Consider the following 126963-nt stretch of genomic DNA (forward strand, 5'->3'; position numbering starts at 1 on the left):
AAAACCCCAGAATCTTAGGGCTTTAAAACAAAGGTTTGCTTGTTGGCTTCCACTACATGTCTAAGATGTGTCTGTGGGAGTCTCTCTTCCATGTTGTCACTCAGGGACCTAAGATGACAGAGGCCCCATCCTCTCACAAATCTGACATCTCAAATCAAGTCCCTGTGGTTTGCCACATAGGAAAAGAAGATTGAGAGTCAAGCACTGGCAACTCAATGCTTCTCTCCAGACATGAAAAGCCTGTTTACTACTCATGTTTCAAGGCCAGACCTAGTCACCTTGCCACCTCTAACTTTTAATTATCCCTGCGCCTCACAGTAGAGATAAACTACACATTGGAGAACATTTGTTATATCACCATAATCTTAGTGGGATGAATCCTGTCCACTCCCCAAAGACGTCCATGTCCTAATCCTCATAACCTGTGAATGTGTTATTTTACAAGACAAAAGAGACTTTTTTGAGATTGAGTTAAGAATCTTAAGATGAAGAGACTGTGCTGGGTTACCTTATTAATGGACCAATATCTTCACAAGGATTCTTATAAGAAGGAGGCAGGAAGGTCAGAGTCATCGAGGGGATGTGATGATGGGAGCAGAGAGAGAAATATAAACTGCTGGGTTTTAAGATGGAAGATGAGGAACCAAAGAATGCTGATGCTATGAGAAGGTGGGAAAAGGAAGGTAATAAATTCTCCTCTAGTGGAGTTCCTATTGTGGCTCAGCAATTAGTATCCATGAGGATGTCGGTTTGATCCCTGGCCTCACTCAGTGGGTTAAAGGATCTGGCTTTGCCATGAGCTGTAGTGTAGGTCACCCACATGGCTAGGATCCCACACTGCTATGGTTGTTATGTAGGCCAGCAGCTGCAACTCCAATTCAAACCCTAGCCTGGGAACTTACATATGCCACAGGTGCAGCCATAAAAATAAATAAATAAATAAACACATAGATAGATAGATAGATAGATAGATAGATAGATAGATAGATAGATAGATAAATTCTCCTCTGCGGCTTCCAGAAAGAAGTGTTGACACTGATTTTTAGCACCCTGGGACTTATTTAGGACATCTGATCTCCAGAGCTATAAGATAATAAATTTATATCGTTTTAAGCCACCTTTGTGATGGTTTAAGGACAGCCAAGTGAAACTAATAGGACAACCATCCCTCAGAAGAAATTAGAAGTTTGAAGGAGGAATTCAGTATTGGCAGGAATTTATTGGAGCAGAAAATGCTTTGGCCCAAGGGGAAGAGGGAGGGAGTGGGATGGACTGGGAGTTTGGCATTAGTAGATGCATCTGGTGGCAAATGGAAATTCCTGGGCTAGGGGTTGAATCAGAACTGCAATCGCCTTTGCCAGCCTGTGCCACAGCCATAGCAATGCCAGATCTGAGCTGCTTTTGCAACCTACATACACCACAGCTCACAGCAATGCCAGATCCTTAACCCACTGAGTGAGGCCAAGGATCGAACCCACATCCTCATGGAGACTATGTTGGGTTCTTAACCCTCTGAGCCACAACAAGAGGTCAGACTTTGGGGAAGAAAGAGAGGCTGTGTGGGGTATATAGTTGTGAGAGGGGAGGGCAGGAGCTGAAGAGGGGTCCCAGAAGGTCAAGCAAACAATGAATCAGTAGCTCCAGGAATGCAAAGTCTAAGTTCCAGGTGAAGGTGTCCAAGAAGCCCTTAAAAGTGTCCAACAAAAGAGCCTGGCATTTGAACAGCTGCCATAAAAGTGGAAATGGTAGCCAGCAGGTATCATCCAAGAGAATACCCCGAGCACCTGTGCACTGGCTGAGTACAAGAAGACCCTGGATTAAAGATCTGGCATTGCAGTGAGCTGTGGTATGGGTCGCAGATGTGGCTCGGATCTGATGTTGCTGTGGCATAGGCCGGCAGCTATAGCTCTGTTTCAACCCCTAGCCTGGGGAACCTCCATATGCCTGAGGTGCAGCCCTAAAAAACAACAAAAAAAAAAAGAAGAAGAAGACCCTGGAAGATAGGATGCAAGAATGGGATGGCGAAGGAATAAGCCATCAGTCCCCAAGTTGGAGTCTTAGGGCCTGAGCTATACGAAAAGAAATATTTTCAATGCAAGATTGAAAGTATGGACTTAACTTGCACTATAACACAAAAAGGAGACTGTTTTAACAGCTGAAAGTGAAGAAAAAGCTTTCACAGGGAGAGACAAGGCAAGGGAAATGCAACCGAGAATGTTTGAAGTCAGTAATGGAAGAAAAATAAACCCATTTCTGGCTTTTACTTCCATTAGGCCCATTCAATAAACCAGCTCTATAAGCCAAAACAAAATAGTGTACAAATTAATAGCAGCTCATTCTTCTCCTTATGGTGGAAAAATAAAATGGAGAGTATCAATTACTTTTTCTTATTCTATGTTCTCAAGATCACTTGGTCATTAGTGACTTTTTTCAAATCTAACTCTGTAGATGTCTAGGTTGTTCTGAGTTACAAACAGCAGCAGACTAGACTAAAGACTGCTTAAACAAATATGAAATTTTGTTACTTTACGCAACAAAGTAGGGCAGCTGATTGGTTGAGGAGGGGTCTAGTTTTGGTTAATTCAATGTCTGAGTGAGTCTATAACCGTCAGAGTTAGGGTAATCTCACCCCCTCATGAGTACAAATTCACTGCTGAAGTTCCATCATCACATTCTCACTCAACAATGTCCACAAATAGGAGCACAAATATATATTTTCCTTTGCTCCATTTTAAGATCAAAGAGAACATGTCTAGAGGCCTTTCAGCTGACTTCCCTTAGATGCCACTGACGAGAACTAGATCACATGCCAATTCTCAAACTACTCACTGGAAACGGGAATGAAACTACCATGATTGGCTTGGATGTGACAAATTCATCCTTTGGGACCAGAATGGACAGAGGCACGTAGCCACCTGATACCTGAAGATAATGTTCTCTCAAAAGGGAGAGGAAGCAGTGACCACTGACAGACAATCAACACACTTATAACATTAAGAAGACAATATGTCCTAGCACGTCAAAAGAGGTGCTGTCTCAGGTAAGGTTTCTAGAAGCAAAGCCTGAGGCGATGTGTTGCAGGAATCCTCTCTGGAGAAGAATGGAGGAAGCAGGACGGTACAAGAAAAGTTGCTAAGCATGGAGGAGGTCGACTTCACCTTCGGCATGATTCCATGGGGAGCCCACGTGTGTGACACATCCCAAAATTGATTCCTACATTGAAGAAAGGAAGCCAACGTTTTGCACCCCATTTTCAGTCAGGAAGTTTGCAAATTGCTAAAAGGACTGTACATTCCATGACATGTGATTCCCTTCAGTGGAGGACAGTTCTCTAGGGAAAGGAGCAGCTCTGGGCAGCTGACGCTCAGCACCCGGAAGTGTGTCAAGCCGGGGTGCAGGAAAAGTCCAGGAAATCTGGGTGAAACACAACGATGCCCACTGTAGGTGCTGAGGCCTGAGACTTAACTTCCCTCCAGACGAATACTCTCCTTAATAACAGAAAGCGTAGCCACCCAGGTCTCTAAGTAGACACCTGTGTTTCCTCTGAAGAAGCCCAAACCTACTAGCATGTTTCAAGGTCCAGCATTGAGCGCCACAAGCTACAGCCTGAGTTTCCTCTTCCAGAGTTTTCATGGGACACAGAAGCTGAGATGAAGAGCATTCCCAGGTTCTCTGTCCCACCGCACCCCTCCACCCACCCCTCAGAAGGTGCTGTAAGCTGCGCCATAAGGATACCTAGCTTCCAACACCACTGGTTCTGGTTCTCTATGTGGGTCTGCAAGATCCCATCTTTGAGGTAGAGGCAACATCAGAACTTAGAGAGAGGCTTGTTCCTGCCTCTGGGGGAGCTGGCCCACAGTGATCAAGTGAGCCTCCCGGAGCCTGTGGCCTGGTCTCAAGCCTACAGTGTGCCATTCAACCCACACACTTTCAACAAACCTTCCATTGCCAACCCTCTGATAGGAAAAGGTTAAGCAACTCACCACTTCTGAATTTCACTCTAGATTTCCTCTGGGTTGAGGAGAGCTGAGGTACAACAATACCCCTTTTTCATTAGAAATGGAAAGACCTGAGAAGAAACCAAGACAATGAACAAGTCTTTCCAAATAATCTATTTTAAAAATTATGGGTGGAATTGCAACGTACAGATTAATTTCCTCTGAAAATGTAGCTGAATTTCAAAAATAGAAAGAAAAGGGGCCTGAACAAATCAATTTTGGCAGAGGCTAAAAGATTTGAAAACGACTTGAATATTCTGGAAGCCATTTATAACAGGAAATGGAAAGCATTCTAAAGCCCACCAACAATTAATATTAGAGAAGTCATTTTCTTAGTAAACAAGCATTGAAACAAAAATAAATATTTTTGTCCTGTACTTTAACTCCTTGCATTAATGTCTATACATTGTAAATTCTCTTCCAGGAAGGGCTGACTCATGCACACCCTTGGAGACTCACCCCCTGCCCCCTTTCTTGTGCCCAGAAGGCACTCAATATTTGTTGAAGTTATGAGTAAGTTCTAGTTAAACTAGGTTAAACCATTTTATGTTCTGCCACCAGCATAGTACAACTTATCATTTAGCAACTAAGATAAATATTGGAACAAATCTTCTTAGCACTTTAACCCCTTTTGTGTAAATGATTTGCCAGAAACAAGCTAAAGATGCCTTTAGACGGGGACCCATTGTATAGCACAGAGAACTCTACCCAAAATATTTGGTGATAATCTACGTGGGAAAAGACTCTGAAAGAGAATGGATAATGGATAATGTGTACATGTATAGCTGAATCACTTTGTTGCACAGCAGAAATTATCACAATATTGTAAAGGAACTATACCTCAATAAAAATTTTAAAAATGGAAAAAAAGAAATAAACACTTAAAAAAAAAAAAAAAGGCTTTAGGAAGTAAAATCTGTTCCCTAAGGCACATCAGTATCTGCAACTAATTCTGAGGCTACAGACAAATTCATTACGTAAGGATGCCCTCTGCTGGGAAACTGTTTTCCACTGGGCATTGACTCAGCTCCCAATCACGGTTCTCACCAGAGCATAAAAAGGCCACTGGGCCTAGCTGAGATCCTAACATGTCAAAAGACTTGCAAACATTGAGGAAGAATCTTAAAATGCCATTGTTCCCATTTTCAGTAGAACCATTTCAACTAAAGCACAGGGTAAAGAAATCTTGGAAGATAAATTTCGGAGAGAAAGGAGTTCAGGTTCCAGTATTCAGCAAACATTTCATACGTGCCGGATTTTATCCCATCGGTGCTATCTTAGACTGCCTGATTTGGGCAGATGTGTTTAGGATCAGAAGCAATAAGGAGTTTCCACTGTGGCTCACTGGGTTATGAACCCAACTAGTATCCATGAGGATGAGGGTTCGATCCCTGGCCTCACTCAGTGGATTGCCATGAGCTGCAGTGTAGGTCACAGACACAGCTCAGATCCTGAGTTGCTGTGGCTGTGGTGTAGGCCTGCAGCTACGGCTCCTATGTGACTATGTGACCCTTAGCCTGGGAACTTCCATATGTGGCCCTAAAAACAAACGAACGAACAAGCAAAAAAAAAAACAAAAAAAAAGAAAAAAACAGAAGCAGCAATAACTCCAGCCCCTGGCTGAATCCCATGTACGGAAATTATATTCTGCTATTTTTTTCTTTACATTGCAACTGAAAGGAGAGTTGCTCACTTTCTGGTCCAACCTGATCTTAGTAATGTTAGAAACTGACTGACTGACTGGTCATTGAGTTTTTTGTTTGTTTTTTCAGTCGTTAGATTTTAAAGCGTGGATAGCCCCTTAATCAGTGTTCTCCCCTCCTCCCACCCTGCTCTCTCTCGTTATTTGAATATTTGATTGTCTCACAAGATAATGTTCCTAAGAGGCCTCATCTGGTGAAGCTTTTCACATTCCCCTCTGCTCTGCAGGGCTGCCTACAAATTCTCTCCTCTATTGTACTTTGAGGCCAGTAGCATATTAAGGGTTAAAACCAGAAGCCCAGCAGCCTCAGTACTAACCTGCAGAGTTAGTGCAGAGGGGCTGGAGCCACAGCTAGTTCTGGGGTGGGAGGTAAACTGGATACATCAGAGGTGGCTAAAATGGGCAGTTTCTGACACTGAAACAGGTTCTAAAATCAGCAAAACTCTCCTATGCATCTCTGCCCTTTGGATTGGAGCAAGTAACTGAAGAACAGTCAGCCAGTCCTTGGCATGGGGCAGTGCAGAGGCTAGAGTGTGTGTCATCCTCCCGTCTCCTGCCCGTTTGCTGTTGCTCGGACTCCAGCCCACCCACCTCCCACTCCTTCAAGCCAGTTATTTGGGAAAATAGAACCAAGACCTTCTTGCAACTTCTATGTTCATTACACATGAAAACAACCTAAATGTCTATTGATAGATGGAAAGATACAGAAGATGTGGTGTGTGTATATGTATATATTATATGTATAATATATATACATATATTATATATATGTATATATTCCATTATAATAATGGAATATTACCCACAAAAAGAATGAAATAATGCCACTTCCAGCAACATAGACAGAACTAAAGATTATCACACTAAGTGAAATGTCAGAAAGAGAAACAAATACTATATGACAAAACTTATATATGGAATCTAAAATACAACACAAATGAACCTATCTATGAGACAGAAATAGACTCACAGACAAGGAAAGTGAACCTGTAGCTGCCAAGGGGGAGGAGGTTGGGAAAAGGATGGGGTGGAAGTTGGGGTTAGCTGATATTTATTATACGCAGATGGAATAAACAACGCACAGAGAACTGTTTTCAACATCCTATGATAAACCATAATGGAAAAGAATATTTCAAAAAGAATGTGTACATCTATATGTATAACTGAATCATTTTGCTGTACAGCACAAATTAACATAACATTGTAAATCAACTACACTTCAATTAAAAAATAATTATGACAGACAAGATAATGGAAAACACAAATTTCTCTTGGGGAAGGAGAGATTCAAAGAAATTTTGTCTTTGATTTTAGATATTCTAAGAGAATATTAAATATCTCACAAAATGGAAAAAAAAAGAAAAGAGTTGCTTGCAAATGTCACAGAGAAGCTACTATGGTTTAGCTAAGGTAGTTTCGGTTAACAATGCACAAAACTGGACAGAGTCTTTCTGGAACTGGTCAACAGGATTGCCTATGTAAAATATTGTCCATCGCCAGCAAAGGCTAACTGGCTGGCTGTCCACCCCAAGGCCTCAGACAGACACACTCATTATCTTAGTGAATAAGGTCATGCTGGCCCTCAGCTTCTTCCAGTTCAGTACTGGGTTTCATCAGCACACTGAGAATGGATCCAGCAGAGAATCACTTGGGGAGCTTTAAAAATTATGATGTCCAGGTCACACCCTCAGAGATTCTCGTTCCACTGGGTTGTGGGCTGACATTAAGATTTTTAGAAGAGATTCTAATAGATGACCAAGGTTTAGGAACACTGTCCCAAAGATATAGACTCACAGTGAACTCAAAGACACCTTCTCAATGGACAATGAAAAATCATCGTCATAGGAATGGAAAGGTCCATGGGATCATTACATTCTTTACTTGTCAGTGGATATATGCAGGGAGCTAATTCATAATCAGAAGGTTATTTGGTGAGGGTGGAATCAGAATAAGGGGAGTTAGAGGGATCAACAGTATTCCAAGTCTGCTCTGTCCACCTCACTGGAGGGAGGGTCCTACAAACAGACACACAATGCTTCAAATCATTTGGCTGGAGCATCAGTTCTCACACTTTGCTGTGCATCAGAATCACCTGGGAAGCTAACCCAGCACATGGAGGCCCAGGCTTATTGAAGTAGAAGACTGGCCCTTGTCAGTTAACCAAATTCTCCAGGTAATCCTAATACAACCAAAGCCTGAGAACCGCTGGGCTAGTGCTATTTGTATCCATCTCCACTTTATCAATGGCTTTGCTGGTGAGATGGGAAATGTTCAAAATCTATTAAGCAAACCCCCCACTACCACCACCCAAAGGACAGTTCTTGGATGAGCACTGCCAACACTCGTCTCTTTCATTCACCTTTCTCTATTCTGCATAACTGACTGATGCCCCTTTAGTGATCCACTAGTCATGAGCACACTCCAGGTGTCCAGGCTTGCCTCCTGGAAGTTCCCACATGTATGCACATTTTTGCTCTTGTTTTAGACCTGAACTTTCAGAGGGAAATATGAATTTACATATTTCCAAGTTAAGAGATGACAATCAGCATTTACAACAATGGTTGGTATGTAGCTGTTACTCCTTTTGATCAGCTGGAGTGAACCTGAAAGCAAAGCTAAAGCAACCAGCAGGATAGTCAGAAGAGGGGAGGGAAGACAGAGGTCAGTAACCTGTCTGGGGAGGTTGGGGGGGGGTGGATGATGAAGCCTCGGGATTGCCTTAAAATCCACTCTCCCTCTCAATCAACAGAGGCTCAATCCCTGTACATTCCTGACTAGATTAGAAGCACAAATGAATGGAACTAACTAGACTGAAACAACAGGGAGGTGTCCGCACTTCTTAGGAAAATGGAAAACTTTTTGAAGGAATGAGAAACTGAGTAATTTTATCGTGCTTTGCCAAGTTACTGCATTCTAAACATTTCCTCACTTCTTGGCCTCATCTGGAAGAAAGATGCTCCTTGTCAAACTTCATAGAGAAAATAGAAACCAGGTGGGGCTGTCGTCATCTCTGCACTGCCCAGTTCTCTCTCACCCTCCCCTCCTCTTACAGTGTGGGAGAGACCTGGCATTGCTCCATGGGAGTTCTACAGCCCTCCTGCCTTCTGGGTCCTCACTTCATCTGTTACCCCTGACTTTCTGGCAGCTTCAATCTCTCTCCTTCCAAGGCCTTCTCTTCAATAGAAAACATGCTCTAGGACAAGATGCTGTAGTCTACCATCTTCAAAACAAACTCCCTTCAGCTATTATTGCATGCCCTCCCAGCACCTCTCTCTCTCCTTTGCTCCCTCTCGATTTCCTCCATTCCCATCTCCCTCCTCTCTCTCGCTCCAGACAAAATTATCAAGCATTATCTACACTTGCTGCCACAACTTCCTCACCTTTCATTTTCAGGCCATTTTAGTTAGACTCGGCCTGCACTGCTCTGCAACAATGACTCTTGCTAAGCCCTCAAGGGCTTCCTTATTGCCCTATAGAATGACCATTTATTTATTTATTTATTTATTTATTTTGCTTTTTAGGGCCACACTCATGGCATATGGAGGTTCCCAGGCAGGGGGTCAAATGGGAGCCACAACTGCTGGCCTATGCCGCAGCTACAGCAACACAGGATCTGAGTCGCATCTGCGACCTACACCCCTGTTCCAGATCCTTAACCGGGATGACCAGTTCTTAGCCTTCATCTCACTTGTCCCTCAACACCATTTGACACAGTTGTACTTTGTCCTAGAAACACTCTTCTCTTGGCTTCTATGATACCTAGGCTTCCTCCTACTTCTCTGGCCATTGCTTCTCAGTCTCCTCTTCTGGCTTCTCCTCTTCTAATGGAACCTTGAGTGTTCAGGTCCCTGGGGCTCTTTCTTTGACTCTATTTCCTTGGTGACTTCTCTACATTCTCAATATAGGTGCTTCCATCTCTTCTGTAGCCTTAAAGACCCTCTACGTATTGAGTACTCACACATCACACTTCCAGACCTCTCCATGGACTCAAGATCCATATGTTCCACCACCCTTTTGACATCTCTACTTAGATACCAGACTAAACCTGTCCAAAACTGAGTTATGGATATCTCCCCAACCAATATATCCCATCACTATAACAACAGCTCCATTTGCCCAGGTGGTCCATGCTAGGTACTTGGGAACCATGCTGGGCAGGTCTGTTCCTTGCAAGTTTTGGCCTCATCCATTGCTCCAGCCTCCTTTCAGCACCCTCCTCCTCACACACTGTTCCATCCTTCCCCACCAGCTTCCAGTTGTTCACTGGCAATTCTTGGCATTCCTTGGATTGTGGCAGCATCACCCTGATCTCTGCATTGATCTTCACATGACATTCTTCGCATGTGTCTGTCTCTAGACCTCTCCTCTTCATAAAGACTCATCATATTGAATCAGTGCCCACCCTATGACCACACTTTAAATTCATTGCCTCTGTTGAGATCCTATCTCCAGGAGTTCCCATCATGGCTCAGCAGAAAAAAAATCCAAATCAGATCACATTCTGAGAATTGGGTTTTAGGGTTTCAACATATGAATTGTGAAGGAACACAATTCAATCCATAATGCTTGGATTGAGCTCACTAAAAATTATGTTATACGTATTTGAGGAGGATGAGAAAGAAAAGTGTGTGTGTGTGTGCACACGTATGCATGTGTGTAAAAGAGTAAATTAAATGGCGAGAGATTTTGAGACAGCTTAAATCCTCATATTCCACAATAGGAAATGAGTAGGTGATATCTAAAACTAAAACAGAAAAGTCAGGATAAAACCATGTACATGTAATATTTGGAAATAAGGAGGAAAATACCTTAAGCCCTCCCAATCCTGTAAAACCTCCTTCAATAAACTCCTATTCTGCTTCAATGAATTCTGTTGTTGGCTCGAATATACATTGTTGCACTGATAGCCCCAGTTAATGGCATTCTTATTGCCATACCTCTTGCAATGTGACTTTATAACCCTTCTCCTCAAGATGGGGCATCTGTTTCCTCTTCCTTTCTATTATCTGGACTGGCCTTGTGACTTCCTTTGGCCAATAGAACATAGTGGAAGTGATGGTGTGCCAGCTCCAAGCCTAGGCTTCAAAAGGCCTTGCTCTCTAGTCTCAGTCTTAGAGCCCTGCTTTTACCATGAGAACCGGCCCAAGTTAGCCTGTTTGGGGATGAGAGATCATGTACAAGATAGCCTGGCTGGCCCAGCCAAGATCAACCTACACCAACCTGTAGAGCTGACCCCAAACATAAGGAGAAAGTCCAGCAAAGATCAGAGGAGGACCCGTCAGACATGAGAATCATCCCAGCCCATAACTTTCCAGGTGGCCAATGGACTTTTGAGCAATGATAAATGGTTGTCATATAAAGATATTTGTTACTCAGCAACGAGGCTAACTGAGGCAGCACTGGATATGATAGTTCTCCATGACTCTTCATCATTCTTGACAGGTTGTGAAGCTTAAAGAAGGAAAGGTTGCACATATAACATCTGGTTGCCTGTAAGAAGGACTTAACCTTGAAATAAATAGAGTAGGAAAAATTATGGAAGCACTGTGTTTTGTTTGTTAAAGAATCAGATATGTTTTTCCTGGCCTCAGTGAAGAAGGTATGTAAAGCCACTTGTTTGGCCTTTGTTTTTGAAGCCTGAGCTCATCGAGGGTAGAGGGAGAGACAAGTGCCATCCATGCAGTGGGGCAGAGTCAGATGGAGTGAGATTATTTAAAGCAAAGAGTGAGATTATTTAAGGCAAAGAATGAGAAAGTAGTTGGGTACCCTTGCCACGCCTGGAGCTGGAGGCATGGTCTCAGAGGAAAGACTGCTTAGGGCCTTCATGAGGACTAGACTCTCAATACCAGGGCTTTCCAAAGATTCTCATTCTCATGGAAGGAATGTCCACTCTTAAAGGATGGTGTAGATTTGCACTCTGAGCTTCATAATGGTTACCATGGGAGTCTCTGAAATCATTCTGCTCTATGTAAAGTCTCCAGGATCTATACTTGATTCAGAATGGGGTTTGGGGGGAACCTCCATTAATGATTGAAATTTAATTTCCCAACAGCTCAGAGAGATAGGAGCACAGATACAAATTTAAATTGGTTCTTTTGGGAGTTCCCGTTGTGGCGCAGTGGTTAGCGAATCCGACTAGGAACCATGAGGTTGCGGGTTCGGTCCCTGCCCTTGCTCAGTGGGTTAACGATCCGGCGTTGCCGCGAGCTGTGGTGGGTAGGTTGCAGACGCGGCTCGGATCCCGCGTTGCTGTGGCTCTGGCATAGGCCGGTGGCTACGGCTCTGATTCGACCCCTAGCCTGGGAACCTCCATATGCCGCAGGAGCGACCCAAGAAATAGCAAAAAGACAAAAAAATAAAAAATAAAAAAATAAATTGGTTCTCTTTTTTTTTCTCTTTTTCAGCAGCACCCACGGCATATGGAAGTTCCCTGGCCAGGGATTGAATCCGAGCCACAGCTGCAACCTATGCCATAGCCTTAACAATGCTGGATCTTTAACCCATTGCACTGGACCAGGGATTGGACCCACACCCCTACAGAGACAACGCCAGATCATTAACTCACTGCACCACAGCAGGAATTCCAAAATTAGTTCTTGAAAAATAACTGAACGTGTTTCACACACCCATGAGTTTCTGATGTGCTTTGCCAAGAAATTCAAATTTGGCTGAGTAAATGAGCAAAAGGGGCATTTGAGAATAAGTAATGATGTCCGTTTATCCAATATTTCAAATCCTATATTAAGACCACATGAAATAATGTTGATACTTCCAAAGGATTAGGAGGCCATTTCTTAAAATATACCATAGGGTCTTTATTGACAATAGACATTTGATTTAACAGAAATGGGAAATAACGTTTCTATTATACATCTATTAATCACAGACAACAGCATGCTGGTTATCATTTTGGGGGTGCTTGGCTCCAAATTCATCATTGTTTGTCTGCTTTACAAAAATGGAGCTTCACCCTGTAAATAGTTCTTCTCTGGCAGCTGGCATGATATCAAACTTTGTCATAAGAGGGCACCAGAGGGCCACTGCAAGAGAAAGAGCAGCCTGTGGTTGCCCCAGTGTCTGGTTTCCGAAGTGGATGACCTCTCCAGCCTGCCACAACCAGCAGCACCCAGCAGCCAGCAGCTTCCTCAGCACAGCTGGCTGAGGCACTGCTCTATGGACAACACCCCCAGCACCCCAGAGGGCAGGTCTCCACTGGCACAGCACCTCAGGCAACTTACCTACCATCCAGGGACCCAAAAGACTGGGTCCGCCCTGAGAGGAGGAAGGGCCCCTTCCTGGCTGCACTAGCTCAGCCCTGGCAGCACTGGCTACTCCTGCACCTGCTATTCTTGCATTCTTTACAGTCCTTACTTCTTACTTGCTAACCCTCATTAATTCAGTCCCCTGTGATAGTTAATAATTCTCCATATTAAACTTTCCATGTTCAAATATTATATGTTTTCTGTCTCCTGGTTACAAACTGTTTTGTTTTGTTCTCAGGTATTTAACACTAAGGAAACCTCTTACATAGGGAAGAATAACATTGTAACTGTAAGCTCAATTCATTTCACTTTCTAGGTTATTATCCATAACACATGTTTTGGTGCCTTAAAAGGAGTATTGAAATATAAATGAGCAAACACTAAGAAAAGGAAGGTTCCTAAGTTTATGATATTAGCTCACTAAACAAGTCAGAGTATAAATCCCCATGGTATTGCTCCAGCTGAGAACCAGATATACCTATTTAGATGTCCAGAGGGTATGTATGGGTAGACTGATTAGACTGTTGGTTTCTGATCCTCAGTTTAGCAAAAATCCCTCTTAACCTCTCTTTTATCCTCGGCTCACAATATAGAAGTAAGGGGGGAGTAAGAACTGTCTTCATGGAGAAGAAAGAGCCTACAGTAGGTTTTATCATGTAAGTGAGGGATTTCCTTTAAGAGCTACATTAATTTAATGTAACTTGGTACATGATTTTCCTCCATAATAATAGAAAGTGTCCCTCTTGGCATTTAAGTTGTTTTATCCATGCTGAAAAGTATTTTAGGCATTTCCATTAAAATTAAAATACACATACCCTCATTTCTGAAAAATATAATGACCTCCTAAAAATCCATACAAAAAAGACATTCTAATAGGAAAAAGGGCAAAAGACCTGAACAAGTACTTTACAGAAAAAGGTATTCGAGAGTTCCCCTTGTGGCTCAGCAGTAATGAGCCCAGCTAGTATCTATGAGGATCCCTAGCCTTGCTCAGTGGGTTAAGGATCTGATCTTGCCATGAGCTGTGGTGTAGGTCTCAGATGTGGCTCGGATCTCTTGTTGCTGTAGCTGTGGCACACCACAGCTGTAACTCTGATTCAACCCCTAACCTGGGAACTTCCATATGCTGCATGTGTGGCCCTAAAAAACAAACAAACAAAACAAAAATGGAAAAGGGTATTCAAATTGCAAGTCAATGTATTAAAAATATTAAACCTGGAGTTCCCTGGTGGCTCAGCAGGTTAAGAATCCAGTGTTGTTGCAGTTGTGGTGTGGGTTCAATCCCTGACCTGGAAATTTCTGCATACCGGTTATAGCCAAAAAAGAAAAAAAAACAAAAAAAACTATTCAACTTATTAGCCATCAGATGAAAACCGTAATGCAAGACCAAAACATACTCATCAGAATGGCTAAAATAAAAAAGATTGGTAATACCAAGTGCTTGAGAGAAGAGGAACCACTCCCATACATTGCTAGAGGGAGTATAAATATACATGACCACTTTGGAAAATTGTTTGGCAGTGTTACTAAAACAGAACATACGCTTACCTTCTGTCCGAGCACTTCCACTTCTAGATATACACTCAACAAAATTCAGACATATGTTCATTAAAAGAACTTGAACAGGACAGTTCATTTCAGCACTGCTTTTAGTAGCTAAAAACTGTAAAGTACTGTAATATTAAAATGATCAAACAAATGGTGGTTTAATCACATGGTGGAATATTGCACAGAAGGGATAAAGAACGAACATGGATTAATCCCACAGACAAAATGGTATGAGAAAGAGCCAGACACTAAAGAACATGTGTGATTTAATATACAGAAGGCCCAGGAATAGTCAGCAAATCTGAGGTGTTAGAAGGCAGAGTTGACATTGGGTTCTGAGGTAATGAACCTGACTAGCATCCATGGGGATGTAGATTCAATCCCTGGCTTCACTCAGTGGGTAAGGATCCAGAGTTTCCGCAAGCTGCGGTATAAGTTGTAGATGCAGCTCAGATTCGGTGTTGCTGCAGCTATGGCACAGTGCTCACCTGCAGCTCTGATTTGACCCCTATCCCAGGATCTTCCATATGCCACATATCCCTAAAAAGAAAAAAAAAATAGACATGCAGGAGATCTATTGAAAGAAACGTCTATGAGGAACAGAGGGGAAGGGGTTAGGGAAAGGCAGGGAGATCCTTCAGACTATGACAAAGTTCCGACATTCGTGAAAGAAAAAAAAGGGAGGAAGGATTGGGGAGGCTGATCCTCAGACCACACCGCACTGCAGTTCAGAGAAAACTTAAGCCGGATCACGGGGGAGATTCTCAGCCACAGTTGCCCTGAAATCACACTACAGGCGGGTACAGCTCCCCAGCCACACTCAGGCAGCAACCCAGTGGCAGTGTGGTCTGGCAGTGATGGATGCAGTTGTATGGCTCCTGGAAGGGGCAATCAGCTCTGCTCTGGGCAACTGCTCTCAAGAAGAGAGAGCCACACAGGAGGAAAAAGGCACAAAGAACGAGATATTGCTAGTACCGGCAAAAAATGCAAACAGCCCCAAGTGGACCATTGCTAGAGAGATAAAGTGACAGTTTTCCACAATGAAAAATATTAAATGAGTTAAAAGGAACCAGAAAGGAGTTCCCACTGTGGCACTGTGAGTTAATGATCTCGCTTGTCTCTGTGGAAGTGCCAGTTGGATCCTCAGTCTTGTACAGTGGGTTAAGGATAGTGCATTGCTGCATCTGTGGCGTAGGTCACAGCTGCAGCTCGGGTTTGATCCCTGGCTAGGAACTTCCATATACTGTGGCCAGAAAAAAAAAAAAAAGAAGAAACCAGATAGATAGATTTATATGTACTGACAAGAACAAGATACCACAGAGTGAAAAAAAGAACACTTGTCTTTCTTCTGTGACCACAAGACTCTGCTTTAATTATGAAAAACATTATTCCTTATCACTATACATACAAGAATTCTGATAAATTTTCTCTCATTATTTTCCTGCTTTTAAATATTGCACATTTAGTGGAAACTAAAATAGGACACAAATGAACCTATCTATGAATCAGAAACAAACTCACAGACATGGAGAACAGATGTGGTTGCCAAGGGGGAGGGAGGGCAGAGGAGAGAAGGATTGGAGTTGTAAACGAGTAGATATAGGATGGATAAACAACAATGTCCTACTGTATAGCACAGGGAAATATATTCAATATCCTGTGATAAACCATAATGGAAAAGAATGTGAAATATATATATATAATATACATAGACACATATGTATAACTGAGTTTCTTTTCTGTAAAGCAGAAATTAACACCACATTGTAAATAAACTTTACTTCAATAATTTTTTTAATATTGTACATGTAAACAAGTATATACACAAGACATTATTCCTTTAGCTACCTTTGGTAAGCCCATGAATTGAGGTGTTTATGTGTGATCATTATCTTTCCACTGTTCCTTTCTCAGCCTCTGTTTGCCTTTGGCCTTTGAAAATATATTTCAATAGAACTTTGTATCTTTCAGGGAGTTCTCTTGTAATACATCAGGTTAAGGATCTGGTATTGTCACTGAAGTGGCTTGGGTTGCTGCTGTGGCATGTGTTCAATTGATCCCTGGCCCAAGAACTTTCACATGCCTTGGGCACTGCCAAAAACAAAAAACAAATAACAACAACAAAAACAGAAGTTTGTATCTTTCAAGAACAGAATCAGCCATCGATCTCAAAGGATTCCTATAGTTTCATCCTGGCTTCCACCTTTGAAATCTCATCATTTCCCTTTGTCCATTTTTTCCTAGGAAAAAGATATTCATATTATTTGAGGATCTTTGAACCCCAAAGTGTTATGTTTTGTTTGCAAAAATTATGATGCGAAATGGAGAGTTCTTCTCCCTGATTTTTTACATTGGCTTGTTTCTTTCCCAATGACTTGGAAGAATTTGCTCAGAGTAGCTCCCTTCTCGCATGTGATTGGTCCCTGCCACTCCTTCCCCTCCTCTCCTACCATGATAAGTTTTATACATCTCCCTGGTGGCTAGCTGATGACCAAGAACTAGCGTCATTTAACTTACAATGAATCACGAATATTAACAGCACAGCCCTGGCGTCAGACCCCCCTGGGTTCACATCTTGGCTCTGTCACTTACTTGCTAAATGGCTTCAGCGGAGTTAGCTAACCAGTCCTCACCTGAAAATAGCAACAGTAACAGCAGTTACCTCTAAAGTGTGTGGTGAGGGTTAAATGAGAAAAGTTCATGTAAAGTGCATAAAGGGTGACTGGTGAACTAGTGCAGGACCAATCTTTAATAGCTAGTCTTGGACATCAGACAAGTAAATTAGCAGAGATGGAGCCCCGGCAGGAAAGAAGAAAGCACTTTGCATTTCTTTAAAGCAAAATGTTTAGAGTTCTCTGTATTTAGTAATAGGCACTGGGGACAGTTCCAGACACCTGCGAAGTGACCAAATTCTGGTTCTTAGGTTCCTGGGGACCTGGATGAAGTTAAGAGAACCGTGACTCAGCAGAATGATGCTCACTCTGCCAAGTCAGAATGTCACCATTACCGAATCTCAGCAGGAAACAGAATCCCGGGTCCCTCAAGTTCGATGAATTCCAAGTCATTGAAATCAAGAGCAAAGGATTGAGATTTTAACACAACATGTTTATAATGTGTGTCACTGAAATGGGTCAGCGGCTTACCGGGACCATAAATACTTCTGTCATTTCCCAATTTCCAGCCCTCACATTTAAAAAAAAAATTTTTTTTGAGATCAAAACAATAAAAACAGAAAGATCAGAAGATGATATATGACAGGATGTTAAGCCACGATGAATGACCTTTTAAGATGCACACTCATTTAGTCATTGCTCTCAGATGGTCAGCCTTTCAAGTTGGAATTACAAATAATTCCTTCCGTCAGCGAGTCGCAAACAACCCACTTATCAAAACTTGTCAAATAAATCTGTCACCCTTAGGGGGTCACAAGGCATTCGTAAATGTGGCCAACTTCCCAAAGTAACAAGCCTCCCAACGCCCTTGACTGTCTCTCAGGAGGAGAAAAAGTAAACGATTGAACGGTTGCCGGAGACTCAGACGTTCCAAAGCCTGACGTGGCAGCCAAGGGGTCTACAGAAGCCAAGGAGGCCAGCTGCAGGCTGCCGGCTCAGCACTTGGCCAACACACGTGGAGACTGTTTGTTCTCAGGGCCCACCTGTCAGACAGGCTGTGCAGGTGTTGGCTGAACACTGGCTGTGCCTCCCTGGCTCTTCCATTATTCCTAAAGAGAGAGGGAGAGGGCTATTAAAAAAAGAGAGAGAGGGAGACTGGAACACCCATCTGGAGTCATGAACTCATTGAACTTTTAACCTAGAAAAATCCTTAATAGCCATCTAACCCTTCACTCTTCATTTAATTCAGGAGAAATCGGGGCCCTTGGAAGACCACAGGATTTGCCTGGTACTCATAAAAGCAGAACCCAGAGCAGACCCTGAACTTCCCACCCCCACCCCCATCCAACCCCCCGCAATTTACTGGGCAGTACAAGAGATAGGGAAGAGACACAACCCGTCTTCAAAGATGTTGTCATTGGTTCATGTGAAGGACCTAACATACAATGCTTGCTCCAAAAAGGACAGTGCTGGAGTTCCTGTTATCACTCAGTGGTAATGAACCCGACTAATATCCATGAGGTCGCAGGTTCGATCCACGGCCTTGCTCAGTGGGTTAAGGATCTGGCGTTGCCATGAGCTACAGTGTAAGCCACAGATGCGGCTCAGATCCCTCCTTGCTGTGGCTGTGGTGCAGGCCAACAGCTGCAGCTCCAATTCAGCCCTTAGCCTGGGAACCTCCATATGCCATGAGTGCAGCCCTAAACAAACAAACAATAAAAAGCAAAAAAAAAAAAAAATGATAATGCCTATCTTCCCTGCAGGTAAAATATCAAATTCTAGCTAGTGAATTGCCTTTTTAACAATTGCAATGTCAAATAAATTTTTAATAGATTGTTAATTCACATTTTATCACCCCCAATCATTAATTGAAACACAGAAATCTTTAATCCATTTATAGAATGTTTTTTCAAAATTGCAATGACTGCTGAAAGAAAAGTTTCTACTATCATGCTAAGTGAAGTCAGCCGTACAATGAGACACCAACATCCAATGCTTTCACTGACATGTGGAATCTGAAAAAAGAACAGACTGAACTTCTTTGCAGAACAGATGCTGACTCACAGACACTGAAAAACTTATGGTCTCCGGAGGAGACAGTTTGGGGGGTGGGGGGATGTGCCTGGGCTGTGGGATAGAAATCCTGTGAAATCAGATTGTTATGATCATTATACAACTACAGATGTGATAAATTCGTTTGAGTAATAAATAATTAATTAAAAAAAAAAAAGAAAAGAAAAAGGTTCTAACCTATTCACCAAAACAAGTAACATGACTGGTACGACTGCAAGCTTTCCAGAGCCAGTTCTTGCCCTTTAGAGAGTTATCTCCTGAAAACTATTTTTATTTTTATTTTTTTTAGGGCCACTGTGGCACATGGAGGTTCCCAGGCTAGGGGTCTAATTGGAGCTACAGCTGCTGGCTTACGCCACAGCAACACAGGATCCAAGCCATGTCTGTGACCTACACCACAGCTCATGGCAATGCTGATCCTTAATCCACTGAACGAGGCCAGGGATCGAAGCTGCAACCTCATGGTTCCTAATCGGATGTTTCTTCTGGGCTACGATGGGAACTCCCAGAAATGTATTTTTTAAAACCTTCCTTTTTATGGGCCCCTCAAGCACATTTCTTCTTTTTCTTCTGGTTAACTGCTTGCAAGATGGTACAGTATGTCCATTTTTCTTCTCACTCCCTCCCTACTAGAAGGATTTTAAGCGTGTCAATTGAAAGCATGGGCTTAAAAATCAATAATTCAGATATGGATTTCCAGTTGGGGGACTTGAGTGAGTTGCTTAATGTCTTAGTTTTTTTCATCATATTATAATAATATGGGCTATCCATATGGCTTTTGAGAAGATTAAATTAAAAAAATGCCATTAGGAGTTCCTGTCATGGCTCTGTGGTTAACAAACCTGACTAGTATCCATGAGGATGTGGGTTCGATCCCTGGGCTTGCTCAGCAGGTTAAGAATCCAATGTTGCCATGAGCTGTAGCATAAGTCGCAAACACAGCTTGTATTCGACCCTAGCCTGGGAAACTTCGTGTGCCTCAGGTGCGGCCCTAAAAAGACAAAAGACAAAATAATAATAATAATAATAATAATAATGCTATCAAATATTTGAGAGTAAACTCTATACCAGGCACCAGGCAAGGCCCTAAGAATTCAACAATGATGAGCAATCAAAGCCCTCACTGGAGCCTGGAACAAGTGAGAGATGAACTTTAAAGAAATAATCACACAAATAAATGTATGACAACAGCATGTCTCCATGACAGGCAGCAGGAGTTAAAAAGAGGAGAATTCCAAGAGAGTTTTCAGCACATGTACATAAAGAAGAGACTCAAGGGATCCATATTTCTTTCTACCTGATTTCTCAGGGAAACCCAAAATTGAGACTCATAATTATAGATGGACCATATTAGCAGCCATAGGATAGGTTCTTATTCCAGTTTTTCCCAGGAAGTTGCCCAAGAGTGAAAAATCTCTCTCTCTTTTTTTTTTTTTGCTTTTCAGGGCCAGACCTGTGGCATATGGAAATTCCCAGGCTAGGGGTTGAATCAGAGCTGCAGTTGCTGGCCTACACCACAGCCACAGCAACGTGGAATCCAAGCCACATCTGCAACCCTCACCACAGCTCAGGGCAATGCCAGATCCTTAACCCGCTGAGCGAGGCCAGGGATGGAACCCACAACCTTATGGTTCCTAGTCGGATTCGTTTCCACTGAGCCGTGATGGGAACTCCACAAAGTGGAAAATCTTGAAGAGGCCTCCTCTGTTCCCAAAGCACATGGGAAAGCTATGCTGTGATCTCATTGAAAGGGAGGGGGTTGCTCACCTAGAGGGCATCAGCTGAAGGCATTCAACAGTCCTCTCTCTGCCTCAAGGCGGCTGAAGTGGGAAAGTGACACAATCCAGAGACTGAAGGAGATGGGGGTGATTGGGTCACCTGGGGCCTAAAGGGCCATGGCTTTGGGAAAAGTGGTTCGAGCAGAGTTGTGAGAAATTCTTTAAGTGCTTCAAGGAGCAACTTCACCAGAAAGGGCTTTAAAAAAAGAGAGAAAATTCCCATGTCTGTTTTTTGTTTTGTTTTGCTTTTAACAAATGTCTGACCTATTCCACATTGTTTTTGAAAACTGTTAAATTGAGCTTTTAAAAATGAAATATACGCTAGTGAAAGAGAACTTTTATTTCAATCACTGGGAGAAAGAGGGAGTTTATTTTGAGCAGAACATCTTTTCCATCTCTTTCTGTTGCTCATTTCTCGGTGTTAGGACAAGGAAATGTGTCCATCCCTTGGAAGCCTCCGTCTGAGAGAAACTCCCTGGCAGCCGGCTCTCAAGAGCTGCCGTGGGAGGTCAACCAGTCTTCTGCAGCTACTCGCCAGGCCCACAGGCATGGGGTGAGGAAAGGGCAGGCAGGCTCAAGTGGCATTGCCTGATGTTGGCATCACTTTGGGCCCAGGGAATGTCCAGCAGGAGCAAATTCCACCAGATCAGTTTTCCCAATGACTCCTGTCAACTCCCTTTTAAATGGACAGAATGCATGTTTCTGATGGCTGGAGGCCAGCCAATGCTGGGGTAGGGTGTGTGTGTGTGTGTGTGTGTGCGCATAGCCTGAGAGAAACCAGGTCCCAAGCTGATGTTTTATATACTTATTACCTTTTGTCAGCTGACTGCCTGACAAAAGGGAAAGTAAGGCAAAACACAGAAGGACATCAGAGAAAACAAGAGCTACAGAAACCTGAAGTTTCCTTTCTGCCCTGTTAGAGCCACTGGCTCCAGAGAAGTGGCCATCTTGACACTGAGAGAAAGACCTTGTAACACTTCTCATCTGTCACATTTGTTCCCGCACAACATTCTGGGGCAGGTGGAATTGCTCCCATTTAACAAATAGGAAATAATGTCCCCTGAAGCAGACCCATATCTTCTGGCATCATGCCAACCTTATCCAATAGGCTACTTTCCTCCCAGAACCTAAATGTCTAACCTGGTGTGCTTCTCAAACCATAATGGTGATGGAAGCCATCACTCTTGTGATGCATAAAATGATGCTGGACAAACTGAAAGACCAACACTGGTCCTAGACGCATCAGAAAACTGAGGTCACAGGGCAAACCACTACCTCAAGAAAGAAGAGACGAGCACATCCAGAGGAACTTTGCACCTGAGATCTGCTTACCTGAAGCAGAGGCCCCTGGAGGTAGAAACTGGTGAAATGAAAATGTTGGTGAATTGCTGGAGACTGTGTGTGGGCCAGCATGAGAGAAAACTCTAGGGCTGCAGTCATGGAAGGCCCCCACACTTTCCTGAGGTTTCCCTCCAGGAACTCCACCAGTTTCTCATACTGAGGATCTGAGAAGGATCTCCTCCTGTTCTGGCAGGGGGAAGGGAAGAGAAACATTAGGGAAATATACTCACAGCCTTCTCTATAAAAAAGACCACACTCTCCAGGGCAAAAGACTTTGCCAGCACCTTCCCAGCTGAGGGAAGAGCATTCCTCCTACCCAAGCCCCTCCAGTTCCTGTCTCAACTAAGGGGAAAAAAACATAATCAACAGAGAATGGGGCTTCTGGCCATTCCCATCGCGGCTCAGTGGTTAACGAATCTGACTAAGAACCATGAGGTGGTGGGTTCGATCCCTGGCCTTGCTCAGTGGGTTGAGGATCTGGAGTTGCTGTGAGCTGTGATGTAGGTCGCAGGGGCGGCTCGGATCCCAAGTTGCTGTGGCTGTGGTCTAGGCGGGTGGCTATAGCTCTGATTAGACCCCTAGCCCGGGAACCTCCATATGCCATGGGTGCAGCCCTAGAAAAGGCAAAAAGACAAAAAAAAAAAAAAAGGGCTTCAAGGAGGCACATTGGCACAGCACCCATGGAAGGGAGTGGGGGAGGGGCTGATCAGGGAGCTGTACCACTGGGGGAGGGACAGAAGCACTGGTGAAGGTCACAACACTAAAGCACAGGCCCACTGAAAGATAGAGCCCTTCATCACAAGACTATGGGAAAATCTCCCTCCACACAGCCTCCCACTATAAGGTTCCAGTATAAAAGCAATGGATTGTTGTTGAAAGAGTTGCAAGGTACAGACTTTATGAATGCTTCCAAAGCCAGTAGAAAAGACAAAGGCATCAGAAAAATTTGAAGTACCTATATAGCCATAGAACCTATAGCTATAGCAAACATTAAAAACAGTTGTGGCTTAGTGGGTTAAGGACCCAAAGTTGTCTCTGTGAGAATGTGGGTCTGATCCCTGGCCTCGCTGCCTTAAACTGTGGTATAGGTTGCAGATGCAACTCAGATCCATTGTTGCCAAAACTGGGGTAGGTCTCAACTGCAGCTATGATTCCACCCCTGGCCTGGGATCTTCCATATGCCCCAGGTACAGCTGTGAAAAAAGAAAAAAAAAGAAAAAGTCCGAAAACCTAGCCTGATTAACATAAAACCTCATGCTAAAGGCCTATTCATTTCAGTTCCTGTTATTCAATGCAAAGGTGTCCTGCTTTCAACAAAAAATTACAACGTATACAAAAGACATGAAAAAACACAGTCTCAAAAGACAAAGCAGTCTTAAGAACCAGGTAAAATGCAGGTGTTGGAATTATTAGACAGAGGATTTTATTTTATTTATTTATTTATTTATTTTCTCTTTTTGCCATTTCTTGGGCTGCTCCTGCGGCATATGGAGGTTCCCAGGATAGGGGTCTAATCGGAGCTGTGGCCACCAGCCTATGCCAGAGCCACAGCAACGCGGGATCCAAGCCATGTCTGCAACCTACACCACAGCTCACGGCAACGCCAGATCCTTAACCCACTGAGCAAGGGCAGGGACTGAACCCGCAACCTCATGGTTCCTAGTCGGATTCATTAACCACTGTGCCATGACGGGAACTCCCTAGACAGAGGATTTTAAATAACTATGATTAATAATGTTAAGGGCTCTAATGAAAAATGCAGACAACATGCTAGATGCGTAGTGTAAGCAGAGAGATGGAAAGGTTTAAGAAAAAAATCAAGAGGAATTGCTAAAAATTAAAAACACAATAACAAATGAAGAATGAAAAGAATTAGCAAACTTGAAGATAGGTCAATTGAAACTTCTCAAACTGAAATAAAAAAAAAAAACCAATGCAATTTCAAAAGGTATAACACACACATAATTGGAAAGCCAAAGGAGAATAAAAAGAATGGAGCAGAAAAAATATTTGAAATAATAATGGCCAAAAGCTTTCCAAAATTAATGACAGACATCAAATCACAGATCTAGGAAGCTCAGAGAATACCACATAGAATAAATACGAAGTAAAAAATTTATATGAAATATTAAATAATAAAAACTGCCAAAAAAAAGAGAAAATCTTTAAGGAATATAGAGAATAAAAAATAAAACATAACCTGCAGAAGAATATGAATAAGAATTACAATGTATCTGGAATCTAATATATGGCACAAAGGCAACTTTCCAAAGAAAAGAAAATCATGGACTTGGAGAACAGATTTGTGGTTGCCAAGGGGGAAGGGGAGGGAGTGGGAGGGACTGGGAGCTTGGGGTAAATAGATGCAGAATGTTGCCTTCGGGATGGATTAGCAATGGGATCCTGCTGTGTAGCACTAGGAACTCTGTCTAGTCACTTATGATGGAACACGTAATGTGAGAAAAAAGAATGTACACATGTATGTGTAACTGGGTCACCATGTTGTACAGTAGAAAAAAATATATATATGAAGAAATAAAAATTAAAAAAAAAAGAATTACAATGGGGAGTTATCACTGTGGCTTAGCAGATTAAGGACCCAACCTAGTCTCCATGAGGACACAGGTTCTATACCTGGCCTCATTCAGTGGGTTAAGGATCCAGCATTGCCAAAAGCTGCAGCATAGATCACAAATGTGACTCAGATCTCATGTTGCTGTGGCTATAGCATCAGGCCAAAGCTACAGCTCTGATTGACCCCTAGCTGGGAACTTTCTTATGCCTAGGTATGAACATAAAAAGGAAAAAAAAAAAAAGAATTACAATGGCCTTCTCATCAGAAATCATATAATCAAGAAAAGAGTGAAATCTTTTAAATCAGGGAGTGGGAGGGGGGAGGAATCACCAATCTAAAATTCTATACCCAGTGAAATTTCACCGTCCAAAGTAAGCAGAAGTACTTTCTCAGACAAAAAAAAAAAAAAAAAAAAATCATTGTCAGCAGAACTTCCCTTAAAGAAATGTTAAAAGAAATTCTTTAGGAGGAGTTCCCGTCGTGGCGCAGTGGTTAACGAATCCAACTAGGAACCATGAGGTTGTGGGTTCGATCCCTGCCCTGCCGTTGCCGTGAGCTGTGGTGTAAGTCGCAGATGCGGCTCGGATCCCGCCTTGCTGTGGCTCTAGTGTAGGCCAGCGGCTACAGCTCGGATTCGACCCCTAGCCTGGGAACCTCCATATGCCTCGGGAGCGGCCCAAGAAATGGCAAAAAGACAAAAAAAAAAAAAGAAAGAAAGAAAGAAAAAGAAAAAGAAATTTTTCAGGAAAAGGAAAAATTATGTAACTCAGAAACGTCTATCTGTGTGAAGAAAGGAAGGGTGTTAGAGAAGGAGTCAATGAAATAAAATTAAATATTTTCTTTTTCTCATTCTTAACTGATCTAAAACATAACTGTTTACAGCACTAATAGTAGCAATGTATTTGCCGATGATAGCATGGAGATAAATGCAATGAGGCACAGGAATTCACAAAGAATGAAAGAATGGAACTGGAGATAATACGCTATAAGGTAACTACAACACTTGGGAAGCAGTACAGGGTCATTTGTAAATGTACCTAAATTATTTAAAATTGCATATTGTAAACTCTAGGGTGACTACTAAAAGTGTTTTAAGAGAAGTATAAATGGGAGTTCCCGTCGTGGCTCAGTGGTTAACGAATCCGACTAGGAACCATGAGGTTGCGGGTTTGGTCCCTGGCCTTGCTCAAGTGGGTTAAGGATCTGGCGTTGCCGTGAGCTGTGGTGTAGGTCGCAGAAGCGGCTCGGATCCCACATTGCTGTGGCTCTGGCGTAGGCCGGCGGCTACAGCTCTGATTAGACTCCTAGCTTGGGAACCTCCATATGCCACGGGTGTGTCCCTAAAAAGCAAAAACTAAATAAATAAATTAAATTAAATTTAAAAAAAAGAAGTATAAATGGCTTTTCCGCCCGCTCCCACCTCCCCCCTAGTGCCACTCCAGCTGCACAGCGCTTGCTCTGAGCTCCTGACTCCCGATGGGCCAGCGCCGCCATCGTCTAGCTCCAGCTCCAGCTGCCGTTGTGATCAGCTACCCGGACCTCATCAGCCACGATGAGACATTCTCTGACATCTACAAGATTCAGGAGGTTGCGGACGGGGTGTGTCTGTAGGTGGAGGGAAAGATGGTCAATAGGACAGAAGGTAACATTGATGACTCTCTCATTGGTGGAAATGCCTCCGCTGAAGGGCCGGAGGGCGAAGATACCGCAAGCACAGTAATCACTGGTGTGGATATTATCAGGAACCATCGTCTGCAGGAAACGGCTTCACAGAGCCTACAGAAAGTACATCAAAGATTACATGAAGTCAATCAAAGGGAAACTTGAAGAACAGAGACCAGAAAGAGTAAAACCTTTTATGACAGGAGCTGCAGAACAAATCAAGCACATCCTTGCTAATTTCAGAAACTATCACTTCTTTATTGGTGAAAACATGAATCCAGATGACATGGTTGCTCTGCTGGACTGCCGTGAGGATGGTGTGACTCCATATGTGATTTTCTTTAAGGACAGCTTAGAAATGGAAAAAATGTTAACACATTTGGCTGTCACTTCGGATCTGTCACCTGTCATCATAACTGGAGGGCCCATGCTTTTCATCCGCAAAACACCAGGACTTAGACAAATGGGACTGATGGCATCTTGAGCTCATTTTGAGCGGAGGCATTGTTTTTGAGGGGGAAAAAAAAACATGTCATGTAGGTTGTCTAAAAATAAAATGCGTTTAATCTCAAAAAAAAGAAGTATAAATGATGTGCCGAGTGAGAAGATAAAATATAATCATACAAAATGCACAATTAAAACCAGAGAGAGCAGGAAGGGATGGGGAGAGAAGTACAATCGATCTAAAAGTTTACAAAGATTATAGATATGAATACAACCATATCAATAATCTATATTAAGTATGAATGGTCTAAATATTCCAATTGAAAGACAGAGGTTGTCAAAGCAGATACAGAAACACAACCCTGGAGTTTTCTCGAAGTGCAGCAGCTTAAGGATCTGGCATTGTCGCTGCAGCAGCTTGAGTCATTGCTGTGGCACAGGTTCACTTCCTGGCCTGGGAACTTCCACATGCTACCAGTGCAGGAAGAAAAAAAAAACACACACACACAACCTAACTATGCTTTCTACAAGAAACCTATTTTTTTTTATTTTATTGGCATATAATTAACTTCTAATGTATTAGTTTCAGGTGTACAGCAAAGTGAATCAGTCATACATATAAATAAATCCATTCTTTTTTCCCCATAAATTTTATTACACAGTATTAGGTAGATTTCCCTGTGCTTTACAGTAGGTCTTCGTTAATTATCTATTTTATATTCAGCAGTATGAATATGTTATTCCCATCTTCTTAATTTATCCCTCCCTCTCCTCCACGGTTTCCCCTATGATAACCATAATTTTTTTTTTCAGTTTTAAGGTTTTCTTGAAATATTGTTGATGTGATTCAGCTATACATGTACACACATCCATTCTCTTTCAGATTCTTTCCCACATATATGATCACAGAATATTTGGTAACCCTAATTTTGATTTTAAAATTTATGAGTTTGTTTCTGTTTTATAAATAAGTTATTTTGTATCATTTTTATTAGATTCCACATATAAGTGATATTATATGATATCTGTCTTTCTCTCTCTGAGAAAGAGAGAGTTACATAGTTCACTTAGTATGACAATCTCTAGGTCCTTCCGTGTTTCTGTGAATGGCATTATTTCATTCTTTTTTGTGGTTGAGTATATATTGCATTGTATATATGTACCACATCTTCTTTATCCATTCCCCTGTTGGTGGACATTTAGAAGAAACCTACTTTCACTAGGTTAAAAGTAAGGGATGGAAAAAAATGTACTATTCTATCACTAATCAAAAGAAAGCTGGAATCACTTTATTAATTTCAGACAGCACAGATTTTGGAACAAGGAAGATTATCAAGGATAAAGATGGCCATTATAAAATGATAAAGAGATCAGTTCTCTGAGAAGACATAGCAGTCTTAAATGTATATGTGCCTAAAAATAGAGCATTAAAATACATGAGGTAAGAACTGGTACTACAAGGAGAGATAGACAAATCCAATTTTATAGTTGAAGACTTCAACATATTTTTGTTAATAACTGATATTTCAAGCAGGCTGAGAACCAGTAAGACTATAAATGACCTGAATAGCATTATGAATCAACTTGTACTGATTGACATTTATAGAATATTCCATATTACAATAACAAAATGCACATTCTTCTCAAGTTCACATGGAAGATTCTGGACCATTAACAAATTCAAAAGAATAGAAGCTATACAAAATCATACCACAATGAAATTAAACTAGAAATCAATACAGAGGGAGTTCCCATCTTGACTCAGCAGTAACAAACCTGACTAGTTTCCAAGAGCACTTGGGTTTGATCCCTGGCCTCGCTCAGTGGGTTAATGATCCAGCATTGCTGTGAGCTGTGGTGTAGGTCACAGATGTGGCTTGGATCCTGCATTGCTGTGGCTGTGGCATAGATCAACAACAGCAGTTCCAATTTGGCCTCTAGCCTGGGAACTTCCACATGCCCTACCAGTGGCCCTAAAAAGAAAAAAAAAAAAAAAGAAAGAAAGGAAGGAAGAGAAATCAATACAGAAAAATAGACAGAAAATCCTCAAATATTTGAAAATTAACACTCTTCTAAATAAATCATGAGTCAAAAATTATCTCATGATAAATTTTTTAAATATTATTAACTAAATGAAAGTTAAACTGCTTGTCAAAAGTTTGATGCAGCTAAAGCAGAGCTTAGAGGGAAAATTACAGCATTAAATGCATATTTTAGAAAAGTCAAAAGTTCTAATACCAATAACCTCAGCTTTCATATTGGGAAACCAAAGAAAGAAGAGTAAATCAAAACCGAAGCAAGTAAAAGCAAAGAAAAATTCTTTTTTTTTTTTTCTGTCTTTTTTCCTTTTCTAGGGCTGCTCCCCACAGCATATGCAGGTTCCCAGGCTAGGGATCAAATCGGAGCTGTTGCTCGCCAGTCTACACCACAGCCGAAGCAACACCAGATCCAAGCCGAGTCTGCAACCAACACCACAGCTCATGGCAATGCCGGATTCTTAACCCACTGAGCAAGGCCAGGGATCGAACCCGCAACCTCAAGGTTCCTAGTCGGATTTGTTAACCACTGCGCCACAATGGGACCTCCGAAAAATTCTAAAATTAGAGCAAAATCAACAATATCGATAACAGAAAAACAAAGGAGAAATTCAACAAAACCAAAAGCTGGTTATCAATAACAGTAATGAAAGGAGGGGCATCTTTATAAATCCATGGACCTTAAAAGGATAATAAGGAATACTACAAATATTTATATCTATGCTCATAAATTTAATAAATTAAATGGACCAATTCCTTGAAAACTTAACATGCCTGTGAGTCCTACAGGCAGGAAATTTAGTATGAGGTCTCAGACTCTGCACCTCTCAGGAATCACGGTTTGGTTTTGTTTGTTTTGGCCACACCCATGGAATGCAGAACTTCCCAGGCCAGGGATCAAATCCATCAAACCCAGGCCACAATAGTGACAACACCAAATCCTTAACCATTAGGCCATCAGGGAACTCAAGAATCATACTCTTTTTGCCAGGGGGTGGGGGGTGCAGGTGGAAGAGCATCCTGAGGCATGTGGAAGTTCCCAGGCCACGCATCAAGCCTGCACCACAGCAGTGACCCAAGCTTCTGCAGTGACATTGCCAGATCCTTAACCCACTGTGCCCCAAGAGAACTCCCAGGAATCTTGCTTCAAATAGGAATGATTTAGAAGACCAAAGAGAATCTATTACTTCATTTCATAATGCAAAATAATGTGGATACTGTTAACTTCCTGCCAGGTGTATTCACGGCCAAATCTCTCAAGGATTTTTCCTTCGTTTTTCTTGGCCTGCTTTTTGGCTTTTTCGAACCTCACCAACAGCAGTGCCTAACAGACATAGAAGACTGAAGTCAGTCTTACTTTTCATTTTACAACCCTTCAAGAATGAGGAAGAGGGAAGGTTAAAGGCACTTATAGGTCTTCAGCGACTACTTCAATCTTTGGACAGTTTTTTTTTCCCAACTTCCATGACCAAAATAAAATTATAATGCCATGGCTATGTCTAAAGTATCTGGGTTAAGCCAAGTTCTACTATATAATAAACACACTATTCCATTTTAAGGTAAAGAAGTGGGATGTTGAGGAACACAAACCCAACATACTTAGAAGTTGAGCACATTAGATACCTCTGGCATTATAGTCTTAGCCAGGCTATTTACATACATCATAACTGGCCTTTAATTATTAGGAATGTATTTTAAGACTGCTGCAGACAAGATCGGGGTCACATCTGTACGTAGTATTAATTCATAACTCAAGAGTCTCACTGGTGACATCTGAAACTGGCCCTCAGGCAATAAGATGATTTCCAAAATAAATAACAATTTTCTCACCAAGATCCCCATGATCCAAAGCACTGATTTATAAGTCCCCTAGACTAAGGGTCAGATCACTCAGGTCACTCACTTGTGTCCTTGTGTGATTTAGTAAAGATGCAATAGCAGACTCATCAGGTATGAACACATAGCTTTCTGTTTGGATGCTGGCACAGGTGCCTCCTTACAAGGCAGTAATAATGTCCACATACTTTCTAGTTTGGAGGACAGCTTTTCTCATTAGAGACAGTTCAGTGTTCAGTAAAGGTAGGCTTTACCAGCTCTCATTTAAGGCTTGTTGGGTGAATTTAGTAAGGACTTCTACGTGTGCTGTCACACTCTCCAGGACAATAGAGGGGCCAAAATGGTGACCAAGTGATCTTAATAGTGGAAAACAGAATGTGTCCTTCTGGTCTTGAGGAGAGGGAATTTTGCAGGTTTAGTATGTGAGGCAGATTCTCCCCTGTACCCAGAGAAAGCCCAGAATGCAGCAACCCAGTTGCCCGGGTGGAAGTCATGGCCAAATATGTGTCACACAGCCATTCAGTCCCATTCTAAAATTCTAATTTTAGAATTTTTCTTTGCTTTTATTTGCTTTGAGTTTAATTTACCCTTCTTATAATAATTTATTATAGACCTGGACAGCATGACCAGTCAGTGCCAAATTGGTCATGACAGAATGAGTTCTCCACTCCAATGATATTCATCCCATATTCCTGGTATAGTTGGGCTGGTTCTGTTTGGAGTGATTTTTCTGTTCCCAAAAGATGGGTGCCAGAGTGCTCAAATGTCCACAGACTGGGGTGAGTCACAGAAACCCATCATAAACTGAGGGTAGACACCCTAGCTTTTTTTTTTTTTTTTTTTTTTGGTCTTTTTAAGGCCGCACCCATGGCATATAGAAGTTCCCAGACTAGGGGTCAAATCAGAGCTGTAGCTGCCAGCCTACACCACAGCCACAGCAACACTGGATCCTTAACCCACTGAGTAAGGCGGGAATCAAACCTGCATCCTCATGGATACTAGTCAGGCTCGTTACCACTGAGCCACGATGGGAGCTCCCACCCTAGCTTTGATTGTGGTGTTTTTAGAAGTATGACGGTTTCCCTGTGTAGTTGGATTGACAGAAAAAAAAAAAATGTAATTATGCACAGTGTTATTGACCGTGTGTGCAGGGGTCCAGGGATCTGGATCGTATGGGTGATAGCTGATGAATTAATAGTATTAGCCTTAGCTTGTTCTTTCTTAGGGTCCTGCTTTAGGGCCTTCCAATCCCCTGCCTGGGTTGGTGAGACCACCATGGCAATTCTGATGAGCTAGAGCGGGGCAGCTGCCCACATACCCAACAGTTGGGTTGATTCCTTTGCAAGGCGTACACGTGAGCCCATTGTAGAAAGATATTTCCATCGAGTGCATATCCAGTGACCAGACAGCACAGGAGCAGAAGTCTAAGGTTAAATATCTATTGAGTAGAAACCAGTGTGGGAAGGTCTTCCTCTTCCATAAGAACACGTGTGGCCTGCTCCTGGCTGTGAATGTGGCTGCAGTGTTAGGAACGTGACCTGGTTGTATGTATCATGCATGTGGTTGCAGCTTTAGGAACTTGACCTGGTTGTATGTATCATGCATGTGGTTGCAGCTTTAGGAACTTGACCTGGTTGTGCGTATCATGCATGTTGCCTGGGGGAAGCAGCACTGTCAGGTGTGAAGAGATGGACTGGGGATGAGAGAAGCCAGATCAGGACCCCCATCCTCTCCCCTCTTTCTACAGTGTGTGTTCCATTCCAGGTAGAATATGTTTCCACAGGTCGAGCTCACAGCAGGACCAAAGATCCCAGGGGAGTTTCCCCCTCACCCAGGGGTGTGAAGTAACTCTCCCATGTCTCCCAGGGGTGGGACATCCCATTGAAAATTCTAGTAGATAGTGCCTTTCCCAGGTGTGATGGGGCTTGGTGTCCTTAGCAACACAACACCTAAACCCATGGTGAGAGTCTGGGCAATGGACAGCTCCTAAGACATCCATACCTTTAAAAGGCATTTGTGGTCTCAGAAGGGGTCCCCAATCTGAGAGATGGGGCAACAGGCCCTCCTGGCTGATCATTCAAATGTAGTAAAACCTGGCACATTACTCCACCCAGCCAATGTGGTTTTATCTGTTAGTAATTTACTCTGCTACTTTAATATTCCACTTTACCTTTCCAGTAACCCTGCTGCTCATGGGTCCTAGGGGACATGGAACTTCCACTCAATGCCATTTTTTTTTTATGGACTTACCATACCACAGCATACAGAGGTTTCCAGGCTAGGGATTGAATCAGAGCTACAGCTGCTGGCCTACGCCACAGCCGCAGCAACATGGGATCCAAGCTGTGTCTGTGACCTACACCACAGCTCACGGCAATGCTGGATCCTCAACCCACTGAGTGAGGCCAGGGATCAAACCCACAACCTTATGGTTCCTAGTTGGATTCGTTTCCGCTGAGCCATGACGGGAACTCCCCAATGTCATGTTCTTTTGACCAGTCTTGCACCTCATGACCTTTGAAATGTGATCACCATCACCGTCTATTCAATGGTGGCATCTGTCCATGGTACTCAGCTTCTCTGTCCCCTAACAGTGGCTGCCTAGTGTGAATGGCAATAGGTGGAAAGCTTGGGTTAGGCTAGATGCAGTGGCAACACAAACCAAGGCATTTTTAGAACCCGCACTTGGAGAGAGGCGCCAATATAATGAATTTGCAATCCCTCGCTGATTAGGAACTCAGGTGAATAGCCCCAAGGTGTCATTTAGAACACTCAGGATGTTTTGTTACTGCATTAACCAAGTCACTATATTTCTAGGGCAATCTAGCACCCTTGACAACAGTGGCTGCACTTTCTATACACCCAGTCTGCTGTATCTACTGAGAGTCGGTTGCTAGAACTCGTACCCAAGCTTCCTAATTGCCAGGAGGTATCAGTGCTTTATGAGGTGGGACAGGCTCTTACAGGTGACGCAGATGTCTTTCCACATCCTGACCCCATGAGGATCATTCATGATCAGCCTCCCCTTGGCTTTACCATAGGCCAACCTTAGGATTAATCTATTTAGAACATCTCAATGGTCAGTGCAAAGGGTTAATGGACAAGGCTCATGAATTCAAACTGCTACATTCAACCCAGCCAGACTGCTCTAAATTCACCCATAACAGCTGTGTTTCATTCCCATTTCCATCCAGATGGTGTCAGTGTTGGGCTGAAGAGTGACTGCAGTCCACATGGACAGATCGCCCTGAACAGAGTCATCTGTATACAAGGTGTCGGCAGGCATTTCCCCCATTCCCTTTCTACCAGCCACAGGGGCTGCCACAAAAGCAGCGGAGAGAGCATCTGGAGGCTCTACAGGGCCTAGTAGCACCCACACATCTGGAGAAAATGGGCTGGCAAACGGGGTGCTCCTCTGCTATAACAAGGCTGTCACTGCAAGGGCTGGGGTCACTGCTGGTGGTGAGGTTTGGATCCCTCGCCTGGGAACTTCCACATGTGCAGGGGCTCAGCCAAATAAAAAAAAAAAAAAAAGGAGTCTGCTGCTCTGCCACTTAAAGTGGAAGTTTGAGTCTTGGCAGAGGTGAGTGAATGTGACATGCTCTCAACCCATTCCTTAACAGGAAGGAAATTCCTTTTGTATGTGTATGTCTTTTTAGGGTAACACCCATGGCATATGGAAGTTCCCAAACTAGGGATCCAATTAGAGCTGCAGCTGCCACAGCCAGAGCAAGGCGGGATCTGAGCCTCATCTTCAAACTATACCTCAGCTCACAGCAACACGGGATCCTTAACCTGATGAGCAAGGCCAGGGATCGAACCTGAATCTCCACGGATATTAGTCAGGTTTGTTACCACTGAGCCATGATGGGAACTCCAGGAAGGAAATTCTTACCATGAGTTCTTACCTTCATGAGAGGCTCTGCCTAGAGAAGCTCTGTGGACACTGCCAGGAGCTGTTGCTCTAGGGGTATGTGGTATTGCTGCCCCCTTCCAGAGCTGGGACAAAAGTCCTAAGGAACTCTCTCCTGCTGTCTCTGCCACAGTGCCTAGTCCATACCTTTCAGAGTCGAACATACCAAACTCAAAGGGCAGCCCTGCTTGGGAGATAGATGCCCAGAGCCATCACCTGCTTCACTAGCGTTTTTTCTTCTTGAAGGAAGCTTGCTGCTCAGATCCCCGGTCCCAAACATGCCCTTTCTCTACCAGGCAGCGAAAGCGATGGAGGCACTGTGCCAGGTGGGGAATAAAAGTCCTCCAAATCCCAATTCCCTACAGAGGCTTGTACCTCTTTCACGTTCTTAAGGGTGGGACAGTCTTGTACCTTATCAATCACAGTTTCTGGGATAATGTGAATCTTACCCAATCATATGAGTCCCCAAAATTCTACAGCAGTGCCTGGGCCTTGAATTTTCTGCAGGTTCACCACCCATCCTTTTCCTCACAGATATTCCAGCAAAGTCTGCAGACTGTTCTACAGCAGAGGCAAGCCCTCACAGTCTTTACTGGTGGGGAAAAGAGAACAGGGACAGGTCTCCAGCTCCCAACCTGTGACCTGCGGCAGGACTGTGCAGGTTGCCTTGGGGAAACAGTTGAAAGGTGCATTGTTGGCCCTCCCACGTGAAGGCAAGTTGACCTTGTGACTTAGTGGCCAGAGGTGGAGTACAAAAGGCATTTGCTCAGTCTAACACAGCATGGTACATTCCTAGGACCATGGCCAAGGTTTCTAAGATGGGGGCAGTGTTGGGCATTGCTGCATGGATGGGGCTCCCAACTTTTTCAATTCTCTGTAGTTCATGGTCAGTCGCCATGAGCCATTTGGCCCTTGCACCAGCCATGGCAGCTGTTGAAAGCACCACAGGCAGGGCATACAATACCCACTGGGTACAGTTCTGCAATAGTTTCTCCTGTCTCTTTATGCCCCCCAGGAAATTTGCTTTGTCTCACAGTTACCTCTCTTCATAGGAGTAGGTAGACTTACTGGTTCCCAATTGCCATTGCCTCTCAGCACTGGATTAATTATTCTAAGCCAGAGGCAGACCTCACCAGTAGAGATTGGAGAGTTTGACCTTGAAGGATATAAATGCCTGATATGTTGTCTAGTTTTGGAGAAATAAAAACCTCGTATTCTATTGGAGTTCCCCTGGTGGCGCAGAAGAAACAAATCCGACTAGGAACCATGAGGCTGCGGGTTCAATCCCCGACCTTGCTCAGTGGGTTAATGATCTAGCGTTGCCATGAGCTGTGGTGTAAGGCGCAGACTTATTGTGGCCGTGGCTGTGGCCGGCAGCTACAGATCCAATTAGACCCCTAGCCTGGGAACCTCCATATGCCACAGGTGTGGCCCTAAAAAAGCAAAAAAAAAAAAATTCACACTGAATTTGGCTTAACAGATATCTGGTTAAAAACCCTAGTACAATCAAGGTATTTACTTAATTTTTTAAAAATAAATAGTACTGTAGTAAGTTAAAGTAGAATGACACTATCCTCCTCAAATCCCTAGAAACTCCCTCTTTTCAATTCAATTCAAATTTTATTAAGTACATTCTGTGTACAAGACTTTTGGAAGCCCAATATAGGAGTAAGTAAAACAACAAAAGTAATGGGAAGTCAGTGGCAACATGTAAGTAAAGCAAGAATTCCATAATTATTAGGGGAAAAATCTGCCAACTTAAAAATGTATAGGTATATGTGTTCTAAATGTAATGAAATCAAACCACGGTGGGGGCAGGGTAGGAGGAAATGAAGTAGATGGGATTTGCAAACATGACAACAGTGACATCTAGTGGGAGCTATGTGATAAAGCACCTCAAATATCTTAACCAAGATACCCTGCAGAGGAAACAAGCACAGAAAGACATAGTCTTTAAACATTTATTGAGCACCTACTGTAGATTAATCTCTATTAAGCCAAGATCCCACTCGTGTTCTTTTCCCTCCCCTGGCTCCATCCCATACTATAATGGCCACTTGTGTACACACTGAAGCCAAGTCCCAGGAGGGTAGGTAAAGAAAATGACTCTGGCTATATTTCCCTTCCTCAAAAAGACTGCTTGGAGGAGTTCCTGTCATGGCTCAGTGGTTAACAAATCTGACTAGGAACCATGAGGTTGCAGGTTCGATTCCTGGCCTTGCTCAGTGGGTTAAGGATCCGGCATTGCCGCGAGCTGTGGTGTAGGTCTCAGATGCGGCTCGGATCCTGAGTTGCTGTGGCTATGGTGTAGGCCGGCGGCCACAGCTCCAATTAGACCCCTAGCTTGGGAAGCTCCATATGCCGCTGGAGTGGCCCAAGAAATGGCAAAAAGACAAAAAAAAAAAAGATTAGAGATTCAGTACCAAAGTAAAAAGACATGCAGATATGAGATGACCAAATCTAGGCAAGGGCTATTTGTCCACGGAGACAAAGAAAAGTGTGTGCCCTGAAGTAGGTTATAATACAGGAGACCAGAGTGTAGGGTCATTCAGTTCCTCACAAACTACTTCTTCGTTCTCTCCCCCTTGAGTCATTCCTCTTTTCCTCCAACAAACCCAAAGTGCAAGGGCCATGAGAGAAGGAGAAGGGAGGAGGAAGACGTTTGATGGACAGCATTTGGAAGAGAGGGAGGGCCACCCTTGGGGCCTAGAGAAGCACAGGTATTGTCCTCGTCCTGTGGAGGAAGGGCAGCTCCAGGCACTGCTGTCATCTGTCCTGAGGTCCGGTACCTCAGTAGAGGGGTAGGGGCAGGGCTGGCACTGGAACCTGGGTGGTCAGAATGCAATGCCTGAGAAGAAGTCCAGGCAGAAACATGATTGGGGCCAGTTATGCAGGGAACTCCAGAGTCTCACTCAGCGTGCAGCCGACAAGGGTGTAGAGGTGGTCCCCAGGGGACACTCCCCTGGGCCTCATGGACTCCTCAGCCAGCAGGACACACCTGGCCAGAGGAGAGCTGCAGGAAGGGGAGGGCTCTTGCCAAGAGTTAAGGGGTAGCACTGCCCTTACCTGTCCTCCCTTCTCCTGCATTTCCTGGATGTGATCATTTTCACGACTGCAGCAGTCCGTGTGGGAGAGGAGTGGACAGAGAGCAGCCACATCTCGTTCTCTCAGCCCTCAGTGGTCCAGTACTTCTACTTCACTGAGCACGAGAATCACCTGGGATCTTGTTAGAATGCAGATTCCAATTCTGGGGGTCTGAGGTGGGAAGCAAGAACCTGCATCTCTAGCAGCTGCCAGGTGATGCCTACACACTCTGCATGGGTTTGGGCCCTAAATAAAAAACATTATAATGTAGGGTGAAAATATAGCAACATAAGGAGTTCTCGTCATGGCTCAGTGGTTAACAAACCTGACTAGTATCCACGAGGACACAGGTTCTATCACTGGCTTCACTCAGTGAGGATCTGGCATTGTCGTGAGGTATGGTACTAGGTCGCAGATGTGGCTTGGATCCCATGTTGCTGTGGCTGTGGCTGTGGTGTAGGCTGGTAGATACAGCTCTGATTTGACACCTAGCCTGGGAACCTCCATACGCTGTGGGTGCGGCCCTAAAAAGACAAAAGACAAAAAAAAAAGGAAAAAGAAAATAAATCAACATAAGTTGTTTGTCTGAGTCCTGCCAAGCTTCACAGTGTGGTAAATGCTGTTCCTAACATTTATTTTTGCTCCTTGGACGTCCATAGTTCAATGAGCTTTGATTCATCTATTCTGGATTCTTTAGCCTACATTCCTCTCAGTTTCCTGGGGTGGTTTTTTAACCTCTACAGTGCGTGGCATAGAACAGCTGTGGAAATCTGTAAAAACACTGCTTAATGCTTTTAAACATTTCAATGGGTCCAAACTCAGAAAACTACAGAAGAGGTATGGTTCCTCATTATCATTTAAAAAGTATTTTTTTTGGCGCCTTCTATGTGACAAGGCCTGAGAAAAAGTGAATTAAAATGTACACTTTTCTTGGAATTTCCATTGTGGCTCAGTGGTAACAAACCGGACTAGTATCCATGAAGACACGGGTTTGATCCATGGCCCTGCTCAGTGGGTTGAAGATTGGGCATTGCTGTAAGCTGTGGTATTGGTGGAAGATAAGGCTTGGATGTGGCCCTAAAAGGACTAAAATAAAATAAAATAAAATAAAAATATACACTCTTCTTGCCCTCCAGGAGCTTAGAGTCCAATGGGCTTAAATCTCACTCACCTCTGGAAGTGATACTCCTTTTCTCCAATGGTCTTTCTATGTTAAATGCTCTTTAAATTTTCCATAATCAAAGCCTTCCATACATGCTAAAGAGAGAGAAGTATCAGGGAAAGGTATTAGGACCAAAAGAGAAGTTACCTCATATTTTATCTTCCTCATCATTGGTTGAACATCTGTCTTTACAAGTATACTACAAACGCCATGATGGTAGAGATCATATCTTTTTATTCATTGCTTTATTTCCATCAACTAGAACATTGTCTGACACAGGGGAGGCACTCAACAAATACTGATTGATTTACTGAATGAATGAATGAATGAACTTATGAATATTGCCTGGTAGACCTAGGTGCTCATCTGTAAATAGTTAGGTGGTAGAGTAGATGAATGGATAAGCATAAAGATGAGTTAATGGTGGATGAGTAGGTAGAAGGATGGGCAGGTCTAGGAGTGGATGGATGGGTGGATAAAGAGATGTGTGGTTGGGTTGATGCATATGTGGGTGATTTTAAAAATGGAGAGTTTCTATTACATTTAGAATGGATAAGCAATGAGGTCCTACTGTATAGCACAGGAAACTATAGCCAGTCTCTTGTGATAGAACATGATGGAAGATAATATGAGAAAAATAATGTGTGTACATGTATGACTGGGTCACTTTGTTGTACAGAAGAAATTGACTCTAATAAAAAATTTTAAATAAAAAAATTAAAACGGAAAGTTCAGTATAGTTACAAAGACCCTTGTGATAATGTTTAATTTGTAATGTCTAAAATTGGTAAACTATTGCTCTACCAGGAAGAAATCACAGCAACACCACCAGGAGGAGGTGGGAGGAGGAGGAAGTGGCCTCCACATTCCTGAACCACCGCCCCAGGTCACGAGGCTCCAGCAGTACACCTGGGCTCACACCAGGTGCATCTCCTGGTTTTGCTGCCCTCACCCATTCTCCCTACTCTTGGCAACAGCATCCCTTTGCCCTTTGGAGGGCCACCCACCCCTCCTAATATGGCCTCATGGGTGTGCACATAGCATTAGCTGGGCTACCTGGAGGTTTGCTTCTTGGAATTTGAACCTGGAGCAGAAAAACTGTATTTGTTTCCTAGGGCTGCTGTAACAAAATCCCACAAACTAAGTGGCTTAAAACAAACTTTTGGGGGTGTTCTATTGTGGCTCAGCAGTAACAAACCTCACTATTATCCCTGAGGACATGGGTTCTATCCCTGGCAATGGCTTAAGGATCTGGCATTGCCTTGAGCTGCAGCATAGGTCCTGGGTTCCTGTGGTTGTGGTGTAGCCTGACAGCTGCAGCTCCAATTTGACCCCTAGCCTGGAAAGTTCTATGGAACTTTTGTCTCACAATTCTGGAGGCTAGAATTTTGAAATCAAGTTGTTGGCAGAGCCATGCACCCTCTGAAATCTTTAAGGAAGAATCCGTTCTTGCTTCTTCCAGCTTCTTGTGTTCACTGGCAACCCTTGGCATTCCTTGGGTTTTAGATTTATCACACCCACTCTGCCTCCATTGTCAATGGCAGTTTTCTCCCCGCATGTCTCTGTCTCTTCTCCACCAATAAGGGCACCAGCCCCATTGGATTGGCCACCCTACTCCAGGATGACCTTGTCTTACCTTGAGTACATCTGCAAAGACCCTACTTCCCAATAAGATCACATTCAGAGGTCTTGGGTGCTGGGACTTCAACATATCTTTCGGTGGGATACAATTCAAGCCATCACAAGCACAAAGTCTGAAACCACATGGAGCCCATTCATTTGACGAGAGAAGCCTGAAGGAACTTCCTGGATCTCTGATCAGCCTGGGCTCCTGTGCTTTTGAATATTTAACGGGGAGAGTCTCCTTGATTCTGTGGATGATGCCTGCCTAGCCGTATCTCTTAATTTTATCTGTTTACCCTCTTAGGACAGAAATGGTTTGTGTTGTTTACAACCAAAATACTCCACAGCTAGACCCATTTCTCCAATACAAAGGGATTGAGTGTGGTACACACACATACACAATCATTGAGGACAAACAAAACCAAAACATAGGAGTTCGGAACAGGCCATGCCAGAAGACAGGGTGCTCATGCCCGAAAAAAGCCCAAACTCCCCGAACAAAATTCTAAAGCATTTTTAAAAGCCAGGTGAGGGAGGAGGATCTCAGGGTGTGTGATCAGCTCTTACACAGTTCTCTGATTGGCTGATGTTGAAATGACAGGGCAGTGTCACAGGGGTGAGCAGGATGGATCCTTAGGCTCCAGGAGCCCTCAGGGCTATAAGTTCATGGTTATCAGTTAGTTAACATTGTCCATTTGGTGGGAGGTTTTCACATCTGTAAAACAACTCAGGAAATGTACATCAGATTCCGTCATCTGAAAGGAACTGAAGCAGAGGATATGAGGAAGGTTCCGCTTAGGGTCCTGCTTGGTTGCAAAAGTAGAATCTACCAGGATGAGTTGTTCTTAGATTTAAGATTATGATCTATGTGAGATGTGTGTGTTTGTGTTTGTACCTATTTCCCCTCAGAGCAATGGGTCAGTATTGCCTGATTCAACGTTATTGACAACTTTATAGAAGATAATTCCTATGAATAATAAGAATCAACTGTATGTAACATGTTTCTACTGCTAATTCTTTTTTTCTTTTTTTGGCCACACCCACAGCATGAGGAAGTTCTCAGGGCAGGCATCAAACCCACAGCAGTGACTCGAGCTGACCCAAGCTGCTACAGTGACAAAACCAAATCCTTAACCCACCGCACCACAAGAGAACCTTATAGTTTACCAATTTTAGACATTATCTGTGGATTTCTAAGTATAATAGATGAGTATTAAGTTCTCTTATAATTCCTGTCGTGGCTCAGCAGAAACGAATCTGATTAGTATCCATGAGGATGCTGGTACGATCCCCGGCCTTGCTCAGTCGGTTAAGGATCCAGCATTGCCGTGAGCTGTGGTGTAGTTCGAAGACACAGCTCAGATCCTGCATTGCTGTGGCTGTGGTGCAGGCAGCAGCTGTAGCTCCAATTCCACCCCTACCCTGGGAACTTCCATATTCCGTGGGTGCGACCCTCAAAAGCAAAAAAAAGTTCTCTTACAAAACTCCCACCTCCCAATATAGGTATATTTAGATCTATTTTTATTTTAGCTCTTCTTTCAGTTGCTTTTGTTACTTCAAGTAATACACTAACACCTTTGTTACAGAAGGCAGGTAGCTAGATAGGAGCAGAGAAAGTGGGGCACAGAACTAGATGGCAGGAAGTCATGCATTATGCAAACAGTGGGGTCCATGGGCAGACAAAGAAAAGTGGGAACCTCCAGACTCACAGGAAACCACTTATTGGGGTGATAAGTGCCCTAGAAGCAGACAAAGAAAGGTAGAAAAGGGAGAGAATCTTCAATGTAACTTGTTGCTTATTATGCCCTCAATACAATTAGCCTTGCAAATAAGAAGCACCCATCATGCACTTATGCCATGACACGATCAAAGCTAAATAAAGACATGAGTTCTCTTCGTGGCACAGTGGTTAACGAACTCGACTAGCATCCATGAGGATGCGGGTTCAATCCCTGGCCTCACTCACTGGGTTAAGGATCTGGCGTTGCCGTGAGCTGTGGTGTAGTTGGCAGGCACAGCTCAGATCCCATCTTCCTGTGGCTGCGGCTGTGGCCGGCATCTGCAGCTTCGATTCCACCCCTAGCCTGAGAACTTCCATATGCCGCAAATGCCGCCCTAAAAAGCAAAAAAAAAAGCCAAATAAAGACAAAAATCCCTCTTCCCCTGTGGAACATGGAGCTCGAATGAAAATCAGGGAAAAACATAGGGAGCAATTGCTCACCTGTCAGCCTGTCTCTCCTTTCTCCCTTAAATAAACCCTCACTTTACTTTCTCAATTTCAGTCTCGTTTCTGAATTCCTTCTTTGATGAGATAAGAACCTTCCCAAGGAAACACCTTGATTATTTGTTCATCAACCTTTTGGCATCCCATATTGTAGCATGAGGCTCTAAGCACCTTCCCAATTGCCTTCATCCATTCTCCCCTCCTCCCCAAACTCTGTCACCTGTGCCTTTACTTTTCATTGTTTTTTTGTTTGTTTTTGTCTTTTGCCTTTTTTTTTTTAAGGGCCACACCCGCAGTATATGGAGGTTCCCAGGCTAGGGGTCCAGTGGGAGCTGTAGCTGCCCGCCTATGCCACAGCCACAGCAATGCCAGATCCAAGCTGCATGTGCGACCTACACCACAGCTCATGGTGACGCCAGATTCTTAACCCACTGAGTGAGGCCAGGGATCGAATGAACACCCTCATGGATACTAGTCAGAGTTGCTACCACTGAGCCACAGCAGGAACTCCCATGGAGGGTTTTTATGGAGGTTTCATTACGCAGGCATGCTTATGGCAGTTGGTGATTAACTCAAACTCCAGCTCCTAGAGATTGGAAAGTGGTGCTGGAAGTTCCAAGATTTTAATCAAGGCCTGGTCTTCCTGGGGACCAGTCTCCAGCCTCAGGCTATCTAGTCCAGGAGTCACCACATTACAAGGAAACACTCCTGTCTACCCTTATCACTCAGGAAATTCCAAGGGTTTTAGGAACTGTGTGTCAGGAACCAGATGAAGACCAAAATGTCTTTCTTATTATATCACTGACAATGTTTACATTCTGTTTCATGACTATAATTAAGTCACATTTGCTTTGTTTATAGATAGAGTTTTGAAATTAAAACCACTATAATTACATTTCCTTTTTTGCTTCCATTTGCTTTCCTGAGTTTTCTGACTTCGTTTTTTTCTTGCACTATTTTCCTTTGCTGTATCCCAAATCATTTCCCAAAGTCTCATAACATCAGATAGTCTAATGTCCTCTTTTGCCCCAAAGGCCTCCTCCCAGGCACTCAATTAGCCTCCCTTACTTTTTTCATTGGATCTGCTGTTTTCTGTATCCTAGGCTTCCTCTCTCTTGATTGACTTTCCTGTTTTCTAGAGCCCATTTTGAGAACATTTCTAAGATAGATTATGTGAAAATTAAATTTTCTGAGTCCTAGCATGTCTGAAACATATTGGGTAGTCTGCCCATAGAATGCTCATGTGATTTCCTTTGTAAATAAGCCGGTTTTTCTTACTCAAAGTTTTGGAGTTTTTTTCTATTTCCATGGTGATCTGACGTTTCACAAGGCTGGGTTTTTCTGTTTGTTTGTTTTGTTTTTTGTTTTTTTTTTTTGGTCTTTTTAGGGACACACCCATGGCATATGAAAGTTCCCAGGCTAGGGGTTGAATCAGAGCTGAAGCTGCTGGCCTAGGCTACTGCCACAGCAATCTGAGCCTCGTCTGTGACCTACAGCACAGCTCATGGCATCACCGGATCCTTAACCCACTAAGTGAGGCCAGGGATCGAACTGGAGTGCTCATGGATACTAGTCAGGTTCATTATGGCTGAGCCACAATGGGAACTTCCCACAAGACTGTATTTTGGTGTAGCTATTTCTTATTTATTTAATGGGTATCTAGTGGACTCTTTTAAATGAGGTTCATGTTCCTCATCTCTGGGCAATTTCTCATATTATCTCTGTGATAATTTATCCCACTGTATTTTTACTTTTCTCTTGTACTTTTCTAGGTTTCTTTTTTTTTTTACCCATTTTTTTCTGTGTTAAATTTTGCCATGTCAATTATTTCAATAAAACTGGACAAAAATAAATAAAATAATTTATTTTTAAGTTTGTTTCTCACATTGGAGGATAAACGAGAATCCTTACTGAAAATAAGGATTAAGTTTTTTTTTTATCTGTTTGGGAGTTCAGTGTCCAAGGTTTCACTGATAAGCTTTGCTTTAGGGTAATTGAGTGGGGAGTTGCCCTTTATGCCAAGTAACCTTTTCAAAGGAAACATTCAACTTCAAAAGAGTAGAGCCCTCTGGATTTGGGCCAGCAGGGTGGAGATCTTGCAGCCTAAATGTGACTGTGAGAAGACTGTTCTTTTTAGAGATTTTCTATTCAGTCCCTTGTTTTTGACAACACATTTCACATCCGATGTCTGTCTTACCAGGCATTTCCAGGACTTGAGTTCCTCTGAGAATATTCTAGAAAGTCTCAGTTACATCTCCATTTTCACATACTCCTAGACTATGGATTTCACCACTCTGCTTCATTACTAACCACTCCCTCTTCAGTTTTTCTGTCTTCTAAGAAATCTTGAAATCTCATATTGGTTGATGGCCTTTCTCCTGCTAACCTTTACCATTGTAGGTTTATACATTTTTTATTCCTATACTATAATTTAAGCAGGGGGACAACTGGAAGAAAAGATAAGTGTAAGTAGCCAATCAACTATATTAACCAAAAATCAAAAATGAAATTAGATTTAAAAAAATAAAAGATTCTCATACTCAGCATTCTGGATTTTTCAAAATCATGCCTCCTACTATAACGCTAGCTAGTGTTTATTGAACATCTATTACTAGAAAGTAGGACAGAAATCAAAATCTCTAAAACTAAGATGCTGTGTATATAGGTAGAATTAAACCTGAGAATCCATGTAAAATTTCAACAACATGCAAAAAAAAAAAATCATTTTTTCTGTTTTGCTTTCTCTCTTGTTTCTACAAAAAATCATTTCAGTATTCAGTATTTCCCCCTACACCTGCATTGGAATCTGGGAAGAATTTGCTGTGAATCCTTTCCTACTAACCTGGATGTAACCTATCACATTTTCCCTGTGATGCCATCTGAAAAAGTTAATAAGTGCCTATGGCATCACTAAGCGACAGTTACTCCCCTTCTTTGGTCCCTTACCTGTAAGTAAGGAAGGAGGAAAGGTAAGCAGAGTCCTACCTCCCTGTGAAGAGATGCAGCATTCTCCAAGTCTTCAGTTCCTCCTCTTGCCTAGAGAACACGTCACTGTTTCTTATTTATTTATTACTCTAGTAATTAATAAATTACTAAATGATAAAATTACTCTAGTAATAAGTAAATTCGTCAAATATTTCCCATGTTTCAGGCTCTGCTCTCAGTGCTTTGGAAACATTTTCTCACTTCACAGCACCTTATGAGACAAGTATTATTAGTCCTATTTTAGAGAATCAGAAACTGAGGTTCAGAGAGCCAAGCTAAAATATGCCCAAGCCCTCTGATCTGTTGTGTCAGTGGTACCAAGCAGGTGAACCCAGACTTGTCAGTTTCCAAATCCTGAACCACCAGCTGTAAAGTCACTGCCAGGGATAAGAAGAGCAGACATGGCCCCAGACCCCAATCCAGTTTGAAAACTGGGTTGCAACAAACGACCATTTTACATGGGGCTTTCCTTCGCCCGCTCACTGGAAGGTCATGGCTGGATACAGAACCCCAGCCCTCTTAGTCAATTGCTTCAGAATCAGAGCATATCAGAACATGTTCCTCTCGCACCCCTCCTCTTCCTCCTTTCTCCTTGTTTTGAATAATTTCACTTACAGAAAAGTTGCAAAAATGGTACACAAAGAACTTGTGTACTCTTGTACGTCACTACAGTACAATTATGGAAACCATCAAGTTAGTATGGAAATAATACTATTAGCTAATCCACTGCCCTATGCACATATCACAGGCTTCCAGGATTAAATCCAGGATCTCATAAGGTATTTAGTTGTCTCTGATCTGACACAATTCCTCAGTTTTTCTGTCTCTCATGACCTTAACACTTTTGAAAAATACTAGTGATTTATATCCTAAGCTATCTTCCAATTTGGATTTGTCTGACATTTTCTCATGATTAAATTGAGGTTATATGTTTGGGGCAAGAATACCGTGGAAGCGATGCTATGCTTTCTCAGTTATGCAAAGTTGATATGCATTATTACAGATGACTTTCATTTTGATCACTTGATTAAGGTGATATCTGCCAGTTTTCTCCAATCTAATGTTACTATGTATCTTTCCCTATGTAATTGTCAAATACTTTGTAGGGATATACTAAGACTACAAATATCCTGTTTCTTATCATATTGCTACTCACTGATTTTTAAATTCATCAAAGATTCTTACCTATGATTATTAGATGGAAACTTCAAGTACATCATTTCTTTGCATCTCACTTACTGCCAAATTAAAGTTATGCCTGTGTGTACCTGACTGAAAGGGTCTAGTTCTGTGCCCTAGCTGCAAGGTTGGTTGAGAATTTGATTTCTGATTTCCAGACTGGAATAATAACATAAGGATTTCTACAAATATAAAGAGGACTGTCAAGGGTGGAAGCAGCCATGAATATGAATGGCATTCAATACAATAAAGATATTTTATTATTATTTTTTGCTTGTTAGGGCCACACAGGGAGCATATGGAGGTTCCCAGGCCAGGGGTCTAATCGGAGCTGTAGCTGCCAGCCTGCACCACAGCCACAGCAACACAGGATCCAAGCCACATCTGCAACCTACACCACAGCTCACGGCAATGCCAGATCCTTAACCCACTGAGCAAGGCCAGGGATCGAACCAGCAACCTCAGGGTTTCTAGTTGGATTCGTTTCCGCTGTGCCACGACGGGAACTCCTAAACAAGATATTTAAAAGTGAGGAAAAAAAACACAAAAAAATATGTCTATAATACTATCACTTGTATAAAAAGCAAAAAATAGTCTATATACATACAGTCTATATATCTCTAGAAGGTTCAAGAGGAAATGAGTAATGGTTTTCTCCAGGGAAAGGAAGTTTATTATCAAGAGAGGAGGAAGACTTAACTATCGGTGTATATTCTTTGGTACCCTTTGACTGATTTGTATGCAAAGGGAGGAAAAAGAAAGAAAGAAGGAGGGGAAAGGAGGGGAAAAGACACCATCTTTCTCCCTCTTCTCAAATTCTCAGCAGTGGGCTCCAGAGTGGCCTCCAGCAAGCCCTTCTTATTTTTCTTTCCTCTTCCTCACCCTTCCTCCTCTAGTGCCTGTAGATACATCAGGACACACCCTCTCCACCTTCTCAGGGAGAACATTTTAGAACTTGCCTGGGCGCAGAAAGTGCTCATTATCCATCCAGCTGGAAAGTAAGATGTAGCTATAATAGGCACATTCCACTTCTTTGCACTCAATAGAACACGTTCTCCATACACATGAATCCCAAGGACTCAGTGAAAATCAAAATACATTTCAGGTGACTGTTGCCATTTCTTAGTGCCAGTCTTGTGGCATGTTTATAAGATGAATGGGTAATCCCATTCAGAAATTTACATTGGGTAACAGCCTATTTGCTCTGCCAAATCAAACCATCAATCAAGAAAAAATTCCTTCAAGCAACTTTCTCATTCTAAGTTAATTATACAGCAGTTTTTAAACTCTAAGGGCTCATCTGGTGGAAGTGGGAAGGTGTTAGAGGAAGAAAGTCACCTTCACTTAACAAGTTAAAATGTCTAGGATAGTTAAAGGCCAGCTTCTGGTTCATTTTCCTTTTTTGTTCAGTGACTAAGAATGCAGCCACATCTCTCATTGATTCCAATGTACTTGTTACTGGGTCCAGGACAATAAATGGAGAAACAAGGTGTTGGGGCAAGGAATAGAGTCTTTATTTGAGAAGCCAGAGTCTGAGAAGATAGTGTCCCAAAGAACAGTTGTCTTTTATACTCAAAGGGGAGGGGAGTGGCTGATTGTTGCAAACTTCTTGGTGCCAGAAGTCTTTGTTTGCTTTTTTGTTTTTGTTTGTTTGGCCAAAGTATGCACCTGCTGGACATGGGATCTCAGTTCCCAGACCAGGGATTGAACCCTGGCCACAGCAGTGAAAATGCCAGGTACTAACCACTAGACCACTAGGGCATTCCCCTGGAATCCTTGTTCATGCAGCTGTCCACTTAGGTCAGGTGGCTATGTTCCTGTAAGCCTCCAACACAACAAATGCTACTCTCTGTTCCGCAACTTTTTATCTCTATATGAATAAACAGTGTTGTGTCTTTAAAGGTCAAGCCTGGGGGGCAGAGACTTGAGAAGGGGCTATCATGTATATTCCAGGTTTGTTCTTCTCTGTTACATACTCACATTGCATATGATAATGTAGACATGACTAACTTCTGAAGGTAATACTTCTCAGGTCAGTTTTTCAGTCTATAAGTATCTGATAATAGTTATGGTTTCAATATTTTCACTGTGAACATGGACATTTTTACAGTCAGGAGATATAGATCCTGAAGCACAGTAACTATCTACTAGCTGAAAAATACCTGTAGCATCTAGTTTTTTATTTTTTTTTAATTTTTTTGTCTTTTGTCCTTTTTTTAGGGCCGCACCCACAGCATATGGAGGTTCCCAGGTGAGGGGTCTAATCAGAGCTACAGTCACTGGCCTACCCACAGCCACAGCAACACCAGATCCGAGCCACATCTTCGACCTATACCACAGCTCACGGCAATGCCACTGAGTGAGGCCAGGAATTGAACCCTCAACCTCATGGTTCCTAGTCAGATTCATTTCTGCTGCACCACAACAGGAACTCCGCATCTAGTTTTTTAGATACTACATGTTACTATAAGCAAGTATATAGCTCTTATTCAATGCTTCTCCTTTCTGAAGCTTTCTCAGACTGCCCACCATACAACATACCTGACAGAGGCACACACCTCGCTTCCATATTACTTAGCAACATAGTTATGACCTGAAGATAAAATCTGTGCCTAATCAGAAAAACTTTAGCACATATTTCACTGTCTACCTCACAGTAACACAGTGGCTGAATGCATAAATAAGCCTAGTCATTGCTTGATGAATATGTGTGGATTAAATAACAGACTCAAAGTGTTGATTCTGCTTATTTTTTTTGAGTAAGTATTGCTTGTTTATATATGTATGAGATTTTGAAGTCTAAAATACACTTTTTAATACACTTCTAAACCAGAACTTTAGGGGGTGAGTTGGATCTGTGTCACAGAATAATAACCAGGCAGTACATAAAAATAATAATAATAATAATTTTTTTAAAAAAACTGGGACATTCAATATGGATGAAGCTAAAAAACATAATGTTGTGCAAAAGAAACCAGACACAAAATAATATATTGTCTGATTCCATTTACATATGGTACAAACATCAGCAAAAACCAGCTAAGTATTAGAAGTCAGGATAATGGTTACTCTTTGGGCTGGGGTGGGATGGGGGTTAACTTAAAAGTGGGATTAGAGGGCTTCTGGGAACTGACAATGTCCTGTTTCTTTTTTTTCTTTCTTTCTTTTTTTTTTTTTTTTTGTCTTTTTAGGGCGGAATCCAACGCATATGGAAGTTCCCAGGCTAGGGGGTCCAATTGGAGCCATAGCTGCCAGCCTATACCACAGCCACAGCAATATGGGATCAGAGCTGCATCTGTGACCTATACCACAGCTCATGGCAACGCTGGATCCTTAACCCACTGAGCAATGCCAGGGATCAAACCTGAGTGCTCATGGATGCGTTTAGATCCCTGGCCTTGTTCAATGGGTTAAGGATCCAGGGTTGCCATCAGCTGTGGCGTAGGCTGGCAGCTGCAACTCTGATTAGACCCCTAGCCTAGGAACTTCCATACACTGCAGGAATGGCCCTAAAAAGAAAAAAAAAAAGAAAAAAAAAATCCTACTGCAGTGGTTCAGCCTTCGGCAAAGGCACAGATTAGATCCCTGGCCAGCGCAGTGGGTTAAAGGATCCAGAGTTTTCACAACTGCACACATGGGGTAGCAGCTGTGGCTCAGCTTCAATCTCTGGACCTGGAACTTCCAGATGCCACAGGCGTGACCATTAAATTAAATTAAATTAAAAAAGAAAAAATTAATTAAATTCTTTAGCACAATCCATATATTTTCAACTAAAATGAAAAACAGTTTTGTGTAAAGAAAGCCATCACTACTTCATGATCACATCCAAGATCCTGAAGACCTTATGGTCTTAAATCAGCAATGCCCAGTCTCCAGAAAGCAAGTCTTAGACACTTTCTGCCTAAGATAAGCACAGTTGGTGGCACACATGTAGAAAAGTGGGCCCAGATGACAGTTGACCACATTCCCACAGTTAACAAACTCTACCAAATTAGGAAATTCAGTTTCAGATTTTTAATCACTTTAATTATAAAATCCCACATTTGCTGATCATTATTCAACTGATCTTTTAAAGTTGAATATGGTAATGTCCAAGCAAGAACAAGGATTCTACTATTTTTTTTTTGTCTTTTACTTCTAAGTTTCACAACATTTTAAGTAAATACTTAAGTTATCAAAAGCTTTATGTACTTGGTGAAAATCACTAAAGACTACATATACTGCATGAATCTCTGCCATGAACTTCATGAAATTCTGCCATGGAATAGTGGCTGGAATTCCATTCCTCTACCCATTTTACAGATGAGGAAACTGTAGTCCCCATGTCTGTTTTATAACCACTGTATCCTCAAAGCTCAGCCTGGTGCATAGCAAACACTCAACAAAACTGTGTAATTTGGGCGAAGGAGGCTGGGAAATGTGTAAATCGCCCAGAGTCACCCACCCTTCCGGCTCTCTCGTAGGAAGTGAATCCGACAGGAAGGTGATGAATCCGAGGTGAGCCTCCCAGACTTCCGCGTGGGGCGTGGCCTTGAGGTTCCTTGAGCTGGGGCACCGCACCCTTTTCAGGGGTTTACATCACCCTCTTACTCAGCGATGAACTGCTTTTGTTTCTTTCCACCTGGCGACCCCAAGTTCTCCAGGCTCTCTAGAGGGGAGCCGGGGTTCGGGCGTGGGCGCGCCCCGGAGTGGAAGTGATGGGTACATCCTGAGGGCAGGGGAAGTTGCAGGACCTTAATCATCTGGCCAGTCTCCGGCGGGCCTAGGGAATCGGGGAACTGGAGGCAGTGTAAGGGGGTAGGGAGGGGCGAGGTGGCATGAGAAGTTGCAAGAGGCGAGCGGGGCTCTGCATCTGCCCTCTGGCCGAGCGACAATGGGGTGACCACCCTTTGCCCGAGAAGTCTGCAAGCGCGCCCCCTCCCCGGGCGGCGGGACCTGGAAGGCCGGGGCTGGGCGTGCCGCCGCCTGCCCGCCGCGCTGGCCGGCTGTGCCCTGGGGGCCGCGCGGGGTGGAGACGGGGCGGCGGGGGCGGGCGCCAGGCTCTGTTGCAGGTCCGCGCTCAGCCCTCGCCTGCCGAGCCTCGCGGAGGAGACGTCTCACCGCGCGCCCCCTGCTCCGCCTGGGTGGCCTCTGCCCAGGTCTCCAGGGACTCAGCGCTGCACGTGCCCGGCGGCGAGGCTGCAAGACGCAAGCTCGGGAAAGAAGGTGGGTATTTAGGGACCGGGCCCGGGCGGGGGCTGGAGTCTGGGGGGCAGTGGAGGCTGCGACGGACTCCTCACTTTCCGGAGACCCCTGCCCCCGTCCTTTCTGCTGGCCCTTGCATTTAAATGGCTGCTGAATTAAAAATCCTGTCCTCGGTTTGAGACCACTTTCTCCGGCCTTACGGATCTGACCGCGCAAAGTAAACTCTCCGTCTAGCCGTGGGTACTGCCTTTATGGGGGTCGGGGACAAGTTTCTACCTACTCACTACACTCCCCAGGGCCCCAGGACCCTGCAAAGCTGGCAAAAGACGGGCCGGGTGACCTTCGAACCCACTTACTCTCTGATTTTCCAGAGGAATACAGCGTCGGGTCCATTTTGCAGGTCTTTCTGTCTTCCTTTTTGCTGGTCGGCCTACCTGCCTGTTGGTGTCTGTCTGTCTGCTCCCTTGAGTTTTGTATAAAAGATCTGAGGAGATGAGCAGCTGGGTTTCCTCAGGAAAGGCAGGTCTACTGCTGCACTTTGCTTCTCCTTCTGATCTTTAACTTAGATGCTCTTTTCTGGTTGAAGTTTGAGGCTTTCCTCAGCAAGTAACAGCTTGCTGCACATGAGAAATTCACTCAAAGAGGAAGGTGCAGAAAAGATAGGAGAGGAATGTGGGGAAACCAGATTGTCTAATTTTAGCTTGAATTTTGTTGTAAGGAAATCACCATCTATTGCCTAAATGAGAAGTGTTTTGATTGCTCAGGTTGGGAAAAGAAAAAACCCTTTGTCTGCTCATGAAACAAGCAGTAAGGAGTCACCTTAAAAGAAAGCTAATTTTTTTTTATGTAGAAACATGTTAAATAACTAAACCTCAAGTCATAGCATTTTAGAAATGGTAAGAATCTTGAAGTCAAAAGGTTCATTGCCGTGTTATGAGTTTGACCACGGAAGAAGTGTCTTTATTATCTACTCACTGGGAAATATTTGCTAGTAGAAATGCTTAGTGAAGGTTACTAAGAGTTTGCTCATAGGTTTAGAGTTTTATTTCATATTGAAATTGCAGTATTAGCAAGGATATGTCCCATTGTGGTAGGTAAAAGAGTCACTAATTAGAACCTGGATTACTCTTTGCACTCCACCATCTAATTTCCTCTGTGACTTTCAATGAATTGCCTAACCTTTCTGTGCCTGAATTTCCTCATTTCTAAATGGGATTGCTGAGAGGATGAAGGAGAAAACACAAGAACAGTAATTATTGCAGAGTACATCACTTGATGAGTACAGAATAAATGATACCTGAGGCTGATTGATGATAGTGAGGTAAGTGGTTAGGCCCAATATAATCATTGCAGGGAACTGCCTGTGCAAGAGGTCTTTATGTGCCTCTGCACATTGGGAGGTATAAGCATTACATCACTGGGGTCCTTCTAATCATAAAAACATAAGGAGTTACCCCTCAACTCTTGAATTTGATTCAAACAAATGAAATCTGTCCAAAGCCTGTTTAGATTTGAAGTGTTTATCTCACTTTTGCTTACAAATGTGAACAGTGTGTGATTCTCTTTTGCTTACAAATGTGAACAGTTTTATATGAACACAAACTGGTATGACACTTGTAGTTTATTGCCTTTTTATAAATTTTTTAACTTTTTAAAAATTGAGATATTGATACACAGTGTTACGTTATGTGTGTAATAGTGATTCACAATTTTTAAAGGTTATATTCCATTTATAGTTATTATAAAATGTTGGCTGTATTCCCTATGTTGTACAATATATCCTTGCAGCTTATTTATTTCATACATAATAGTTTGTTCATCTTAATTCCCTACCGGTATCTTGCCCCTACCTCTTCCTTCTCTCCACTACTTTGTTCTCTCTATCTGTGAGTTTGTTTCCTTTCTATTCACTCGTTTTATTTTTTTAGATTCCACCTATAAGTGATATTCTTCAGTATTTGTCTTTCTCCATCTGACTTATTTCACTTAGCATAATACCCTCCAAGAGCATCCGTTTTGCTGCAAATGGCAAAATTTCATTCTTTTTTATGGCTGAGTAGTATTCCTCTGTGTGTGTGTGTGTGTGTGTGTGTGTGTGTCTCTCGCACGCATGACATCTTCTTTATCCACTTATCTGCTGATGGACACTTAAGTTGCTTCCATATCTTGGCTATTGTAAATAATGCTACTGTGGACATTGGGGTGCATGTATATTTTCAAATTAGTGTTTTGTTTTTCTTTTCCAGATAGATGCTCAGGAGCAGAATTGCTGGGTCCTATGGTAGTTCTATTTTCAGGTTTTTGAGAAATTGCTATACTGTTTTCCACAGTGGCTATACCAATTTACATTCCCACCAACAGTATAAGAGAGTTCCGTTTTCTCGACACCCTCTCCAGCACTTATTGTTTGTAGACTTTTTGATCATGGCCATTCTGACCAGTGTGAGGTGATACCTCATTGTGGTTTTGATTTTTGTTTCTCTAATAATTAGCAATATTGAGCATCTTTTCATGTTTCTGTTGGCCATCAGTATGTCTTCTTTGAAGAAATGTCTATTTAGGTCTTCTGGCCATTTTTTTATTGGGTAAGGTTTTTTCTTATATTGAGCTGTATAAATATTTTGGATATTAATCCCTTGTCAGCCACATCAGTTACAAATATTTTCTCCCATTCATTGGGTTGTATTTTCATTCTGTTTATGGTTTCTTTTGCTGTGCAAAAGCTTTTAAGTCTATTTAGGTCCTAATTATTTATTTTTGCTTTTATTTCCTTTAGGAGACAAATCCAAAAAATATTGCTGCAATTTATGTTAAGGAATGTTCTACCTATAATTTCTTCCAGAAGTTTTATGGTTCCTGATCTTACATTTAGGTCTTAATCCATTTTGTTTTGTGGGGTTTTTTTGTTTTTCTTCTTTGCGTTTTTTTTTTTTGTCTTTTCCAGTGCTGCACCCACAGCATGTGGAGGTTCCCAGGTTAGGGGTCTAACCAGAGCCACAGCAATGCCAGATCTGAGCCATGTCTGCGACCTACACCACAGCTCACAGCAGATCCTTAACCCACTGAGTGAGGCCAGGAATCAAACCTACAACCTTAGGGTTCCTAGTCGGCTTCGTTAACCACTGAGCCATGACGGGAACACCTCTTTAATCCATTTTGAGTTTATTTTATTTGTTGGAGAATGTTTCATTTTAATTTCATTCTTTCACATGTAGCTGTCTGGTTTTCCTAATACCACTTATTGAAGAGACTGTCTTTTCTCCATTATATATTCTTGTCTCCTTTGTTGTAGATTAATTGGCCATAAGTGTGTGGATTTATTTCTAGGCTCTTTGTTCTGTTCCTTTGATCTATGTGTCTGTTTTTGTGCTAGTACCATGCTGTTTTGATTACTGTAGCTTTGTAGTTTAGTCTGAAGTCAGGGAGCATGACTCCTCCAGCTCTGTTCTTTTTTCTTAAGATTATTTTGGTTATTCAGGGTCTGTAGTGTTTCCACACAAATTTGAAAATCATTTGTTCTAGTTCTGTGAAAAATACCCTTGGTGTTTTGTTTTTCTGTTTTTTGTTTGCTTGTTTGTTTTTGGCTGCCCCACGGCATATGGAGTTCCCAGGCCAAGGATCAGATCCAAGCTGCAACTGGATCCTTTAATCCATTATGCCAGGCTGGTATTAAACCTGCATCCTGGTGCCACAGAGGCACCACCATCAATCCCATTGCACAAAGCAAGGAGAAACTTCACCCTTGGTATTTTGATAGGGATTACATTGAATCTGTAGATTGCCTTGAATGGTATGATTGTTTGAACAATATTAATTCTTCCAATCCATGAACATGATATATCTTTCCATCTGCTTATGTTGCCTTCAATTTCTTTCCTCAGTATCTTACAGTTTTCCAAGTATAGATCTTTTACCTCTCTTAGGTAGGCTTATTACTAAGCATTTTATTCTTTTCGATGTTGTCATAAATAGGATTATTCTTAAATTTCTCTAATAGTTCATTGTTACTGTTAAAAAAAAAAAAGTGGCCGCGTTTGTGGCATGTGGAAGTTCCTAGGCCAGGGATCAAACATTTGCCACAGCAGTGGCCATGCAGGATCCTTAACCCACTGAGCCACCAGGAAATTCCTTTTTTTGTTTGTTTTTGTTTTTGTTTCATTGTTACTGTATAGAAATGCAACAGACCCTAAGAAGGAAAAAAAGAAGTAGCTCCCATTATGGCTCAGCTAGTATCCATGATGATTCGGGTTTGATCCTTGGCCCTGCTCAGTGGGTTAAGGATCTTGTGTTGTGTGGCTGTGAGCTGTGATGTAGGTCACAGACAAGGCTTAGATCTGTCATTCCTGTGTCTGTGGCTGTGGTGTAGGCCGGCAGCTGCAGCTTTGATTTGACCCTTAGCCTAGGAACTTCCATAGGCCATGGTGCGGCCCTAAAAAGGAAAAAAAAAAAAGAAATGCAACAGATTTTTATATTTTTATTTTGTGTCCTATAACTTTATCAGATTCATTGATAAGCTCTAGTTCTTTTTTGGTAGCATCTTTAGGGTTTTCTATATATAGTATTATGTCACCTGCAAACAGTGACAGTTTTACTTCTTCCTTTTTCACTTGAATTCCTTTTATTTCTTTTTCTTGTCTGATTGCTTTATTTAGGTCTTCCAATACTATGTGGAATAAAAGTGATGGGAATGGACATCCTTGTCTTATTCCTGATCTTAGAGGAAAAGACTTTCAGCTTTTCACCATTGAGTATGACATTAGCTGTAGGTTTGTCATCTATGGCCGTTACCATATTGAGGTAGTTTCCCTCTATGCTCACTTTCTGGAGAGTTTTTAATCATAATTACTATTTATTATTAAAAATAATGTTCCTGGAGTTCCCATCGTGGCGCAATGGTTAACGAATCCGACTAGGAACCATGAGGTTGCAGGTTCGGTCCCTGCCCTCGCTCAGTGGGTTAATGATCCGGCGTTGCCATCAGCTGTGGTGTAGGTTGCAGACGCGGCTCGGATCCCGTGTTGCTGTTGCTCTGGTGTAGGCCGGAGGCTACAGCTCCGATTCGACCCCTAGCCTGGGAACCTCCATATGCCGCGGGAGTGCCCCAAGAAATAGCAAAAAAATACCAAAAAAAAAAAATGTTCCTAAAAGGTCACCGTAGTCCAGGCTTAATATTGTTGCAGTTAGGCTAAAGAGAGGGACTGAGTTCTGGGCTAATTTTTCTTTCTTTTTTTTTTTGTTTTTTTTGTTTCTGTCTTTTTGCCTTTTCTAGGTCCACACCCACTGCAGATCCTTAACCCACTGAGTGAGGCCAGGGATCAAACCTGCAACCTCATGGTTCCTAGTCAGATTCGTTAACCACTGCACCACAACGGGAACTCCTGGGCTAATTTTTCAAGTGGCTGTTGCTACTCAAGAGTGTAAGGGGGGGAGTTCCCACTGTGGCACAGTGGGTTAAAGACCTTGTTTTCTCCCTGCAGCGGTGGCACGGGTTCAATCTTTGACCCAATACAGTGGGTTAAGCATCCAGTGTTGCCACAGCTATGGTGTAAGGTCACTGCTGTGGCTCAGATTCGATCCTTGGCCTGGGAACTTCCACATGTTGCGAGTGTGGCTGAAAAAGAAAAAACAAAAGTGTGTGAGAAGAGGACCACTGTCACCTGGAGCTTGTTATGAATGTAGGGTCTCCTTGTCCACTACTGAGTAGAATCAACTATTAATAAGGTCCCTAGGGTCCATGTGCACTTTCTGTTAGAAAAACCTTTTCTGGTCCCTGTCAGACACTGATGCCCTTATGAAAACATGGATCTCTCAAAGCTGTCTTTACCTGGCAAAGTGAAAAAGATTTGTTATCACTTAAATAGCTGACTTTGATTTTAAATCTTAAAATAACCAGGAGAGTTAGCATCATTTGTTTTCTATTTAAGAGAGAGCTGTCATTTTTAAGTTCTATCAATTTGGGATTCCAGTGTTCCTGTTTTACCCCCAAAAAACTTCAGTTTTGATACTGCTTAGCTTCTTTCATTCTAGATCCTCCAGCAAGGGGAACTCTGTGGGTTTGAAGCTCTCACTCCTATCTGTGGTTGAAGACTGGACTTATGTGTCTGTCACTCCTGCTTTAAATCTTTTGTCAAAGATGTGTCCAAGAACTTAGAGTTCCCTTGTGGCACAGCAGGCTAAGTATCTGGCGTTGTCACTGCAGTGGCTCATGTTGCTGCTGTGGTCAGGTTCCATCCCTGGCCTGGGAACTTCCACTTGCTGCAAGTGAGGCCAAAAAAATGAGGAAAAAAACAAAAACAAAGAAAACCTTAATTGATGCCCATATATCAACCTTTATATGATATAAAACGGTAACTCAGCAGATTAAGGATCTGATGTTGTCTCTGTGAGGATACAGATTCAATCCCTGGCCCTGCTCAGTGGGTTAAGAATCTGGCATTGCCGCAAGCTGCATCATAGGTCGCAGATGCAGCTTGAATCCCGTGTCACCATAACTATGGCATAGGCCTGCAGCTGCAGCTCTGATTCAACTCCTGGCCCAGGAACTTCCATGTGCCACAAGTGCGGCCCTAAAAAGAAAAAGAGAAAGAAAACAAAACAGTAACTCAAGTAAATCACATATATTGCAATAATTTTTCTTTCTTTCTTTCTTTCTTTTTTTTTTTTTGCTTTTTAGGGCTACACCCATGGCATATGGAAATTCCCAGGCTAGGGATCGAATCAGAGCTACAGCTGCTGACCTATGCCACAGCCACAGCAATGCAGAATCCGAGCCACACCTGTGACCTGCACCACAGCTCATGGCAACACTGGATCCCCATCCCACTGAGCAAGGCCAGGGATCGAACCTGCCATCCCCATGGACACTAATTGGATTCGTTTCCACTGAGCCACGATGGAAACTCCCCATGGCAATAATTATTAACGACCTTTATCTCTATGTGCTTAAGGTTAAATGCATGTTATATAACTAAAAAAGAAACTATTTTACTCTTTTTATTATTTGAATTTTCATACCAGAAGATGTCATCAATATTTATGGGAGCATTTTTATAATACATATGCATATACATTACAGATAAAGATTTTAGCTACATCCTTTTTTAAAATCAGTTTTATTGAGGTATCATCTGCATACAACAAAATGCCCTAAAGGGTACATTTAAATTAAATTCATTTTATTGTTTGCTTCAATGATTGTTTTTATTGTATACCTCAATAAACTTGATTTTTTTTTTTTAAGTGTCAAAGGATCACCATGATTTGTTGCCTATTGCTAAAATAGCTCAGAAAAGATCAAGAAAGTTAGTAGACAGGGATTGATGCATTGGGCAGACAGGTAGCCCTATCAGGGTGGAAAGGTTAAGTACATAAATTTAGAAGGCTTGAGATCACTTTTATAAGAGTTTTTGTCTTTAAAGTTAGGATGCTGAGTTTATTATCAGGAACCCTGCGGCATTTTTGAAGAAGAGGCTAAACTGGGAAAAAAATTCTTGCTCTGCAGGGTCTACGTGGCGAGCCCCCATCTCCTCCTGGTCTGTCCGCCTCTCCACGTGCAGACCCTTGCATTTGCTACAATGCTCTCATCCAGTGATTTTGCATCTGCTTCTTGGGAGCTCGTGGTCCGAGTTGAACGTCCAAATGAAGAGGAACAGAAGGAAGTGACGCTGAGAGTGTCTGGAGACCTGCACATTGGAGGAGTGATGCTCAAGCTAGTGGAACAGATCAGTAAGTTGTTGCTTCTTTATGGTTTCGGTGCATTTGACCCCCTCTGTTGTGTCACCACAGAGTGGCTGAACTGAGTTGTCTGACCATCTAAGTTTTTCTTATCATCCGTCTTATAATGAATGGGCTCTTCCTGCAAGAAGAAAAGAAATGGGGAGCCCTGAAGGAGTCCAAACAATCCTCTGACCCCCATTGTGAAAACTTGAGTCTTTGGTGGCAGACTAAAGCTCCCCAATAGGTGTAATAACCTATTTGCACAAGAAAGGGGCCCCTTCTATAGTGACATATAGGGTGACTTTAGACTATACCTGGGGCGTTAAGACTAGTGTGTGATTCTATTAATGCTTGATTGCTCCACGATGCAGGCAGCTTGGTGTCTATGTCTTTTAGCACTTATCTACCTTTTGCTACTTGCGCTTTTTAAACAAGGAAAGAGGGGCTCCCATTGTGGCTCAATGGACTAAGAACCAGACATAATGTCTGTGAGAATGGCCTTGCTCAATGGTTTAAGGATCCAGCATTGCCATAAGCTGCGGCATAGGTCACAAATTCGGCTTGGATCTGGCATTGCTGTGGTTGCAGTGTAGGCCTGCAGCTGCAGCTCCGATTCAGTCCCTGGCCCAGGAACTTCCATACTGTGGCCTTAAAAATAAAAAAAAAAATAGGAGTTCCCGTCATGGCGCAGTGCTTAACGAATCCGACTAGGAACCATGAGATTGCGGGTTCGGTCCCTGCCCTTGCTCAGTGGGTTAACGATCCGGCGTTGCCGTGAGCTGTGGTGTAGGTTGCAGACGCGGCTCGGATCCCGCGTTGCTGTGGCTCTGGCATAGGCCGGTGGCTACAGCTCCGATTCGACCCCTAGCCTGGGAACCTCCATATGCTGCAGGAGCGGCCCAAGAAATAGCAACAACAACAAAAACGACAAAAGACAAAATAAAATTAAATTAAATTTAAAAAATAATAATAATAGAATAAAATAAAAAACAAGAAAAGAAGTCTTCAGGGTCAGAGTCTTCAATCAGGAGTCAACACGAAGATCCTAGAACTTAATGACGTTCTATTTCCTTTGTATTTATTTTTGTTGTCTATTTAAGGCCTTTGATGTTGGCTTTTTATTTGCACTGGTGATATACTAGTGATATAAAGTATTTTTAAGTAAGCTTTCATTGGAGCATAATATACGTTCAGAAGGATACATTTATCATAATTGTACAGTTCTTTGATTTTTCAGTCATAAAACTCTACCACCCAGATCAAGAAATAGAACATTACCTGTTCCCCCACCCAAGTTCCTCACCTGATTCCACCCAGCCACTGTCCACCAAGGGTAACCACTATCCTGAAAACCCCATGGAAATAATTTTTCAGATTCACGAACTGTATATAAGTGGAGTTATACAGGAAGATATACTCTTGGGCATCTGCTTTCTTTCATGCCGCATTATGTCTGTGAGATGTATCCATATTGTTGCCAATAGTTTGGGTTCATCTGTTCTCATTGCTGTGTAATATTCCACTGTATGATTATGCCACAATTTATCCATATAACTGTTGATGGATGTTTGAGTTGTTTCCACTTGGGGGCTCTTACAGATAGGGCTGCTATGGCACATGTCTTTTGGTGCATGTAGAGCATAGGCATCTCTGTTAGGTAGCTAGCTCAGGGAAACATCACCAAATAGTAGGACTTTCCAAAATAGTTATGGCATTTATACTTATGCTAATAGCACTGAGAAAGGTTTTCTAATTTAAAAAGAGAACAAGAATGAGGAAAAGAAAATGGTTATTTAAGTAAGTAAAAATCTTGGTAGCTCTTAATTGAGCAAAATAAGAGATGAGATATTGACTCCAGCATTAGCAAAGGGAAGAGATCCATCCTTGATGCCAAGGCGCATTGAAGAAGGGGAAGAGTTCAGTATTGATGCTCACATTGAGACAGCTCTGATTTCAGTGTAAGTGCTTTGGAAACTGGGAAAACTGTAGTAAAAGAGATAGTCATTCCCAAGAAGAGTGAAACGTCAGCTTTCCAGTGCTTCTGTGTGGCTTTTGAGAGCTTTTAGCATTCCAGTGCTGGAAGAATCCATTTCTTTTTTTCTTTTAACTTTTATGGAAATACAGTTGATTTACAACGTTGTGTTAGTGTCAGGTGTGCAGTAAAGTGACCCAGTTATACCTCAGTGTGTGTATGTATATATTCTTTTTCACATTCTCTTCCATTATAGCTTTTACAAGATATTGAGTAGAGTTCCCTGTGCTATAGTAGGTTCTTTTTGGTTATCTGTTTTGTATGTAGCAGTGTGTATATTTTAATCTCAATCTCCTAATTAGGGAAATAATCTTTTTATTGCCTTTTTTTTTTTTTAAGGGCTGCGCCCACGGCATATGGACATTCCCAGGCTAGGAGTCAAATCAGAGCTATTGCCGCTGGCCTATGCCACAGCCACAGCAACATCGGATCTGAACCAAGTCTGCAAACTACACCACAGCACACAGCAACGCCAGATCCTTAACCCACTGAGTGAGGCCAAGGATCAAACCTATGTCCTCATGGATACTAGTCCGATTCATTTCCACTGAGCCACAAGGGAACTCCTAGGGAAATAATCTTGATAAACAAAGCCAGTGTTCGTGGCCTTCCCAGAAATGACCATGGCTTCCCCGAGCGACTTGGGAGAAGAGAACTTTAGCATTTCGTCGTGAACAAAAGTTGTATATTTCTGTTCCATCTATGGTATTCAAATATAAAGAAGGTAATATTCTCTCTGTTTTCAACCTGCCCTGCCATAGGGATTTAGGCCCGATGCCACGAATGGTGGATCCTTGGGTGGTAGGCAGAGGTGGGACGTGAGACCAGTGTTGGCTTCCATTTGGCACATGTGGTGATGGGTTCTGGGGTGCGAAATGCTCCCTCTCACTTTACTTCATTGTTCTTTGTTCTTGCAGACATATCCCAGGACTGGTCAGACTTTGCCCTTTGGTGGGAACAGAAGCACTGCTGGCTTCTGAAGACACACTGGACCCTGGACAAGTGTGGGGTCCAGGCAGATGCGAAACTCCTCTTCACTCCTCAGCATAAAATGCTTCGCCTCCGCCTGCCCAACCTGAAGACGGTGCGACTTCGAGTCAGCTTCTCAGCTGTGGTCTTCCGAGCTGTCGGCGACATCTGCAGAGCCCTGAGTGAGTTCCCTGCAGGGGTCTGTCCCTCTTGACTCCCCAGCAGAGGAGGACAGGAAAGTTAGGTGCACTCCCGCCCACAAGTGGTTGGCTTTACAGAACACTTCCCATACCCAGAGCATCTTTTCAAGCCCAGTTCTGGGGATCGTAGCCACATAAGTAGAGTTGAACAAAATTTAAGATTATTGGAATAAATCAAATTTGTTCCACAAATCTTAAAATGATTTCAAAGGAGATTTGTCAACGGAAGAAACAACCCCATTAAGATCCCCCCCGCCCAAAACTCATTTCTCTAAGCCAAACTGAAATCATCGTGATATTTAAGACAAACAAAAAGAGTTCTATTAAATCACTATCATCATAGAGCTGATGTGTCTTTATTGTTTTTGAGATTATGGTGATGGAATGTCTTAATTGCTTCCCTAACACTTGGCTCCAGTTAATAGCTCTGTCCACAAAAAGCATTTGTGGGTTTATTTTCAGCAGAAAACACTTGATTATGGATTGAAAACTAATGCTTATCGGTTGGTGTCCCATGAGTTGTTTTTTGCTGTTTGTTTTTTTAGGGATGTACCCATGGCATATGGCGGTGCCCAGGCTAGGGGTAGAATCGGAGCTGTAGCTGCTGGCCTACGCCATAGCCACAGCACCGCAAGATCCAAGCCGTGTCTGTGACCTATACCACAGGCTGGCAATGCCAGATCCTTTAACCCACTGAGTGAGGCCAGGGATCGAACCCATGTCCTCATGGATACTAGTCGGGTTCATTACCACTGAGCCCTGATGGGAACTCCACCCACGAGTTTAACAGCCATCAGGGACAACACTGTCCAAACCATTTCTTCTTCCTGGGACTTCATAATGAAAGGGAAGTGGGTCATGAAAGTGTTGATATTTTATAATTTTTGAAAGTGTATAGCAATATTCTTGAGTTCCAAGGCTAAGATTTAGTATTTGAACATAGTAAATACACTGTGTGAGTGAGCGTTCTATCCTCCCTATTAAACTATAAAATGCTCATTCGTTTCTTCCACAAATATATATTTTTTGATTTGGCAGGCACTGTGGTGAGTGCCAGGGATGGGTTAGTGGTAAAAATAGTCCCAAATCTCTGCTTACAGAGCTTACACTGAGCATACGGAGACAGAAAATAAATCATGTAAAAAAAAAAAAAAGATGTTAGAAGGAGTAGGTAGTAGAGAAAAAAAAGGAAAAAGTGTAATAGTGTACGCAGGATTGAGTAGTGCAGGCTGCTATGGTGCTAAATAAGGTGAAGACAGAACTGTTTCTTGAGCACATCTGTGTTCCAAACACCTAGCACACTGCCTGGCATGCTACTGCTTAGTAACTGTTTGTTGACTGAACAAATGACTGAATGTAAGTTCCAGAATTGTCCCAATGCATGATAAGCAAATGACAAGCACAGGGCACCTTGCTGTCAGTAATATTTTAATGAAGACTTGAAAACAAAGTAAACAAGTAAGTAAAACTGTACATCCCATATACCACAGTGGACTGGAAGCACACATTGCTACTGGGGCCAAAACCTTGAGGTTTTAAAATCAACAGACGAGGGAGTTCCTGTCATGGCTCAGCGGAAACAAATCTGACTAGGATCTGTGAGGATGCAGGTTCTATCCCTGGCCTCGCTCAGTGGGTTAAGGATCCAGTGTTGTCGTGAGCTGTGGTGTAGGTTGCAGACACAGCTTGGATCTGGCGTTGCTGTGGCTCTGGCGTAGGCCAGCAGCTGTGGCTCCGATTCGACCCCTAGCCTGGGAACTTCCATATGCTGCAGGTGTGGCCCTTAAAAAGACTAAATAAATAAACAGAAGCATTCATACATTCTTTTCTAGATTACATCTTGACAGTCAGTCTAAAGGTCTCAACTTGACATTTCTAGTAATCACCTTTTATATCTGATCAGTTCAAGCTAAATCAAATTTAGCAAGACGACGATTTTTTCCTTAAAGGAAAGAAAAGACACAAAGGTTAGACTTGCTGGGGTTTTTTGTTTTGTTTTTTGTTTCTAATACTTCCACTGGAAATTTTTATTCATCTCCATGATTTGTGTATAAATTACGCAGCTGGAATGGTCACGGGTGTGTGTTGCAAGCTGACAGTCGGGCTTCCTTGTTTACTGGGAGGAAAGTGAACTGAACTGCCAGCCTCAGCCTTAGCACCAGGCAGTCCTGGAAGCGAAGAGTGGGAGGGGCTATGGAATCAGTGCATTTACCTCCAGGAAAATCTCTCAGAAAGACTGACTCCATTTCTTGGCTTTAATCTAGAATCACAGTAGCCAGTGTGCTTAATAGTTATCAGTTCTGGTTGTAAATGGCAGTTATGAGCATATTTGGTAAAAGGTGGAAAAGGGGTTATCTTCTTAGTTGGAGTTCTCCAGAAGCAGACCTGAGTAAAGATTTCACGTACTGGAGTTCCCTTTGTGGCTCAGCCTTAACAAACCTGGCTAGAGTCCATAAGGATGTGGGTTTGATCCCTGGCCTCGCTCAGTGGATTAAGGATCCAGTATTGCCATGAGCTGTAGTGTAGTTCTCAGACATGGCTCAGATCCCGAATGGCTGCAGCTGTGACGTGGGCTGGCAGCTTTAGCTCCAGTTTGACCCCTAGCCTGGGAACTTGCATATGCCATAGGTGCAGCCCTTTAAAAAAAAAAAAGAAGAAGAAGAATTCAAGTACAAATATTATTTATTTGGAAGGTGAGGCCAGGAAACTGGGGAGAGGCCACTAATAAACAAATGTTACTAATTAAGTCACATGTGTGCAGCTGCGGTTCTAATCGGGATCACAGTAGCCAATGTGCTTAATAGTTGCTTCTGGGTGGCACTGTGGACATGACTCAGGAGCTGTGCCACCGAGGGTGACGAAGCGGGGGTGTTAGTAACACCACTCTCATCAGTTGTGGTGTCCTTAGGGGCTGCTTTTGAGGGGTGTAAATTCTCTGAACTCGTGTGCTGTTGCATCTGTATCAGGGCAGTGCAGACTCTGGCATCCAGAGCAGGCACTCTTGTTCCAAAGGACATGTGTCCCAGCTACCCTTGGAAGATGGGTCAGAATGATATGAAACAGTAAGGGCTGAGAGATGGGCAGGCCGATGTCTGCCTTGAGGATGAAAGTAGCTGTTGGACAGAGATGGGCTCTGAGGACCCATGGTCCATAAAGAAAAAAGGTGGGGTCCTTGCTTGTTGTAAAAACTAAGGAAAGAAGAAGGAGGGAGGGAGAAAGAAGGAGAGATGAAAAAACTGGCAGCAAATAGATGACACAAGAATAGTATGAAATTGGAGTTCTTGTTATGGCTCAGTGGGTTGAGAACCTGACTAGTGTCCATGAAGATGCAGGTTCGATCCCTGGCCTTGCTCGGTGTGTTAAGGATTCGGCATTTCCATAAGCTACGGCGTATGTCGCAGATGTGGCTCAGATCCAATGTTGCTGTGACTGGTGTAGGCCAGCAGCCACAACTTCTATTTTACCCCTAGCCTGGGAACTTCCAATGAAGGGTAAGGAAGGACAAAAATCCGGCCTATGCCCCAGCCACAGCCACAGCAACACTAGGTCCGAGCCGAATCTTCAACCTACATTGCAGCTTGTGGCAACGTCAGATCCTTAACCCACTGAGCAAGTCCAGGGATCAAACCTGCATCCTCATGGATACTAGTCGGGTTCTTAACCCACTGAGCCACAATGGGAAATTCCTCCCTCCACTTTTTGATCCCTCCACACACCCTTTTTGAGGGGGTCACTGGTCCCCTTTCTTCAAAAGGAATGCAATTTAGTTCCAGTAAATGGAACCTGAGAAATGGTTTCAGATGGCCAACGTGACTCTGAGTCTTGGAAGGAATTTTCTTTTTACTTTTTGCTTTTCTCCTTTCTTTCTTATATTTATTTTTAGATATTAGAAGAGCAGAAGAACTTTCCTTGTTAAAGCCTTCTGATGAATATTTTAAAAAGAAGAAAAAAAAAGAAAAAAACAGTAAAGAGCCCATAATTGAAGATATTTTAAATCTGGAGGTTTCTCCAACCATTTCAGGTTCACCAGGTAAGATGCATGATAGAGGTCATTGTTTTAATTCATTATTAAGTCCTATAATTTCTTATATTCATATGTTCCGAGACCTCTCCTCCCCTCTGCTTGGCCTTTCCTCTCTCCCCCAAATAAAGAAGGACTAAAATTGAGGCTTCCAGTGATGGGGAAAAAATATTCAACTAATTTTAGAACAGAAATTTTTTAGCAAGGTACATGTTGTATAGCTTATTGTGTGTATTATGTGTACGGCTTAATTGTGTATATGATGTTGCTGATGATTGCAGAGCTTTAGTAGAATTGGCCATGAATTTGTGGGATAAAGGAGATTTGTTAGCTCTCTCAAATATACTTGTTTTCCTGATCCTAACTCCACATGACTCTTTAACTCAATTTAAACTTTGCTTTGGGAGGTAAAAATTCTGGAAAGGCATCATCCTTTTATTTTGACAAGCATGCCTCAGTGGTATTGCAGATTTGGTTCCAGACCACCGTCTGAAAGCAAGTCACATGATTTTTTTTTTTAAATTTCCAGTGTATATAAAAGTTATGTATTCGGGGGAGGCTTTTTTTTTTTTTCTTTTTTGGTCACACCCTCGGCATATGGAAGTCCCCTGGGCCCTGGATCAAATCTGAGCCAAAGCTGCCACTAAAAGTTGTGTTTACACTGTACTATTACTTGTTAAGTGTGCAATAGCATGGTGTCTTTAAAAGAATGTACATAACTAAATTAAAAAATACTTTATTGCTAAAAGCACTAATATCATCTAAGCCTTCAGCACATGATAGTAGTAACATCAGAGCTCACTGATCACAAGGAGTTCCCATCGTGACTCAGCAGTAACAAACCCGATTAGTATCCATGAGGTTCAGTCCCTGGCCTCAGTGGATTAAGGATCCACCGTTGCCATGAGCTTCAGTGTGGGTCGAAGACTTGGCTCAGATCCCGAGTTGCTGTGGCTGTGGTGTAGGCTGGCAGCTGATTAGACCGCTAGCCTGGGAACTTCCATGTGCCATGAGTGTGACCTTAAAAAGACCAAAAAAAAGAAAAAAGAAAAAAAAAAATCACTGATCACAGATCCCTGTAAAAAATATAATAGCAAGGAAAGGTTTGGGCTAGTAGTTACCAGAACATTGGGAAAATGGAGCCAATAGATTTACTCCACACATGGTTGCCACAACCTTCAATTTGTTAAAATAAAAATAAATAAATAAATAAATAAATAAAAGGCCTTCCCGTCATGGCTCAACAAATCTGACTAGCATCCATGAGGACGCAGGTTCAATCCATGGCATCATTCAGTGGGTTAAGGACCTGGCATTGCTGTGAGCTGTGGGGTAGGTTGCAGACGTGGTTCAGATCCTGCATTGCTGTGGCTGTGATGTAGGCTGGCAGGTATAGCTCCGATTTGACCCCTAGCCTGGGAACATCCATATGCTCCCAGTACGGCCCTAAAAAGACAAAAAAAAAAAAAAAAGGTGTCTGTGAAGAGCAATAAAATAAGATATACCTGTATATAAGAATAAATCTCTAGGGAGTTCCCTGGTGGCCTAGTGATTAGGACTCAGCGCTTTCACTGCTGCTGCCTGGGTTCAGTCCCTGGGCTGGGAACTGAGATCCCACATCAAGCTGCTGCACACTGTGAGGGGAAAAAAAGGATAAATTTCTAGTCTGCTTGCAACACTGATGGTTTTCTTGCATAGTAATTCCAATGCAGAGAATGAAGGGAATTATTTGCGCTTACCTTAAGCAAATTAGAGTCAGATGATTTATAAACCACCAACTAGCTAGGTTCTTCAAATTAAGTACTGCAATTGGTTTAAGGATCTGTCAAAAAAATATATTATTGTGCATGCCTTCTTTGAGAGCTCCAGTTTTCTAAAAGTGCCATTTCGCACTACTGAGATAGGACAATTTTGAATTATCGAGATGGCGATAGTCCCCAACATTTGTGTGGGTTGATTTTGGAAGTTTTTACAGCCTTTGAGTTCCCAGGCTTTCCAGGAACTAAATATTCAGGCAAGAGTTTTATCTGTGTATAACCTCTTCCCATCACCAGTGGTTCATCTGATTATTTTATTTTGTTTCTAACCTATGGCATATGAAATTCCCAGGCCAGGGATTGAATCCAAGCTGCAGCTGTGTCCTGTGATGCAGTTGCAGCATGCCAGATCCTTTTAACTCACTGTGCCAGGCCAGGTATCAAACCCACATCTCCGCTCGACCAGAACTACTGCAGATTCTTGACCCACTGTGCCATGGCGGGAACTCTTCATCTGATTCTTTTAAATGATACAAACATTTAAGTTCAAAATCCATTTTAGTACAAGCAGTACTAATATTTACTTAAAAGAGTCCTACACCAAATCTCATATCCTCGTTAATACCCTCCTTTGCTTTGCAGTAAATCCTGGCTTATACAGTAAAACCATGACCCCAATGTATGACCCCATCAGTGGAACACCAGCGTCTTCCACAATGACTTGGTTCAGTGACAGTCCTTTGACTGAACAGAACTGTAGCATCCTCGCATTCAGCCAGCCCCCCCAGTCACCAGAAGTGCTTGCTGATATGTACCAGCCTCGATCTCTGATTGACAAAGCCAAGCTTAATGCAGGGTAAGGACGTGACTTCATTTTGCTTCTCTGCGAGCTTATGGTGACATAGTAAGAGAGATGTTGCAGAGATGGGGAGGTGAGAGGTGTTTAATTTTGAATTTAGCAGGCCTAACAAAAGTCAGTGCTGATCTTAGCAACAAAAGGGAAAAATGCAGCCTTTTAATACATTTAAAGTGTGACAACATTCATGGGTTGGGTTAACTCAGTGGTTTACCATATTTACCATTAGAATACTAATTCTTTGCCTGCACATGTGTGCAAAGTGTATTTTATGGATGTAGAACAGCTTCTGAGTGGGTTGGTCCCCACTGGACAGCAGCGGAGACCTAAGGTGGCCCCGCTGGCCCACTGCCTTTCCTAGAACATCCTTTCTCTGTTCTCCATGCCAACGAGCTTTTGTTTGAAGGCGTCTCAGAAAACACACTCAAAGCACCATTTCTCCCATCACCAGGTTATTTTACAGTGTCAATGAGAAATATAGGTATATACCAAGAGCACTTGGAAAGCTATATGATAAAATGGATATAAAAGCTATTATCAAGCTATATGATAAAATGGATATAAAAGCTATTATCAAGCTATATGATAAAATGGATATAAAAGCTATTATCAAGCTCTCCCTTACTCTTTGTTGCTTATATTGGTTACCTGGACTTTGTTCAAGGATACACACACACGCACACGTAGATACATTTACATAATATGCATATATAAACATAATGTATAATATATATACATAATATATAATATGTGTGTGTGTGTAAAACTGACTGATTTTAAAAGTCATCCTGTTGTTTTCCAGTTGGCTAGACTCTTCACGTTCCCTCATGGAACAAGGCATCCAGGAGGATGAGCAGCTGCTGTTACGATTTAAATACTACACTTTCTTTGACTTGAATCCCAAAGTAAGATACTTTTTCTCTCTTCTCTCCCTTTTTTAAAATGTGAATGCGTGGATGTGTAAAACTGAGCCATTTAGTTATCAAAATCAAGATTAATTTGTGTCATCTATTTAGCTCTGCAGGGTTAGACCAATAAATGTATAAAGGTCTCTGGATTTTCATCTTTTAGTCTCTAGCGAGCATGATGAGCTACCCCTGAGTTAGTGGGAGTCTTGAAGGAGCTTCATGCATGGTCGGTGTTGCCTCCTCCATTTACAGGAATGAAGGAACAAGAAGGGAGTGGCTCACAGAGCTGGAGCCCTTCATACTTAGAAAGGAAGGCGTTGGCAGGGCTCAGATTAAGCGGGGGAGGGGTCCAGGCGGAGGAGCCAGGACCCCATGAAGGCACACACCAGCTCAGCACTGCAGTGCTGAAGGAGTCTTGGGTGACAAGGAAGAGGTAATGACCCCAGCTGGCTGCCACCTCCCACTTTAAGTGCACATTTCCCACCAGAAGTTTCTCAGGGCAGCTGAGTGGTGAAATCAGTGCTCTGAACGTCTACCCCTTCCTTGCCCCCACTCTCCCTTTGGTAGAATTGAGAACCAGCACTTCAGTGGCCAGACATAGAAATTACAAGCTGGGAGTTCCCATCGTGGTTCAGTGGTTAACAAATCTGACTAGGATCCATGAGGATTTGGGTTCGATCCCTGGCCTTGCTCAGCGGGTTGGGGATCTGATGTTGCCATGAGCTGTGGTGTAGGTCACAGATGGCAACTCAGATCCCACATTGCTGTGGCTTTGGTGTACGCTGGCAGCTGTAGCTCTGATTCAACCCCTAGCCTGGGAACTTCCATGTGCTGTGGGTGCAGCCCTTAAAAAAAATAAATAAATAAAGCTGGGTCTCAGCTCTCCTGAGCGTGCAGCAGCATGATTTCATCAGATCATTTTCACCCACTTCCGCACCAGCTGCTTTTCTCCACTTACTGAGGGGTGCTCGATCGAGGGTCACCTTTTCTGCACCTGTCCCCTTCTTTCCACAGCTTTTGGTGGGATTAGATGGTCATTTGTCTTACTTGGGTCAATTGAAAATCCTATATATCATCTTAAAACCAGGGATGGCTTTCATGACTTTTTGTGAAAGAGAGACACAAAGAGATCTCAAATGTCTGCCCAAGTGGACTAGATATGTAAAGGAGATATCCTTTGGGGGCAAACATACAACTTAAATGACCTGAAATATTCCAGGATACTTGTGGTAGATTGATTGCAAAGATGTCTGCAATTTCCTATCACTTTCTCTATCCATACCATTGACAGTGTGATCTTGCAGCTCAGTCCATCAGCAGGTGGGATCTTTGCTCCCTCTCGTTGAATCAGGGCCAGCCTTGTGACTGTGCTTTCGCCAATAGAATGGAGTCCAAGGCATGAGGCACCCATTCTAGTCCTCAGCCTCAGAGGCCTCACGTGCTTCTGCTTGCTCCCTTCTGCTATCGCCATGTGAAAAAGCCTGGAGTATCCTGGGATGAGCCATCCCAGCTGAGGGCATTCCCGACTAGCCCAGTCCCCAGCCAGTTCAGGAACATGGGTGAACTCAAGTGAAATCAGTTAATCCTGACATGAATCCACAGAGCCACTCAGCTACTCACCAGCAATAATAGATTATTGTGTTTTAAGCCACTACATTTTGGGTTGGTTTGTTGTGCAGCAAGTGCCAACTGATACATATTCCGATTCTAAAGATGACTTTGGTGGATAGCCTACATAGCACACATAGCACAGCAGGGTTTCTGTCCCTCACGTCACTATCTTCTCCTTGATCCGGATTTTTAGTCTGGTCTCCAGGAGCCCATCTCAGCTCCCACTGCTTCCCTATCTTTGGTTTACATCCAACTTAATTCCATAAACCTAGTGGCATCTGGAGTGCATTACTTCTGGTGGACAGTGGAAGAAAGCGAATTTTGGCCCTTCCTTGCTAAAACCTTTGGGAGAAATTATTGTTGCGGCTTCTTCTAACCAATTATTTTGATTTTTTGAAGGCGCTGTGATTGATATGACTCTTCAGATTTTCTTTTTTGCATTGTCCACTAGACCCAATTCTCTGTGTTCTCTGTGATTTCATTTTTAAGCCTCATTCTGGACTCAAATTTACTCTTGCCTTGCCTAGTTCCTAGGTAACTTAAGCTATCTTGTTGTAGGCTATGTATTCTAATAAACTGGCTTAAATTCTTTTTCTAGTTGATGCATAAATAAAACATATTTTTACTTTTTTTTTTTTGCTTTTTAGGGCCGCACCCACAGCAGATGGAAGTTCCCAGGCTAGGGATTGAATCGAAGCTGTAGCTGATGGCCTATGCCACAGCCACAGCAATGCCAAATCTGAGCCACATCTTCAACCTACACCACAGCTCATGGCAATGCTGGATCCTTAACCCACTGAGTAAGGCCAGGAATCAAACCCATGTCCTCATGGATAGTAGTTGGTTTCGTTAACCACTGAGCCACAATGGAAATGCCCTAATTTTCTATTAGAAGGTGGTACAAATAGAGATCTAGTTTTTCCTCAGCCAAGCTTATGGACCCCTTGCTTTAGACTCCAAATCCAAGAACCCCGGATTCAGAAACCCTGCCCTGAGAGCGCATTCAAATCTTATCTCTTCCAGAAAGGAGCTTCTCTCTCCTCTTGGTCACACTGGCGTTTCCCTTCTACGAGCCACAACTAAGTGTGATTTCAAGACTCACACCTCTGAGTTTACCACACTTATGGATTTTCTCTGCAAATCAACTGCAGACTCCTCAGAGATAGGGAGCCTTTCTGATATTTCCTTTGCTCTCCACCCTTACACGCTGCAAGGATGCTGAGAGTCAGACTTTCCTAGTCACCTGCTCCATGATGAGATCAACTGGTCCTTGGGGACCCTCTTAGCAGTTTCCTTGCCAAGAGATTCCCCATTATGTCCTTGCTTTGGCAGTTAAGCTCAGTGCTAAAAAGAGGTCAGTCATCTGCTTCTTAGAAAAAAAATTGTCAGGAACATATGAGTGACTCTACAGTCAAAGAATTCACATATGGCAGATCATCAGCGTAGATATCAAACATGGAGGGGCAGGGTTAAATATGTTTGTCTAAAAAAGGGAAGATAAAAAAGAATCGTACTCGCAGAATGGGACAAAGACCCTGAAGGCAGAGGTCACTAGGCTGTTGTCTAGGTTCTTTGCCTCCAGCCTCTGCTTGCTTAATTGGTAGAGTTCCCTCTCCATAGCTCTGAACGGAACATATTTGACTCTTACAGCCAAATAGCAGCTGTCAACCCAAAGGTGACAGGAAAACTCAGGCTGGCAGGATATGACTTTGGAGGACAGAGTGGTGATCCCCAAGTACTTTAGAGTTGTGGCAGTCCTCCCTTCTCTCCCCTCCTAAAGTATGGAGTGCTATCAAAGAAACCAAGTGTAAGGCTCCTAGTGTGTGCCATGTAGAGGGATGTAGAAACTTAAGATAGAGTTCCTGCTTTCGGAGAATCTACAGTCAAATCAAGAAGAGCAAAGATAGTACCCATGAAACCACTGCAAACATGCAAGGCATCCTACAGTTAGGAGCTAAATTGTATAATAGGTCCAGGGAGCTTCTCTTCTCTGGCTTTCAGAAGAAAGAGGCAATTAGGCTGTAGGGCAGAGGCAACAAGAGCTGATTTGAGATTTTAATCTTAGAGATATGAAAGTACTAGAATGCAGCATTTCACATATATTTTAAAAATGCAAATTCCAGAGTCCATGAAAGAAAAGATTGGTACATTTTAATTTAAAAATGAAAATTTTGGAGTTCCCACTGTGGTACAGCAGGTTAGGGATCCCATGTTGTCTCTGCAGTGGTGCAGGTTCGACACCCAGCTGGGCACAGTAGGTTAAGAATCTGGCATTGCCCTAGCTGTGGCACAGGCCACATCTATAGCTCAGATTTGATCCCTGGTCCAGGAATTTCCATATACCATAAATGCAGCTAAAAAGAAAAAAATGAAAATTTTATGCATGACAAAAAACTATAAGCAAAGTTTTTAAAAAGTCATTGCAACACATGCTACAAACGAAAGACTGGTCTCTCTAATGTATAAAGAGCTCTTCCACATCAATAATAAAAATACCAACGACCAAGTAGGCTAATGAACAAAAAATGTGAACACGTAGTTCATAGACAAAGAACTACAATGGCTCGTAGTCTTATATTGGCAAAGATCAAAAAGTTTCATACACTATCTTAACAAGAATGTGGGGAAATGAGCCAGCTTAGCCATACTCTCCTTGTAGGTCAAAGTACGAATTAACCTAGCCTCAATAGAAGGCAATTTGGCAGTGTCTCTCAGGATTACAGTGCTGCATAGCTTTGACCCAGTAAATCCACCACTTGGTATTTATACCACAGTTATACTCAAATATGTGAATTGACATGTCTGTGCACAAGAACATTTATTACCATATTTGTTTAGGAAAAGACTGGAAACCACCTAAACATCCATCCATAGGGAGCTGGTTAATTTCATTATAGTTCATTCATGTAGTGTTGTGGTTAGGAAGAATGAATCAGCTTTTCTGAATGGGGAATGTATTCAGGGAATATTACCAAATGAAAAAGAACAAGGTACCGGGTTGGTAGAGAAACTACCATTTTGGGAAAACAAAAAATAAGATACTCTGTCCCTTTTGAATTCTTTCAGAATAAATTCTATCATTACATACTATTTTGCCCCATTTGAATGCATTTTAAAATATGTGTATTTTTAAAATAACTTTTATAGTTCTAATAGCTTATAGTATTTTTTAAATGTTCATTAGATAAAAGGCACATCAGCTTTCATCAGAGGCCTAAAGGAGGCGCTCCCTGGTGGCCTAGCAGTTAAGGATCCAGCATTATCAATGCTGTGGCATGGGTTCAAATCCTGGCCTGGCCCAGAATTTCCGCATGCTGTGGCCATGGCCAAAAAAAATAAAAAGTTCTAAAGGATACTATAAGTTGCTACCCAGCGAATAAGGACTCTTCAGTGATTAGAACCAAATAGTAATCCCTTCCTGGGAGCATGAAAACTATGGAAGGTAGGTTTTGTTGCTTGTGTTGTTGGTTGGTGGAAGGAGAGAAGAATGACTTGACTCAATGGGGAGAAACAAAGATTTAAGGAGTGGAGGTGGCAGAAGCCACGGGCTTTGCAAGTTTTCTATTTTCAGTTAACCAGGAAACAAAGGAAATCTAGGGCCAATGAGAAAGCAGTAGCCAGTCCCCATCAGGGAAAAACTTTGTTTCTGAGCCACCAAAACTACTAAAGGAGTTCTCAGAAAGAAAGTTTTCAGGACACTTGTTAAAAAATGAATCTATGAAAGACCCAGGATCTTGTGCTGTTCCAGAGCCTCCGTGGGAATGTGAGCAAGTCCAAAGAGGGCAATTCAGAGCTCTGTGGATGCAGCAGGGTTCCAGAATGTCTTAGCAAGAGGCAGGCCTCGCCTGGTCCTAGGACGGCTTGCACTTCATTTCTGATGTCAATCTGCAAATGTAGGCAAGTCTCCCTTAACCTATATTCTTCCTTTTTTGTTTTGTTTGTTTTTTAGGGCCGCACCCATGGCAGTATGGGAGTTCCCAGGCTAGGGGTCGAATCAGAGCTGCAGCTGCCGGCCTACAACTGTAGCAACACCAGATCCGAGCCTCATCTTCGATCTATACCACAGCTAATGGCAATGCCAGATTCTTAATCCACTGAATGAGGCTGGGGATCGAACCTGAGTCTTCATGGATACTAGTCAGGTTCGTTACTGCTGAGCCACAACAGGAACTCCTAACCTATATCCTTTCAAAGGATTGTTTTATTTGACATGGAGGTGGAGGAGAGTTAAGTCGTTTTACGTGTGGAAGCTTTTATTCAATTTTTAAAATCTTTACTGACTGCATTTGAGAGAAAATCCTTATTGGGTGCTTTAGCTTACTCTCACTAAAACCCCTATAAGCATTAGGATTGTAGCACTATGTAGAAGATAGACAGAGGGACAGACAGACAGATGAATAAACAGATAGAAATGACAGTTTGTTAGTCCAATTAAAATTTCAGAGACTGGGAGTTCCTGTCGTGGCGCAGTGGTTAACGAATCCGACTAGGAACCATGAGGTTGCGGGTTCGATCCCTGGCCTTGCTCAGTGGGTTAACGAACGATCCGGCGTTGCTGTGAGCTGTGATGTAGGTTGCAGACGCGGCTCGGATCCCGCGTTGCTGTGCCTCTGGCATAGGCTGGTGGCTACAGCTCCGATTAGACCCCTAGCCTGGGAACCTCCATATGCCACGGGAGCGGCCCAAGAAATGCCAAAAAAAAAAAAAAATGCAGGGAGTTCCCGTCGTGGCGCAGTGGTTAACGAATCCGACTAGGAACCATGAGGTTGCGGGTTCGGTCCCTGCCCTTGCTCAGTGGGTTAACGATCCAGCGTTGCCAGGAGCTGTGGTGTAGGTTGCAGACGCAGCTCGGATCCCGAGTTGCTGTGGCTCTGGCGTAGGCCGGTGGCTACAGCTCCGATTCGACCCCTAGCCTGGGAACCTCCATATGCCACAGGAGCGGCCCAAGAAATAGCAAAAAGACAAAAAAAAAAAAAATTTCAGACACTGTGCATACTATTTAGATTTTGTGTTTCAGCTGTGAATTACAGGCAGGGTCCTTTTGCGGGGGAGGGTTAGGAATTGGCTGCCTGGTTTTTGGTGTGCATTGTGTATGTGATTTGTTTTGTTGTCATGTCTTTTGATTGCAGTATAATTTACATGCCATAAAATTCACCTGTTGTAAGTGTACAGTATGAATTTTAGTAAATTCACATAGTTGCACCATTATCACCAGAAATCTGGTTTTAAAACATTTGCCTCACCCAAAAACATTTCCTCGGACCCATTTGTGGTCAGTCCCTGCCCCCAGCCCACCACTGGTCTGCTTTCTGTCTCAGGTTTTACCTTTCCCAGAAATTTCACATATGGCATCATACAGTGTAGTCTTGCATCTGGACTCTTTCACTGGGTGTGATGGCTTTGAGATTTATCTGTGTTTTCCTTAAGTGGTGTCCATGTCTGAATTTACCCCTTTTCCAGCTTAGGGACACTGGGTGGCTTCCAGTTTGGAGCTGTTATGAGTAATGCTGCCATGAATGTTTTCATGTGTGCCATGTTTTGGGTTGTTTTGGGAGGATTCTGGTATGAACTCCTGAGCGTTGCCATGACACCTGGCAAAGTTCACAAAAGGACAGAATTTCTCAAGTTATTACTATTCTGGCCCCCTGAAAACCACACACTTGGATTTGAATTTGTCCTTTCTGAGCAGCTTTAGAAACTCTGAGAAGGAGGGAGCCTGAGGGCAGGTCACGGTCCCCCTGGCCTGAGAGTAGACCACTTGCTGGGTTTATCTCACTTCAGATCTTTTTTTTTTTTTTCAACATTTCATTTTTTTTTTCTCCTGTAGAGCATAGTGACCCAGTTACACATACATGTATACATTCTTTTTTCTCACATTATCATGCTCCATCATAAATGACTAGACACAGTTCCCAGTGCTACACAGCAGGATCTCATGGCTAATCCATTCCAAAGGCAATAGTCTGCATCTATCGACCCCAAGCTCCCAGTCCATCCCAATCCCTCCCCCCGCCCCTTGGCAACCACAAGTCTGTTCTCCAAGTCCATGATTTTCTTTTCACTTCAGATCTTGGTCTTCATGGTCACCTTTTTCTTTAGTGTGTCTAAGATTAATGCGAAAGGAAAAACAAACGCATGCTAACCAACCTGTGATAAACCTGTTAGGTACTCTATTTCTCTTCCATGTTTTCTTCAACATTTTTATCTTTTTTAAAGGATATGGTAAAGTGTAAACTCAATTGAAAAAAAAGAAAAGAAAATCAAACATTAGGAGTTATTGTTTAATTGGTACAGAATTCCAGTTTTACAAGGTGAAAAGAATTCCGGAGACAGACAGTGGTGATGGTTGCACAGCAAGGCTAACGTACACTTAAAAATGGTTAGGATGATAAATTGTATATGTATTCTACCACAAAGAAAATCAAACATAAAAAGGAATTGGGAGTTCCTGTCGTTGTGCAGCCGAATGAATCCGACTAGGAACCATGAGGTTGCGGGTTCGATCCCTGGCCTCGATCAGTGGGTTAAGGATACAGCATTGCTGTGAGCTGTGGTATAGATCGAAGATGCGGCTCAGATCTGGCATTGCTGTGGCTCTGGTGTAGGCCGGTGGCTACAGCTCCAGTTCGACCCCTAGCCTGGGAACCTCCATATGCTGCAGGTGCGGCCCTAAAAAAAAAAAAGACAAAAGGAATTATGTAGAGAAAAAAAAATGGGAGTCCTTTACTATGTCCTTTCTCCAAGAAGTAGTCACATTTAACAGGCTCATGATTAACGCTGGCTCCTTAACCCACTGGGTGAGGTCAGGATCAAACCTGAGTCTTCATGGATACTAGTCAGGTTTGTTACTGCTGAGCCACAACAGGAACTCCTAACCTATATCCTTTCAAAGGATTGTTTTATTTGACATGGAGGTGGAGGAGAGTTAAGTCGTTTTACATGTGGAAGCTTTTATTCAATTTTATTCAATTTTTAAAATCTTTACTGACTGCATTTGAGAGAAAATCCTTATTGGGTGATTTAACTTGCTCTCATTAAAACCCCTATAAGCATTAGGATTGTAGCACTGTGTAGCAGGTAGACGGAGAGACAGACAAATGGATAGACAGAAATGACAGTTTGTTAGTCCAATTAAAATTTCAGTGACTGTACATACTATTTAGATTTTATTATTCATGCAGAATTTTTCACATACATTTATAACATATCTTGGGGTCTGTTTGGGGTTTTTTTTGGCTGCCCTTGATGGCTCGGTTGCTTAACTAGGTAAAGGATCCAGTGTTGTCACTGCTATGGCACAAGTTCAATTCCTGGCCCAGAAACTTATGCATGCCAAGGGCTCAGCCAAAAATATATTTATTTTCTTTCAATCTGCATGTTGTCCTATATAACCTTCTTTAGGGTATTTTTCACCATTAAAAATTTAAATTTTTGATTGTCAAGTCAGTCTCATGCATAACCTAAAGGTTTCCTGTCTTGCTTTTAGTAAGGGCTTCCCCACTCAAAGATTACAAAAAGTTTTCTCTTATGTTTCCTTCTTTCTTTTTTTTTTTTTCTTCCTTTTAACACCTCACCTTCGGCATATGGAAGTTCCCAGGCTAGGGGTCGAATCGGAGTGGCAGCTGTGGGCCTACACCACAGCGACAGCAGTACTGGATCCGAGCTACGTCTGTGACCTACACTGTACCTTGCAGCATCACCTGATCCTTAAGCCACTGAGTAAGGCCAAGGATCAAACTTGCATCCTCACAGACACTGTATTGGGTTCTTAACCCACTGAGCCGCAACAGGAGCTCCTCATGTTTCCTTCTAATAGTTTTGCTTGTTAGCTTTAGATGTTTTTATAATTGCCCCTAGATACATAATTCACATACCATGCATTTCACATACCAAGTCACCCATTTAATATGTACAAGTCAGTGGTTTTTAATATATTCAGTGGTGCAGGCATCACCACTATCTAATTTCAGAGCGCTTCCATCATCCTGCCAAAAAGCCATCACCCATTGAGGGTCTTTTCCAATTTCCCTCCAGCCATCCGCAACCATCAGTCTACTTCCTATCTCTATGGACTTGCTTATTCTCAACATTTCATGTAAATGGTGTTATACAGTATATACAATATGTGGGGCTTTGTGATAGTTTCTTGCACTTAGCATGAGATTTTCAAAGGTCATCCATATTGTAGCACATAGCAGTATTTTATTTCTTTTTATTGCCAAATAATATTCCTTTATATGTATACGTCATGTTTTATTTATCCATTTGTCAGTTGATGGACATGTGGATTGTTTCTACTTTTTCCCTGCTGTGAAGAATGCTACTGTGAATATTCATGTACAAGTTTGGGTAGTTTTTTCCTCTGAATGTTTTAAACTGTGGTAAAATATACAAAATAGAACCTTGCCATGTGAACAATTTTCAGGTCTCCAACTCAGTGGTGTTAAGTACATTCACGGTGTTACACAACTCTCACCACAATTTCCACAACTATTTCATCATCCCGTATAGAAACTCTGTACGCATTAAGCAAAACCCCCCGTTCTCCCCTCCGCCAGCCCCTCATGACTAATCTCTGCTCTACTTCATGTCTATATTCCAGATACTTCGTGTAAGTGGAGTCATACAACAGTGGTCCTGTCTGCTTTCACTTAGCCTAATGTCTTCAAGGTTTACATATGTCGTAGCATGTTATCAGAATTTCTTTCCTTTTTAAGGCTGAATAATATTCAGTTGTATTCCATTGTGTGTATATAATTTGGTTTATTCATTCATCTACTGATAAATATTTTAGTTGTTTCTGTCTTTTGGCTGTTGTGAATAACGCTACTTACTCTGAACAGTAGTGTACACATTTAAGTCCCGGTTTCCAATTTTCTTCAATATATATATTCATGGCTGGAATTGCTGGGTCATATTCTGTGTTCAACTTTTTTTTTTTTTGTCTTTTTAGGGCCAAATCCGAGACATATGGAGGCTCCCAAGCTAGGGGTCTAATGGAGCTGTTGCTGCTGGCCTACACCACAGCCCAGCAACGCCAGATCTGAGCCGCATCTGCAAAGTACACCACAGCTCACAGCAACGCCGGATCCTTAACCCACTGAGTGAGGCCAGGGATCAAACCTGCAACTTCATGGTTCTTAGTCAGATTCGTTTCCGTTGCGCCACGATGGGAACTCCCTGTGTTCAACTTTTTAGGGAATCACCGAACTCTTCCCAATGGAGGTAGTGCCGTATCACATTCCCACCAGCAATGTGCAAGGGTTCCAGTTTCTCCGCATTCATGCCAACATTTGTTATTATTTATCTTTTAGGTTAGATTTATTCTGGTGGATATGAAGTAGTATCTCATTGTGGTTTTGTTTTTTTTGTTTTTTTGTTGTTTTTGTTGTGTTTTTGCCTTTTCTTGGGCCGCTCCTGCGGCATACGGAGGTTCCCAGGCTAGGGGTCTAATCAGAGATGAGGCTGCCAGCCTACGTCAGAGCCACAGCAACTCGGGATCCAAGCCGCATCTGCGACCTACATCACAGCTCACAGCAACACTGGCTCCTTAACCCACTGAGCAAGGTCAGGGATCGAACCTGGAACCTCATGGTTACTAGTTGGATTTGTTAACCACTGAGCCACGATGGGAACTCCTCACTGTGTTTTTTCAAGTTTAGATTCTTTTTTTTCTTTTTTAAGGACTACACCCATGGCATATGGAAGTTCCCAGGCTAGGGGTTGAATTGGACCTACAGTTGCTGGCCTATGCCACAGCCACAGCAATGCCAGATCCAAGCCAGGTCTGTGACCTACACCACAACTCACAGCAACACCGGATTCCCGACCCACTGAGCAAGGCCAGGGGTAGAACCTACATCCTCATGGATACTAATCAGATTCATTTTCACTGCCCCGCAATGGGAACTCCTATGTTTAGATTATTTAATGTATCTGTGATTTATGTATTTTGGATGGTGTAAGATTGTTTTGGGATTTTTGATTTTTGTTCTCCAAATGGCTGGACACTTAACACTATTACAGTGTTGAATTCTTTCTGCCCCTGATGATTAAAAATTCCATTTTATTTTATATTAAATTGACATACATACATAGGTCTGTTTCTAGATATTGCCTTTAAGGACATTTTCAATCACTATACCAGTACCACACTATTTTAGTTGCTGCGGCTTTATTGTAAGTTTTCATATCTGGGAGAACAAGTATCTCCCCAGCATTGATTTTTCCAAAATGTTCTTGGAGGGAGTTCCCACTGTGGCTCAGTGAAACAAACCCGATTAGTATCCAAGAGGATGCTGGAGTTCCCATCATGGCGTAGTGGTTAACAAATCCGACTAAGAATCATGAGGTTGCAGGTTCAATCCCTGCCCTTGCTCAGTGTGTTATCAATCCGGCGTTGCCGTGAGCTGTGGTGTAGGTTGCAGACGCGGCTCAGATCCCACGTTGCTGTGGCTCTGGCGTAGGCCGGTGGCTACAGCTCCGATTCAACCCCTAGGCTGGGAACCTCCATATGCTGCGGGAGCGGCCCAAGAAATAGCAAAAAAGACAAAAAAAAAAAGTATCCAAGAGGATTCGAATTCGATCCTTGGCCCTGCTCAGTGGGTTAAGGATCCCACATTGCCATGAGCTGTGGCATAGGCCACAGATGCGACTCAGATCTTTGTTGCTGTCGCTGTGGTGTAGGCTGGCAGCTATAGCTCCGATTCAGTCCCTAGCTTGGGAACTTCCATATGCTGCACCTGCAGCCCTAAAAAGCAAAAAAAAAAAAAGAGTTCTTGAAGATATTTAAAAATTTTCTTTTCTGATTCAACTTCATCAGCTTTTATGAAGTTACACTAAAAACCCTTGTCAGATTCTAATTAGAATTACACAGTCTAGGAGTTGCTGTCGTGGCACAGGGGAAACAAATCCGACTAGGAACCATGAGGTTTCGGGTTCAATCCCTGGCCTCGCTCAGAGGGTTGAGTATCCAGCATTGCCATGAGCTGTGGTATAGGTCGAAGACGCAGCTCGGATCTGATGTTGCTGTGGCCTAGGCTGGCAGCTGTAGCTCCAGTTCGACCCCTAGCCCCCTCCATATGCCCCCTTCATATGCCTCAGGTGTAGCCCTAAAAAGCGAAAAAAAAAAACAAAAACAAAAACAGAAAAAGAAGAATTACACAATCTACAATCTACAAATCAGCCTGGGAACCCTTTCTCCTTTTTATTAGTTATCACATAAACCATTTCATGACCTGTTTTTCCTTCCAATAGAAGTGTGATAAAAAAGGGAAAATAATAGAATCTAAGATGGATTGGTTTGGCACCTTAAGAAGCTCTGGAAAATATTGTCATAAAGGTCTTAATTCAGAAGTAAAATGAGCTGGGGCAGTGGAAAGATGGAAGCACTTCTTTCTGTTACCCGAACTACAGTTTATTGCATCCGATGAACAAGGAATGGCCTCAGTTATTCCAGAACTTTTGTATTGTAGGATGTAAATATGCCCACTCATAAACGTGCACACTCACGTACCTGTTTCTCTCTCTAGTATGATGCTGTCCGAATAAACCAGCTCTATGAACAAGCCAGATGGGCCATTCTCTTAGAAGAAATCGACTGCACAGAAGAAGAAATGTTGATCTTTGCAGCACTACAGGTAAGGGAACATTTGTACCTTTTTCCAGAGTTTGCTTTTTAGGGCTGCACTTTCAGCATATAGAGGTTCCCAGGCTAGGGGTCAAACTGAAGCTACAGCTGCCTGCCTACACCACAGCCACAGCAACATCCAATCCGAGCCTCGTCTGCAACCTAAACCATAGCTCATGGCAACACCAGATCCTTAACCCACTGAGCACGGCCAGGGGTCTAACCTGTAACCTCATGGTTCCTAGTCGGATTCATTTCCACTGCACCATGGCGGGAACTCCTAAAGTTTCATTTTCTTCATACTGATTTTTTTCTTTGAAAAAGCTGAAAATGAGGGTAGTAAAAAAAATTTTTTTGGCCTCACCCACAGCATGTGGAAGTTCCCAGGTGAGGGATCAAACCTGTGCCACAGCAGTAACAATGCTAGGTCCTCAACCCTCTGAGCCACCAGGGAACTCCAAGAGTAGTAAATTTATTTATTTATTTTTAAATTCAATGAATTTTATTATGTGTATAGTTGTACAACCATCATCACAACCCAGTTTCACAAAATTTCTATCCCAAATCTCTAGTCCACACTCTAACCTGTCTCCTTTGGTAACCATAAGTTTTTCAAAGTCTGTGAGTCATTTTCTGTTCTGCAGATGAGTTCATTGTATCCTTTTTTTAGATTCCACATTTAAGTGATAGCATATTTATGTCTCACTGTCTAACTTAGTATGGTAATTTCTAGGTCCATCCATTGTGCTGCAGGTGCCATTATTTCATTCCTTTTTATGGCTGAGTATATTCCATTGTGTTTATGTACATCTTCTTAAACCACTCCTCTGTTGGGGGACAGTTAGGTTGCTTCCATGGTTTGGCTAGTGTATATAGTGCTGCAGTGAACACTGGGTTACATGTATCTTCTCTGGATAGATGCCCAGGAGTGGGATTGGTGAATCAAATGGTAATTCTATTTTTATTTTTTTGAGGAATCTCCATACTGTTTTCCATTGTGGTTGCACCAATTTACATTCCCACCAACAGTGTAAAAGGGTTCCCTTTTCTCCACACCCTCTCCAGCATTTATTGTTTGTAGACTTTTTGATGATGACAATTCTGGCTGGTGTAAGGTGGTAGTAGTTTTGATTTGCATTTCTCTAATAATTAGTGATGTTGAACATTTTTCATATGTTTTTTGGCCATCTGTATGTCTTCTTTGGCGAATTGTCTATGTAGATCTTCTGCCCATTTTTTGGTGGGGTATTTTGGTATTGGGCTACAAGAGGTTTTTATGTATTTTGGAGATTAAGCCCTTCGCAGTTGCTTCATTTGCAAATATTTTCTCCCATTCTGTGGGTTGTCTTTTCGTTTTGTTTAGGGTTTTGAGGATAGTAAATTTAAATTTAAAATATTCCTTATAAGAGTTACCATCGTGGCTCAGTGGAAATGAATCCAACTAGTAAGCATGAGGTTGCGGGTTCGATCCATGACATCACTCAGTAGGCTAAGGATCCAGCGTTGCCATGAGCTGTGGTGTAGGTTGCAAACGCAGCTCACATCTGACGTTGCTGTGGCTGTGGTGTAGGCCAGCAGCTATAGCTCCAATTCAACCCCTAGCCTGAGAACCTCCATATGCCATGAGTGCGGCCCTAAAAAAAAAAAAGACTAAATAAATAAAATATTCCTTATAACTCACCAACGGGCACATCTTATAAGTGCAGAAGAGATAAGGACCTTGGTCTTGCCGTTGTTATCTCTTTTGCACCACAAGGTCAGTCAGTGATGGAAAAGAATCAAGTTTGAACACGACGAACCACAAATGTCAAAATAATTTAAATTAAAATGTCAATGGAGTTCCCGTCATGGCGCAGTGGTTAACAAATCCGACTAAGAATCATGAGGTTGCAGGTTCAATCCCTGCCCTTGCTCAGTGGGTTAACGATCCGGCGTTGCCGTGAGCTGTGGTGTAGGTTGCAGACGAGGCTCGGATCCCGCGTTGCTGTGGCTCTGGCATAGGCCGGTGTCGACCCCTAGCCTGGGAACCTCCATATGCCGCAGGAGCGGCCCCAGAAATGGCAAAAAGACAAAAAAAAAATGTCATTGTCCCTGCATAAGTGGGAGATGTCCTTCCAGGAGATGTTGGGTGTTAGGTATTATAGGAGAGTTGTCTGCAAAGAAGAAATGGCTGCTGGATTCATTTGTGTTTAAAACGTTTCTGAAACCTCTGTTTTCATTGCAGTATCACATTAGCAAACTGTCATTGTCCACTGAAACACAGGATTTTACAAATGAGTCTGAGATCGACGAAGTAGAAGCAGCACTTTCTAATTTGGAAGTGACCCTGGAAGGCGGAAAAGCAGACAGCGCTTTGGTATGAATATTTCTGATAATTCAGAAGTGTGGTTTGGATAAAGTGTGGTGTGACCGATTAACCAATATATAGATGAGCTTTTTTTATTGTTATAAATATGGGACTGTTTTGTCTGATTTTGAAAAAAGACATGCTGACTTCATCTGACAAACTTAAACCTAGCAAGGACTGACTGGCTTTTCTTAGGTCGGTTCTATAAGGGACTGTAAGGTCTTTTCATTACTCCCAATGACAGTTCTTTGGTATTGCGTTTCTTCTTAAGGATAAGCTACCTTGGTATGAAGGAAAGACTGCTGAGGGCCCCATTTCACTGGTATGGAAGGAGGAATTGGCCCTTTAAGTCTGGAAGAATGGGATAGCTGTGAAAATAGAGACAATGCTTCAGATACAAAACCTTATTACCTGTTGATTGAGTCACACATTGCTGGTGGATGTTGTCAAAAAGTTCCTGAACCCTTATGACTTCAGGAAAAAAAGGAAGTAAACATAAAGTAAAACATAAAGAAAACATAAAGAAATAACACTGCTTGTCACCCCTTACTCCTTATCCATGACAGGTGGCTGAATGTCAGCTTTATAACTGGAATGCCCCTCCTGGTTTGACTCATTCATTGAGAGCCACCCTTTTGTTTAACTTCTTTAATCATTCGTTTAATCACATTGAATCAGAGAGGTAGACTCATTGTAACTGGGTACAAAAGAGTAATAGATAAAAATGAGTCACTATATTCTTATGTATTTAATGTGTGTTTTCTTATGGTTAAATTCCTTAAAATAGGAAACTGATGTCATGCAAAAGCAAATACTTCAAACTAAATTCCAAGATTCTAGAGATTCAGGCCCTGACTCAGACTTTCTTGTGTGTGTGTGTGTGTGTGTGTGTGTGTGTCTTTTTGCCTTTTCTAGGGCCGCTCCCTGGGCATATGGAGGTTCCCAGGCTAGGGGTTGAATTGGAGCTGTAGCCGCTGGCCTACACCATAGCTCACGGCAACGCCGGATCCTTTAACCCACTGAGCAAGGCCAGGGACCAAACCCGCAACCTCATGGTTCCTAGTCGGATTCATTAACCACTGCGCCACAACCGGAACTCCAGACTTTTCTTTTATCTGCTGCCTCCACTAATAGAGGTACAAAGGAAAAAGGATACTTTTTTTTTTTTTTTTTTTTTGGCCACCCAGTGGCATGTGGAGTTCCTAGGCCGGGGATCAGATCTGAGCCACGGTTTCCACCTACACTGCAACTGCAGCAATAGGGATCCTTTAACCCACTGTGCCAGGCAGGGGATTGAACCCATGTCTGGGCACTGCATAGACACCAGCAATCCCACTTGGCCACAGCAGGAGCTCCAATCCTTCTTAGAATGAAGAAATTCCTCCTCACCTCCCCTAGTATTTTTATGTGATGCCAAACAAAGGCTTTTCAGTTTGAAAATAGGCACCAACCTTCCACAGAATGAACTTTGAACCAGGTTTTCCGACTGAGAGTTTAATCAGTGAACTAAATGTAGCTAACCTTATCCACTCTGATATAAAAATTGTCAGGTATTTTGTTTGTACATAAAAGTAGTAGTTTCTAACTCAAATTTTTAACTTTTTTTTTGTCTTTTTGTCTTATTGCTATTTCTTTGGGCCGCTCCTGCGGCATATGGAGGTTCCCAGGCTAGGGGTCGAATCAGAGCTGTAGCCACCGGCCTACGCCAGAGCCACAGCAACGCGGGATCCGAGCCACGTCTGCAACCTACACCACAGCTCACGGCAACGCCAGATCGTCAACCCACTGAGCAAGGGCAGGGACCGAACCCGCAACCTCATGGTTCCTAGTCGGATTCGTTAACCACTGCGCCACGACAGGAACTCCAAATTTTTAACTTGAATAATGGTGTGTGGTCGATTTTTTTCATCTATTTTTTTTCCTTTGTGTAACATATGACACAGAAAAGTGAAAAAATACAAAACATACAGCTTAACAAATTAGTGTTGAATTATCACCCAAGTCACTACCCACATCAAGAACTAGAACCATACCAGTCACCCCAAAAGCCCCACAGGTGCCTGATCCCAGTCCCAACCCTCCCCACACCACCCCCGAAGTAAGTACTGCCAACGTAGCTAGTGTGATGGAGAAACTGAGTTTTTCAGTTTATTTAATTTTTACTAATTTGCATGTAACTACCCATACATGGCTGGTACTGCAGTATGGGGCAGTGCGGGTATAGAGTGTCACCACCTGTCTAATTACTACTTGTGAAATGTTATTTGCTTTTCCTCAGGAGGACATTACTGATATCCCTAAACTTGCAGATAATCTCAAATTATTTAGGTAAGTCACCCTTGAAGGGGAAAGAAGTTACTCCTAGCAAAATCTTGCAGGTAAAGGGTCCAGGATTTTAAACAGAACATTCAGAAGGCAGGTTTTTGGTTCCAAGGTAAGAGCCTGAGTTTGGCATCAGACAGATGGTGGATGGAGGCCTGGCTTCCCAGTGCAAACCGGGTGAGTGATCTCAGGGCTTGTCCCTATGTCTCTGAGCCTCAGTTTCCTAATCTATAAAATGGGGGTATACCTCCTTTAGGGCTCGTTGGGAGATTTAAATTAAATAATGCACATGCAGCATTGAGCGAGGTGCCTACCTCATTGTACTTGTTCATTAAAAGGTAGTGGAGGATGGAGTTCCTGTCGTGGCACAGCAGAAACAAATCTGACTAGGAATCATGAAGTTTCAGGTTCGATCCCTTGCCTCACTCAGTGGGTTAAGGATCCAGCACCACTGTGAACTGTGGTATAGGTCGTAGATGCAGCTCGGATCTGGAGTTGCTGTGGCCCTGGCGTAGGCCAGGGACTGTAGCTCCAATTAGACCCCTAGCCTGGGAACCTCCATATGCCATGGGTTCAGCCCTAAAAAAGACAAAAGACGGAAAAAAAAAATAGTGGAGGAGTTCCCATTGTGGCTCAGCGGTAATGAACCCCACCAGTATCCATGAGAACTCAGGTTTGATCCCAGGCCGCACTCAGTAGGTTAAGGATCCAGGGTTGCCGTGAGCTGTAGTGTAGGTTTCAGACACAGCTCGGATCTGACATTGCTGTGGCCAGCAACTGCAGCTCTGATTCAGCCCCTAGCCTGAGAACTTCTATATGCCTCAGGTGCAGCCCTAAAATAAATAAATAAACAGATAAATAAATAAATATTTTTAAAAATAAAGCGTTAGCGATAATCAGCACATGTGCCAGACCAGAGTTCCTCCTGCAGTGTACCTGCTCAGGACTGTGACGCCATTTGAAGGCTCTTTCATGGTTTAAAAATATATTGTCTCTAGAACTTTGATCCTGGGGTTATAGAGAGTAGTCACCTGTTTTTATCTATCTTTGCCTGTTAAAGGATTTCTGATAAACTCCCCAGTCACCTCCAATCAATCTGAAACTGTTAAGAAGGCAGGGAAGTCTTTTATTTCTTGAAAAGAGAGGACTGCCATTTCGTTATGGTGTCAAGGTGGTTAGGATGAAAGGAATTATGGTGTCAAGGTGGTTAGGATGAAAGGAATAAGGTCTCTTTGAAGTTCTATCAGTTGCTTTATGGTTTGTTGACTTTTCTTAACACACTGACACTTCACTGAGTCATTGGCTTGAAAAGAAACACAAGTTGCTTTTGTTAACACCTGATGCAAAGACAGAATTGGAAAGAATGGACAATGAATCAGCTATAAATAAGAAACAAGCACTGGGGTTTCTACAAGTTGTGTTGTTTTTAATGTGATTGTAGCAGATGGTCCCATACAATAGGGTCATTCATTTAACTTCCGAGGCCTAAATAGTTGCAAGCATGCATATTGTTATTGTCAGAACGATAAGGGAAAAAAATAATCATTTGAATCTACACATATAGCTTTATAAATTATTAATCATTTTTCTTGAAAGAAATTCAGTTGCCATATTCTCTATATAGAGCAGATCAAGGTCTTCTCAAACCAAATGGTGATCATTTTCTTCCTGAAGGTGTTTTTGATGAAGGAGATGGTATTCTAGAGTTAAGTCCTGCATCCGTATCACTTTAGGGTGACCGTTAAACTAAAAATTACAAAAATGTCCTCATATTTGGCCAACGGACATTTTTTTTCTTTCTTTCTTTTTTTTTTGTTTTAGGGTTGCCCCCCCTGGCATGTGGAGCTTCCCAGGCTAGAGGTCGTCGAATTGGAGCTGCAGCTGCCGGCCTACACCACAGGGATCCGAGCCACATCTGCAACCTACACCACAGCCCATGGCAAGGCTGGATCTCGGACCCACTGAGCGAGGCCAGGGATCTAATCTGCATTCTCATAGATACTAGCCGGATTTGTTTCCTCTGTGCCACAACGGGAACTCCAGCCAGCGGATGTTTTATCTCAAGACATTGAATGTAATGTATAAAATGGTTTATGAAAGAAAGAGATGAAGGAGGAAGGGGGAGATGAACCAAAAAAGGAAAAAGGAATGGAGAAAGGAGGTTGGAGAATGGCACTCTGTTCCTAGAGGGTGGTGTGTGACCCTTAAAGACCCTTAGTTTCTCTGAGCCTCCTTCCTCCTCAGGAGAAGAGCACTGAATTAGCCCTTTGATTTTTTTTTTTTTTTCTTTAAGAGTGAAGCTGTTTTTTTCCCTTAAACAACATCTACTAAACCCCTATGTAAATAGCGGACTTGACTTCCCAGCAACGTGGCATCTGGTCTAATATGCAAATCACAACCTTGCTATAAATTCATATGAATGTAGGATAAAATACAAACCAAAGAATTGTCAATACAAAGTTGATCTTTTTTTCTTTTCTTTGTATGGCGCACCTGCAGCATATGGAAGTTCCCCAGGCCAGGGGTCAAATCGAAGCTGCAGTGCTGGCCTACACCACAGCCACATGTGTGCCACGTTTTCGACCTACCTGGAAGCTTGCAGCAATGTGGATCCTTAACCCACTGAGCAAGGCCAGGGATCAAACCCGCATGCTCACAGACACTATGCTGGGTTCTTAACCCACTGAGCCACAATAGGAACTCCACAAAGTTGATCTTGAAGTGAAACTAGGGATCGAACCTGAGCCACAGCAGTGACCTGAGCTGCTGCAGTGACAATGCCAGATCCTTAACCCACTGAGCTGCCAGGGAACTTCTATATATCTTTATTTGTAATTTATGTTTATGTAAGCTTTATAATGTAAATGTTGTAAAATATAAATAAATGGTTGTAAATATGTTCGTGTATAGGTACTCAAAGTGCTTTAAAGATGAGCTGTACCCAGTTTTCGTTTGGAGATTCCTGGTCTAGACTAGTGTTTCTCAAAGTAGGGAATGATGTTAGGAAAGCTTACTTAAAATGCAGATACCTGAGCCCCAAGCTGGACCTGCTGAATAGGAATCTCTGAGACTGGGGCCAGATTTGGGGATCTCCAAAAGTTCCCTTCCAATTCTGATGAACACTAGAGTTTGAGAACCATTTTTCTAGAAAGTAAAGCCCACCTTTTTGGCCTAACATCAGTCCCACCATGGCCCCAGCTTGCTTGCAATTCTTGTCTCCATCCAGCCTGCACATGGAAGTGCTGTGGCTGAGAAACTACCCCTTCACCCATCACCAGGGCTCAACTCAGCACCCAGAGCGAGCCAGATGTCCAAGAAGTGTTGTCTCCACTTTTACCCCATGTCCACCTCGGACTTGCCTCTGCGTTTTGCACACACAGTTGCCTAAAGTTTATTTATTTATTCATTCATTCATTCATTCATTTGAATTAAAGCCGCACCAGCAGCATATGGAGGTTCCCAGGCTAGGGGTCGAATCAGAGCTGTAGCTGCTGGCCTACACCATAGCTCACGGCAATACCAGATCCTTAACCCACTGAGCGAGGCTAGGGATTGAACCTGTATCCTCCTGGATGCTAGTCAGGTTCATTTTGGCTGAGCCACGATGGGAACTCTGCCTAGTTTATTTTTGAAATTGCTTTTCCCTATTCCCACATCAAATTCCAATAATCCTTCATTCTGTGTTTAGATGCTGTGTCCTCTGTTACCACTCCCATAGCCTTGGTGTCTGACTTACCGGATTTTATTTTATTTATTTATTTATTCATTTATTTATTATTATTTTTAATATTTTGTCCTTTTAAGGCCACACCCAGAGCACATGGAGGTTCTCAGGCTAGGGGTCTAATCGGACCTGTTGCTGCCAGCCTATGCCAGAGCCACAGCAACGCCAGATCTGAACTGTGTCTGCAACCTACACCACAGCTCATGGCAATACTGGATCCTTAACCCACTGAGCGAGGCCAGGGATCGAACCCGAAACCTTGTGGTTCCTAGTCAGATTTGTTTCTGCTGTGCCACAACAGGAACTCCATCCTACACTACCTTTTAATGAGCAAGTATTTATTGTATTTATGTACTTGTGTGTTTCCCTCTTTCGACTATGAGCTGCATGAATATTTGAGACGCTCATTCTTTTTTCTTTTTTTCTGTTGTCGTTCTTCAGGTAACATTTGATTGCTTTTTTTTTTAACTTATTTTTATTGAAGTAACTGATTTATAACATGTAAGTTTCATAAGTACAATGTTGTATTTCTACTTTTGTATACCCTACAGCATGCTCACCACCAGCAATTTAGTTTCTGTCCGTCACCATACAGTTCATCACCTTTAACCATTTCACCCTCCCTCCCCTCCTCCTCCCCCTCTAGTAACTACTACTCCCATATCTCTATCTAGGTGTTTGTTTTTATTTAGTTTGGTTTATTTATTTTGTCTTTTTTTGTTGTTGTTCTTTTATTAGTTTTTTGTATTTCACATACCAGTGAAGTCATACTGTATTCGTCTTTCTGTCTGATTTCACTTAACGCAATACCCTCAAAGTCCATCCATGTGGTCAAAAACGGCAAGATTTCATTCTGCTCTGTGGCTAATATTCATTCCACTGTGTGTGGTCTATATATATTCCTCATCTTCTTGATCCATTCATCTATCATCAGTGGACACTTTGGCTGTTTCCATGTTTTATTTTTTTTTTCCATGTTTTAACTATTGTAAATAATGCCACAAGGAACATGGGGGTGTATCTATCTTTTCAAATTATTATTTTCATATTCTTTTGGATAAATACCCAGAATGGAATTGCTGGGTCATATAGTAGTTCTATTCCTAATTTTTTGAGGAATCTTCATATTGTTTTCTGGGGCGGCTACACCAGTTTGCATTCTTACCAACCATATAAGAGGGTTCCGTTTTCTCCACATCCTCACCAACACTTAACTTCTTTTAGTTTTGATAATAGTTGGACATGAGACGATTTTAACCTTCAAGGTTTTGATTTGCATTTACCTAAGAATTAGTGGTGTTAAACATCTTTTCATGTGCTGTTAGCTACCTGTATGTCTTCTTTGGAAAAAGGTCTATTGAGTCCTCTACCCAGTTTTTAACTGAGTTGGTTTTTGTTGTTGTTGAGTTGGACAAACTCTTTATATATATATTTTGGATGTTAACGGTTATTTGATATATCATTCACAAATATCTTCTCCTATTCAGTAGCTTATCTATTCATTTTGTTGATAGTTTCCTTTGCTGTACAGAAGGTTTTTAGTTTTATGTAATCAAATTTTTTAAATTTTGCTTTTGTTTCCCTTGCCTGGGGAGACTTATCTAGAAAGATATTGCTAAGACCAATGTCTCAGCAATGTTAGCAAATTTAGGCATACCGACTATGTTTTGTTCTAGGAGTTTTATGGTTTCTAGTCTTGCATTCAAACCTTTAATCTTAATCCATTCTGAGTTAATTTTGTGTATGGTGTGAAATAGCAATGTAGTTTTGGTTTGTTGTTGTTGTTGTTGTTGTTTGCCTGTAGCAGTCCAGTTTTCCCAACACCATTTATTGAAGAGACTTCTTTCTCCAAAGTGCTTTTGCTCCTTTATCATAAAATAATTGTCCATTTATGCATGGGTTTTTCTGCCATACCATGCTGTTTTGACTACAGTGGCTTTGTGATATAGTTTAAAATCAGAGAATTCAATATCTTCAGCTTCGTTCTTTTCTGAGGACTTCTTTGACTGTTCAGAGTTATCTGTGGTTCCATATAAACTTTATTTTTTTTATTTATCACATCTGTAGTTGTATAATGATCATAACAATCTGATTTCACAGGATTTCCATCCCACAGCCCAAGCACATACCCCCACGTCCCAAACTGTCTCCTCTGGAGACCATAAGTTTTTCAATGTCTGTGAGTCAGCATCTGTTCTGCAAAGACAATCAGTCTGTCCTTTTTTCAGATTCCACATGTCAGTGAAAGCATTTGATGTTGGTGTCTCATTGTATGGCTGACTTCACTTAGCATGATAGTTTCTAGGTTCATCCATGTTGCAAAAAAATGCTGGTATTTTGTTCTTTTTAATGGCTGAGTAATATTCCATCGTGTATATGTACCACCTCTTCTTGATCCACTCCTCTGTCAATGGGCATTTAGGTTGTTTCCATGTTTTGGCTATTGTAAATAGTGCTGCAATGAACAGTGGAGTACACGTGTCTTTTCGAGTCATGGTTTTCTCTGGGTAGGTGCCCAGGAGTGGGATTGCTGGATCAAATGGTAGTTCTATGTTTAGTTTTCTGAGGCATCTCCATACTGCTTTCCACCGTGGTTGCACCAATTTACAATCCCACCAACAGTGTACTAGGGTTCCTTTTTCTCCACACCCTCTCCAGCACTTATTGTTTTGTTTTGTTTTTTGTCTTTTTGGCATTTCTTGGGCCGCCCCCGTGGCATATGGAGGTTCCCAGGCTAGTGGTCCAATAGGAGCTGTAGCCACCGGCCTACGCCAGAGCCACAGCAACGCAGGATCCGAGCCGCGTCTGCAACCTACACCACAGCTCACAGCAACGCCGGATCGTTAACCCACTGAGCAAGGGCGGGGACCGAACCCGCAACCTCATGGTTCCTAGTCGGATTCGTTAACCACTGCGCCACGACGGGAACTCCCAGCACTTATTGTTTGTAGACTTTTGGATGATGGCCATTCTGGCTGGTGTCAGGTGGTACCTCAGAGTGGTTTTGATTTGCATCTCTCTAATAATGAGTGATGTTGAACATCTTTTCATGTGTTTCTTGGCTGTCTGTATGTCTTCTTTGGAGAACTGTCTGTTTAGATCTTCTGCCCATTTTTGGATGGGGTTGTTTGTGGTTTTTTGGTATTGAGCTGCAGAAGGTGTTTATAGATTTTGTAGATTAATCCCTTGTCAGTTGATTCACCTGCAAAGATTTTCTACCATTCTGTGGGTTGTCTTTTCATTTTGTTTAGGGTTTCCTTTGCTGTGCAGAAATTTTGAAGTTTGATTAAGTCCCATTTGTTTATTTTTGTTTTTATTGTCAATACTCTAAGAGGTGGATCTGAGAAGATGTTGCTGTCGTTTATGTCAGAAAGTGTTTGGCCTATGTTTTCCTCTAAGAGTTTTATAGTGTCTGGTCTTATATCTAGGTTTTTAATCCATTTCGAGTTTATTTTTGTGTATGGTGTTAGGGAGCATTCTCATTTCATTCTTTTCCATGTGGCTGTCTATAAACTTTAGAATTTTTCATTCTATTTCTGTGAAAAATGTCCTTAGGATTTTGATAGGGATTGCATTAAATCTGTAGATTGCTTTAGGTAATATAGGCATTTTAACTGTGTTGATTTTTCTAATCCATGAGCATGGAGTGTCTTTCCATTTTGTGTGTGTGTGTCTTTTCTAGTTTCTTTCAGCAACATCCTATAGTTTTCAGTGTACAAAGGACTGTTGCATCCCTGTGGACACCAGCCTCTTTCCCCACTCCTTCTTCCCTGCCGTGCCTCAGTTTCAGCCTCTGGGACAAGGAATGGGAGCAATAATCATTAGTTTTGGGGATGTATGAAAACAGCTAGAGGGTTAACCATACTGGAAGCAGATGGTAGAGGGAATTTAAGATCTTTTGATCCAGAATTCCTATCATGGCTCAGTGGTTAACCCAACTAGTATCCATGAGGATGCAGGTTCAATCCTTGGCCTTGCTTAGTGGGCGGAGGATCCAGTGTTGCTGTGAGCTGTGGTGTAGGTTAAAGATGCAGCTCACATCCTGTGTTTCCCTCATTGTGGTGTAGCCAGCAGCTGCAGCTCCTATTTGATCCCTAGCCTGGAATCCTCCATGTGCCTTGGGTGCAGCCCTAAAAGACAAAAAAAAAAAAAAAGATCTTTTGATCCTCTTACAGTCCAGTTAAAAGGACAAGCAGGAGTTCCTGTTGTGGCTCAACAGGTTGAGGACCCAGTGTTGTCTCCATAAGGATGTGGTTCAATCCCTGACCTCACTCAGTGTGTTCAAGGTCCACCATTGCTACGAACTTCGGCATAGGTCACAGATGCAGCTCAGATCCAGTGTTGCTGTGGCTATTGTATAAGGCCTCATCTGCAGCTCCAAATCTACCCTTAGCCTGAGAACATCCATATGCCACAAGTACAGCCGAAAAAATGGGGGAAAAAATGGACAAGCAGAGTTTCATTCTTATTTCTGGATAGAAATATTTAGATGCTTAGTACTAAACTGAGACTTCACTGTCCTTTGGTTACAGGCTATGTCTTCATATTTTATTTTGAAAATACCATTAACTGGAGTTCCCGTGGTGGCACAGTGGAAATGAATCTGACTAGGAACCATGAGGTTGCAGGTTTGATCCTTGGCCTCACTCAGTGGGTTAAGCATCTGGCATTGTCATGAGCTGTGGTGTAGGTGGCAGACACGCCTCAGATCTGGCATTGCTGTGGCTCTGGAGTAGGCCGGTGGCAACAGCTCTGATTAGACCCCTATCTTGGGAACCTCCACATGCTGCAGGTGCAGCCCTAAAAATACAAAAGGGAAAAAAAATACCATTAACTTTGGAGAATCTGATTCTTAGACAAGTAACCTTTTAAATATGTTCCTTATTACAACTCTCAATATGATAAATACGATTTTAGGAGTTCCTGTCCTGGCACAGCGGAAACGAATCCGACTGGGAACCATGAGGTTGCGGGTTCGATCCCTGGCCTCACTCAGTGGGTTAAGGATCCAGCATTGCCGTGAGCTGTGGTGTAGGTCACAGACATGACTTGGATCTGGCATTGCTGTTGTTCTGGCGTAGGCCGGCAGCTGCAGCTCTGATTAGACCCCTAGCTTGGGAACTACCATATGCCTCGGGTCTGGCCCTAAAAAGACCAAAACAAAAAAAAACTATTTTAATGCAGTGATTTTCTAAATCCTGGAAATGTTAATCCCATACGATGTTTTTCAATTTTATTTTATAATTGTTATATGATCATCTACTGTAACATATTGGTTTGGATTGTGGTTTTTTTATTTGTTTGTTTTTTTATGGCCACACCCACAGCATATGGAAGTTCTCAAGACAGGGACTGAACCCAAGTTGAAGCTGTGGCAACACCAGATCCTTTAACCCAGTGCACCAGGCCAGAGATTGAACCCACACCTCCACAGCGACCTGAGCTGCTGCAGTCATACTCTTAACCCACTGAACCATAGCAGAAAGTCCTACATTGTTTTTTTAATGAACATCTTCTCCTTCATCTTTGTGTTATGATAACATGTTTGCAGCTAAGGAAAGACTAGTACTGACATGTTAAAAGACTTGCCCAGAATTACATCTGAGTGCAGCTAACCCCTTCTTTTTTTGTTGTTTTTTGTTTTTTTATGGACTTACCAGGAGCGTATGTCCCAGGCTAGGAATCCAATCGGAGCTGTAGCCGCTGGCCTACACCACAGCCACAGCAACTTGAAATCCGAGCCACCTCTGCAACCTACACCACAGCTCACAGCAATGCTGGATCCTTAACCCACTGAACAAGGCCAAGGATCAAACCCACTTCCTCATGGATACAAGTCAGGTTCATTTATCGCTGAGCCACAATGGGAACTCCTTCCTGTTCTTTTTTTTTTTTTTTATGTCTTTTATCTTTCTAGGGCCACACCTGTAGCATATGGAGGTTCCCAGGCTAGGGTGTTGCTGCTGGCCTATGCCCCAGCCACAGCAATGCCAGATCTGAGCCACATCTGGGACCTACACCACAGCTCACGGATCCTTAACCCACTGAGCAAGGCCAGGCATCGAACCTGCAACCTCATGGTTCCTAGTCAGATTCATTTCTGATGCGCCAAGATGGGAATTCCCCTCCTGTTCTTGAATACAGAAATATACCTTCTGACATGAGATACCCTGACCCACCCCCAAGGCTGGGATCCTTCCACTGAACCACATACAATTCCTAGTACCTTTTTTCTGTCCCTCTGTACCCACTTCCCTTCTATTTTGAATGACCCAGCCTGCCATTGGCACCACCAACCTTGTTCTAGCCCAGAGTACAAAGTTTCCTAGCCCCCACAGGTGTCATGGCTGGAAATCTGATACCCCCCCCCCCAAATTGTTTTTCTTTTTAGGACCACACCTTTGGCATACGGAAGTTACCAGGTTAGGGGTCAAACTGGAGCTACAGCTGCCAGCCTACATCATAGCCACAGCCACACGGATCCAAGCTGCATTTGTGACCTACACCACAGTTCACGGCAACACTAGATCCTTAACCCACCGAGTGAGGCCAGGGATCGAACCCACATCCTCATGGACACTATGTCGGGTTCTTAACCTGCTAAGCCACAATGGGAAATCCCCTATATATGTGTGTGTGTGTGTGTGTGTGTGTGTGTGTGTGTGTGTGTGTGTGTGTACATATATATATATGTATATATATATTTTTATATTTATATTTATATATATATATATAGTCTTTTTTTTTTTTTGCCTTATCTAGGGCCGCTCCCATAGCACATGGAGGTTCCCAGGCCAGGGGTCCAATTGGAGCTGTAGCCGCTGGCCTACACCAGAGCCACAGCAACGCCAGATCTGAATGGAGCCTGTGACCTACACCACAGCTCACGGCAACACCGGCTCCTCAACCCACTGAGCAAGGCCAGGGATCAAACCTGCAACCTCATGGTTCCCAGTCAGATTTGTCAACCGCTGAGCCACGATGGGAACTCCCCCAAAATATTTTTTAATAACAGTGGAGTCTATATAGATTAGCTGTAGATTCTGGTGATTTCCATGGTCCCCTGGAATTTTCAGGTGGTGTCTCCTAAGGATCAAGAGGAAAGTACAGAAAAGGTTGCTTACTTTTACATCTGATTTTTATGTCTGCTAAGTTGAAGATTGTGATTGCTGTCCATATTGACAGCTTTTTTCAGATTCAAGAAATAAACTAAAATTTTAGATGTCACTAGGAGTTCCCATCATGCTCAGTGGTTAATGAATCCAACTAGTGTCCATGAGGACACAGGTTCAATCCCTGGCCTTGATCAGTGGGTTAAGGATCCGGCATCGCTGTGAGCTGTGGTGTAGGTCACAGACGAGGCTTGGATCTGGCATTGCTTGGCAGTGGTGTAGGCCAGCGGCTACAGCTCCAATTGGACCCCTAGCCTGGGAACCTCCATATGCCACAGGTGTGGTCCTAAAAAGACAAAAAGACAAAGAAAATTTTTTAGATGTCACTAGATTCATGGATGTTTCTCAGATCATCATGGTCATAGTAACGATGATAATTTGTCAAGCAGTTCCATTTGCCATTTGCAGAGATGAGCTCTCTCCATCCTCACGGAAGCCCTGTGAGTTGGAGGTTGATAGCCTCCCCGTCATACAGTTGCAGGGCACATGGCCCAGGCAGATGAAGTATCTGTCCCAGGGTCACACTTTCAGGTAGTAGCAGAGTCAGCATGTGGTCCCCGCCGGTCCAATTACTGATATTTTGCAATAACCTCATCTCATATCAAAACCCCAGGAGTTTCATTATGGCTCAACAGGTTAAGAACCCAACTGGTATACATGAGGATGTAGGTTCAATCCCTAGGCTTGCTCAATGGATTAAGGATCCAGCATTGTCATGAGCTGTGGCGTAGGTCCCAATGTGGCTTGGATCCTATATTGCTCCGTCTGTGTCATAGGCATGCAGCTGCAGGTCCTATTCAACCCCTAACCTGGGAACTTCCATATGCCATAAGTATGGCCCTAAAAAAAAATAGGAATAAAGATATAAACCACTTTCAGTTTTTTAGAAATGAGTTAGCAATTTGAAAATTGTTTTTAAAAATAAAGAGGATGTTGTTTGAAAGGGTCTCTAGAGCATCTTGATCCCCATGAATTTATAATGTGTCCTACGTTTCCAGATGGTTTTTCAAACTCTGGCTGTACTTTAATTTGCAGGCCCAAGAAGCTAATATTAAAAGCTTTCAAACAATATTGGTTCGTCTTTAAAGACACATCTATAGCCTACTTTAAAAACAAGGAGCTTGAACAAGGAGAACCAGTAGAAAAACTAAATCTTAGAGGTAAGAGGGCCCTACATCTTGGTATGACTTAGGGAGGCCCAGGGAGCAGATGAAAGCCAAGACTCCAACCAGTGAAGCAAGGTTTACTCCCACCGGAACCTTTCCGTCTGTCCTTGGTTTCAAAATTGCAGCTTGCCTGCAGCTCCTGCTCCCAGGGAAGCGTGCATCCCAAATGTGGACCGGGGAATGGTTGTTTGCGTTACACAGTCCCTTGGACAGTATGTCCAAGTGTCTGAAGTGATGGTAATTAGTGTTATAAATGCAGTTCGTGGGAGTTCCCATAGTGGCTCCATGGTTAACAAACTCAATTAGCCTCCATGAGGATAGCCTCCATGGTCCCTGGCCTCACTCAGTGGGTTAAGGATCTGGCATTGCCATGAGCTGTGGTGTAGGTCGAAGACGTGGCTCGGATCTCACATTGCTGTGGCTGTGATGTAGGCTAGCGGCTACAGCTCCAATTGTACCCCTAGCCTGAGGACCTCCATATGCCATTGGTGTGGCCTTGAAAAGACAAAAAGACTAAATAAGTAAATAAATAAACACAGTACATGAGTACAAGCATGCTGATTCAGTAATCAGTATGCTATATACCTGAAACTAATAAATTTAGTAAATAATTTAGTGTTGTAAATCAACTATACATCCATGAAAAATAATAAATATTTTAAAACTAAAATGAATAAATGTAGTATTTTAGACATTGTTGGATCCTGAAAAGCTTTCTGAATTCCAGAATAGTTATGTTTAATTCAGTGTCACTTGCATGTCTTCTAATTTCTGAAAGTGGCAGTGTGCTGGTAACTGCACTAACTGAAAATTTTAATTCACTGGTGCATTCAATGCCATTGTCGTTGTGACAATTAGAGAATTCCCTCTGCCTTGATTTATTTCAAAGTTTATATTCAATAATGGTTCCAATGAGTTAGAATAGTCAAATCAACCTGAAAATTTTATTGATGATACATTTTAGAAATCCATAAAAGAAAATATTTTTATTTATCCATGCTAATTGCTCATCAACCTTGTTTAGTTATCCTTTAATTAATGTCATCAGTTTGCTCCTCATTTTTTTTAGCAGAGAATCAAATCGGAGGGGTCATGTTTGAAGTCTTTGTTTTAGACACACATCTGCTATTTGTTGAAGAGATGTCTCAGACTCAATGCTGTCCCTGCCTTTTATCATGTAGGCTGTGAAGTTGTGCCAGATGTAAATGTGGCAGGGAGAAAATTTGGAATCAAGTTACTGATCCCGGTTGCTGATGGGATGAATGAAGTGTATCTGAGATGTGACCACGTAAGTAAAGCCACAAACATGTTAAGTCACATCACTTTTATTAAGCCTCAGGACAAACCATCTGAGGTGTCTTTTCAAATCAGAGCACTTAGCTATTGCTTTATAACAATCACAAAATCACAAGGTCATGGGAATTCCCACTGTGGTGCAGTGGGTTAAGAATCCAGCCGCAGTGGCTTGCATCACTGCGGAGGCGCAGGTTCAATCCCTGGTCAGGCACAGTGGGTTAAAGGATCCCATGTTGCTGCAGCTATGGCGTAGGTCACAGCTACAGCTCAGATTCAATCCCTGGCCCAGGAATTTCCATATGTGATAGTGTGGCCTTAAAAAAAAAAATCACAAGGACACATACCAATAAATATTCATTTATGGAGCATCACAGGGAGGCTGGGTTGGATGATTCAGGCTGGTGGCAGCTGGCTCGGCTCCTTACTGCAGGTTGAGCTCATGGGATTTATTCTGGGTCCCAGGCTGTCTGGGTAGGCTCTTCTCATAGTGAGGACAAAAGTGCCAGATGGGAACTGGGAATGGGTGAGAGCACCTAAAGCTTAAGCACTCTTTCAGTGATGATGCCCACCATGTTCCATTGGCTAACACACATCCATGGCCAGGTCAAGTCAAGAGATGGGAAATTACACCCTGGCTCACACACATCCATGGCCAGGTCAAGTCAAGAGATGGGAAATTACACCCTGGCTCTGGAGGGAGGGACTATAAAATTACATAGCATGAGGTGTGGATGCTAGGAGGGTGAAGACCAAGGCCAGGGATTCAGTGAACCACACTTAATCCCTGCTCTGAAGAATTCATTCCACTCTTCACCTGCATCCCCTTCTTGGACCACTCCCTCCCCTCCCTGAGGTAACAAGTGGGGACAGACATTAAAGAACAATAAAAGCCTCCTCTAAGTGGTTCAGATGCCACCAGTGGACCTGATACCTACCATGGAATTAGAAACTTTACTAGGGATGGGCCATGGTAGAAATAATATGGGAAATCATTTAATGCTTTTTCCTCATTTTCTTCTGTCATAGAGATAAGTTTTGAGACGAAAGGAAATATAGATCAAGGAAACTCTCCAGTAGTTTGGGGTTTTCATCTGTCTGTGCTCCATGCTGCACCTTTGTGTCCCTGGTTCATCTTTTTTTTTAGGTCCACACCTGCGGCATATGGAAGTTCCCAGGCTAGAGGGGGAATAGGAGCTGCAGCTGCTGGCCTATGCCACAGCCATAGCAACGCAGGATCCTACACCATAGCCACGCCAAATCCTTACCCAAAGAGCAAGGCCAGGAATCAAACCCACCTCCTCTCAGATACTACTTGGGTTCATTACCACTGAGCCACAACGGGAACTCCTCCCTGGTTCATCTTTTTTTTTTTTTTTTGGTCTTTTTAGGGCCACACCGGCAGCATATGGAAATTCCCAGGCTAGGGACAGAATTGGAGCTGTAACTGCCAACCTCCACCACAGCAATTTGGTATCCAGGCAGAGTCTGTGACCTACATCACAGCTCAGAGCAACACCAGATCCTTAACCCTCTTGAGCGAGGCCAGAGATCAAACCATTATCCTCATGGATCCTAGTGGGTTCATTCCTGCTGAGCCCCAGTGGGAATTCCCCCTGGTTCATCTTTAAATGCAAGGTTTCCTATGCGGAATTTCTCAAAACTGACATTCCTGTTCTCTAGCCCTTTGGTGTCTAGAAACTCAACACAGGACTCAAAAGCTCTCATTGAGTGTTAAGTGAGGTGATTAACAGCCAGTCAGAATTGCATCTTCCCTTGCTGGGAAGGCGACGGTTTTGTGCCAGAGTGGTGAGAGCCCAGGTCCTGCTCTGTTGCCAGCATGGCAGCTTTGCACTCAAACTCACTTCTCAGCCTTCTGGTGTTTGCTGCAGGAGACTCAATATGCCCAGTGGATGGCTGCCTGCATCTTGGCATCGAAGGGCAAAACCATGGCGGACAGCTCCTACCAGCCAGAAGTCCTCAACATCCTTTCCTTTCTGAGGATGAAAAACCGGAATGCAGCATCTCTGATGGCTTCCGGCCTCGAAAACATGGACATGAACCCGGAGTGTTTTGTGTCACCTCGGTGTGCAAAAAAGCACAAGTCTAAACAGGTACTGCTAATCTTGCTGGGGTGATTGTTTGCAATAAATCCTGCATTTTCTGAAATAAAATGAAGAATTAAAATTATGAAGACTATCATCATGAAAAATCAGCTGATGGGGTAATTTGACTATGAACTAGGTCTTTGATGATACAAATAAATTACTGTTAATTTTGTTAGCAGTAGCTATACTGCTCAGTGAACATGGCAGTATTCACAAAACAAACTTGATATTAAAAGAATGATTTATTCCCCACAAATTAAAATTTTAAACTGGGTTTCCATAAGAGTGGGTTGAAAGTTACACAGATAAACTGATTCAAGTAGAACCCTTGTCTGAGGAGTCTGCAGACCCCAGAAAGAAGGACGAGGAAGTCTTTACCTACATGAATCTTAGAAGCATCTGTGTTGGCTGATCTTCCTGTTTCTCCCAGTGATTTGCATGTATTCTAGAAAAAGAGAGAATGAATGAATGAATGAATGGGAAGGCATTGTCTGTGCAGCTGCAGTTGGGCCTTGCATTCGTTCTTGTCTCTGGGGCCCTGGAGCCCTCAGGATGATCGCTAAGGAGGATTTGTCATGTCCCGCTTCTGCTTAGCTGGCAGCCCGCATCCTGGAAGCCCACCAGAACGTGGCCCAGATGCCCCTGGTCGAAGCCAAGCTGCGGTTCATCCAGGCATGGCAGTCCTTACCGGAATTCGGCCTCACTTACTACCTTGTCAGGTGATCACAGTGTTCCCTTGCCTCTCTTTCTGTTCAGTTTTATTATTTATTTGTTTATTTATTTATTTGTCTTTTTAGGGCCGCACCTGCAGCATATGGAGGTTCCCAGGCGAGGGGTCCAATCGGAGCTGTAGCCACCAGCCTGCACCACAGCCACAGCAATGCCAGATCCAAGCTGTGTCTATGACCTACACCACAGCCCACAGCAACACCAGATCCTTAACCCACTGAGCGAGGCCAGGGATAGAACCCGCGTCCTCATGGATGCCAGTCGGGTTCGCTAACCACTGAGCCACAATGGGAACTCCTCTGTTCAGTTTTAAGAGGCTTCCTTGGAGCCCAGTTTATTCTCATTTAGTCTAGAATGTAGAACCCTTTTTTTTCTTTATTTTATTTTATTTTATTTTTAGGACCACACCCATGGCATATGGAGGTTCCCAGGCTAGGGGTCCAGTCAGAGCTATAGCCACCAGCCTAGGCCACAGCCACAGCAACGCGGGATCCGATCCGCATCTGCAACCTACACCACAGCTCACGGCAACGCCGGATCGTTAACCCACTGAGCAAGGGCAGGGACCGAACCGGCAACCTCATGGTTCCCAGTCGGATTCGTTAACCACTGCGCCACGACGGGAACTCCTTTTTTTTTTTTTTTTTTTTTAATTTTGGAATGCCGTCTTTTCACAAATGGACTATACACTTTGGGCTACTCGTAACAATCTTCCCTACCTCTGTTCAGAGTGCCTACCTGGTCTCTCTGCTTCTCCTGTGTCCCCTAAGTTTTCCACTTAGCAGCCAGAGTCATCCTTTGAAAGATCTCAGTCCACCCACATCAGGCCTCTGCTCACCACCATCTGAAGCCATCATGTCACACTCAGAGTAAGAGCCACATCCTTGCAGAGGCCCTACAAGACCTCAGCTCTTGAATTCTACATCCTCCCCACTCCCCTCCTTCACTGGGCCCAGCCACACTGGCCTCTTGGCAGGGCCCTGAGCATGGGGAAAAAAAAAAAAAAAAAAACCCTCCAGCCATTGTACTGACCATGCCCTCTGCCTAAGACACTCTTTCCCCATATATCCCCCTGGCTCACTCCCTCACAGGCATGAGATCTTCCCTGACTTTCTGTTTAAAATTTTGACACCTCATCACCAGTGCTCCCTTCCCAGTAAAGCACTTCTGTGCTTTATTCTCCATGACCTTATCGAACACATATATTTCAATGATTCATGACCCTCTCCCCACACACAGTGAATCCAGGCTCCATGAAGTCAGGAGCTTTCTGTCTGTGTAGGTCACAGACAGGATACAGCTTTAAACCCAGGGCCTAGAAGGGTGCCTGGCATACACAGTTGGTGCTAATTTTGAACTAGTGGACTTGACTGCCTCTTCGTTTGCTTTCCTCTGATGTCAGTTTCACTTAAATCATGTCTGCTGGACAGCCTTCATTCTCTCCACTCTTCATATTCTATCACAATAAAAATGCCCTTCTGTGGAAAGTGAACCCCTCGTTGTCTGTTCTTCAGAAATGACTTAGAGGGAGTTCTTGTTGTGGCGTTGCCATGAGCTGTGGTGTAGGTTGCAGACGCAGCTCAGATCTGGCATTGCTGTGGCTGTGGTGCAGGCTGACAGCTGTAGCTCTGATTCAACCCCTAGCCTGGGAACTTCAATTTGCTGTGGGTGTAGCCCCACCCCAAAAAGATTTTGAAATCTTGATGTTATCTCTAAGAAGTTGTATGTGAATGAACATCATGTTACAGGAATCAGTAGTATCTTTTTAATTTTTTTTTGGCCTTGAGCACTCAGCATGTGAAAGTTTCCAGGCCAGGGATCAAACCCCAGCCAGAGCAGTGACAATGCCAAATCCTTAGCCTGCTGCACCACAGGGGTACTCTGCATCTTTTAATTAATTTTTATTTTCAGATTTAAAGGAAGCAAGAAAGATGACATTCTGGGAGTTTCATATAATAGGTTGATTAGAATCGATGCAAACAGTGGAATTCCAATTACAACATGGAGATTCACGAATATGAAACAGTGGAATGTAAACTGGGAAATCCGGCAGGTAAAGGGAAAGTTTGGGGTATATTCAGTGTTGAGCCTATAAATGTGTGTCCCCTCAGAACTGTAGGTTGTTCTGATTTTAAAAAAGTGTCCTTCTACTTAGAGCTCAGAAACCCAGGCATATGGGAAATGTCTTAAAATAATCACATGCAGTTCTGGGCAGTTTTCTAACAAGCACAGGCCAAATGCTTCTGAATTAACACCAGTTGGCTTAGTTTCCCTACAGACAGACTTTAAAATTGCTGAACCAGTTTGATTAATTTCCTTCAACTCAGCATAGGATTATATAAGATTTAGGCCGATAATTATTTAGCAGAAATCATCTGAGATATAAATAGCATACAAAATAAATCTAAAACAGATTTCATCTGACTGGCTGCCAAGAGGTGTCAGTGCTGAAGACCCAGAAGCTCAACTGCTCATCTGGACAGCATTCCAGTCCCAAAGACGAAAGTACCAGAGTAGCCAGCGAGGTTCACAGGGGTGATGGAGGAAAGTTTAGCTTCTGAGTTTAGGAGCCCCCAGCCTCTCATCCCCCATCAGCTCTATCCTAGGAACCAAGTCAAGCCAAGCCTCTGTCATGGGAGGTGCTAGATCAAGTCAAAGGCTCCCAAGTGTCCTGATGATTTAAAACATTCTGCTGTTGCTATTATAGGACCTCTTACAACAATCCATTGGCATTCTCATTTTACCAGTAGAAAGCCATCAACATAGAGGGCACATAAGAGACTCACATATTTTTCTTGAAGCACCACAGATTCCTCTCAGCAGAGCTGTTGACCATCTGGCCTCATTTGCAGAAGGAAGGTCTGAGATCAGATGGCCCCTAAAAGCAGTGGCTTGAAAACCTTGGTGCCTCCTCAAGGCCACATAAATCTGACTCTGGAGACACCAAAATCAGTGATTCTTTTTTTTTTTTTTTTGCTTTTTAGTGCCATACCTGTGGCATATGGAGGTTCCCAGGCTAGGGGTTTAATCAGAACTACAGCTGCTGGCCTACACCACAGCCACAGCTATGCCAGATCCAAGCCTCGTCTGTGACCTACACCACAGTTCACAGCAATGCTGAATCCTTAACCCACTGAGTGAGGCCAGGGATCGAACCCACAACCTCATTGTTCCTAGTCAGATTCGTTTCTGCTGAGCCACGATGGGAACTCCTCTTTTTTCTTTTAATTTTTATATTATAGTTGATTGACATTGTTCTGTCAATTTCTGCTATACAGCAAAGTGACCCAGTCATATGTATATACACACTCTTTCTCTCATATCATCTTCCATCATGTTATATCACAAGTGATTGGATATGGTTCCCTGTGCAATACAGGAGGACCTCATTGCTTATCCATTCTAAATTGTAACAGTTTAAGGGGTTCCTGTTGTGGCTGAGAATTTCCATATCCCCCAACTGCGGCACTAAAAAGCAAAAAAAAAAAAAAAGAAAGGAAAGAAGGAAGGAAGGAAAGAAAGAAAGGAAGGAAGGAAGGAAGGAAGGAAGGAAGAAAGAAAGAAAGAAAGAAAGAAGGAAGGAAGGAAGGAAGGAAGGAAGGAAGGAAGGAAGGAAGGAAGGAAGGAAAGAAATCGTTTGCATCTATTAACCCCAAACTCCCAGTCCATCCCACTCCCTCATCCTCCCCCTTGGCAACCATAAATTGAGATCAGTGATTCTTAAAGGTCCCCAGCTGATCACAGTGGCCAGCCAAGGGGGGAGAGGAAGTGCCACTTCAGTTCTTTCTAGTGCTTTCTTGAGTTTATGACCTCCACCTAGGAAGGAGTGAGGGCCGTGGCTGCAGGAAGATTCACATGAGCCTTTTCTTCTCCATTAAAAAATCCGCAAAGCCCTCCGCCCCTCAACACAAGGAGTGCTGACAGTTTTTTCGTCTAAGCCAGAGACAGACACGACATAAAAAGGCAGAGTGGGCATTGGGATGTTTTGCCAGGTGTGCAGCAAAGCCAACACCACAAGGGGGCGCAGAGGGTTAGAAGGCTTTGATGGAAGGGTGGATTTTGCGGGGGTTGGGAGGAAATATGTCTATCAATCAGCAGCACTACAGCAGTCCTTACTGGGCTCTGGGACCGCCTCCAGTTTTTTCTCTTCCTTCCTTGTCAGCGTAAACGACCCTGTGCCTTCCCCTCCCAGGTGGCCATCGAGTTTGACCAGAACGTCTCCATCGCGTTCACCTGCCTGAGCGCGGATTGCAAAATTGTGCATGAGTACATCGGGGGCTACATTTTCCTGTCCACACGCTCCAAGGACCAGAATGAGTCGCTCGATGAGGACCTGTTCCACAAGTTGACCGGTGGTCAGGAGTGAGCAAGGCAGGCCTGCTGGGCCTACACAGAGGGCGGGCTTCGCTGGGTGCTGGGTCCACGGCCCATCCCGTGTATCCATGCCAGACTGAGAGCAGTCATCATCACCGAACCCCCAGACCCTTGCCTCATTTCAAACACCCTGCCCAGCACATCCCTGTCCTCGTTTTGCCCGGTGCTACCAGGGCTGGAGGGGAACTCAGTTAATAATCTCTTCTGTCAGTGGGGTGGGGGAGGTCGGGGACACTGCTCTAAAGCCCAGCCTGTAGCTACATTTCTGTGACCTGCAGGCCCTGCAGGTGTATGACTAGAGGTTGTCCTTGTGCTGATCTGCTTTGTTGCTAAATCAGAGCAAAGACAAAGGTTCAAGGTACATGTAGCAGAGAGAAATCTTTTTTTTTTTATTTTATTGGAATATAGTTGACGTATAAAGTTGTGTTGATTTCAGGCATACGGCAAAGTGAATCAGTTATACATATTCATGTATTCAGTCCTTCTCAGATTCTATTCCCATAAGGTTATTATACAATATTGAATAAGTTTCGCTGTGCTATCATGTTTAGCAGGGACAAATCTTATTCCATACACTCAGGTATGAAAAGAAATAGCTTTCCTTAACAGAAATAGCTTGTAACTCCTGCTGTGTGAAAATGGCAAAGGGAGTCCACATATACACTCCTGTCCTAGAGGTCAAGGTTTTGGGGGGGGGGGGGTAAAGGTCTGGGGAAAGGTGGGGTTACCTGGTACCAGATGGCAACAAGGGGCCAGGGTAGTGGCCCTCAGTGTCATCAGTCCAGAGTGGCATCTGCTGAGGTGACTGTTGACCCATCTGGTCTTGGATATCGATGCTCTTAGGTTACTGCCCCATCCACAAGCCCATCCCATTCCTGGGGCTCTCTCAGCCACCTGTAGGTCCTTCTGGAAGAAATAGTGACACCAGGATTTAGGAAAACCCATTCCTCAGACCCATTCCATGTCTAAACTACTACTCTGAGTTAGGGCTCAGGAAGATGGGCCTAGTTCTCCCCATAAAAGCCACCTCCTGGGAGTTCCCGTTGTAGCGCAGAGGCACCGAATCCAACTATCCATGAGGATTTGGGTTCGATCCCTGGCCCTGCTCAGTGGGTTAAGGATCCTACATTGCTGTGGCTGTCACGTAGGCTGACAGCTGTAGCTCCACTTCGACCTCTAGCTAGGGAATTTTCATGTGCTGCAGGTGCCGCTCAAAAGGCAAGAAGAAAAAAAAAATAAATCCACCTCCCAGCCTGAGGCACTCAGCGAGCTCTCCATCACAACCAGTCAGGGAGAAGAGTAGGATGCAGGGCAGACCTGTCACCAAAGATGACCAAGTTCAAGGGCTGTCAGCTTCCCCAGTGGCTTCAGTCTACCCAGCCACTGGCCAGTCTGTGGGGTAGAGAAGCCTTGCTCTTATCACTACTCAGTGTTCTTTCACCTCAAGGCCTTTGGCTTTAGTGAATCAAAAGCTGATAATAGACTTTTCTTTCCCTCTGCTTTTTGCTCTGTTCTGTCTGCCTTGAGACATGAACGTGGGCCAGTTAACAGCTGCCTCAACTGTCCTTTTCTGTTTCAGTTTGTCAATGCTGAGAAGAGTGAGTTTTCAGAGGATAAAATGTTGCACTGGGGGTAGCCATAAATATCAGGTATATTTTAGTATGTTCTTGTAAATATTCTCCTGTCACACAAAGGTGGTGGGTTGTAAAGGTAAGGCAGAAACTGTTTCCAGGAGGTCCCGTCGTGGGGCCGTGGAAACAAATCTGAGCAGTATCCATGAGGACACGAGTTCAATCCCTGGCCTCGCTCAGTGGGTTAAGGATCCATCATTGCCATGAGCTGTGGCTCATGTGTCACAGACATGGCTCTGATCTGGCATTGCTGTGGCTGTGGTGTAGATCAGCAGCTGTAGCTCCAATTCAACTCCTTGCCTGGGAACGTCCATATGCCCTTCCCCCCCCCCCCAAAAAAAAGCCAAAAAACAAAACAAACAAAAAACCTGTTTCCATTTTGAAATTCCTTTAGGTTGCAAACCTCAGGGCATCTGGCTGGAGCTCAGATGCCCGAAAACAATAGCTGTTGTTTTATCTTCCAGCAAAGCCATTTGAGAAGAGAGATGTCCACAGTTCTGGGGGCCATCTCGAGACAGCCTTGCCCTAAGCCCTGAGCCAGAAGCTGTCACTGGAAATTCCTCTTTCAGCCTTTCCTTAGAGGTGAATGTTAATGAAGGATCTCCAGGCAACACCTGAGCTTCTGAGGCCTAGCTTACAGCCCAGATGTGGCTTAGGCACTTGGAAAATCTGGTCCATGAAATAGAGAACTTAGTTTGAAACGTTTGTGCAGAAATCAGTGCCGACTGTACTACGTTAAACTTGGTGATCATTTTCCACAGTCCTAGGCTCCATTGTTCTAAACCTTGATGGGCCCTATATTAGAATAATGCTCCTTGGAGTTCCCGCTGTGGTGCAGCAGGTTAAGGATCCAGTGCTGTCTCTGCTGTGGCTCGGGTTGCTGCTGAGGCTTGGATTTGATCCCTGGCCCAGGAACTTCCATACGCCGTGGGTGCGGCCGAAAATAATAAAATTAAAATAAAATAAAGCTCCTTGATGTAACATTTTACCTGTTTGCTGCCACATTCAGTTCTGCCTAACTTACCACAGCTAGACTTTGGGTTCAACCTGCCTCCTTAGCTTTTCCTGGTTGTCAGACATTTCCATGAAAACACTCAGGAGATTTGTCTGGTTTTAACCAAACTTTCAGGGGAGTATTTCTTCCACAACTACTCAACCACATCCCAGAGGAATAAACAAGTATGGCAAGAAAACCTTAAATGCTGCTATTCCAAAGAGTAACTTGAGAACTTTTTTTTTTTTACATTGGATACAAAGGTCACCTGACTTCCTGTGATTAAAATTGGAAATTAATGTGCATGTTTTAATCCTGTTTGCTTCTTTATCTACACTACCTGGGGAAATCTGCATTTTTTAGTTGTTTTATATGACTCTTAATTAAAAGGTTTATATGGATTTGAATATGGTCTGGTTGTGTCCTCTCCAGCCTGTTGCCTTTAAAAAAGTGAATACTTTCTCCATTATGAAAAAAGGAGAGAGTGCATCTTTGAGTTTTAACTACTTTTCCTCACAATTCCAAGATGTGAGCTTCTCTGCAGTGAGGTTATGTTAGAGACCCCACTTAACTGTTGGTTTCCACTCCTTTCTCATTGACTGTCACCAGATTTCCTGATAGATTGTGAGGTCTTTTATCTAGATACACCTTTTAGAAAAAGCACCTTAGAGGAAACTAAATAGCCAGAGGCAGAGGAGTATCAGAGGATCTCTGATTTGATGGCCAAATGCCAAGGCCACTTTTGAATTAGTGGTAGTAAGGGTTACGAATGTGCAGTTTGTAGATACCCCTTTGTGAAATTCTTTTTTTAAGTAGTATAAGTTTCAAGTGTACAGCTTCAGATTCTGTGCCATTATAGATTATTACAAGACATTAAAGACAGCCCTTCCTGCAGTTCTCATATCAACCCATTAAGGGGCAGGAATGGCTTGCCTTCTCATTTCACAAAGGTGAAACCAGGCGCAGAAAGTAAAATAACATGGGGGTTCCTGCTACAGTGCAGGGGAAATGAACAGGACTAGTATCCATGAGGAGCAGGTTTGATCCCTGGCCTCGCTCACTGGGTTAAGGTCTGGGATTGCCATGAGCTGGCACTGAGCTGCAGTATAGGTTGCAGGTGTGGCTCAGATGTTGCTGAGCTGTAGTATAGGCTGGCAGCTACAGCTCCAATTTGACCCCTAGCCTGGGAACTTACATATGCAGCCCTAAAAAGCTAAAAAAAAAAAAAAAAAAAAAAGAAGTAACTTGTCCAGGGTCACCCCCCCAGCAGCAGTGGAACCAAGATTCAAAGCCAGTTTTTTCTCAACTCCAGAAACTACTGAGCTTAACCCTGCAATCCTCACCCTACCCTTTCCAGCCCTGCTCAGCTCTGAAATGCCTGCCCCCACCCCAGCCCTAGTGCAAGCACCTCCTGAGCTTAGGCCCTGTTGGGGGAGGGCCAGGGAAGTTAGAGGATTGGCTGCCCCAGAGTAGCTGGGAAGGTGCAGGTGGGTCAGAAGCATCCGAGAGCCTGAGAAGGGAGTCCCCCAGCAAGCATTTTGATTCTGGGAAAGTTTCAAAGGTCAAAAAAGTAAACCAATGTCTTTCATTTGAAAACAGCTTTGAGTTATAGGTGCCAGAAGCCAAGTTTCCTGCAATTTTGTTTTCTGAAATCACGGGGAAAAAAAATTTTTTTTAATTCACTTGTAAGTAGAGATTTCTTTTCTGCTTCAGTATATTCAGCAAAGGGTGAAATGGAAAAGGAGGCTCCCTTCTACCTCTCCAACCCCCACCCCCAGAGATTCTGGGGTGACAGGGGGAAGAGGCAGGGAAATCATGTGAAATAATGAAATACAGAATTTTTTTCCAGTATTTCCCCACACAAACGCATGATTTTATGAAATCACATCAATTCCAATCATGTGAAATAATGACATGTATAAATTTTTTTCATTATTTTCCCATTCAAACGTGATTCTCCAGCTTCCTCGCCTCCCCCTTCTCACCCCACAATTGCTAGATGGCAGGGGTGGAAGGGATCCGCCTCCTTTTCTATTTTTCCCCCTTTCCCCCTCATGCCCACTTCCTCCAGGAGCCATTGAGCCCTGGAAATCGTGGAAAAGCTGAAGGTCAGCACGTGGCCCTTTCTTGAGCTCAAGTTTCCCCATTCCCTTCTCAACACCCTGACCTCCCTGAAGCTTTGTGGAAATAACACATCCATGAAAGAGAACAAAATCAGCTTGACCCTATTCTCCATCCTCACAAATGCTTGTGCCACCTTGAACTCCCACTGTCCTTGGGGTGATGGGTTCTCAGACTTCATCAGAGTGGAAGCCTTGTCACTGAATGAAAGGTCAGAGTCTAATAAATTAAGCCACCCTTGAGCCCAGAGCATGAAACCAGATCAGATGATTTAGAAAGAGCCTCCAGGGAGTTTCTGCTGTGGCACAGTGGGTTAAGAATCTGACTGCAGCCGCTGCAGTTAGAGGGTTCTATCCCTGGTCTGGCACAGTGGGTTCATGGATCATGTATTGCCAGCAGCTGTGGTGTAGGTCACGGCTATGACTCAGATTCAATCCCTGGCCCAGGAACTTCCATATATCTCAAGTGCAGCCGTAACATAAAAAAAGAAGGAGAAAAAAAAAGCTGGGAGCCTCCCCACATTTGCCCAAACAGCCTGTCTTGCATAGAAGACACAATCCCTTCAGAAGAGGCGCTAACAGGCATGGGAGTTCCCATTATGGCTCAGTGGAAACGAATCTGACTGGCATCTACAAGGACGTAGTTTCAACCCCTGGCCTCACTCAGTGGGTTAAGGATCCAGAGTTGCCCTGAGCTGTGGTGTAGAGGCTGCAGACACAGATCTGGTGTGGCTGTGGCTGTGGCTGTGGCTAGCGCCTACAGCTCCAATTGAACCCCTAGCCTGGGAACCTCCATATGCCACTGTTGTGGCCCTAAAAAGACAAAAAAAGTAGTTACTTGTTGATCTAAACAATATTTGTAATTACTGAAGTTTTTCATACTAAGAAAGACCTAGTGATATAGCATCACATAAATTATTTTTATTTTATTTATTGTACGTCTGCATTTTCAGGTAATTGCATTTGTCTTCTTTGAGTCAATAGGCTTTAGTGAATATTCACCAAAGTCAATAATGTAATAAGACAGTAGGTGACAGTAGGCGACAATAATGGAAATTAGTTTCTACAATAAGAAAACACTCATGGCGTTCCTGTTGTGGCTCAGCAGAAGCAAATCTGACTAGCATCCATGAAGATGCAGGTTCAATCCCTGGTCTTGCTCAGTGTTGCCATGAGCTGTGATGTAGGTTGCAGATGTGGCTCAGATCTGGCATTGCTGCGGCTATGGCTGTGGCCAGCAGCTACAGCTCCACTTGGACCCCTAGCATGGGAACCTCCATATGGCACAGGTATTGCCCTAAAAAGACAAAGAAAAGAAAAGAAAAGAAAAGAAAAGGAAAGGAAAGGAAAGGAAAGGAAAGGAAAGGAAAGGAAAGGAAAGGAAAGGAAAGGAAGGAAGAAAGAAAGAAAGAAAGAAAGAAAGAAAGAAAGAAAGAAAGAAAGAAAGAAAGAAAGAAAGAAAGAAAAAAGGAAGAAAGAAAGACAGACTCAGTATTCACATGATAATGTGATGACTAGGGTGTAAATCTAAGTATTATGAATAACTTATCCTTTATGATAATTTATGTTTATGAACTGCATTACATTAGCTTTTCATAGTGATGTCTCTGTTTTCACTATGGGATAAGAAGTGTTGTTTAAAAAAAAAGCTGGCACAGTGGGTTCAGGGTACAGTGTTGTCACTCAGTGGCTTCAGGTCACCGTTGTGGTGTAGGTTCAGTCCCTGGCCCAGGAACTTCCACATGCTGTAGGCATAGCCTGGGTCACCTGCTGTACAGTAGGAGAAAAAAAAAATTGTATTGGGGAAATAACTATTAAAAAAATATTAAAAAATAAAATTAAAAAAAGGAATGTTATAAATGCTTCATATGTATGAATTATTTTAATCACCACAGTAAGTGAACAACCTTCTGGTGACTCTTGTTGAAACTTTATGGCCCATAACATTCAAATACACTTCTCCCAGCTTCTCCCAGCTTCTCCCAGCTTCTCCCAGCTCATGAAGAAACAAGGACCCAAGAGGGCCCACTGGTCTAAGATACCCCCAATTTTATTAAACTGGTGTGAGTCCATATCAGGGAACTAAAAAGGATAAATACCAATGTCTTTTTAAGGCAAAGTGAGATAATGATTCATTAATCTGGAAGAGTTGTATTCAATACATTGTCTCTATTCTCTAGTGAATAACATGGGACATGCTTTATAATGTTCCAGATGGGATTTTTTTTTAATTTTTTTTAATTATTTATTATTCCAGATGGGATTTTGATATCATCTCATACACCTTTCTTCTGTAAAATCCCGTTTTGTTCTCTCATTAGCAAACATTCTCTGCCTTCTTTTTTAATGCAATAAAATTTCAGTGTCACATCATTGCCTATCTTTTAAAAGCTGTTTTACTTTAGTTGAAAAAAAAATGGAATTTGGAGTGAATATAGATATTCAATTCTAGCCTGGTCATTTTGCCAAGTGTGTGCCAAAAAAGTTACTTTTTTCCTCTCAATCTCCATTTCCTCATCTTCAAATCACAAAATACATAATACCTATCTAGAAGGGATATTTTGAAGGGAGAAAAGACACTGCATGTAAACATACCTTGAAGTTTAAAATGTGATAGAAAAGTCAGAGATAAAAGATTAAGAATCTATTTTGTACTATTATTTTTCAAATATAACTCAAATACTTTGGAAACTAAAAATGCCATTTTTCTCAAGTGGATAAATAAATAAATGTGGATTAAATATGGCAGCCAATTACTTTGGGAAACAGATCAAATTTTCCAAAAGAAAATGTGAAATGAACATGAGATACTGATTTTCTGGTGCAACTAACCACATATTCCTCACATAAAACTTCGTCAGGTTGAATATCATTTCTTTGTTTCTTTCCTCTTTTTAGGGTAGCACCTGTAGCATATGGAAGTTCCTGGGCTAGGGCCTGGCCTATACTAAAGCTCCAGCAATGCAGGATCCAAACAGCAGCTTACAGAAACTCTAGATCCTTAACCCACCAATCGAGGCCCGGAATCGAACCCACGCCCTCATGGATACTAGTCAGTTCTCAAAACACTGAGCTTCAGCAGGAACTCCTGAATATCGGTTTTTTTTTGGGGGGGGGGGTTGTTTTTTTTCACACATCCAAGTGATCTTCATGTTTGCCTTGTCCTGACCTGGCAAACCATACACGAAAGTGGAATACCCCAAAATTTGCTTATTTATGCCATGGACAGCCATCAGTTGCCTTGAATAGGCTTCTGATTCAGAAATCAGTCAAGATTAAGACTTCTGAGCAGCTGTGAGTAGTTAAAATATAAGATCTTTCTTAAAGGCAAAATTTTTATAATACACATATCTGTTTGTTTTACAATCATATCTGTATCTTTTAATTTTAAAAAATATTTTATGTGTTCAGAGTGCTTTCCTTTCTCACCCATGAATTATTCTGAATTTTTTTGAAGTTTCTAACTTCTCTCGTTGAAGTTTTTTGTTGAAGTTTCAAGTGATCTTGTTTGTTTTATTCCTTATTATTGTCTAAGTTTATTTTAGAATTAAAAAAAATTACCTCAGGATCAATTTAGTTTCATCTCATAAATTTTATAAGTAAAATTGGTATCACTGCTTAATTCTAAATTTAAATTCTAAATTCTTAATTCTAAATTCAGATTTTCTTCATGTTTTCCTTTTTAACCCCTGACTTATTTCTCATTTTATTTCATTGTGATTAGAAAAACATAGTCTGTTAATGAGTTCTTTAGAATGTGTTAAAATTTCTTCTAGTAGCCCGATATATGGTCAATTTGGGGAAGGATTCTATGTGGGCTTTTTTTTTTTTCTTTTTACAGCCGAACCTGTGCTATACAGAAGTTCCCAGGGTAGGAGGCCTATGTCACAGCCACAGCAACACTGGATCTGAGCAACCTACCCTGCAGCTTGCGGCAACACTAGATCCTTAACACACTGAGCGAGGCCAGAGGCCAAACCCACCTCCTCGGGTACACTATATTGCTGTACTCATCTGCTGAGCCACAGTGGGAACTCCTGTGGGCTTTTTTTTTTTAAAACGTGTTTTCTGTCTCTGTCTCTGTCTCTCGTTCCCTCTCTCTTCCCTCTTCTCATCCCCCACTCTTTAGTATAGATGTATGAATAGCATCATCTTGATTTTATTTATTCATTTATTGTTCTTCTCATTCTGTTTATTTTCCTTTCAGTCTATGTGATCCGTCCTGAGAGATATGACCTAAATTCTGATTCTGTGCCTATTTCTCTTTGTAAGTGTGTGATTTATTTTTGCTTTCTATACTTTGAAAGTATACTTCTAAGAGCATACAGGTTCATGTGTTGTATGTTTTGGGGAGACTCTTTGATCAGTATGAAATATCCCTCTGTCTTTTTTACTGTTTTTCTCAGTAAATTCTATTTTATCTGACATTACTATTGCTGTACTACCTTTTTTTGTTACTGTTCTTGTATTTGCCTGGTTTCTATCCCTTTCATTTTAACCTTTAGTGTTCTTTGATTTACATGTTTCTCATAAAACATCATATTTAATGATTTTTATTTTTTTCCATCATAGCTGGTTTACAGTGTCCTGTCACTTTTGTACTGTATAGCAAGGTGACCCAGTCACACATACACATCTACATTCCTTTTTCTCACATTATCATCATGCTCCATGTCTTTATTCTATTTAATGATTTTTATTTTCTTCCATTATAGCTGGTTTACAGTGTTCTGTTCTCGTAAACATCATAGAGTTAGACTTTGTTCATGTAATTTTTGCTTTGCTCTAATCTGAAAATCTCTGAGTATATAGATTAGATAATTATTAGGTGAGCATCATCTGTCTACTTTTATTATGATTACCATTATAATGGACCTATTTTGACCATTTTATTATGTTTTCTGTTTACCTGCTTCCTCTTTGCTTGTGTGTGTGTGTTTTTTTTTTTGTCTTTTGTCTTTTGTTGTTGTTGTTGTTGTTGCTATTTCTTGGGCCGCTCCCGCGGCATATGGAGGTTCCCAGGCTAGGGGTCGAATCGGAGCTGTAGCCACTGGCCTACGCCAGAGCCACAGCAACGCGGGATCTGAGCCGCGTCTGCAACCTACACCACAGCTCACGGCAACACTGGATCGTTAACCCACTGAGCAAGGGCAGGGACCGAACCCGAAACCTCATGTTTCCTAGTCGGATTCGTTAACCACTGCGCCACGACGGGAACTCCTGCTTGTGTTTTTCTCCTTTTCTGACGTCTGTAATCTATCAGAAGATTACACATCTTCCTTTTTCTCTTTTATTTGCCTTATCTATTTGGAGAACAAATATTTTATTTTTATTCAGTGGTAGTTATCTTTATATTTGTGAAATATTTCTCATTTTCACATATTTCTCAGAAAAACCTAAGCAACATTTGTATCCTCTTCCTAAACAAAACACATAATTTTTTGGCATGCCCATGGCATGTGGAAGTTCCCAGGCCAGGGATCAAAACCTGCACTACAGCAGCTGCTGCAGTGACAATGCCAGATCTTTAATCTCTGTGCTGCAAGGGAACTCCCAAAACACAGAATTTTTAGTTCTTTGAATTCTATCTTATTTTAGCTTCCTCCAAACTACCATGTTATTCTTGTCAAAAGAATCTAGTTCATGGAGTTCGTTCACATTAAATGTAAGCCAAATCTTTCATCTTTTCTATTGGTATGGTAAATGGAACCTCTTCTACTATGTAGCATTACTAGTTGCTGTTTTTAGAAGCTATTTTGTTCTACATGTTAATTTTGTACTTGTCACTTTACTGATTGTCTTGTACCTGAAATATTTTTATATTTGGGAGAGGGGGTGGGTTCTGGATTTAGTTATATACCATCTCCAAAATACAGATGATTTTACCTTCTTTCTAACTTAAATTCCTAAAATTATTCTCAAATCTACAATTGCCTCCACCTCCAGAAGAACAGTGAATAGTATGATGCTAGCAGATGGCTGGTTTCCTTCCTAGCTTAAAGAAGAATGAATCCTGATGCTCATGTCTGGGCTGAGATGGATGCACTTTATTCTTTTAAAGATGTGCCCTGCGAGTTCCCATTGTGGCTCAGCGGTAGTAAACCAGACTAGTATCCGTGAGGATGCAGGTTCAATACTGGTCTCAGTGGGTTAAAGGACCCAGCATTGCTGTGAGCTGTGGTGTAGGTCACAGACGAGGCTAGGATCTGGCCTTGCTATGGCTGTGGTGTAGGCCTGGAGCTGCAGCTCCAATTTGACCCCTAGCCTGGGAACCTCCCGAGGCCGAGGGTGTGGCTCTAAAAAAACAAATAAATAAATAAAGATGTGTCCTGGAGTTCCCATCTGGGCTTGGGGGTTAAGGAAACACATTGTCTCCCTAGAAATGGGGGTTTGATCCCTGGCCTCACTCAGTAGGTTAAAAATATGGCATGGTGGCAAGCTGCAGCATAGGTCATAGATGCAGCTCAGATCCAGTTTTACTGGGCTGTGGTATAGGCCTCAGCTGCAGCTCTGATTTGACCTGTAGCCTAGGAACTTCCATAAGTTGCAGGTGCAGCCTTAAAGAAAAAACGATGTGCCTAGCTATCCCTTTTTTCTCAATATCAAGTGCCAGGTTAATCCTTGATTTAAACACACTTTCTACCTGGTTAAGAATGAAACTACCACACCTATTTACCAGAACCTTAGATTTGGAACTAAGTCAATCTTTTTTTTTTTTTTTTGGTCTTTTTTATGTCTGCACCTGTGGTACATGACAGTTCCCAGGCTAAGGGTTGAATTGGAGCTGCAGCTGCTGTCCCTACAGCCACAGCAATGCCAGATCTAAGCCACGTCTATGACCTACACCACAGCTCATGGCAATGCCAAATACTTATCAAGAAATGTGTAGAATCATTAGGAATTATAAAACTTTTCCAAAGTCATAAAATAAAAGAGTTAATGGACACATGTTTTATTCAAAAGGAGTGTTTTTTAGTTTACAGGTATTTGATTACATGTTTTTACATTGATTTCTAATTTAACTTCATTTTGGTCAGCATGCAAACTTTGTATAATTTTAATTCTTATAAATTCATTGATCCTTAGATTACTGTTCCTCTAAAAAATCATTTGACATAATTCCAAGTCCATTCATATTAAAATCATTCAATAAAATAAGAATGTATTGGAGAAAAGTACCAAATCCTTAACCCACTGAGCGAGGCCAGGGATCAGACCTGTATTCTCATGAATACTAGAGTCGCTTCCCTGAGCCACGCCGAGAACTCCGGAACTAAATAAATCTTAGTTCTACTTAAATGCCCATCTGCCAGGTATGAGATCCTCATAGTCTCACTGCGTTTCATGTAAGTCATCACTAAAATGGGGGTAATACTTCCCTTATAAAATACTGAGAGGTTTAATTAATAATAATCTAGGGAGTTCCCATGTGGCACAGCAAATTAAGGATCCAGTGTTGTCACTGCAGCAGCCCAGGTCATTGCTGTGGTGCAGGTTCCATCCCTGGGCCTAGGGACTTCAACACACCAGGGTGCAGCCAAAAAAAAAAAAAAAAGCATGAACCTAAAGCACCAACACAGTGTCTGACATACAGTAAATACTAAATACTAAATAAGTGGTAATTCTTTCAGTTCTCCTTAACAATGCAGCCCTCTCTGAGTTTTCTTCTTAGTGTCATGATGATGAGAATTTTCCTTGCATCCAGAGTATAAATCTCATTTGGTTAAAATATTATTAATACATTTAATAAATGTTAACGTAGTTAACAAAATAGAATTTTGCAAAGTGGATTCTGGGGGCCCACGGCATGCAGCAGCTTGATAGGGGATCTCAGTTGCCAGACCAGGAATTGAACCCCAGGCCGCAGCAGTGAAAGCACCAATGCCTAAACACAAGACCACTAGGAAACTCCACAAAGTGTATTTTTTAGGTTGGCCTTCCTCATATTAGGTTTGGGGATTTCACATATGTATGAATCACAATATTGTTTATGTATTTTGGAACATTCACTGTGTCAATGTCTGGGGTTGCTGGGGAATTTCCCCTCAAGGTTAGAGCCATGGCTTCTTGAATTCTGGACATTAAAAATGTGTTGACCCTGCACTGCTCTCTACTCAGCACAAGGGGACGGCATTGCAAAGGAAACTTGAACAAGGCTTTTCTGTAGCTCCCTGAAATGTTAATCTGATTGGAGCCTGAGTTAAAACAGTTGCAAAAGAGTTTCCTTATTGCAGTTTCAGTGTTTAGAGGTTTATTTATAAAACAATGGCTGTATAAAAAGAACTTAGTGTTCCTTCAGTAAATGGTATGACTCAGCACAGCTGATTCCCACACCCCCTCCATGTGTTAAGGCAAATGCTCTTTCTGACCACCCCAAATAAAACAGCAGCGCCCCCCCCCGCTCCTGCTCTACCATTTATTAAGTCTAACATATTAGATTATGTATTATATTAATGGTTTACTTGGTTCCCCCCTCCCCGTCCCCCACTAGAATGTAAGCTCTATGGGGCATTGCTTGTTTTGTTCAATGATGCAGCCCAAGAGCCTAGAACTCTGTCTGGCACAAAGTAGATGCCCGGTAAATGTTTGTTGACTGATTGATTGCATGGCAGTGGTGCTGTGGGTGGTGATGGATGCACTGCTGATGTTGATGGCGGCGGGGGTAGTGTTATTTGTAATGATGATGGCAAGGGTGGTCACAGGCAGAGGTCCTGGAAGTAATGCAGTGGCAGGGCTAGAGGTGGCAATGGTCATGGTGGTAGCAGTGGTTAAGGTGGGGTCCACTGCAGGCGAGGGAAGCAGGTGACAGTGGTTGAGATGGTGAGGACTGTCGTGATGTTTACTATTAATAGTACCAGTAATATCACTATTACTATTGTGATGGTTGGGCAGGATCCCCTGAGAAATTGGAATCTAAGCCTGAGGCTGGATGAACGAATTCTAACAGCCCCAACACCTGAAGGAGGACTTGTCAACAAAAAGCACAAGCCCTCAGTTTCTAGGCTGAGGAAGTGAGACTTGTGCTCACACATGCACATAGAATTCTATCTTCCTAGCCCCAGGAAAGAGTGCTGTGCAAGGGTGTGGCAGAGAACCTGGACAGGCACATGCAGTTGTCACGTACCCAGCTCATCACTCAGGATATAAGGTTCTAAAGAAAGATTTCTGACACCATATTTCAGGCTCTAAGGAGAAGAAGATAATGTTGAAAAGTATGGCTAGGCCCAAGAAGAAGCTTGCAGACAGGTCTGCAAGAGGATCAAGGAAGAACTGTTAAAATAAAAATAATTTTTTTTAAAAAAGGAAGAACTATTTACCCCAGATCTAAATCTACAAAATCAAAAATCAGGACTGTTAAGTGAAATACATCTACCCTGCATTAACATATACACTCTCAAAAAGACCCCGAGACCAGGTTTGACTCCCAGAACTCCACACCAGAGCAAGGAGAAGACCCCAGCTGCCCCTCCTTCCTCACCCAGTCTCAGAGAGGCTTTTCACACATGACTCTGGACCCCCTAATTCTCACACCTGAGCTCGATCCATACCCTGCACCAAAGCTGCGCCTGGGGGCCCCTGCTACCCTGGGCTGTGCACAGGGGCAGTGCAGTGCATGCTGGGAGGACAGGCCAGCAAGCAAGCTTGGGGAGTCTGAGCTGGGAATTTCAGTCCAGATGTGGAAAGTGTGTGTTGAAAGAAGGGGGCAAGGTCTGCCAGATGATCTCCCCTCCTGCTCAGGGAGGGCCAGGGTGAAGGAGAGCCAGTGGGGAGCCTCCAAAGCCCAAGGCTTGGCCGCTGACCCTCTTCTTCTGGATGCAGGGACCCCTGGGACCCTTGTTCTGTTTGGCTCTATTCAAAGAAAGTCTGAATGTGAAGTCACAGTGGGCTTGGGGAATGCAGAAGAAAGGACCAATTGCACAACCTGGGACGTATTTGAGTAGAAGACATCCTAATACTGGTTTGGGATAATGTGTCCAGGTGGGGCAGAGGGAAGCAAGGCTGAGGCATCAGTGCCCAACATGCCATATCCACCCAGATTAATATTAGAGTTTGATTGACCAGGGCCTAAAATTCCTATGTTGATACTTCAACCACTCAGTCTCTCCAGAGACTAATTCAGGTTGAGTTATGTTTCACCTCCCCCTACCACTACCCCCCTCCCAAAAAAAAATCATAGGGAGAATAATATGCAAAGCCCTAAAATCTTATGCAAAATCTTGTACAATTGGAAGCAGTGAGGGAGACACAAAGGAGAGGAGTTGGGAGGGGAATACTGCAGGACTGAGCCAAGCCCAGGCAGGTGGAAGCTGCAGCTGTTGGGACTTTTCCCACAAATGACACTGCAAGACTCTGAGGATCAATAAATAGTAATTTTTACTTGAGAACTTCTCCTGCTATAACAACCACTGGAGGGTGCTTGCTGAGCATTTAATCTCAGAGGATGACTTCATCTGAGCCAGCTTGCCAAGTCTTACCATGAGCCTTCAAATATTGGAACAATGGCAATGAGCCAACCAGGGAGGACTCATGACTGGGCAGCTCACTAGAAATACATGGGGCTTGTGATCTGGCCAGTGGGGTGATTAATACAACACTGATGGCGTCTAAGAAATGCTGCAGTATTTCTTACAACCACAGACACAAGACATCTATCCTAAGTCAGACAACTTCAGAAGATACCCCTTCTCCACACTTCTGACTTCTCTCCAACTCAGACAGAGTTATGGGGGGTGCAGACTAGGTGGGGCTGGGGCTGGGGGCTGTTGCTAAAGATGCAGCTTATGGGATTAATTTTTGGCAGGAAGATCACAGTGTTGATCTTCAGACAATGAAACTCTGGAGAACAGGTCTCAGGAGACATCACTGCTCTCCCTGCTGGCAGAGACAAGACTCCGTTACATGGGATGAAAGGACTGACAGGGTGCAGGATTAATGGAGAACCAAAGTTGGCTCTACAACTGGGCGGGAGAGGTGTGAGGCTTGTGCCTGACCCCTGGCACCCACCCTAGCCCCACCCTTCTTTGCAGCTCCAGGTACTGTTTGTGGCGGAAGCCATACACTGGGCATTTTATTCCACCATGCATGGGGCTAGAGGGAGGCTGACCTGCTCATCACTCTGCGGGACCCACAGGCACAGTGGCCCAGGCCCAGGCCCTGAGCCTAGCTCCAATCCCCCAGTCCGGGGGAGGCTGGCACAACCCTTTCCTATGACGGATGTGGTTCAGCCGGGTTTGGAATTTGGGGTGTTAATATTACCAGGGGTCAGCGCTCTCCTTTCTCAGGTAGCTAGCTGCAGTCCAGCCAGGGCTGAGCTGAAGCTGAGGGTGAAGTCTTCCTGGAGGAGGGAGTCACAGGATGCCGCTGACTGGCCTGGCAGAAGATGAACTGTGTAAAATCACCCTGTGTCCAGAGTCATCCTTATGTCTCAGGGCTGCAGCATGGGTTGCTCTGTCCTTGTCTCACTCGAGGCCCTGGTCACTGCAGGGCCCTCTGCCCCCCCGCCCCCCCAACACATGACAGTCTCTTCCCTGTACCCTGTGGTTGCCCTTCACCCCAAGGGAGGGATTCCTGTGTCTCCTTGTTCTCACTCAGGTGACAGTGTAGCCAACAGACATCCCCATTGTTCATCCACAGACACTGGCTGCTCCTCCAGCTGGGCAAGGGCCCGTAAGTGGGAGACAGTGGGGTGGGGGGAGATTACCTTGTTCTAAACTGAAGGCAGAAGGAGGAAGTGAACAATGAGGCCCAAGTGGGCAGAGGAGCAGGGTGCGTGTTGGTGAAGTTGGAGTGAGCATGATGAAGTGTGCTGGGCAGTGTTGGGGAGCAAAAGTAGGGGCCTGGATGCTGCCCCCATCTTACCTCACTGCATCCTCAAAGCGTCCCAGGGAATGGGTTGCATGGCCCCCATCTCAGCTGAGGAAAGGACAGAGGCCTTGAGATGAGGTGGGCAATGCCAGGGCAGAGCTTGGCCATCTTTCTAGGCCCACAGGGAGGTGGTATAGCTGGAGGCCAGCACTCTGGAGGGTGGTGCAGGAGCCGCAGAGGCTGGAACTCCACAGGCCGAGGGGCTCCCTGGCCTGGTGCCCACCTTGAGGTCAGTGGCTCCGCCCCCTCCTCAGATCTCAGGCTGCAGTCTGTGTCCTGCTGACAGATGAGTGTATACGTGACTGAAGAAGGGCCTCTGGGCTCCTTTCCAGCTTCAGGAGGCCAGGTTCTTGGCTGAGGTGCCTGCTGGACATGCCCTCTGAAGCAGTGCTCCATCCTGGCACCTCATCTTGGATCAAATTTCCCTCTGACCCCAGAGGTCTGTGTGTTCACTGCTTTGTGTCCCTGAAATTGTCTTGCTCGAGGCACCTGCCAGGCAGACAGCTGTGAGAGAAATCCAGAATGCAGCAGGGTTTTATTTTAGTTCTTCAGTCCTGGACCATGAAAGAATGCAGCTTTTGTCAGGCACAGAGATCTGAGTTGTTGAAATTTAAGGGTTCTTGACTCCATGTGCTGAGTCAGAGGGTAGCTGCGAGGAGGGTGTGGGAGGCTCAGCAGCAGCCCCAGCCCAGAGGGCTGGTCTCACTCCCAGGACCACTTAGCCCTGAGTACTAGGAGGTTTAAGGCCATCAAGATGACAGTGATGATATCTTTGTGCTGAGAACTTGAGCATCTTTGGAGTTTTAGGTGCTTGTTTAAAAAATTCTATTCGTGTAGTACTCCTGGAACATGAAATGCAGACTTCCAACTGAAAGTTAAAAATCTGACCATGGAGTTCCCGTTGTGGCGCAGTGGTTAACGAATCCGACTAGGAACCATGAGGTTGCGGGTTCGGTCCCTGCCCTTGCTCAGTGGGTTAACGATCCGGCGTTGCCGTGAACTGTGGTTTAGGTTGCAGACGCGGCTCGGATCCCGCGTTGCTGTGGCTCTGGCGTAGGCCGGTGGCTACAGCTCCGATTCGACCCCTGGCCTGGGAACCTCCATATGCCGCAGGTGTGGCCCAAGAAATAGCAACAACAACAACGACAAAAAAATAAAAATAAATAAAAATAAAAATAAAAATTAAAAAAAATAAAAA

General features: G+C 43.0%; 1 protein-coding gene and 1 pseudogene across 1 annotated transcript; both read left to right on the forward strand.

The window, feature by feature from the left end:
- Nucleotides 1–26497: 26497 nt before the first annotated feature.
- Nucleotides 26498–27035, forward strand: LOC125121888 (translationally-controlled tumor protein-like; annotated as a pseudogene).
- A 24792-nt stretch (nt 27036–51827) lies between these two features.
- On the forward strand, nt 51828–110248 carry FERMT1 (FERM domain containing kindlin 1). The gene is made up of 15 exons (XM_047771696.1): nt 51828–52242; nt 59723–59946; nt 62887–63120; nt 67022–67168; nt 69559–69772; nt 70575–70677; nt 83823–83930; nt 86145–86276; nt 88546–88595; nt 100521–100645; nt 101833–101939; nt 103837–104058; nt 104647–104771; nt 106693–106834; nt 108974–110248. Exons 2-15 carry the CDS (start codon nt 59796–59798, stop codon nt 109145–109147), a joined length of 2034 nt encoding a protein of 677 aa, XP_047627652.1. The 5' UTR covers nt 51828–52242; nt 59723–59795; the 3' UTR covers nt 109148–110248.
- The last annotated feature ends 16715 nt before the right edge of the window (nt 110249–126963 follow it).

The sequence above is a fragment of the Phacochoerus africanus genome, chromosome 3 (assembly GCF_016906955.1).
Source record: "Phacochoerus africanus isolate WHEZ1 chromosome 3, ROS_Pafr_v1, whole genome shotgun sequence".
Classification (NCBI taxonomy): domain Eukaryota; kingdom Metazoa; phylum Chordata; class Mammalia; order Artiodactyla; family Suidae; genus Phacochoerus; species Phacochoerus africanus.

What these genes read in the sequence shown, in the direction of transcription:
- FERMT1 (XM_047771696.1), top strand. Translation starts at nt 59,796, where the DNA reads ATGCTCTCATCCAGTGATTTTGCATCTGCTTCTTGGGAGCTCGTGGTC. An exon ending in CGACATCTGCAGAGCCCTGA is followed by an intron (nt 63,121 to 67,021) that starts GTGAGTTCCCTG and finishes ATTTATTTTTAG; the next exon opens with ATATTAGAAGAGCAGAAGAA. An exon ending in TGTATCTGAGATGTGACCAC is followed by an intron (nt 101,940 to 103,836) that starts GTAAGTAAAGCC and finishes TGTTTGCTGCAG; the next exon opens with GAGACTCAATATGCCCAGTG.